Below are 137749 nucleotides of genomic sequence, written 5' to 3' on the forward strand. Positions count from 1 at the left end.
CTTTATAATATAGACTTTTATATAAATATTATTTATTTAATAAATACTAATAAGCTAAAATAAAAATAAAGCTCTAATAAAGCTAATAATATTAAAAGACTAATAAAGTATTTTAATTATTTATATTATAATAAAAGGGAAATAAAGATTAATCTTAAATATTTAAGGCGATATAATAAAGAGCTTTTATTAAGGCTTTATTTATAGACTAAGGAACTTAAAGGAGTTATTTAAAGCTTTTTTATTTACTTAAAGATCTTAGGGACTAAGATCTCTAGAGGGGAGGTAATTATAAGGATATAGGGTAGCTATTAAATCTACCGACTAATCGGGGTAACCCCGGCTAGTTATCACATGCGCAGAGACCTCCTAAAAGCTCTATAGCTGAGCTACTATAAAAGGCTTGGCAAGTTAAAGTCTTACATATAATAGAGACCTACCTTTAATCTACGATTTCACCCTAATCAAGCTATTAAGGCCTACTAGCTTATAGAAATTAGGTACTAAATTTACTTAGGAAGGCTTTATTTAATTAATATTATTTTTCTTAGATTATTTCTTTTAATAAATTAATAATTTAATCTTAATTAAATTATAAATATAAATAAATTTTCTAAAAGCCTTATAAGAAGTTTATAAAAGAATTTATTAATATTATAATTTATAGGAAGTCTAAGTTATTAATTATAGTTTAAGGAGTAATTTAAAAAAAAGGAAAATCTAATATTATTATTATAATCTATAATTAAATTATAAAGAGAAAATAATATTTTTTTTAAGTTATTAAAAAGCTTTATCTAAAGGTTTATTTCTTATATATAATAATATAAAAAGATTTTAATAAAATAATATAAGGATTTATATATCTTAGTTATTAACTAATTAATTATTTTCTTACTTAATTAAATAGATTAAATAGCTAATATATTCCCTAGATCTTAATCTAATTAAGTATATTTAGAAATAATTAAAGCTTAATATTAAGAAGATCTTCTCTTATTTAGGCCTCTTAAAAAATAATAAAATTAATATAATAAAGTTAATTAAATGCATTAAATTAGCATAAGTAATAATTACTACTAACTTAATTAATATATTAATTAACTTACTCCCTTACTAACTTAATATATATATCTAGGCATATGGATAATATATTAAATATTAAAGAGGAAAATTAAGGCATTATTTTAATATATAAATTATATTTTTATATATTTATTTAATAGAAATATATATATATATAAAGTTAACGCTATGAAAGAATTCTAATCCTATAGGGTGGGCTATTTAGATTTTTTTAGACCCTAATTTTAATTATAGTAGTGCTTTAGCTGCCTATAGAAGCTTATAGCGCTATTACAGGTAACCAAGCTATAATACGATGCTCCCTCCCCTATGGCTTCGTCCTGAGCCACTAAGGGTTAATCCGTCATAGGGGGAACTAAGCCCTATATGGCACGCTGTAGCTACTAACCCCCGGCGTAAGCCCTATATATGCCCTATATGCATTAGGCAAGCCCGTGAGTAATTATGCCGAGGGCAGGGATTAAACCCGTGAGCCTCGGGTCACTTGCTTCTAGCGATTATTATGTAATGGTGCACCTTAGCCGTTACGCTATAAGGCAAAAGATTAGGCCATAATCGCTATTGTAGTAATCATAGTAGTGCTTCAGCTGCCTATAGAGGCTTACAGCGCTATTAAGGGTAACCAAGCTGTAACATAGATCTAAGGCCTTATAAAGGTATATAATCTTAAAAATAAGCTTATATAGGCACCTTAGCCTAAGCTTAGCTCTAGAAACAGAAATAGACTTTAGTATGCTTGAGTTTCGTCTCCGGGTATTGTGGCATTGTCAAGCGGTCACCGGCTCGGCAGTTATACCGGAACATCCAAATCCAGCCACATCTGAAGGAAGAGCTTCGCTCGCATTGGACCCGATGGTTCTGCGATTGCTAGTATGTCGACTCCTCGTGTCCATGGTTGCTAATTTCATGATAGTGGAGCGCAAGAATGCCGGGTTACAGGTTCCAAAGGTCACCAACGTGCGAAGAATCCGAATCAAGTTTCCCCGTGGCCGCATCACGTACTCTGTCGACCCTCTGGATGACGAGATGCAAGAGTTATTCCCTGGCGCCACACGACTACTGTTCCTCATCCAGGTATCTCTTCGAGATGGGAGTGAGGTCACAGTAGAAGGGTACGGCCTCCCCTTTGCCAATCCTGGCCACCCTGGCGAGGGATGGCTCAACAAGCCGAGGCCTATTGTCGGCGGCAAGACTCTGATCGACATAATCGAGCCGTATCACTTTACTTTTGTGGTTCACAAGCCTTGTGATGTGTTGCGCCGTGATTGGCACGAGGACCAAATGCCGCCACCATTCTGTTACCCGTACGGGATGGTGCACGATTGGGACATCAAGCGTTTCGACGACCTTATTTGCAGGAACAAAGGGCACCAATTTTGGCCCGCCTGGGTATTTGACGATCAAAATGCGCACACCGCGGCATTGATTCAGTCCCAGGTCCAGGACGCTAGGTGGCTATGCCATGCAGCCGAACAGATTGCAAAGCAGCGGTGCCTAGCTTGTTCCGTGACAAGCAAGGAGCCGATTTGCTATCATTCCACTCACCAATGAGTTCCTCAGTTGAGGCGAAGGAAGCAAGGCGATGGAAGAGAGCACTCGACACTAGAACTGGGTTGCTCTTCGATTCTGCCCAAACCTCAATGACACTAAGCGCAAGGCAGATGCTGTCTGCAGTCTGCAAAGCGGCCGACCACCCTCCAACTCGCTGACCCTGGATGCACCCGAGCTGGACAACTACCCAGCAGGCAAATATACAGCAGCCGACGAACTCGAGTTTCGCATGAGTCTTCAGCGGGCACTAGTCCTTGGATCGGGCTTTTGGCCAGTGTTGCAAGCATTCAAGGCAGCCCCTCTCTCGTCACCCAAGGTCATTGAAGGACTTGAGGCTAGTACGACAAAGTTGCGCCTTGACGAGTCTGTACCGGTCACTCTGCCTTGCGTTCCAGAGGTGAATCTACTGAAAATTCAAGATGCGGCCTTGACGGACGCTTTAATGATGGAGGTTCTTCCGACAGACCGTGCCTGTTTCCGCCAATATTTCTCCAAGAGGGCCTTGGGCCTTGGCCTCATGACAGCGGTAGGTCATCATGCCATTAACGTACTACATCGCTTGCTAACTAGTTGAACAGGGTCCAGGTTTTGGACAGACAACAGCGCTCTCTGCCGCAACCCTTGGCATGGTAGAAACTCTTGGGCCTATTTTCGCGAGCGCCCCGACACACGTTACTGTTAATACCTTTGCCACCCGACTTTACGCTGTCAGTTCAAGCGCGACTGAGCGATACAACAAGGGAAAGCGAGAGAAATATCGTATTCTGCGCAAGCTCATTGTACGGGGTTACAATAAGGAGGAGTACGAGGCCTTCCAACGCCTGCTGCAACACCCCGATGGTGCCGATGACGCAGGTTCCAACCCCTGGAAAAGACCAGGAGCGTGGAGCCTGCATCTGTCGAGAGCATTTTGGCTGCTAGGGTGTCTACGATCACCAGCGGCTCCCAGCATTCATCGCGATGACAGCCTTACTATTCGTCAGCTCCAAAACGAGCTCGACAAAGACGACAAGTTGGAAAGGCTCCGTGGCACTGCCTCTGGCGCAATCAGCAGGGAGGAGTATATCAGGGGCAAGATGGTCAACAAGAACATCATTGAAGGTCTCTTCAACCGAATCTTGGAGGTTGCAGACATTGTCTGCGCAACCCCGGCCCAGTCTTGCGGAAAGTTCTATCGCGAATGGAAAAACACAAAGGCAAAGGGCTTCGCCATTGATGAGGCTGTCAACATGACTCGTCCCGACCTGTACTCGCTGCGGGGAAATAGCATGATGCCTTGTGTTTTGGCAGGTGATGAAAAGCAGCTTCCCCCAGCTGTCATCACCCTTGACGAGAAAGACGGACAAGGCAACGTTATCAACCGTCTTGGCCGTGACGCCAAGATATCGCCGCTTGAGTTCTTTATGGGGCGCGGCATCCCGTGTGCCGCCTCCGGACCCAGCTCAGGATGGCAAAGGGCCTCTTTGATCTTTCCAAGCAATTTGCCTACCCCGACGCCAACTGCACCTATGGCCCAGGGTGCAGAATTGAGCTCGAAACCCACCGTGTCGGTCGGGATATAGAGGCTTTCGCCTTTGTCAAATATCCCGAGCTGAACGCCGCTCCAACTGGTTCCCTCCAACCCATCTTTATCCACTGCGAGAATTCGCATTGCCATATCGGCCCCATTACAAAGACCAAGGGTAACCGAGATCAAGTCATTGTCGCGCTCGACTTCATTTTGGATTTCGTCTCGAGCACTTCTGGCAGAGTTCATCCCTCCCAGATTGCCATTATAACCCCGTACGCAGCTAATGTGGATGTTATCGAGGGCATTCGAAAGGGCCCCGCGTACGCTACTCTCGCTTCCACGAAGCCGGCCAAGACCATTTCCTCTTTCAGGGCCAAGAGAGTGAAATCGTCGTCGCCATCATGGCCACAACGAAGCAAGCGGGACCCGGTATGGCAACGGATCAACATTACCTCAACGTAATGCTCAGCCGCCACAGAAGCGGCTTGATCATTGTTGGGGATATTCAAGTTACTGGAAGGCTCGATAGCGAGAGAAACAAGGTCAAAATCATAGGAGCCAACGGGGAGGTCTCATGGGTGAATGCCACCGTGCTCCGCAGTGTGAACCAAGCTCTATGGGAGAGTAACTGTGTTATCACGGTATGAGCTGAGAATGCTGCTGAGTAGGCTACTGAGTAGATAGTTAGCCATCTGGGCTCAAGTTCATGGTCATCCTGTAACTCTTCGTGCTCTGGTTTATCAGATAGTTGCTCGCCACACGTGTTGATAGCTCTCATACCTTTTAGGTAGCGGGTCATGGACCTCTTACCACATTACCTCTCTATCTCAGGCTTTTGAGTGCACAACGAGACACCAGAACATTAGAAAGGGCTGACTCCTCTTAAGTATTCTTAAGGAAATTATCTAAAGTACTTATAAAAAAAAGGTAAAAGCTATACTATGAGAAAGGTAAAGCTCGAGAGATCTTATTCTTATTCTTATTGTAGTTTTTGACTATCTTTAAGATAGTTAGGCGATATATTTCTACTCTCTCCTTTTTCCCCGTGACTCAGGTGCGTGATGCGCTGACGTGGGTGCGGATTGCGGACTTGGAGTATGCGGACTTGGAGCGGGCTTGCGGACTTTGTTGTCATCTCGAATGATCGCAAAAGGAAATTCTTTTGTAATATACGATTGTTTAACGTTATTCATAGATTGCTCTTGTTTCGGGGGCTGGTTATAAAAAGGGGTGGTGCTGCACATGGACATCGAGTACACCACCACCACTTGCATCACCCACACAGTACCCTGTCTACTCTTACTCCCAACAACTCATCAGCTATGTCTCCTGCAATTGTCATCGCTGGCGCCACTGGCAACACTGGTCGAAACACGACCGAAACCCTATCACGACTTATTGCCTCCAAGAGCTTTCTCTCTGACTACAAGATCCTCGCCCTCACCCGCTCCGCCAACGGAGACGCAGCCAAGCAGTTGGCCAAGCTGCCAAACGTCGAGGTCGTGGAGATGGCCTGGACCGAGGTGACGGCCGATTGGCTTCGCGAAAACAATGTCGTTAGGGCATTTATAGCATCGCACATGCTGCCAACTCAGTTTTCCGAAGAGTCGACATTCCACGTTGCCGCTCTCAAAGCAGGTGTCAAGTATGTCGTTCGAATCTCGACCACGGCTGCAAACACACGCCCTGACAGTCTGGCGTACTACCCAAGAACGCACTGGGCGATTGAAAGCTTGCTGGCCTCGCCAGAGTTCAGCACTATGCAGTGGACTTCGCTGCAGCCTAATGCCTTCATCCCGATCTTCCTTAACACCGCGGTGCAATTTGTCAAGGACTTCCGCGAGACCGGAAAGCAGGGTATTCTGAGGCTAATGTCAAACGAGGATGCACCTGTCGCTCCTATTGATGCTAACGAGATCGGGGCTATCGCCGCTCACTTGTTGGTCGAGGAGGATCCAAGCCGACACAACAAGGCAAAGTACGTCTTGAACGGGCCAGTGGACATTACGGGCAAGCAGGTTGTCGAATTGGTTGAACAAGCGATTGGCACCAAAGTCGGAAACGTTGTTTTCAAGGATACGTCTTTTATTGACCACATGGTTATGGCGGCACCTCCGGAATTTCAATTCATTATGAAGTCGATTGTGCACTCTTTGGACGCGAGCTGGGAAGGAAAGTGTTCGACCTCGACGACGAGCAAGGAGATGCTGGAGTTGGGTCTACTGAAGCTCACGCCTGCTGAGGCGTTCAAGGCACTCATACAGTAGGGAAGATGACGTCTTTCAAGGCTACTAAACTCAAAGCTATCTCAAGGCAGGTAGAAATGAAAGGCCCCGGTGCAAAGATAGCTTAAACTTTGGTTATGTAGAAAGTATAGTTCTTAAGGTCACCAAGAATCACCATTCTCATTCCTTCTACCATGGGTACCTCTAATCCATTCCTAGATATCAGTACTAGATTGTGGTTTCAGCTGAATTTATTAAATGTCAATCGGGCTCTAGTGTCACGTGCCTATTCACTGTCATGAATGGCGCAGCCTGATTCTAGAACGGCCTCATTCCCCTCTTCACTTTTCAGCCTCATTTTCTGACCAGGCATCTTCCTTGAATGTCTGAAGCGCTCTCAAGATGGCGGATCCGGGTCCACCTACGAGATTATTCCTCGTCTACGAACCCAAGAACCAAGAACCAGCAGTTGAGTGAGCGTCTGAGTGACTGCGCAAGGGCACAGGACGACTACGCTGACAGATGTGCCTGCAGTATTGTCATCATTCATGGCTTGAAAGGTCATGCGTACAAGACATGGACTTCTCCTCTTGTGCCCGACGCAGTGGCAGATTTGCCCACCGATTTGCAGTCAGATGGAGAGATGATCGCTTCAAGGCGAGAACAGGTTCTTCGCAGTGTCACAAGCTTGATGAAACGGGCCTCAGGAAAACGAGGGCCGAGCAACGCCTCCAAGCCCAAGACACCATGCTTCACGATCAGACGAGGCATCATTAGAGGACCAAGAAAATCTATCGATTCGCGCTGGTTCGGGAACACTTGACCACGAGCAGGGAGAGACTCGCATTGTGCAAGTCATTCATCAATCGGTCAGGGAATTCTTCCTCGAAGGTGGTGGATTCCGCTTGCTGGACGCTTCAGCTGCGCGCAACCCGGTTGGCAGCTGCCACGTCACAATTGCGATTACATGCTTTAACTACATCAGTATCTCTGAGTTGGATAAGCTCATTGATGCGAGGAGGACCTATCGGAAGCAGGAATCTATCTTCTTACCCGAACAGGAGCCATCAGAGACTGGTCCACCACAGAATGATATCACCGAAAATGAGTCTTCTCTCGCCCCCGAGGAGATGAATCCCGCACAGGACACAACAGACGGTCGGAAGAAAACATTTGCTCAGCACTTGAGTATGATTCCCACGGCTGAAGCTCACACATTAGTTGCCAGCTGGATAGCAGCGGGAAACATACCGACGAACCCAGCAGCCGAAGCTGCTCCCCCAATACAATACGCAAACCCTCTCCTTTCCGCAGCATCTGTCTCCCACCGGCTTGAAGATTGGCCTTCTTTGCTATTTTGTATTCTTTCAAGTCTCGCAACGCATCTTAAGGCCGCAAAGACAGTGGTTGAGGATTCGCCCACACTCTTCAAATGTCTCGACAACACAGAGCTCTGGGACCGTTTCGTGTTGCTGAAAGAAGACATTCCCGGGAGCACCACGTTCTCCGAATTCATGCATCCCCGCGGAGATCTCATAAGAGCTCTCAAGGCACATGCTTACCGATTCACAATTCGGCGTCGACGCGCGAGTCCCCGCGCGAGACCCGCCCCATATCGTCCCCGACGCACGAGAAAAGATCACCGTCGCCAGTCCCGGTGAGAAGAGCGAGCAGTGTTGCAAGTTTCGCGTCTGCAAGTAGCTATTGAGACAATGGTATTTCTGTAATTGAGCCTTGGGCTTTGATGCCGGCATGTGCCACTGACTGTGTTCCTTGTTACTGTGGCCTATCTCTTCTTTTGAAGCCATCGCCCAGTTCACAACCATAATCACAGCTTGAGACGCTTCCATCTCGGGCTTGGACATCTTTTGATGTCAACATAGAGATCACTCTGCCTCACTTGGGGGTGCACCACCACGCGCAAGAAGATTGGGGTTGCTTGGATAGATGTGCAAGGATGATCTCGTGGTGTTGCGTCTCAAGGCAACCGTGAGCGAATCTGGACAAATCAGAAAGGTGTACTGTCATCCCTACAGGCAACCATAAGCACTGGATGAGATGATGACATGCCGCCGAGGCTGCGTAACCCGTCCTTGGCCGAGGCTTCTCTTAGCCGATTGAGCTACTTGCAACTAGGTATCAAGACCTAGGCACGGTAGGTTTGTGGCATCAACCAAGGAAGGGCGTTTGGCTTCAGTAAACATGACCCAAAGGGACCAAGTCTGCGAGCCTGGTTGCGAAATCCGCAGGCTAAGCGCCGAGGCGTCTAATGCTACCCACACCGTTGGGCTTACCAGACACACTCCAAAAGTGCAGCGGGATTCAGCTGAAAGCCACCCTGGGTGAGAAACATGAGGTCCTGGTTGGTATAGTTGCAGCTGATTGGTGCATTCAAGGGCAGAACCAACAAGGGCGCGCCAGCCGCGATGTGACTCGTCAGCAGCCTGGTCAACGAGATTATAAGGATCCTCCCCCAGGCCTGTGTCCTTAAGTTCTTTTCTCTATACGAAAAATCGCCTCCAAAGTGTCGACGAAGTGCGAATACGGGCCATGGGTTTGCTTTCGCCTCTATTGACGGGCTCTCGCGCCCTGTCTTTCCTGAACGAAGAGCCTCAAACCTCAGACAGCCAAGACCCAGCTCCGTCAAAGTTCAAGGTAAAACTCCGCTCGTGGATGTGGCTGGCAGCCACTCAGTGTCAAGATGGGGCAATCCAGAGCATCCTCCAACGTCTCGACGAAGAGCCCGCTCCGGTGATACTCGATAGGGAAGTGATAAAAACAACAGGGAAGACTTTCTCGGATGACCCTGAGGCAGGACCCAAGTCCAGTCGCCTGGTGGATCTTGAAAAGGAGATTGACGCGACACTTGGACCGGAGGGAGAAGGCATGGATGACGATATCGAGGTCTTGCGGAAAGCAGCAGCAAATACGTATCGAAACTTGTCTCCCCAAGAAAGGGTTGGACCTTTGTCAGATGTCGAAGGTCGATGCTCCATCTTGTTCATCGCCATTTGCCGAGGGCACGACAACGATGCGGAGTATCTCCTCAGGAACCACAAGATCGACCTCACATTCCAATCCTCCAAAAACAAACGTACAGCACTCTTCCAGGCGGTGGCTCAGAAGAAAGCCAACCTCGTATCGCGGATCCTCCAACATCCTTTCATGGCGCCCTCGCACTACATCAACCTTGGAGACTCGAAGATGTTTACAGTGTTGCATCAAATTTCGGGGATGGCGAGTGAGCCTGTTGAAGACGGCGTTATGCTAAGAATTCTTGATGCGATACTTCAGTACGGACCAAATGTCGACGCTCTGAATGATAGTCTGCAGACGCCACTGCATCAACTGATTGTGCAAGACATTGGCAAAGAGTCAAAACGTTGCCTAGAACGGCTTCTCGACGCAGATGCCGAGTTCAATACCCAGGATAACGATGGTACGCTCATAATGCCCTAATACGTTTCTGAGTCACATCTAACGAGTGCAGGAAACTCTCCGTTACATGACGCATGTAGGAAGCGGAATCACACAGTCATCCAGATGCTCCTTGAGCGAGGAGCTGAGCTGGATTGCCTTAACGACAACGAAGAGACACCCCGAGAACTGTTCAAGCGAGGTGGCATGAGCGAAGAGGATAAAAAGTTCTTTGCCGAGAATCTTTCGTTTCTTCAAAAGGCACCCTTGAGACGCAAGACCGCTGGAAATGTGCCTCAGAAGCCTGCCGAATACTCTGAGGATATCAGGAGGATTTGCGACAACTTTCCCGTCTATTTCAGATATCAATGGGCGGGACTCAAGCCGAAGCCTGATGGAAGCACCTCGATGTCTTGGACTCCCACGGGGATCAAGGTGTCTCACGTTTTGTATCGCAAGAAGAGCGACAGTAAGCGATTGGAAGATGATTCTGCTCAAGAGGACTCAGAAAAAGAGAGCACCAACGACGGGTCTTCTATCGAGGAGCCAGCAGACGGAGGCACATCCTTTCTTGCAGATTGCGAGGCCAATTTTGCATCAGAGGTCTGGGAGCGGTTAGTGAAGGAAGATGCGGATATCAGCATCGAGAAGACACCGGAATCATCACGAGAAGAGCGTAGCAAGCCTAAAGAAGAGAGTCAGCAAGAGAGGGGGCTGGAGGGCAGGAGGGAGGAGAGCATTCGGGTTGAACTAACAGAGGATCAGTTCAAGAAGAATGTCAGAGAGAGCTCTTGGAGATGGATCAACTTCAACTCAAACAACGTAAGTTTATCTGACCTGGGAGAATAATACACCGCTAACGTGCAGTAGATGACTTGGATCAAGGTAGACTATTCCAAGTCATATGATCTTCCTACCCTTATGATGCTAATTTACGCATTCTAGGACTTTCTCATCACCAACATCAGGACCTCGGATGGTGCCGAAGTTGATGCCCAAGCCTGGCAATTTTTCGAGAGCAACATCAGAGTCCGAGAAACCAATGACCCTTGCTCTCGGGTCAGGAAGCCACATGCACGGGTAAGAGAGGCAATGTTCAGTCCCGTAGCTTTATTTACTTGTTGGACAGGTCGCCGAGAAGCCAAGTCCCAAAGTGAATCGGCCTGCAGGGGAGGAAAAGACGCCAGCAAAGTCGGAGAAGACTGCCAAGCCATCACTTGGATCGGAAAAGAGAATATCGTGGGCAAATTCAGAATGCTTCATCAAGCCGAGTAGCATGGTATCGCTGGTGGTAAGTCGAAACCTCTGGCTGGCACTGAATGACCATTGCTAATCTAGTACAGATACCATTTCTGGATATCGAGACCCTTCACGACCCAGAAACAGAAACAGACAAGGGGGAGATACTTCGCAAAAGATACGAACAGCTCGAGCGGACATACTCCCCCTTCACTGGAATGCTTGGAGCGCAACGACCACAGACACTCGACCAGACAGCCAACCACGTTGAGCAAAGAGACAACACGCTGCGCACCAAAGATCAGCAAGTCGTATACCGATGGTTGAAAGACCGCATCGACAAGACGAATCAGAAATCTCGAAAGGAGGTCCAAGTGGAAGAGATACCGAAATGGGCTTTTATCAAGTGGTTGTGGTCCCGGATGCAGAGAAAGGGGAAGACAAAAGTCCGCACGACTCTGGAAAAGGCAAAGAAGCCGGCGAACTTGGCATTCTTGCCAGCTGACAATGGACATGTCGAGAGGCGCAACAAGAGAAGGGCAAACAAAGACAAGGCCAAGAAGATCCAGCAGAATCTCTCTCTGAGCTGGTTGATGGTTCGTCAGTTGTGGCTTTGGAAGTTGGATGACAGTAAGCGTCCACCTTTGATCCCTCCTTCAGGTCCAACGCTGACTCTGGTAAAAAGATACAATCATTACCGCAATACCAGCTCGCAAGAATGAGACGATGGCAGATGACCTATTCGAGACGATTCGCCAAGGCAACTTAGATACCCTTCGGACACCAAGCGATTTGATTAAACGAATCGTCTTTGAGGCGGTCACTTTGGTCAACGAGTTCAAGTGGGCTGGACTTGGTGAACATGTTCTCGACATCTTCGAGGGTCAAATCGGCTATGAGGTACTACCCTTCCCCCCACCAACAACCCTCTGCTAACAACCACGTTATAGACGGACGAGGAGGCAAAGTTCTTCAAGAACTTTACAACAAGCGACTGGAGTCCTAGTGAAGTAAACACCATCATCCGCCAAGCCGCCGACTCTACTTGGAGGGTCAAGGACATTCGAGACGAGCTCCGTCTCCTTCGCCAACTCTTTGAGACTCAGCTGAAAGTGGTTAAGGATGTCGCAGAGATCCTTTGGCCGTCTAGACTCCCAGGGCAGCCAACTCTGACGAAAGATGTACGAAAAGTCTTGAGGGAGAGCTTTGTGCATGACACCGGTCTTGAGACTTTGATTCAGAGGACACAGCGGATGGACAGGGATGCGTCTACGACGCTTGAAGGGGTAAGTCGACTTGTTACCCAGTTCTTTAGTTGATGCTAACCACGGTTCCCAGCTAAGCAACATCATCCAAGCGATGCAAGCCCAAGCATCCCTCAAAGAAGCCGAGGCTGCACGATTCATGAACTTTATCATCCTTCCATTCACCATCGTCACAGTCATCTTTGTAAGTTCAGTACCCTCAGAACCTTGTTTATGGACACTTCTAACAGTCTAGACTCCCCTCTCGTTCTTAACCAGTCTTTTTGCTATCAACACAAGCGGGTTCCCACACAACGATGAGGGAGAGTTAAGATTAACTTCTGGATGGCTTAGCTGGAGAATGGGTAAGTATGCTTCATGTTTGGATCATCCTCTACTAACATTCGTCTAGTTGTCGGCGAGATTAGCACACTCATTCCATTGGGCTTGTTGGTGTTGGTGATTTACTACCACCAGACGGAGAAGAAGAAGAAGTCCAAATAACGCACGGTTCATGTACAATATGGGATATTTGGAGTAATGGAGGGCTTGTATCACTCTTGTATCGCTTACTCTAGGGGTACGCTAGTTGTTGTTGACACTAAAAACACTGTTGTTTCAACGCCACCTACATAACATCCCCTTCTCATCAGCTACCACTCTCGCAGCCCTAAACGAGAGACAATAAGGAAAGTCGCGCTCATAGTCCAACTAATGCTCCTACTCAGCGTCGATGCTCAAGCCCCAGTACACCACCTCCTTGCAACGGTCCAAATACTGTTGTACCTCATCCGCCGTGTGCCAAGCATCATTGTACGCAGCACTCAAACACAGTTCGCCACGAGAAGTGCCAAGGAACAGACCCAGGCCATTTCCAAGCTCCTCGCCAGTCACCCAAGGGTCTCGAGTGCTGAACGCCCCGTTCTCCGGAGCAACAATGGCATCGGTGCGGCCCATGCTTGAGATGGACACGGACGGATGAGCATTGGGAGGGGGCACAGGAAGGGGACGAGGAGAAGGAGGAAGGGTTGGCGTGCCCAAAGTCCACAAAGTAGGTGTGAGGATGTAGTGCTCCTTGTCCTCCTTGACGGTGTGGTAAAATTCTTTCATGTTCTCCAGAACAGAAAGGAATTCATCCCGGCGCTGCTTGAGGTCGATCTTGGTACCAGCCGTAGGTAAGTCCATGTCAATAATGAGACTCTGACCCGAGACGGAATGATAAACAGACGCTGAGTGAAGAGCAGTGTTGTATGGCTCAGTACATTTGTCCCGCTCGTTGCGGAGAATGTAGTTGATGTATCGAACACGCTTTGTCTCCGACGGAGGCTCCTGGACGTCTCGCATGACCATGGCAGCAGCGGCATGGAACACGTGAGTTGGAGTAGCTCCAGCAGTCTTGCAAGCTGTGATAAGACGCTTAGTCTGCTCTTGGGAGAGGGTGAGAGCAAGGCGCTGATGGCGGCCAGGCAAAAGAGGACCACTGTTGAACGGAAGAGCGAGATGTTCAACACTTGGATCAGAGGCAACAGCTGCCTTTTGAGCCGTGATCTCCTGAATTCTTTTCTTCTGGGCCTCGGTTAGCTCAGAGGGAACTTGAGCAGCCAGCCGATATGAAGGGCTGAGGTTTGCACTCTCAGAGCCATCAAAGACGGGAACCTCAAAAGAGTCGCCTTTCTCATAAGCCTCTGCAGCGCGAGTGATAAAGTTGTTGAGCATCATCAGCGTTCCTATTCCATCGATGATATCGTGAGGCGAACGAAAGACGAGGTCGCGTCGAATAGTCGAAATCCCGTCAGCAGGAAGATCCAGGACAAACATGGTTGGGACCTTGGGAGCGGGAGGATCGGAGTTAGCCCACTCGTTGCCAGTTTGACCGGTCGAGATGTGAACAAGAGTCTTTTCAAGCCAAGCATCCTTATCTGCTTCATCTTCAAACTGGAGGTAGGTCTTTGTCCACTCGCCCGTTTGGACGTTCTCAATGACCTTGGCGGCGAGAGTGGGATGAGCATATCTCAGAGCGAGCCAAGCCCTTCTCAAGGCTTTGTCGACGGCACCTTCAGCCTGTTCTTGAGAAGTGCCCTCGGGGATCTTGATAGACAGCGAAACATGGCCGGTCATGCCAAAGAACATGCGACCACTAGCCTCGTAGAGAACCACCATGGTAGCGTAGAACTTCTCGATCTCGTCGATGGAGCGGCTCCACACTCCAGGACTGACCTGACGCCAAGCGAGGTTTGTAGATGTCATATTTGGAACAGAGACAATTTCGTTTCTTTCAGCAAAGATAGAAATGAGGAGAAAAGGACAAAAAGGACTCAAGTGCGGTCTGTCGACAATATAAGAGAATCATCTGGTGTATCCGAGGCATCAACGGTTGGACCAGAGATCCGATATTCCCCCGCCCGTCGGATCGTCGGTCCGCCACTCCGGTTCGTCAGTGAATGGACTCACTATTTCCTGAATAGGAAATATGAGTATAAGCTGTGTCATGGATTCTCAAAGAGGAATTAAGCAGTGGTTGCCAAGTAATGGGGGTCATGGGGGTCAAGGAAGTTTGACTTGAGAGTACAATTGTGGGCGAGAATATATTTAGCCGGTGATGGCCTCCAAGAGCCAGGACTGACCTTGTCTGGCATGCGTCTTCAGTCTTATTAACCTTCATATTGATACAGGCTCATCTTGAAATAAAAAGCCGTACAGGTAAAGAGAAGTCCAAGCTCATACTATTCCAGGAATCCCCATTGCGTCCAGAGGCGCCTCCTTTCCCTTCAAAACGATGCTCGCCGGCCAACTCACAAGGTCTTCCCACTCAGAACCTCGAACCTTTTCTATAATAGCTTCCATCAATGGCTGTGCCCAGCCCTCGAAGAACCAATATCTAGACTCTCCCCAAGACAATATAGTGTCGTAGTACGCTAGAGTCACTAGAGCCAACGGGTGTCCTGAGCCCGCCAACTCGAGAAAGTCACGCGAGACCATCATGGGCCACATGAACTGGACACGCATCTCTGGTGGACACGATACGGTTGGATGATTTATTGTATCTTCCAGGCATTCGGCAAAAGACTGAAGGGTCGTGATCAAAATGAGTTTCGCCTTCGGGTCCAGAGCGTCCGACTCTGCCCGGAGCCTGAGCTCGGGTACACGGGTCAAGAGCCCCTGGAACAGTTCGCTCGGCGGATGAGGACAAATACACCTGCTGAAAAAGTCCTTTAGCGGCCCATTGAGGATACTTTTTCCTTCTGAGGACATCAGGAGAGCGCTGATGCCGTTGACAAGTGAAAACATCTCAACCAGCGCTTGAATCGGCATCAAGCAGCCATGTGCTTGATAGTCCTCGCAACTAGGAAAAGCGGCAAATTTGTTGATGACGATGAATATCGCGGCAGCGTATAGTGCATGGCAGTTTGCCGACGTTATTGGCCCTGACAGGACTTCTCTGATGCCCCTAACAGCTAGGTCATGGTGCTTGGAGGCCAGCAGAACATACGACTGCCTTTTTTCAGGATGAAGATAAGCCAGGTGATAGGCTGAGAGTGATAAAATCTCTCGCAGAAAGTATGGATGAGAGAGAGCCTCGCGAGGCATGTCGTGTAGAAACGTTGACACGACTTGGTCTGAGAAGCACAGCGTTTTATATGTGACGGTTGAGTAATGAAACATGAGCTCAACATTGGCAACCCAACAATCTGCGTCTTCCCGAGGACTTTCAAACAAAGACCCAGAGAGCAAGGAAGAAAAGTTGAAGCCAGAAGAGCTATTACTGGGTGGATGGAGAGATCGGTCGGGTATGTGAATACCTTCATGCTCGCCATCGGGAGATGCAAGGCTACATGGAACCTTGTGCCTCACACAAGCTGAGCATGGAACTTCTTCATCGCACTATAGCCAGTCAGACGATTCTTTGACAGCCTTGCAGGTCAACTTACCTTGACCCGTCTCTTCTTGCATCTCATGCAGCCATTTCGGGATTTCTTGTATCCCGCCCGAGTGGATCTGGCTTGTTGCATATTGGTGTCGACAAATAGAGGCTCAAGAAAGAATGATCCAACTGGCACGAAAAGCGTGAATGTGGTGACAGCAGAGCTCGGTTTCGTACCGAACTTCGTTTTTAAGGGAGACAATCAGCTTATCAAGGTCCAGGCGTTGATGAACCCGAGCAACGCGAACGCGAACGCGAGCTGCGGTCTCAGCAACCAATCATCACCCAAGGTCCCCTGTCTCGATCCGGGGCTTCCGGACGCCAAGGATCATTAGCGTCAGATCCTACCGTTCCTGGTGTTGATCTCTCGAAGCTGCGTCGAAGCGAACTGAGAAACCGATGGCTGCATAGCATGAGGGTTGGTCAGTAGTAGCATGTGTGAAACCGTTAGTTAACCCCTAGATTCCCTTGGATACCCAAGACAGGGATAGTCCAGGAAATACCAATGAGTTGGGGGAAAAGCGTTTTGAGCCATCTTAGGTATAGGGTAGGCTACACTGAAAAGAGCCAGAAGCTCGTGAGAGCTTCATCCTCATCATCTTCGTCGCGGTATTGAGAGGAAGCCAGGGCGTTTAGAGCTCTTTTCCCGAGAAAATCCCCAAGTCTGTTTTTGGCATTATTATTTTCTTGTTTTGGGACTCGCAGAGAGTGCTCAAAATCGGCGGCGCAAAACCAGGAAGACAGAGCTCGTGCCTCTCCTGTCAGCATGTAGATGTGCGAGAGTTCTTGTAGCAAACACACCGGAAGGTCTCCACACCGGACTTCTAGATCCTGTTCAGTCGGACTTGAAAACTTCAATATATTTTTAATTATAGATAGTTCTGCTACGCGAGTTTACTGCCCTGGTCCCAGGAGCACAATACGTTCACAGGTGAAACCTAGTACAGATCCTTGTGCTCTGCCTTGATCATATCCGCTCCCTTTTCACCCACCATGTACACCGAGTTCTGGATGCGACAATCCGGAATGACAGGAATAACAGATGCGTCAATGACACGCAGCTTCGAGATTCCATGCACCTTCAGATTCGGGTCCACGACACCCTGGTCAATGTTCTTGGACAGACGCGCAGTTCCACAAGGATGGAAGGCAGTTTGGCAACGATCTAGGACAGCATGGTGCATCTCCTCATCGTTGTCAAGGGGCATCTCCCAAGGATACTCGGCCAGAACAATGTCCTTGAAACCCTTCCCCTTTGTCAAGACGTCGTAGCTGAACCGAATGCCTTCTCTCATGGCAATGATGTCGAGGTCGTCGGCAAAGAAGTTAAGGTTGATGTTGGGTTGAACGAGGGGATCAGAAGAGTTGAGCGTCACTTCACCGGGATCCGAGACGGGACGGACGAGATCGACGACAACGCTCAGATGGCAGCCAGTCTTGGGAGTCGGGTAATGCCACTGAAAGGCGCTGCCGAACATGGCGACAAAGTCTAGTTCGAAATGCGGCTGGCCCGCAGGGCAGAAGGGGTCCTTTCCGCCGTTGGCGGCTTTGCGCTCCCTATACTGCGCATCCTTCTCGAGATAGTTGTCGATTCTGGGGAATCCTACCATCTCGAGAAGACCAGATCCCATGGGTCCGGCATGGCCCTTACTAAAGGCGGACACGGCGCCGTCATGCTTGGGCCCTGTGCGAAGGAGGTGATCATCCATACCATAGCCATCCTTGACCTTGAGCACGAAAGGAACGCCGGGGTGATCAAGCAAGTTCTGACCGACGTGTCGGGAATCGACGAGTGTGGTAATACCATGCTTGGAGAGCTCATTCTTGGGGCCGACGCCGCTGAGCATGAGCAGCTTGGGGCTCTCAAAGACACCCTGGGAGAGAATGACCTCGCGGGTCGCGTAGAAGCTCAACTCAGCACCAGACGAATCGATGACGGTGACGCCTTTACACTCGCGACTCGCTTCGTCGATGATGAGCTTCTTGGAGTGCACCTCGGCAAGGATAGTGATGTTGGGCTTGTTTTTGACAAACAAGAAGCTTCCAGAGCGCTGGCCCTTGTAGATGGTGTCCACACAGTGAGTAAGGCCAATCATCTCTCCATCATAGATGTTCTCGGTGAAAGTACCACCACGGTCCTTCCAGGCTTCGGTGAGGAGATCACGGAAGGGCTGGAGATCGTCCAGAAGCTCCGCATGAGAGATGGGAAGGGGTCCACCCTTTCCAAGCTTCTGGAGATCCTTGGGATAGAGGCCAAGATCATCGTGGTAGGTGGCACTCTTGCGAAGGTATGGAACAAGAGGATCCCAAGTCCATTCCTTGCCGCCGTACTCCTCCCACATGTCAAAAGTAGGTTTGCAGCCAGGGATCCAGGTGAAATAGTTCAGCGACGAACTTCCACCCAGAGCCTTGCCCCGAGTATTAGGTTTCTCGATGCGCTCATAGTCATCGCGCTTGACCATGGTGGTCTTGTAAGCCCAGTCGTGCTTGCTGCCACGAAGACTCATGGCAGACGAGGGCGTAGTGATCTCATGGACGTCTTGCGGGTTGGCGATGCCGGCTTCGACGATGAGGATGCTGACATTCGGGTTCTCGGCCAGGCGACCTGCGACGACATTGCCGGCTGTGCCGCCTCCGACGACAACAAAGTCAAAGTGAGAGCCGTTCTTGACCATGATTGATGATGATTGTTTGAGAGTTGTTTGTGCTTTATTGATTGATCTGATAATAGAAGGTCAATTGAGGTGAGGTCCTCCGCCCATCTTTTATCTTGCTTCTCGAGCTCTCGACATCTCAATCCCCTCACTTCACATACCTCTGCCAGCCACTGTATCAACATGAAATCAACCCCCAGCGTAGCTACCATTACAAGAATGCGGGGTGAATAGCTTCGAGCAGAGTAATTGGATAGATAGTCCTTCCCAAACCAGTGGCCCATGTTTACATTCTCCAACCAACTTGAAGCTCTGTTGCATGTGCGGTAGTAATGGGTGTTTAGCCCGACGTAGAGTTTCACCATGATGCCGTCTCAGCTCCTCACTCCATGCATATTCTGAACTCAAGCCAAGTTTCTGTTTGTTTGTTATCTCGGCTTCGGCAAGACGTATGGCCCATAGCGGGGAGTCGGATAACCGCCCCCGCCTTTGGCCGGCCGTTTATCTACAATCCGGCGATGCCGAATGAGGGCCCGTCTTTTGATTGGCATTCATTGGCCTTGGGCCTGCCGGCGCCCGAGCTTGGCTCCTTTGGGTAGTACTACACCACGAATTAACATCCTGGTAGGAGAGACATGATCGTCTTGGCCCTCATGCCGTCTTCCCGCCCTTGCTGCTGACACATCAGCAACGTCTTGCCTGACATGCCGCCATTCCGTCTTGATTGAAAGCATCAGTTACGTCACTTCTACCATTTCCGGCAGAGGACAGCTGTTGCAGGCACTTTCAGCGAGTGAATCAGATGGAGGTGATTAGTTATAAAGATGACGGCAGCTGTCATGTTAAGAAGCTTCAATCCAAGCTCCAGCATTAGCTTGAGTCCAACCCCCCCTTTCCAATCTCCACCAAAATCTACCTTGAACGTTCATCACCATGGCCCCCGTCTACACCCTGGCCGAAGGTAAGGCCCCGAGTCTCAGGGCCGCAAGAAAGGCAACTCAGCGTGCTGCAGGGTGCCCCCAGCCTAGCAACGCAACCAGTGTCCAGTTGCGGAATGGCTCCGGCGGAGGTCTCGTCCTACTTCAGGACACACAGTTGCTCGAGACCTTAGCACATTTTGCTCGCGAGCGAATTCCTGAACGGTAGGCATCTCGAAAAATATGGTCTACCATTCTATCTCTAACCAACTCTCTATCCAGTGTCGTTCACGCGAAAGCAGCAGGGTATGCCCTTTATACTCTCTCGAAAATCCTTCTGACATAATCAGCGCATACGGCGAACTCGAAGTTACAGATGACTGCTCCGACCTTACCTCGGCCAACTTCCTCAGCGCTGTTGGCAAGAAGACCAAGTGTCTTCTTCGCATCTCGACTGTCGGGCCTGAGCGAGGATCTGCTGATACAGTTCGCGATGTGCACGGTTGGGCGATGAAGCTCTACACCGACGATGGCAATCTTGATTTTGTATTCAACAACACGGTACGCGGTCCTTTCCACAAAAAGAAGATTCGAAGTTGACGTAGAAAGCCCGTCTTTTTCATCAGGGATCCTGTCAAGTTTCCGTCTCTGAACCGGTCTCACAAGCGACATCCCAAGACCAACATGCCGGATGCTGATATGGTATGTCCTGATTTGAACCAGTGACTCTCACTCGATACTGACATGGCATTAGTTCTGGGAGTATGCTAGGTGATATACCTCGAACACTAGGCATAGCTGACATTCTACTAGTTTCCACGTCGGCAATCCTGAAGGCATCCACGAGCTCATGCATCTGTTTAGCGACCGTGGCACTCCAGCTTCCCTCCGTACTATGAATGCCTACAGCGGCCACACTTACAAGTTGACCAAGGATGTCCGTCTCCCTGATCCGTATCTTTCATACCCACCTAACGTGTGTCTTCCAGGACGGTTCTTTCAGCTACATCAAGATGCACATCAAGAGCCAGCTTGGCGTCAAGAACCTCGATCGAAAGACCGCTACTAAAATCGCCGGCGAAAACCCCGACTACCTCGTACACGATCTCTTCGAAGCGATCGAGAAGAAAGAATATCCGAAATGGGACGTGTTTGTGCAAGTCATGAGCCCCGAGCAGGCCGAGAACTACAAATGGAACATTTTCGACATGACCAAGGTCTGGCCGCACGGGGACTTTCCTCTTCGCAAGATTGCACAGCTGACTTTGAACGAAAACGTGAGTCTCGACGCCGGTTGGGTTTATAAATGATGCTGATTTGTCGAATCTGCATAGCCGCGCAACTACTTTACCGATATTGAACAAGCTGCCTTCTCGCCTTCGACCATGGTTCCAGGATGGGCGCCATCTGCTGACCCAGGTAAGTAATACAGCAGCAGTCAGCAGTTGGAATACACGCTGACACAATCCAGTGCTGCAAGCCCGTATGTTCTCGTACCCCGACGCCGCCCGTTATCGACTCGGAACAAACTACCAAATGCTCCCAACCAATGCTGCAAAGTCTCCAGTCTACTGCCCATTCCAACGAGACGGATTCATGAACTTTGGAACCAACTACGGTGACGACCCGAACTACATCGGTTCCATGCTCAAGCCTATCACATTCAGGACGACAGCCGCTGGAGGGACGATTTCGCCCACCTTTACCAACCACGAGAAATGGGTTGGAGAGGTTTCCAACTTCACCACCACTGTCGGACCTGAAGACTTTGAGCAGGCAATTGGGCTCTGGAAGGTTCTGGGGAGGGATAAGGGGCATCAGGAGAGATTCATTGACAATGTTGCCGACAATGTCGCAAACGTCAAGAATGACAAGCTTCGGAGCATGGTTTATGGCAAGTCGAGGTCACACGTACTAATGATTGTATTTTCGCTAATTGGTTTGACCTACAGATCTCTTTTCACGGGTCGACTCGGATCTGGGTGCGCGCATCCGCGAGGCAGTTGAGCTCATCAGGTCCAAAGCTTAGCTCCGTATCGATGTGCTCCATTCATAGACGGGATGAACAATGGAAACACAAGGCTAGAATCAAATGGTGAAGGCCTTCATGATACAGAGATGGGATACGTAGTAGGCAGTTGCGGATATCTAGATGCAAGACAGCGTTGAAGGGAGTTGATATTCTACAACACAGGGTTATTGCGCCAAGGCATTTCACGCAGACGCTTTTAATCTTGATCTGTGGGAATTCAGTCGTACTCTCACAGTCTTGTTCTTGTCAACGACTTCTCCAAAACACTGGGCACAATATTAAAAGACCACAATAGCAGTGACTGTCAATAGTCAGCGTAGAAGCCCAGGAGGCTGTGGCACACCATCGGCCCGACTCACGCTGTTTTCTCCGTGATGCTATTGGCTGTGTAGTCCTTCCACAAGAGGACATAGCCAAGCCATCATCGCCACTCTGATTGTGGGCGCGGAACCTCTCTCGCCAATCAGGTATCAACGGTGACACTTGGGGGTCCAAGGGTGAGACTAAGAAATGAGGCAGCGCATCTGGGAGTTGTGACAAGGTAACGAGGCCAGCTGAACTTGACGCCCAGATACGCATCCCCGTCACCGCTTTATCTTGGCTTGTCCCAGAGGTCGACTCACAATGAAACCCCAAGCCATTGAAGCACCTCGCATGACAGCTAATGCAGATTGGTGTGTCCAACTTTTTATTATTGAGGGGGTATTTGAGATAATAATGAATCAGGCGTCCACTCCTCATCGAATGCATCAAATCCGTTGCTCTCAGTGCGACAAAGAATATTCAACAGGCATCGTTCAACTCCATACCGCACACCACCAGTCATGGAAGCCATTACCCCAGTCATGTTCCGGATGTACTCCATGTTGAGCCCCGTTCTGACACTCGCGTCAAAAGTAGAGAACAGGGCCGTGTAGAGATTGTCGATAGATCCTTGCCACTGGGGTCTTGATGAGTCGAGGAACATGTTCAAGTACGCGACCAACTGAGTGTCGTAGGATCTATAACCAGACAGGTTTGTAGCAGCACTGGAGTTAGAAGTCGACTGCTGCAGCAGAATACAAATAAAGAACAGGCACGCCAGCCTCGTAAACTCGGACTTGGTGCAGGCATCCTGTCGCATCGAACCGGCTTCGTTTTGTTTCAGGTGCAACTTCAGCAGACCTAGTGCCTCCTTGATGGCGGGGAACAGGCTTGTTCCGTGAGAGTAGATCTCTGGCGAATTAACTCTAAAGGTTCCTACATCCTGGACAAATGACAGCAGCCATAAGCAGCGGATGCGGTGAAGATTGACCGTGTCGCCCAGGATGGGGTGCAAGTGGGCGTCCAGATGTTGGCTGGAGAGCTCCTCGATCTGATTGGAGCAGTCAAACCACGACGGCTTGGACATGAGCGATACCCTTACAAGTGTCAGCTATTATGAGAAACGAGGACCGACTGGTGATGTTACAAGAATGTCGTGAGCCCGAGCCGCCAGTTGCTCTGAAGTGCTTCTATCCCACCACGAGCTTGGATCAAGTTTGAGAGGCCATTATAGTGTACGTGCCATTCAGCCTCTGTTCCCCAATATCTCTATCAAAGAATATGTCAGTATTCAAGTGGGAAGCATTCCTCATTCCTGTCGTACCTCATAAGTCAGCAGGCGCAAGACGGCGGCCAGGACATCATCGCTAAGAGCACGCTCCGGATCATCCATCCAAACCTGTACAATCCGCACCGCTTCAGCCTTGAACTTTAGCGCTTCCTTTGATTGGCGAAGACCCTGCATGCGAGCCAGATGGGCAGCTGAATGAGCCATGATGGCGTTGAAAGATGCCGCGTTGGACAAGTCAAGCGGACACCAGACGTCGCGCATCGGGTTGAAGGCCTGGCTGTGCACGTCGTCAAACATCATGGTCGCATACGTGCTCAACCCTACAGATTGTATTAGATTAGATCAAAGAACGGCGCTGTTTCACATCGCTCACAGTGATGGAGAAGTTTGTGATGCTGGCTAGTAAGCTGAACTGGAAACTGGTCAAAAGGATCCAGTCGAGCTGATCCCAGGGCGAGATTCATCCCAGATATTGCTTGGCCAGGCACTCCGTTCATCATTGAGTCCATGTCATTCCCAAACATGATAGGATCAAACATCCCTCCACCGGCTAAAACGGTGCTATCCGGGTTTGTGTCGGTCGTCTCGGTCGAGGGCTGCGAGTCGGTCGCCTCGCTCCTTGAAGGGGTTGGAAGCAATACATGCTGTGGTCGGTTCTCTCGTTGCCTCTTGGCGAGATCTTTCTTGTGTCTGCGCTGCCTCCAATGCTCTCGCATGGCATGGCTTCGGGCGCCATGCTGATGGGGTGCGACAAAGGCATATTCTTTCTGTGGAGGGCTGGGTTTCTGGGTGTTTGGCGGTGTCATTGCCCTAACAAGCCTCGTGGGCTGTGAGGTGAAAATGGACGACGACTCTTAAACGGCGGGCGACAGTGTTAATATAGACTTGTTAGAGAAGTATGGAGCGTGGCTGTCTTATCTTATGTAATTAAGGGAAAGCTTAAAGTTAGGGGTGCTTCGTCTGGAACCTACACTAATGAGGATGCGGGGCTAGCCGTTTTTTATGATAGAGGAGAAGCCCTAAGCTAGCTTGTAACGTTATAGAACGAAAAAAAAAATACCACAAGCATCTCTTTGACTGCGTGAAGACTCCCACACGGTATTAGTCTCCACCACTAGGCCACTATCTAAGTCACTCACTAGTTAGGTAGCAATGTAATAGCCTGATATCGTGATTTGGGTGAGGGGAGAGAGATATTAATCGTAATTGGCTGAGATCCCTGCAATATACCTATTGGGAATCTTCGTGCAGTCGAAGAGATATGGGAGCTTCATTGTGGTGGCAAAAGACTTCAACACGCAATCCGCGTGCTCTACGATGTCAACGCAGCGTTAAGCTACAAACATCAGTACCGTCACATTGAACTTGTCGTGAGGATGCGCTCGAGTAAAGTCCCTAGCTTTTCGTACAGTGTAGGAGGCATCCAATGTCATGTTCCTGGAAATGAACTCCCCGGGCTGGCTTGCGCGAAACAGGAATCCGTCGCCCTACAGCAGGCGAACTGTCCAAGGTCGTTTCATTGCGCATTACGGCTAGATGGGGTCTTAAGGTTCATCTAAGTTGAGCGATCCATTGTTGGGAACACTTGAATGACGAGCCAGATTGACACGTGCGACAGTCACCAAAGTGTGGCGGACTCGGCATGATTGAGCTGCGAGAAGCTGAGCCTGTTGGCCATTGATGTCGCCCCTTCGAAACCGCCATACCGGTTCTTGTCGATGCTTCAAAGCAGAAATATTGCTTTGAAGTTTGATGGAATAGTAGACAATGGTATTCGAGCCCACAACGTCCCCAGCTTTGTCCCGGAACTGCAGTACACTCAAGTTGTAATCATGCGAGCCTCAAAAACATCCCCTTCAGTAGCTTCCACTGGGGCGGGTGGCCCTGTCGGCTTCCAAGGATGTTGCCAGCCAGTCGGGGTTTTGCGGGGAGCGTCTCCTCGATGTGTTCCCACTTTGGGAGAACCGCGAAGGGGCCAGAATCAGGGGTGAGACGTTTTTGTCCTTCATCCCCGCTCCCTGCATACTTCTCCGCGTAGCTTGGAGAAACCATCGAGACGCCATCAACCAAGCCTGATTCTCCGAACGTTGGAAGACTCCTGGCATTGTGGCAGAGGCCAGGTCGGGGTTGAACGCAGGAACCGTTGAGGCAGGGGCAGTAACTATGGTAGCAGAGGTACCTAGAGACCGTGGCAGCAGAGGTAAGGAGAGCCGAGCCAGTGACAGGCGCCTGGCTAGTGGGAAGGGTGTCTATCACAAGAGTGTTATTATTGTCTTCAATGACGAGTCTGCGAGAGACCGTCAGCAAACAGCAAAGGACACTGCTATAAAACACGACGGCATCAAAACCCAATACCGTATCACAAGAGGGTTGTCGGGGGTCCCGGGCCCTTCTTTGTGGCCTTGGGAGGGCATCTCAGCAAGCTGAGAGGGATCGAGTTTATTCTGAAGCCGGACGATGGCCACGTTAATGCTTAGCAGCATCACCTCAGCAGGAGAGCAGTGAGTGGCTATTCGAGCTACTGAAGTAGCCTTAGGACATGCTCTTCGATCTCGCCAACATCCCCGTTGTCTCTCAGGTTGGTGGCGGCAGCCTGAAGGATGATAAGATCCTTGGCCTTCGCCTCTCCGTCTGAAGGTGGGGTAGGGGCCGCCGACATGGGCGTCGGAGATCGGTAGTTGTCGTAATCCATGCGGTAGGGGTTCTCACCAAGAGGACACGTCGGTTGATGAAAATGAAGATACCTACCAATATCCTGCTCTAAGGATGATACTAAAAATACGATAAAATATGTAAAGCTTCATTATAAACTTTGAGAGTATTACATCTTTTTATGATTATTATTTTATAATTTTCGTGCTAGAAACCTCTCTTCCTGACCCCCTACTAGATAATGGGGTTTTCCAGTGGGCCTAATTTGCCGCCGAGAAAGGGGACATTGGGCAAGGACTTGGTCACTATAAGGATGAAGGTATAACCCCGCTAAGGCACTCTCCGTCAATCAAACCAGTAGCAATAGTAAAAGTGCGTATCTCAAAATAGCAGAATTAGGCAGGTAGGAAGTAATGACAAGGAGATTACCATAACCTTCATGGTAACTCCTTCCATCCATCCACAATAGCCATCTCCAGGCGCTCAATCAAGGCCCATGAACCTGGAATATGTATGGGCTTCACAGGTCGGACATCCCAGTCCAGAGCAATCCTCCCAGGTATGAAAGAGATCAACGCCCTTTCTTATGCTCTCCTTCGAGCCCCTCAATAAAAGACTCAAGCCCAGCCCAGTCGCCCTCTCGAAATGTCGCAAAGATCAAGCCCCATTGTCATGCCTTGCTCAAAGCCTTTCACGCTCGTCCCGCTCTGGGAGCTTCCAGACGGTACCTAAATCCCATTTGCCGGACATAACTCTCGAGAATGGCAATATCCCCTGTCACAGAGAGCGAAACTGATCCGTTCTGCTGTAGTTCAAGGAAGGGCTTCAGATATGCAAGGGCTCTGCCAGCCAGGTCGTGCGCCTTTGCATCGCGCTCGGCCTTGGCTGCGGGTGTGAGACCCGGGGACGTGCGAGTGGCCTTGACCACTTGCCCAGCCGTGAGTCGACGAAAGGACTGGTCGATACGCATGTAGAGATCTTCGTTCAGGGCTGCAGCCGCTTCTCTGGGTTCGCTGTCCCCTGTCCACCACTTCTCGTCGGATTGTGGACCAGCATCAACTCCAATCAGGCGGCACATGAACTGGGCTACCCACTTGGTGACTCTGGACTCCATGAGAAGGACCTCAATATCGTCAGAAGCGGCTCGCGCGAATTCCGCCAATGTTTTCCTATCGCCTTCGCAATTGGCCTTGGCGTTATTCAACTCCTCCAGAATACCAAGAGCGTCCAGTGGACCAGTGGCGGCAGCGGTCATGGCCTCCAGTCCTTCCAAGGCCCTTCCCCAAGCTATGTGACATAGCTTGGGCCTTTGCGTAAGGCGAGCGATGATGCCTTGCACCACAAGGTCGGGCACGATAGGATCCTATATGGCAATGAGCCGGTCTGCTGGGTTCCTTAATGCGCGCGTGAGGATGTTGGGAATGGTGCTTGGGGGATGGGATGGGCTTCGTTCTCCAACGGCATGCCTTCGTAGCAGTAAAACCCATCATCACCAACGTGCAGTTCAGCTTTGTCCCAGACGCAAATATACACCAGCCATTCTCTCCGGCGCCGCATCTTCTGGACCCAGGTCTCCATCTTGTGTGGAAGAACAAAATGCTGTAAAGAGAGCGTGGGCTCGAGATCTGAACGCAAGGCCCAAGATCTCAGGAACAAAGAGGCTGTGTCAGGACTAGGGACGGACTCATATGTCCAGATGATCCCAGTAAAAAAAAGTCTGGACCAAACCGCGATGTGGCATTTGGCCCAGGGACATACTAGAATCCATCAAGCACTTGAACTTTATCCCCACAGAGTACTTGCGTTTCATCATCCATGATGGAATGAACTGGGTTGAAGCTCAGCTTGGCAATGGTGGTTGGGGGAGCTATGATACGCTTGTTGGCATCGTGGTGATGCAACGATGGAAGGCCAAGAGCCGCGATGCTAGGTATGCCAACATGGGCGTTCTAGGTGGGCGACAGCGGCGCGCACTCAGTGACACCATCGGGGTGGGCCATCAATGTCCCAGTCATCATAAATGGGAAATAGTCTACCTGGAACGTTACTGGCGGCCGAGGACAATGTGTTGTGACCATCAGAAGCAGGGCCTGGATGTCGGATTCGTTCGGAGCGTTGTCCGCAACTGTAGAAGCAGACTCCTCAGCTCCAAGATCTGAGAAGTGCATCTGGTGAGTAAGTCTGAGGGGATGAATGTACTAGAGGTATTTCACCTAGTTCATGTTCGCTAACCATGATTTGTAGGATAAGAGCGAAAGAAAGAACATTCATGGGAACATTTCAAAGGGCAGACATAAGAACCGTGTATGCTTGGACGATGTATCACTATTGGGCTTCTGGTGTTTAAAAGAGTTTTATCTAAAGATATAAAGACTCTGTAATGAGTATAATCTTAATATAAGCCTAAACATATACTAAAAGGCGATAATCCTTAGGCCATGTTTTTTTTTTTTCAGTAACTATTAATCATGCAATCTCTTGGCCAGAACGGTGTAAACGTCATATCTGAGTCTTCCACCGAATCGGGGATTATGGTGCCCTTACGCAGAGCGAGGAGAAGACATCGTCTTGGTCTTCCTGTGAGTCTGGGATTACGGTACCCAAGTTCTCCTCCCTAGCGAGCTCACAGAGGCGCTCCAGCCTGTCCTCGGCATCGTTCTCGTTAGCGAAGACTAAACGCAAGTCAGCCTGCGGTACCCGATATGTATCAGGACTTCTGGAGTCCTACCGGGCGTCTTACGGCGAAGCGAAAAAGGCCCAGAAGGCACTCCGACAAGGGATTCACGATCGGTAAGGGAGGAGGAGTCGCGGGAGAAGGAGCCGGGGGAGAGGGCGGCGATGAATAGGGCGGCGGTGGTGGTGGAGTGGGTGGTGGAGAGGGCGGCTTGGGAGGTTGAGGGCATTCCCAATCCAAAAACGGAAAGGGGACCACGGCACTGGTGGTATCGATGAAGGTTTGCGACATTGTATATCAAGTTGGGAGGGTGCCGCCAAATGATTCAATGTCCTGATAAGATGAGGGATGAAGGAGAAGATGCATTCGTGAAGACATTATGCATCGACGAAAATCTCACGTGATGGGTAGGCACCTGGTTCAGGAAGGAGCGGCCGCCCTTACTCAGCCCCAACACCAACAGCCATGGATTCTTCCTTAGATTAGGTAATCTACCCATACTGCTCCTCGGTGATTTTGAGTGATAGCCGATGTCTTGCAGTGAGAGGATTCTGCGTCGAATGGCCGAGAATCGAGCAACCCTTCTTCAGAGAACGGCATCCCTTTTATATAGGCCGAGTTTCGGGAATAGCTTTAGAAATCAAGTTTCTGGCGTACCATTAGTGTCTGATCCAACTTTAAACTAGCTCAAAGGCGATACCTTGCTCACGGATGATAGAGCAAGAGCCAGGGTCCTGGTTTAGGATGTAGTTGGTCGCCGTTATCGTCACTAAGAGCAGACAGATAGGCACAACTACCCGTCTGACCTCCTCCGTGCTTGGATAGCTCCCAGCTGGCATCACCTCTCTCAAGGCAGCCTACCCTCGGGCATAAACTTTCATCTTATTCATCGCAATCCTCAACTCTGCACAGTGAGTGACGGTGAGCCGGGGGATGATGTGCGCTGGCGTGGGTGGCGGGATAAAAGGGACTGTCGGTGTGGGGGTAGCTTCTCGGGGGTGTAAAAGTCCTTTTGGAGTCACAGGCTGAGCTTGTATCAGTTCCCATGGGCACGGTACCTTTTTCAACCGCCTCAGCTACCTCATTGTTCATCCCCTCCCAGTAGAGCAAGCCGGTCTCGGGTGAAAAGTCGAGACATACTTGGGGAGTGCGGCACGAGTGAAGACATGAATAAGACGCCAGAACGGTAGAAATCCTTCGGTATCACTCATCATAGAAGTAGGCAAGTATAGATGTAAAATATACTAATAAAATATAAAACTTTAGACCATGTTATCATTTACTGGTCGGCAAACTAAAGAAGACTTCTGACACTTTAGCTGGTATTACGCCTCATACACTTTGTGAGACCCTCTGCAGCTCAAATATCTCACTTGGTGCTCTTTTTGAAGCCTAATTCAGGTAAAAGTTCTTATTAACTAATCATTGCGAGAAATATAGGTAGTCACTCAGCAAGTATATCTTCTCGCTTGCTAGATCAATCAACATTCAAGGCCCATCTTAGCATGGCTACACGACCTGTATGACCTGCCTCGGGAGTTCTAAAAGAACCACAAATACGTCTACGAACATATTATTCATCATTAACCTTCATAACACTCCATGCCTAGCTCACCGCACATGTGACCATTGAGCCATTAGTATCGACTCTAGTGAGGGACTCCGGTACATCGAGTGACATACAATCACATGCATCTCGTTTTCTAGTGAGTAGTGACTCCTAAACTGGGTTCTAAGATAAGAACAAACCTTTCTAGTATAGAGTTGAGGTTGAGTTTCCGGAACCTTAATGGGCCGAGCTGGCTAATACTAACCCCTTTCGACAATTGGCCGAGGATAGGGTTTTGCGAGTGCATTATCACATATGCGAATGGCCAATAGATTCCCTTGAACTCTATCTAATAGAGGTTTGTCTAGTGATGTGTCTTTGGGATTGCTTAAATAGTTATGGTGCAGGAAAGTTACTCCGACCAGCTCGTATAGGGAGAAGAGCAACATATTGCAGAAAGAAATCTCCTTCACGAGATCTTATCTTCCCGTTGGAGTACTTCTACTTAGGTAACCTACAATGGAATATTTTGAGCTATTACTCGAAGACCAAATCTGCCGACGAGGGTACTGCCACGCTGCATACATGTAACATTGCAGTAACACTAGTTAACCTTCCATAGATAGGTACGGGGTCTTGCCCCGTCTACGGCTGATAGCACTCAAGTAGAAAGCAAATGTCTCGGCCTATGACTAGTTTGACACAGCGGAGTACACCACGCCGATCCTCCCCTAGAAAGATACACAATGAAGCTTGAATCAACTGTTACTTGGATAAGTACCAGGCTAGTCCAGATAGCTTGAGTCTAAACACGCAAGCATCATGCCATTCTCATCACAACAAGAAAGCCTAGATCCGCCTCCCTGAGTCTGAGTCCGTAGTGGCTGGCTGGAAGTGGAACCAAGACGAGGTCTAGTGCAGAAATATGGCGATATTTTCAAGGAAAGTGAAACATGGCCTTCCACGGCCGCAGACCCGAAAGCAGAGAGCCCAGTTTGGGAATAAGGCTGCCCAGCTCATCTGTCGGTAGTGACGTTGAGGCTGCAGTGCGTGCCTTGAACTGGCTTTCTATTGGAGCCCGCTTGGATGTCTTGGGAGTATCTTGCATCGCACATGTCTGCAGCTAGAACGAGACGCCGAGCTCCCGCGAGACATTGTAAGTTCGTTCCGCAGGGGGGTTGCTTGGTAACCTTGATGAGCATATTTCATATGGGAGTCAGTAATTACTACGCAACATGGCGGATATCTATCGTGCATCTAAGGAAACCAACGGGAATGCAAATGCCTCGCTGCTATGAGCTTGACGGATGAGGTAGACAGAGCTCAAAGCTGGATCTGAGTCGTCACCTCCATCCTGTACCTGACTAAATCTAGAAGGTCCCTCTCTCGGCATTCCCCCTTTGTCGTCCTGCGTGTAATCTTCATATGTTGACACAAATGTCAACAGTCAAGCGGGGTCGTGAGACACAAACGCGGGGTTGTAAGACACGGATAGCTCATTGAGCAACAGCTCGACGGGGCAGCATTCTTTGCAGAGCTTTTTGATTAGCCAGCTCTGAGACACTGGCAAGCCGATGAACCGAAACGAGAAAACACGCCCGTCGGGAGGAACCTAGTGCCCATGGATAGTTCCCGGCTATCTACACCCCTTTGTTGAATGAGATGAGATGGAAGATGCAGACGTTGTGTATATAAACTCCAGAGAGCTTCCAGTCTTTCAGCTTTCATCAAACCACTCAGATTACCTTTCATCACTTCTTCTTCATCCATCATCTTGACCCCTTGAACTGCCATCATGTCTGGCCTTCCCACCGCCCCCGATACCGAAATCGGCTTCCAGCCGCCCCCCTCCTTCGCTTCCCCCATCGGGCGCGTCGGAAAGGGATTTCTCCCCCCCGTGGTTCCTATCCCCGGGGAGATTCCCATCCACTTCAACCCCGTCATCGTTCTCCTCATGGGCTACCTGGAGAAGGCTGAGCCCGGTGCTCTAGACGAGGCCGTGTCTGTTGCCTACGAGCAGATCCCCGAGTTCATGGACAAGTTGAGTATTAAGGATGCTCGATCCTTCCTCATCTTTGCCAACGATCTGCTCAAGTGGACTCCCACTGAGAACTTCGAGGGCAAGGATATCTACAACATCCTGTGCATGTTCTACTTTGTCATGGATCAGCCTCCGATGAAGGGCCTCCAGACTGAGATCAACCCTAATGAGGTTGGCCAGCCACTCACTTGGCTGTCGTCTTGGATCGTCGTCTACGCTCAACTCATTGGTCTCTTCATGGATACACCGGCATCCATCACGCCCGCGTCGCTCCAGACCTTCAAGGACTCACCAAAGTATAACTACAACGAGGCTCTTGTTCCTCCTGGTGGCTTCCGAACTTTCAATGAGTTCTTCTACCGGAGACTTAAGCCCGGCTCTCGACCTATTGCCGACCAAAACAACGACAAGGTCATCGTCTACCCGGCTGACTGTACCTACGACAACTCGGTGCCAAACCAGAGCATTGTCAACATTCAGTCCGATGGTCTTATCTACATCAAGAACCTGCCCTGGACCATCAGCTCGCTGCTGCAGGGCAGCAAGTATGCAGAGAGCTTCCACGGCGGTGTCTGGATGCATGCCTTCTTGAACACTTTCAACTACCACCGACAGCACGCACCTGTATCTGGAAAGGTTCTTGAGGTCAAGAACATCCAAGGTGCTTGCTACCTCGAGGTCAACTCAAAGTGTGAGCCGATCCGTGTCATGTGCGGACCGGATGCTCCGGATACCCCTGGTTACCAGGTGAGTCTATCAAAATATAGTCAGAGTATAGCAAGCTAATATGGTCCAGTTCCTCCAAACACGAGGCCTCTGTGTGATTGACAACCCTACCCTCGGCAAGGTTGCTGTCCTGCCCATCGGAATGGCTCAGGTCTCTTCAGTCAAGATGACTGTCAAGGAAGGTGACAAACTTCAGAAGGGTGATGAGATCTCTTACTTTGCCTTTGGAGGAAGCGATATTATCTGCGTCTTCCAGCCTCAGGCTCGTCTGTCACCCGAAGACTTTGTTCCGTCGACTGGCAACACGTACTCCAAGATGGGTACTGTCCTGGCTCGGGCTCCTTGAGGGTATCTCGAGCGTTCCCTTGATTAAAATGAGAATTGGATGACTACCGGTGTGCTGGGGAGTGAAAAGACTGGCTTTGGAATTATAACCGTATTGAAAACAGCCCCAATATACAGGTGTTGCTTTGTAGTTGGTGCTCAACAGCGTGGTGATCGAATTCCCGACTATAATTAAGCTGCAATTTCCGAAGGTATACTTCAAATCCTGATCGACTGGGTATACATGGGACTTGTACATCACTGGACTCAGGGCGATGGTTCTGTGATGAAACTGTTGACTAGAAAAGCCGGGCGGCAAATTCACAATAATCCTGAGAATGAATAGGTAAACGAATACAAGCAAGAGTAGGCATCAAGCCTTCAGATATTTTTTAGAGGCCCCTCCTACTCTAGATAACTCGTTATATACAAGATCATGGCTCATAGACACGTTCTATACTCAAACACCCAAAGTATCGACAAGAAAGAGATGATTTTGACCCGCCAGAAATCCCACTCTAGTAAACCTTGGTGATGGGGGTCTTCACGTAGGGCTTCAGGCTGGTCTTGCCGTTCAGCTCCTCGTAGACAGCCTGCACGAAAGCCTGGGCGACGGCCTTGGCAGCGGCCGGGCTGGTGTGGGTGTGGTCCTTGGGGAAGAAGGCGTTGACGGCGTCCTTGCCCAGCTTCTGGTACATGTTGGTGACGGCCTGGAAGTGGTCGACGTAGGTGACGCTCGACGAGGCCAGGGCCTTGGTGGCGGTCTGCTGGTAGCCCACGAAGCGGGGGGCAGCAGAGTTGAAGGTGCCAGTCTCCCACTGGTTGTTAGGGGTCTGGGAGCTGAGGATGACGGTGGCACCCTTGGCGGTCATGAGCTTGGCAGCCTGGCTGACGTAGAAGACAAAGGTGTAGACAGTCTCGCCGGTGACGTCCGAGATGCAAGTCTCCTTGCCGGCTCCGGGGCAGTCGGAGCGCTTGTTGTCGTTCTTCTCGGGAGAACCACCATCGTTGTGACCGAACTCGATGACAACAATGTCTCCAGACTTGACAAGGTTGGCGACCTCCTGGAAGCGGCCCTCGTTCCAGTAAGAGCGGGCAGATCGACCACCGATAGCCTTGTTGACAACAGGCGCAGTCAGGTATTGGCCAATGTAGTTGCCCCAGCCATCTGTAGATCCATCGTTGGCGCCGTTCTTGGCCATGGTGCTGTCACCACAGAAATAGACAGTTGGCTCAGCGGCAGCGCGGATGGCACCAAGGGCCAAGGCCGTGAGAGTGGAAATAGTAAACTTCATTTTGACAAGATGCAGATTATTCAAGGACTGAGCAGAATCGACGAGTGTGAGCTGAAACTGACCTTGAGGGAATTCCCCAGGTCGTATATATAACAAACCAAACAGTCTCTATATCGAAATAGCTATAGCCAAAACTCAATAAACATGCGGTCAATGGCGCGTTTACGAAACAAGACAGTGGCATGTCTGGCTCCGTCTCTACTAAATCGGGACTTTCACCCGTAAATGCCAAGGCCCCTATGAAACGTGGGTTGATATTTCCCGCCAGTCAGGGGCTGACGCCTCGACGATCCCGGCAGCCTGACCCTGTCGGAATGAAACTCGACCCGGGCGGACAAACAAAACGATTGATGGAAATCTGCAAGAGTCCCGCTGTTACTTTGGGGAAAGGACCCCGTTCCTGAAACTCTGACTTCGGGGCTGTCGGCTTTGCCCGTCAACTTCTCCTGCCATGGGTTCAATGGTGCGCTTAGGAGAAGCGCTAAAAGTTTAAAATGCCGACTTGACAGGTGACCAACTATAAAGTCGGACTTGGGGATTGCCCATTTCCTAGGTAGTTTGCGTGCGTGGGATGGTCTCGGGACTCTTGCCAACTCGGGCACTGGGTTCACTTAGTATGAAGCTAAGTCGTCCTTGATCATGAATGTTGAGTAAAAGACGGTGAATTGAACGGATCTGCGCATGGAAATCTTCCGTGGGGAAAGGTATTGCCTGAGGGACCTGATTCCTTTCGGCCGGATGTGCGGGGACAGTGTGCCCTCGAAGAGAGGCTTCTTGCTTGACTAGAAACTACATGATTCTCACCTTTTGAAAGGAACACAATTGGATAAATAACTTGTAACAACGTGTGTGCCAGAAACACGCGTCGATGGTGTTGATGCGGCGAGGCTTACTCTCGAATAGCCAGCCGTACTAGCAGTAGTATCTCTATTTCATTCATTTCTTGTTCTGTTAGTAACGTCTCTGTCGGGCACAATATAAAAGAACGCACTAATAAACCCGTTCTTCTTCTTTTTCAATAACGTCTTAGTCGTACACAAGATCAAAGAACACACTTATAAACACATGACAACATTAAAACCCAATGGTGTAAAACGCCGTGGTCTCTATGTCATAAGGCTCGTTAAGACGAGTAGCTTCTTTAACACTGAAAGTAAATAAATATTATACTTGGCACGCAGTAAGCTAGTCCTCACTAGATTTGTCTACTCGAGAAGCCCAGGCATTGCCGCGCAGCACTGAGTCAGATTCTATCTCACTCTATGCCAAGGACCTCATATGGTGTTTTTCGGTATTGGGTTTCAATGCCGGCATGTGTCAAGAACTACGTTCTTTGTTACTGTGGCTGGGCGCTTCTTTTGGAAGCGCCACCCTAGCGCACTCATTCAGTCATTCTGCTCGCTGACATAAGGCATAAACTCAAATTCACCTCGTCTTTTACACGCCCTGAACTTTCTTCTCTTTTCCTTAACTCCTAATATCAGCTGTTTAATTAACCCAAGACCCAGGGCTTTGTGCCTTGCTTACTTTTACAATGGTAAACCGCGGAAAGCCATCACTTGGCTGTTTAACCTGCAAAAACAGTCGAGTCAAGGTATGCAGTCATCCCCCTTTCTGTCTGCCGAGTACCCCTACTAGATATTAACTCTGCATTACCAGTGCGATCTTCAAAAACCCTCCTGCAAACGCTGCCTGCGCCTAACCGGGCGCTGTCCAGGTTATCCCTCCTCCTGGGAACTGGTGCACCGTCAGCAGAATACACTCGCTGCGCAACAAGTCCAGGCCAGAGTCGACAAGCAGAGAAGGAGACGCGATTACGGCAACCTCAAAGAGGTGTCTCCTCCCCAGCCACCAATTGGAAGCCCCGTCACAGTGTGCAGCGTGTTCAAGCTATACGATGACTACTTCCTGAACTCGGGCATGGGCATCTTTGAAGCCCTGCCGGTTCTCGGCTCGGGGAAACACGCCCCCTGTTTCTCTCATGCGCTCAACGCCGCGGCTCTAGCCAGCGGGGCAGGGCAGCTACATCAGTCGGGTGTCCTAGTCCGGGCGAGGCAGGCTTACGGAGACGCCATCGTGATGTTGAGGCGGTCGATGCAGGACTTGACGGTAGGTGGTGATGATTCTATCCTGGCGTCCCTCTTTGTGCTCGGTTTCTTTGAGGTTTGTGTTCCTGAGGTTATTCTTGTTATCTCTGCTAATGGTGTTGCTAGATCTTGGTTCAGCAATTGCCTCGTGCAGAAGTACAGGGCACTGGTGTAGAATGCCACCCACATGCCAAAGGAGCACTTGCGATGCTTCGGTCCAGGGTGCAGCGAGGACTAGATACGCAGTTGGACCAGAATCTCTTTATATTCTGCCGCCATGTACAAGTGTGTCGCCTCTCTTGTCTACACTTCCTGCAGCTGACGCCCCCATCCAGATCATGGACATCTTCTCAAAAAAGGCAGACCCTGCGTCACTAAAAGCCGAATTCGAGGACCCGTGGATAGCCTGGCCGAGATTCTGCCCCGTTGACCCAATTGTTCAAACATCAGTCGATCTGCTGGCCGAAGTCGAGAGCACAATGGGATTGAATCGCTCCAAAACGCATATCATCACTATGGCCGACCAAGTTCGGCGCGTCTTGGGAAGTCTTGATCTTGTGGTTTCCCAAGTATCGCCGGACACTAGCCGGCATTCTAGCCCTCCTGCGTACTTCAACGGACTTTTGAGAAGCCACTCTGCTGCCTCGGCAGCTATCGCCAAGAGCCTCTACCTTACTGTGCGGTTACACCTCGTCGACGCGCTTCTACGATCTTTTGACGCCCAAGTTCACGTCGCGGAAGCCGACGATGATCTCCCGTCCCCGATTCCCGAGTGGTTAGTCATCGAGCAGGAAGATGGACTACGCACACTCTGGGAGGAGGTCACGGCTGCGCTGGCACCTGGTGGACAAGCCCCCGGGGTAAAAGAGAATGCACCTGGGGCTGCCTCCCGCATGTTCTGCCTGTCATGGCCTATAGCGGCTATATCACAATCGACCATGGCCAGTGAACAGTGGAAACGTAGAGTGTGGGAACTGATTGAAAAGGACAGTGGGCAATAGGGCCCAGTTCATTTGAGAAACAAACATGGAGGATAATGAGAACGAAACCTCTAGTTAATCCATTCCCAGTTCCACGGCTACACGAGGTCGACCTTCTGCTGAGCACCCTCCATCGGCTGAACCCACTCAATCCTCCTCCTGGTAAAGATCTCAGCAACAGGCGCCCTGGCATTGACTCGCTCGTCTTCGTTGTCGATCGTGCCGGCCTTTAGATAGACCATGCCTTGCGTAGCAGGCCCGTCTCTCCAGAGGGTGGTGCCGCAGTTGCCGCAGAAGTGGCTGGTGATGGCGTTGCCGGCATTGGAGGCGTTAATGTACGTCTTGGGAGTTCCGTCCACGACGGTGAGCTGCTGCGAGGAGAGGACCCAGTTGAAGCTGCAGAGGGAGCCGGAGATGCGTCGGCAGTCGAGACAATGACAGAGGGCCTGAAGGTGTTAGTTGAACTTGCAATGCAGTTTGGAACAGGAAACGCACTTGGGCAATGGGATCACCAGAGATGGTGTATTTGATCTCGCCGCAAAGACAGCTGCCGCTCATGATGATAGATGGGGCTTGGAGCTGAAGGAGCTAGGGAGTAAGACAGAGAAGAAGGCAGAAGGATATGAGATGAATAGAGGATGAGATGATTGTAGTATTGGATGGCAGTCAAGTAGGTAAAGGGCGGCTTTATAGAGCAAGAACCTCTGCTCTCAGACGATGCCCGAGGAGCCACTTACACGAAGTCATATCCATCTAAACCATTTCGAGATAGTCATGCGATGCTGGAATATAATTGGTCGCTCTGTTCCATTCGGCCTTCTTGTTTCTCCGCCGCTAAACAAGTCTCGGCCTGACCGCCTAATCCGAAGTATTAGATCATGACCCGTCATAAAGAGAGAGCATTGAAACATGCGGAATGGCATTGGACCTTTCGGGGTCGGAAATCAGCCACCTCCGAATGATGGCGGCCGTCCGGTTGGATCAACCAGACTGAGGGTTGATTGAGCTCCGGAATCAGCCACGATAAATACAACTAAACCATTTTGGTGCATGCTTGCGATATAGTTTGGGACGAACCTAGCTCTGGAAGGTCTGGGCCCATTCAAAATACCGTTAGTCGTGCTAGGAGAAAAGGTCGAAGCAGTGCATAAGAAGGCCGTGGCAAGTCTTTGTCTTCCTGGCCATCATCAGAGTTCTCTATCCTCTTCTGCTTTTTGCAATCGAATTCGTTCATCAGGCCATTCCCAATCATGCCCTCTCTATCCTCCATCCAGCAGGCCAACTCCCAGGCTGCCAACAAGACTCGAATTGTTGCCGTGATGAGTACGTTAACTCGCAATCTCGGAAGAAAAGGCTAATACAATATCAGTGGGAGGCACGGCTGGCATCGGAGCCGCGACATGTCGCGAGTTGGTCACCAGTTTCAAGGAACCGAAGCTCTACATCGTCGGCCGGAACGAGTCAGCAGCATCCCACCTTACACAGGAACTTGGAGCAATCAACTCCTCGGCTGAGGTTCACTTTATACAGAGCGATCTCTCTTTGATACGGAACGTGGATGACCTTTGTCGCTCGGTGGCTCAAAAGGAGTCCGCGATCGATCTCCTTTTCTTGACGGCGGGTATCTTGAATCCCAAAGGCCGCAACGGTACGTCATCTCGACAGTTATGCGAGCCTTGGCAACTGAAAAGTTCTCTAGACACGGAAGAAGGCCTAGATAAAATGTACAGCCTCATGTACTTTTCTCGTGTCCGAGCAGTCGCCAACCTCCTCCCCCTTCTCAAAAACGCCGCCGCCAACGGCCGCCCATCCCGCGTCATCTCAGTCCTCGGGGCAGGGAATGAAGGCAAAATCTTCAAAGACGACCTCCCCATGAGAGACAACTACAGCCTGAAAGCCTGCTCCCGACAGGCGATAGCCATGCACACGCTGTCCCTCGAGTATCTCGCCCGCGGGAACCCCGATGTTTCGTTTTTGCATGTCTACCCCGGCCCTGTCAGGGGGACTAATATCATGGAAGGGTTTGGACAGCCTTTAAAGGGGTTCATTGGGGTTCTGATGCTGCTGGCTGCGCCGTTTAACATGTCTGTGCGGGAGTGTGCGGCGAGACAGCTGTTCTTGATTACCACTGAGGCTTTCAAGGCAAAGGGGGATCGATCCGGATCGTCTTTGGCGGTGTTTAGGGTTGGTGCTGATAGTGAGATTCTTCCTGAGAGTCCGCTTGTGGCTGAGTATCTTAATGATGGGATAATGGAACGGGTGTGGGCGTTTACGGAGAGCACGTTTATGAGTGCCCTAAGCAGGGGCAAGGAATCTTAAACTGGTGACATTCAGGACAGGAACTACAGAATCTCAACCAACAATACCCTGCCAGAGAGACTTCTTGTTTTGCTAGAAACTACATGGCCTTCGCACTTTGAAAGGAACACGATTGCGTGTACAGCTTCTATAGGTGTATCGGAAACACACGTCAATGTTGTTAATGTGACGACACTTACTCTTGAATAGCCAGCCGCACTAGTAAGAATATCTCTATTTGACAAGGCTCCTTAAGATAAGTAGTTTCGTTCAAAACTCGAAGCGTATAAATATTATATCTATCACGCGGAGAAGTAGAGCTCGTTGGATTTATCCGCTCGGGAAGGCAGACATTGCCACGGGGCACTAGGTCGAGGTTTTGTTCTTTTGTTGGTATCAATGACGTCTCCGTCGGGCACAACATCAAATAACACAGTTATCAATACATGACGGCATTAAAACCCAATACCGTAAAATACCGTACTAGGTCGAGATTCTGCCTCACTCTATGCCAGGGACCCTAGCCTGGCGGAGCAGGAGCTGCTGAGAGAGGTCAGAAGGGTATCTTTGCTCCCTGCCTCCTTAACGCCATCCGCCTCATTGAGTTGCTAGTTACCACAGACGTGCAAGCTGGCTTCAAATGATTGCGAGGAGCTCACTTGAGCAGAAAAGTGTCTGACTCATCTTAAATGTTTAGTAAGGATACTTATATAATATGCCTATAAATTGGAGTATTTGAGACTTTTTTTTTTATCTATTATTCTATACTTCATATCATGTCTTCTTCAATACACTGAGGGAAAGATATTCTAATACTTCCATACCAGCATCCGTTCCCCAAGGGGACCGGCTCAAATCCAGGGAACAGAAGGACTTCGGCAAGAGGGACATCGGGGCCTAGATCAGATGAAGTATCGATAGTGGTATCGAGTGGTATGTCCTTGGAGACAGAGAGATCTAGGATAAGGGATGCTTGTGGCGTTAAATGTCCCGCATCACACGATCTGAGAGTGAATCACTGAGGATGACAAATCGACCTCGGCATTGGGAGCATGATATCTTACATTGCCATGTAACCCTTGAAATCCAAACTTTCCATGTCTAAGCCTCCAATCAACATTTCCATCCCATATCTCTTACAGAATCTCAACCAGCGGACCAATCCGGTCAATGTTGACGCCGAATCGACTAGGTGTGGTCTACCTTCACGTTAGCAACAGTCTCGCATAACCTTGAAGCACTCACCTGGATGTAGAACACGCCATCCTCCAGAACGTACTCATTATATGTCTGCTCCGTCTTATCCACGACACGAAACGCAATTGTGTTCTTCTCCACAGCCTCGAGTATCCCTTCCCTCAAGACATCATTAGTCCCAACGCCGTCTCCATTCATCCTCGACACGAGGGCCCCAAAGTACCACCTGATCTAATCGCCAGTGCCGTATCGCCAGTTCTCAATCGCATCCTCAGCAGAGTTCATCTTCTCAAAGACAGCCTCCCAGTTGGGATCGAAAGTAACCTCCTTCTGGAGCATGGCATTGGGATCCCACTTCTCTCGGACTGGCAAGTAGTAACTTGTGAGTACAGCAATGGTACTTGTAAAGACTTTTGAGGCTTACTGTCACCGCGAACATAGAGAGGAAGTTTCTCGGCGGGCGGAAGAGACATGGTTGCGAATTCTGGTGTGGCGAGGCTTTGAGCGTGTTGTTCAGGGATAATCTGTGTATCCAAATCACAAGTAGACCTGGGACATCGAGGTCTGTTGTGGACAGTCCAACATCTCTCATGAAGCCTGCCAAGTTCACCATCTCAAATCCTAGTTGCAAATAGTCACGCAGTGAGTCAGTTTGCCTCAAGGCTGTGCTCAGCTTTACCCACCACATCTCACTCCACATTACCATCTCGAGATCACCTCTTGGCGATACTCAACACCAATTACAGCCCCCTCTAGTTCCCACAAAGGTGTAAACTCGCAAACAAAGTAGAATTAATCCCCAGTTGTGACCCTGCTTCCCACGTTGACCGGGCGTAGCCACTCCTGCATCAAAAATCAAGCCCGATACCCGAATGGACAATGTCGATCGGGGGGGGCATGGTGCTTGAGCTCTCACCCATTGTCCTCTCATTTAAGCTTAGAAACACCACTTACATGAGCTGGAGTGTTAGCTGCTTGACATCATCAGGGCGGTTACACTTGGATATCCAATTCCGTAACGGAATACATGCCGGTGGAGTTGAGGCCTCGCTAAAAATACATAAAACGTGCTTCGTTCAGGAGATCTGACTTGTCCAGTCTCTTGATCGTGTGAATCCCCCACAAGAGAGCCTCGCTCAACGCCTAATTCCGCAACCAACAAACCGCTCAACGCCAAGATCTCCATCTCGCGGCTCTGGGGATGGCCGACATCCAAGCCTGGTCAGCCGCCAAGCCAAGGCATGCAGTGCTCTACCGAGAGATTCACTGCTAATTGACTTGAGCTGACCGTGATGGACAAGGAGAGAACCCTGTGTTGAGGATGGCATCCCACCATCTGCTCCCGTAGATAGAGAAGCCTCAATCTGCAGATTCTCACTGATGTGTCATTGAAAGGTTGTGGCATTCTCCTTGATATTCAACTTTCAGTCTATGTCCTCATCGAAACGGTCCGAGTCCGTGAATTGGACCCCTGAGTACCTATGTAGTGAGATGTATAGCCTGACAGATGCCATAGTGGCATCTTGATCATCAACACCCGTCAGTCGCACAGGCAAATACCTACATGCGCCACAAGGGTGTCACTTGGAACACAAGAGTTTCACGGGCATATTTACAATCCTCCTGCTTCTAGTTGCCGGAGTGCCACCACCGCGTACCTGAAAGAGAACACCACATTTAGTGTCACCAGCACGTCAACGGCACTTATTTTTTGTACCTCAGACAATGATACCTCACACGACAAATACGATACACTTTACAAGAGGCAAGCCAGGTCATTGCTCGAGCTTCGCCTTCAATATCACAGACATACATGCGAGTTACATCTCAAATCCAAGATAGTTCATTCAGCATCAGCAGCTTACTAGGTTCTAACAGAATGAGCGCTCGTCTACAAACCAGATCATTATCAAACAATATCCCCATCTCACTCATCATGGCCAGTACTAACAATCAAACTCTTCCACTCATCCAATAACCCAACAGTAGCCTCACACTTCCCCCTAATAAAAGCCTCACAATCCTTGCCCAACACAATCCTAACTGGAACCTCCCTCCCATCCCTCCTCGTAAGCACATCAACAATAACCTGACACCCCTTCCTCACATCTCCCTCCTGTGCGTTATCCTTCTTGTTCAGAACCCTCCTGGTCTGGCCCGTGGGCGTGTTCTCATCGTCGTAGGCGGCGATGCGCTGCTTCGTCGTGACTTTTACACCTGGGTTGAGAAAGTTGGTGCGGAAGTATCCAGGTTCAACGACTGTGGCGACGATCTTGAACGGAACGAGTTCTTCTCTGAGTGACTCTGCGAGAGAGCTCACACACGACTTTGTCATGGCGTAGACACTGTAGCTTGCCCCTCCGTTCCAACTACCCAGACTTCCAAACGTGACAACAGTACCCCTTGTATCATTCTCTCCGATATCCTGGGCCCTCATACCAGGCAAAAACGCCTTGACAGTATTAAAAGTCCCAAAAACATTGGTATTGAAACTGTCATACACCTCCTCAGGCGACGACTCCTCAACCGAGCCCTCAAGAATGAAACCCGCAGCATTGATGAGATAATCGACTCTCCCATGCTTAGCAAAGACGTTCTTTGCAACAGCTTCAATGTCACTCAGGGGTGAGGTGACATCGAAAGAAAGGGTGTGCGCGCCCGCATCGGCGAGATCCTGGATGCGTGAGGCGTTGCGGGCTGTGGCGACGACGGTGTGGCCGAGTTTGAGTGCGATGAGGGCGATCTCACGGCCGAAGCCAGATGAGGCAGCGGTGATGAACCAAACAGGAGTAGGAGCCATTGTAGAGATTAGAAGGAAGGCGTTTGTGAGTGAGTAAGTTGGAGTGAAGATGGTGAGCCTTTGAATGGCTTCGTGGGCGTCTTTATAGAGCTTCAACAGCTCAATTGACATGAGTAGCTGAACATGTTGAATTATCTCCGACAAAGTCCATTCCGCCCCTTCTACGGGCATCTGCTATATCGCCGACTGGTTAAAATGCCCATTCGGTTTCCCTTTCGTGCGACGAGAGGAAGCCATGCAGGTGGCTGACAGGGTTGAGAGGCCTATCGCCGAAACGTGATCATCGGCCCAGACTGTGTGTGGTGGTGATGTCGGCGATAACCACCACGAGATGCACCGTAGTCCATCAAAAGCCACTAACAAGAACAGGGAAAGATGGGCAATTAAAGGACATAATCTCGTAAACTCCGGCTCGCAAGTCCCTCTCCGATCCCAATTCTGGTGCTGCGCCGTGACAGCAAGCCATCGGCGATAACCTCAATTAGCCACCACACCAAGGCACAACACAGCAAGACTGCAAATAAACAAGGTATCGAGCATTGCATAGCTGGGACAAATCCATACACTAAAACTATCATTCTACACGCATCAACCAAGCCAAGCCAAGCCAAGCCAAAGCCCCCCAAACGCCGTAGCCGAAACTCCGGGCTCAAAAAGCACATCATTCATCCAAGGCCATCACGGCAATTTGATACAGGCCAGGCCAGTCAGTTCCATTTCAACACTCTACTCGTTTCTCCTCATCGCCAGACCATGTTAGGTTGGCTCTGCTGTCGACGCACACCCGCGCCTCCAGGTCCGACTCCGACACCAATAGTGATCCGACGGGCCGGTCCGCCAGCCATGCCGCCCTGAGGGCTTCCTCCAGTGTGTTCTGTTCGAGCACCACCACCGTTCATGTTCATTCGCCTGGCTTGACCTGGTGTCAAGGCCTTGTCCAGCTTCAAGTCTGTAGGGGAGCACGCCATGGGCGGGCTTCTTCTCCGCTCGGCACTACCTCTGCGGAGTCGAGAGATGCCGTTGGCGCTGCTGGCGAGGGCCGCAGGCAGACTAGGCCTGGGTCCAGGTCGGTCGCCGCCTAGTGATCCCACTGATGATACTCTCCTGGCGTTGGATGCAGCTGTGCCTGTCATCATGCTCGCCCTACGAGCCTTTTCCTTCATGGCAGAGTGCAGAGCGTTACGGAGCTTTCGAGCATCAAAAGTGGCCGTCGTCTCCGAGTCTGATCCAGATCCTGGAGGGTTGTTCTCGTCGCTGATGGTCGGCAAGAGTCGTGTTGGGCGAGGGATTCCCAGTCCAGATGGCGATGGCGAAAAGTTGCCAGTCTTAGTGACATCTAGTGATCGCAAGGGGGGTGTTCGCTGGGTCTCGGGGGAGCCTGATGACAAGTTCAAGCTCATGGATGGAGCTTTCGGAATAGGGGATCCATCAGGACGAAGGGAATGCCTAGCACCCTTCGACAGGAATCCTGCCTGGAACCTGCTGGGCTTGGCAGCTCCCAAACTGCTAACCTCGGGGACCTCGAGACTGGGGCTCGATTCCTCGTTGGCAGGCTGTTGTGATTCTTCTTCTTCAAGGTAAGCTGGGACTGCAGGTGCAACGATGGCCTTCTCAGGAGAAGGCTGCGCTGGGGACGAGTCGCTGAACTTCTGGGGTGTCTTCTCAAAGTCGGCCAGAGTGCCAGCCTCTGACTCGTCGTCTCGCCATCGCACTCCTCCCTTCTTATTCTTCTTCACCGGGGTAAAGCTGACGCCCTTCTTGGAGGCTCCCAACACCCTACGTCGTCGAGGGGATGCCTTCATTGGGCTGGTAGGAGCAGCCTCAGTCGGGGCGGCCATGAAGACCGGGGGCGCAATGGGCTTGACGTGGAGAGAGGGTGTCTTCTTTCGCTTAGGTGTGCCGCGGCGTGTAGGTGGGAAAATGTCGACGACGGGCATGGAGCCATCAGGCTTGACGACTTGGCCAGCAGCGGTGTAGCCAGTTTGGAGGAGACGGTTGATGATCTCCTTGGCATGTGCCACAGCCGACTCCTCGTCCATGCCCATGGTGTCAGAAAGAGAGGCGAGGATCTCGAACTGAGCAGTGAGGAGCATCTGTACCATGGCTGCATCACCAGCCCTGTCCTGCTCCAGAACCTCGTGGTAGGCTTCGCGGTTAAAGTTGGCCTTGAGGAGCTCAGCTTCACGGGTGAGGCTGTTAATCTCTCCCATGTCGGCGCCGTCAGTACTCTGAAGCTGCTTCAAGCTGTGCGATAGAGCCGTGTCGATGGCCCGCTCCCAGCTTGACTTTTCCAACTTCTGATGAATGTGGTGACGGCTGTTCTCCAACTCGACGAGAATACCTGTCGCCGTCTTTCGAATGGCCACCAGGTTTTGAGGCATCGAATCCTCATCGCCTCGCTGATCGCAGACGTTGTCAAAGGCCGCGATCCATCCAGAAAGCATGCCGATACGACGTTCAAAGCTCTTCAACTTCTTCATGTTGCTGATGCGCTCCTGACGATCAGTAGCAGAGTTGTCGTAGGCCGCCCGCAGTCTCTGAATACCCTCCCGAGCCGTCGAATCCCGCTTCTCGCACTGCTTGCGGAACTTGGCAAAGAAGATCTTTTCCGCATCCTTTTGCTGTGCCTTGAGCTCGTTGATGAGAGCCATCTGCTCGTCGATCTTGACCAAAAAGTCCTTGACGTGTCTGTTGACGTTAAAGACATTGCGGGTAACCTTGGTCTGAATGTTCTTGGCTCGGTTTGCATATCGCAGCGTGTTCTGGGTCTCGTCGAAATGCGCACTCGATGGCGACACGCACACAATCATGACGGTCTTGCAGTTACCGCCGAGGGAGAACTTGAGAAGTCGGGTAAGCTTGCTGTTTCGGTAAGGAACGTGGGCCTTTTGTCGACGGTCGCAGAGAGCGTTGATGCAGCTTCCAAGCGCAAGAAGAGACTTGTTGATGTTGGCGCCTTCGGTGAGACGCTCGCCGCGGTTCTTGGTAACGGAGGCTCGCTCGGAACCAGCAAGATCGATGATGCTCAGTGTAGCCATGGTGTGAGGCTCGCTGACATCGGCGTTTCGATCCTTCTGAGCGATGTTGATCTGGAGGACGGCGTGGGATCGGGAAGATGTGGCGTTGGCCTCAGTAGGCGACACAGTTCGGTACTCGTTTCCTTGGACAATCATGTCCATGACTTCTTGAACATCCTTGGGGTGGTGGCTTGTGAGTCCAGAGACCGTCACCGCCTGGTTACTGTCTTCTCTGAGCATCAGACCGCCCTTGGGACCACCACCTGGGACCAACAAGTCACGAATAGTCTCGTTGTAGATCTCCAGGTAGCTAAGGCTCAGCTCCGTGGTCTTGTCCTGGCTCCGCTCCTCAATCTTCTCGAACAGTTCTTGCATGGTCATGAAGATGATGCCGGGTTGTTGGGCGGTGCCGGTAATGGTATGAGTCTTGCCACAGCCGGTGGCGCCGTAGGCGAAAACAGTCGCATTGTAGCCGTCGAGCACACTATCGAGCAGGTTTCTAGTGGTTCCTTCGTAAACCTCGGACTGGGTCGTCGTGTCGTCAAAGACGCGGTCAAAGGCAAACACTTGGTCCTTGACCTTCTTGGAGCTGGGGAGGACGGATCGGGAGAACTTTTGGATGGGGTTATGCTCGGGAGGATCAAACACTCTGCATCATGTCAGCGCTTGCGAGAGGAGAGAGGTCAAGGTCGCGCGTACAAGCAGCGGTCGTCGACGACCTTGATGACGTTTCGAATGCCACGCTGGTGTAGCTTCGGTGCGGGGACAGCGGCGAGAGAACCATCGCCCAGAAAGACTGTTCCGTCATCGTTCTTTTGCCTGTAAAGAGTCAGCCGTCGGTGCCCAACACATGGGAACATACTCCATACACTTGCGCAGCTTCGCGAATAGTGAAGGGCCGAACTCGAACTAAGACATGTCAGCAGCAGCTTCAACACCCCGAAAGCAAGCAACCTACCGGCAACAGTGATTGACGACTGTCCCGTATTGGCCATGATCTCGTTCCTCTAGCCGATTGTATCGTGTAGATAGCTCCCCTTCCTTCGAGCACTCGTTCACGGATCGAAGAAACGGGAGGAGTCGTTGTCGTTCAAAGTAAACAAAAGAGCTCAACGGCAAAAAAAATACAAGGCTCGCGTATGCCCGTATTTCCGACCATGAAAAAAAAAAGAAGAAAATGATCGAAACGGACAAAGATGAATTGAGTCCTACCTGTCTGGCTGTTTGTTAGTGTGTTGAGGTGGGAAAGGAAAGCCTTCTTCAATTTGGGAACTTCACCGAGCACGGGCGCCAGGTGACGTTTAGTTTGTTTTTGCATCCTTTGGGCGTGGTTGCTGTGGGAACGCTTAGCGTGGTGTGGCCCTCAGGGGTGTGCCAGGAGATCCCTGTGCAAGCTCTGAGTGGGTGTGTTGGCCAAGGTCAAGGTTCGAGAATACCCTAGAGATGAATATTTGAGTGAGAATGTGAAGGCATATCCTGAAGATGGACTTTAACTTGCTGATTTGCAAGATGTTATCAATTTTCTCAGGACTTCAGGCTTTTCTTTGCTTCTCGAGAGTCCTTCAATTGATGAAATACCCACGTCTGGCGTTTGCTAACTTGGCCACTTAAGAGGCCATCACAGCAACTCGTGGAACAACAAACATTGATCGTCGCTGAAACAGACCGCTGTTCATAACACAACATCCTTGGACTAGTACCGGAGATGAGAAGGAACACATGATCGCTCTCCATTAGTTAGACCCTAGCATGATGATGACAGCTCCTTTATGCTATGTCTACTTATGAGTGAATGCTTCATATTGGGTCGTCGGCACAAGATTCAAGTTCACAGAGGCATGCGCAAATCAGGCACCATCACATTAACCGTATAGTTTACAACCCAGGACGCCAACCATGCATATAAGCCTAGAAACCATAACAACCCCTTACAGAATATTCCACGACCGTGCCATTCTCCACGAAGCTCACCACGGGAAACGGGTGCCCTAGGCCCCAACCTCTGGTGTGAACCGATACCGTGGTAGAGCAGCCATCCTCTCCTCGGGGCTGACCTCGGCATCGTCGTAAAACATCCTTCCCTTCTTGTCCTTGTCCTTCTTCTTCTTGTCACTCTCCTCTCCCTCACCCTTCTGCGGTGGCTTAATACCCGCCTCGGCCATGCGGATCAGCTGGTCAATGTCATCACCAGCAGCGGGAGCTGGACCGTTCCATGCGCCACCCTGTGTCGGTCGCTGAGGAAGACCAGGAGGAGCGGGAAGGTTGCCTGATGATGGCCTCGCGGGTAGCGAGTTGGGCGAGTAACCGTAGGGTTGCGCAGCACCAGGTGCTGCTTGTGCAGGATACCCTGGTTGCTCGTAAGGTGCTTGTGATGTTTGATAAGGGGGAGCATTCTACACATGTTAGCATACGCTGTACAGAACAGGCCGAGAAACTCACAAAGGTAGCCTGGTTCTCAGTCGCCGTCGCAGCGGCATCCACACCTCCATTAGCAGCAATATCCTTCTTCCTCGCGCGAAACTCCTCCAGCCGCTTCTTGAGCTCGCTCGCCGATTCGACCTTGAGCTTCTTCCGGGGGTTGTTCATCGCCTGACCAGGAAGAGGATTTCCGGTCGCAATCTGCCTGTCTTTTTGCGCCTGCTGGAAGTTCTGGAGGATGCGGTTGCGGTGCTGGTCGAGGATGTCTTGGGGGATACCCTCCATGCCAAAGATCTCGACCTCGAGGCCCTGTCGGTTCGGCAGCGCGTTTTCGACCTGCGAGAGGTTCTCCTTGTGCACCTGGTTCATGTGCACGGAAAGACCTGTGGTGGCGAGTTGTCAGCGCGTTGTCTTCACTCTGATGCTAGAAAACTGACCTCCCGCAGTGTTAAGTCGACGACCACAGCGGTCGCATTTGAAATGCTTGGCCTTTTGATGAGAGATGAGAAGCTTCAAATCTTCAAAATCACGCTCGCCTGCAATCACATGGTTAGTATCCAGCCATCAAGAATGCCAGGCGCAAGGTTCGTACAGTAGTAGCACCACGGCCGATTGAGGAGCTCCTCGATGTCGGGGTGGCCGCGCTTCTTCTTGCCCATCTTTTCGATCGTCGCAGTGAGTTCGCACAGATAATACAAGGGTGCGCGCAATGCAATTCGAGTGCGCAAGAGCGTGCGCCTTACTAGAGTCGATTCTCAGTGTCGTAGGCGTGGAACTGGCTGAAGTGAACGAACGCGACAAGAAAGAAGTGGGTAGCTAGCCCGGTAAATGGTCGGCTGAATAAGCTCTTGCTGAGCCACAGAGGCGGTGCATGTCAAACACCACAGCCAGCATCACGACGCGTACTTGACAGTCAAGGCTTGAACGTTGATTGCAACTTGTGAATTAAATTTGTACGTCTATAAGTGATATTTACCGTTAAGTTCGTGATGCACCGCCGCCCATAGTTGACTCCATATCATCTCCCATGACCCCCATTACCCATCCGTTCCCACCCATCCTGGTCACCCTCATTAGACATCTTGGTATTTTCCCTACCAGCAAGTATCGCGCCTGAATGAAACCATACATGTCGTGAACCGTACATGCCATGGCGCCTCTTCCCATTGAATTGAATGCCTCGGGTGGCACCAGCCAAAACGCCCCAGTCCATGCTCCAGAGGGTACAAACCAGTTAACAACGCCGTATCCCATCAGATGTCATCAAAATCAAGACCCATTTGACGCCACATGGTCAAACAACATCAACGGCCATTGGCCCTGTTGAATGCTGGTCATATCGTTCGTTGAGGGCCCGGCTGTGACGCCTGGGACGCCCGCGCCCGAAGTGGCATCACGTGTGGCGCCTCCGAGCGTCAAGAGTGCCGATGCACTATACCGATCCTGATTATCGGCAATGGCGGTAGTCCAGTCGTGCCAAGTGTTTCCGCGGCCCTGCCATAGCATGTCGGCTGTGGGTTGAGACGCTACTTGCTGTGTCGACTGCGTAGTGAAGGCAAGGAGTGGATTCGCCTGTGAGGCAGATGCCGGGATTGCTGTTGCTGCTACTGCTGCGGCCGCTGCCTGAGCACTGGTGCTGTAGAACATGGCCTCGGTCTCATAAGCCGATGGTGCCATTGTGCTTTGTGTGTGCTCGTTGTAAGCCAAGGCGGGATATGGCGTCTGCCCGTTGAGGCCTGCATCTGGAAAGTAGCCCTTCGATGACGGTACCTCTTGGCTTCCTCCGCTTGTAGGCGCGGATTGAACTTGAGGGGCAGTGTAAGCCGAGGCCTGAGCAGGCTCTTGCTTGATCTCGGGCGTCACAGCTGGCTGACTCTCCTTGTTCTCCCTGTTGCGCATATCATGCTCGATCCAAGCAATGGTGCGATCAATGATGTTTCTAATCTCAGCACTGAGGCTAGGTCCCGAGCCTGGGCGTATGTTAGGGCTGACTGATGAACAAACTGTGAATGTGAATGCGTGGAACTTACCGAGCAAGGAGCCAACCTCATCGAGAATGCCGACCCAACCGTTCATCTCCCCCCGCAAAGTGGCAATGGCCTCTGGAGTCGTCTCAAACCGCCTCTCCCACACGGCCACGAGAAGCATGAAGACTCCAGCCGTGTACATGGACGTCTGGTACCATGTTGTGTCGAGACACTTGTGCTTCTGAATCTCGAGTTGACAGTGAAGCATTCTCCTCGAGACATCCTCGCAGATGGCCATGTTCTCAGCCATCATCTTCTTGTCGGCAGTCATAGCCACCGAAGGATGACGGAGACAGAGACGGAACTCGAGCGCCCACGTCTTGCAGTAAAGAGCAGGCATGCGAGTCATCTCAGTCTGTTCAGAATGGTCGAGCTTAAGAGAAGTAGGCAGCTCATCTTCCCAGTTCTTGATCTGGGTTTCCAGAGCATTGACCACACTGACATAATTCTGCGGATCCCTCTTGACACTGTAGATGTTGGAGTACATCTCCAGGTAGATGGGGATGATTTTGAAACTGACAATGCCTGGCCAGTATCCGCAGGGGATGGAGCGGGATGTGTCGACGCCTTCATCCGACAAAAGCTCATCAGCGATGGGTTCGGGGAAACCGACATCGAATTCCTCAACGGTAATGGGCATCGGCCTTCCACGACGCCCGGCAACAGCAATGTAGACAGTCATAATGACCCAGAATGCTCTCTTACGCAGTTCGTGCTGAAGATTCGTAGGCTCGCCAGGCTTCCTCGATTCTCGATGGAGGTTCATCTCAAGGGCGCGTTGCAGAGCCAGATTGGCAATGATTGAGACACAACCAGGTTTGGGGAAAGCTCTGGTATGCACCGCAATCATGGCCATGGCCTGGACCGAAGCCAAGTCGCGGGAACACGTCAGCTCAAAGAACTTGCTGAGAGCAAAATGATAATGTTTGTTGGATGACTCGTTCAGTCGAGTGCGCTGATCAGCCTGCTGCCAGTTTCGAGTGCCGTAATGAAAGTAGATCATGGCAAACACCATGTGAACAATAACGGATTCGGCCACAGTTGGCTTGAAATTAGGTTCGTCGTACATGCGCGTCAACTGTCGACCGTTAGCAGAAACAACAGCGAAGCATTGGCAGATTGGCTTACCAGTTGCATAAAGGAAGGCTTGTGAAGGATAGGGAGGAAGGCGGACAGAGTGAGGAAGTACCAATCTGCATAAGTAAAGGCATCGCTGCGTGAAGGCATTTCGACATGCTGAGGAGGGTTGACGTTCATGATGGACTGCAGAAGGGCTTGAGGAGACTTGTTGTACAACGGCGCAGAGACAGCTGCATCAGCTGGAGGCTCGTCCATGTCTGCGGCCTTGAACGAAGCGAGATCGACTGTCATGCCAAGGATGGACAATCGAGTTCCCTTGATGGAGCTCAGAGGAGCGCTATCACCTCCAACTCCGAGATGACTCTCTTGAGGCCGTGACTCCAAGAGACTTCGAGGGAAGCTGGGCGTGAACTTTGGCTTGGCCGAGTTGTTCTTGACCCATGCGCTTCCAACCTGCGACCATGTGTCGCCCGTATTTGGATCAGGAGCCGGATTGCCCATGTCGTCAAAGGACACACCGGGAGGGTACTGCGCGTAGGGGGCCCATTGCCAGGGCTTGACCTCGACGCCATTGTCGCCTAGCAGCTTCTCGAGGTTGCGGATATGTGCCAACATGTCGCTCTTTTCCCTCTCCAACTCTTGCAGATATCCTCTGCGCTCGGTGCGCCCTGTGACGCGGTCTGTGACATAACACTCGAGGTTCTGGTTGGTGCAATGGGAACATCCCTCTGGAAGAGCATCGCATCGGATCTTGCGAACCTGTAAAGAGCGCGGTTAGCATCTCGCCGAAGGAAGCCACCCTGGCCATGACGTACCTTGCACCGGTCGCAAGCCTGTCCCGTACGCGTATACGACTGCAATCGGTTCTTGACAACGCTGGAGAAGTCGTCAGGGCCGCGCTCCAGCCTCGGCAGCTTCACCTTGCCTGGAGCCTGGACGGGGCCGTCATCTTCGCCGTTGCTGGCGGGTCGCTTCGGAGGTCGTCCGGGCATCTTGGGTTTGGAGCGCGGGGAGATTCCCCTGGAGGAAGATGGTGAAGTTGTCGCTGACGAGGCAGCAGAGGATGAAGCGCTCTTTGCGGACGCAGACGCGGCTGTAGCCTTGGCTTTGGCCTTGGAAGTGTAGATCGCGGCGGGCTGGCGCGGGCGCCGCCCAGTGGGTTTCGGTCGAGTCGCAGGCGCCTTTACAGCGAAGGCCGGGGTATTGAAGTCGAAGATGCGAGGATCGGGAGCCCAGGCGAGGGCAGAGCAGGACTGCGCGTCAAATGGCCAGTTAAGAGATCCTAGCTGCGACGGCAACGGTAGCGACGAGAAGTTGGTGATGGGAGAATTGAGGCTGCGCTGGGCGACGACATCCATCATCAACACCCAGGACGGGCTGGACTGGTAGTCGAGGGACCTGGAGCTGGTGCCGGCGCTGCTGCTAATGGTCGCGCCGCTAGAGGTCCCTACTAAGGCTGCTACTGGGTCTTGCACTGCCGGCACTGTACAGGGGACGGGCCCAGCGGGGAATGCGCTATGCATTAGCGGGCTTGGGCGCTGCAGTTCCGGGGTGCTGGTGGAGGCGCAGGGTGGCCTCGACGAACCCCCGGTCGCGGGTTGGGTGAGTGGCGATGAAGGGAGTCGACGGATGCTTGTGATCGAGACAAGGCAGCCGAGTCTGGACTCAAGCCGTGGCTGTGTTTCTTTGCGTGTTTGAAACAGCTGAAAACTATGACTGGCTTGAGATGATCTGACAGGAGCTGACGGGAGTAAGGCGGTCTTCTAGATGTCTTGTCTTGAAGCCAATGTGCCTCTTGGTTCTGACAACTGAAGTCTGTTCAGCTATAGGTTGATATACGCATCCGTAAAACACGGCGACGGAGTTGGCGATCAACAGATTCATCACTCAACGGCCCTCTTTTGCACAGGAGAGGCCGCAATTCGCTTGGAAGAAGCAGTCAGAGCGTGTCTCCTCAACAATGGAAGATGTATTAGCCGGCGAGATGTTATGCAAGGAGCAACGGAGATGCCTTCTAGAAGTAGAACAGTATTGCAGGGCATCCATCCCTCGACATGTACCAGCAGAGTCTCTGGTCCGAGCAGTTGCCAAAGCCCGGACGCCTCGCCGCCTCAGCTGGCGCCTTGTCTGGGCGTTGCAAGGGGCATTGGGTCGCTTACTGTAGAAGGTCTAGGGCTTCCACAGGCAAGCCACATCCAGAGAGCGGGAAAGTAAAGGAATCATGATTCTGTGGCTGGAATCGAGACGAGGCCGGAGATTCCGTAAACTTGGACGCTCTCGGATGAGGTGCTTGATGACGAGGTATGGAGCTGGATCAACGGAAGAATCAACGGGCAGTCCTCAACCGCAATAACGAAGGTGAGGAAACCTGCTTCAACCTTCCGTGCAAGCCAGGTCTCTCAACCCCTCGTCTGCGACCTACCTTACCAAAGTATGATCCATGCCCCATGTCATGCTGCATTGGAGCCAGCCAGCCCTACCGACTGCGCGGTGCCCTGCCTCTGCTTCTCTTTGGTCGCCTCGTCTCGTGCCTTGCTGAACGTCGGGCTTATTGTCCCGCTCCCGCTACAGCATCTGTCAACCTTGTATCCGTAGACCAGACCTCCGGCTGTCTGTCCTGTAGTAAGCCCGTGTGGCGCCGGCCTAGGGTCGGCGATTATGGGAGGCAAACGATATTAGCGGAAGTCTGCTGGTCGAGATGGTGGTGAGACGGAGGATGGCACACAGCAAGGTCGCATATCTCGGCTCTGTGTATAGCGGAGTGACGTAAAACTGTAAAGTCAAAGAAGGGGATAATTGAGAGTCCTCTCTGCTCATCTGGGACGGAACGAGGGAGAGCCGAGATTTGTGACGTGGTTGAGAGATTTGAGCCTCCATTTGAGTGTGTTAGTGCTCAGTCAAAGAGACAACAGAACTTGAGATGCCATGCTAGTGGGACAGTATGTATACAGTGCGAAACATGTGACGGTCTAGACTGTACGTCACCCCGCCGCACCGTCCATCTCGAACCTTACCCCTCCACACCAAAAGATCGAGCCTTTGAACTTCGCGCGACAGCTTTGCGACGAGATAACGAGACGGACGATTAGACGACTACGACGACGACGACTACAACGACAACGACAACGACAACGACAACGACAACGTCCCGCGCTATCCCATATCGAGGCTACAGCAAGGCCAGCCGAACTTTTGTTGCGCACTCCGCGGATCGACCAAACTTCTCCTCAGCCTCCCCTCCCACCATGTCTCTCGAAACCGTGACTGTCGAGCATCTGCCAGCCTCGCACAAGGTCCACGTTGCCCTATTCCGTGACGTACGGAATACGGCCTTTTTACACCAGCAGCTCCTCGGTCGGAATCCGGACTTTGAGTACGCCTTTATTGATGCCTCCGTGGTGAGTTCCGGTCCGATCACATCAGTCACCAGCGCTCGTGCCAAGTCCATGTCGGGGTACGCGACTTTGACGTCTGGAGCCTGTCGCTGATGCCAGATCCTCAACAGGTCATTTCTAGGCTTCAATTATTATCCGCCGTCTTCAAGGCTACGTCGGCGGCCGTGAATGGGGCCCTCAGGACCCCCAACGTTCACTCCGAGATTGTCTCCTCGATGAGCTCTTCCAATAACGTACTATGACCTCTGTCGACAAATTTTCCCGAGACTGATCCGGAATTCAGATTGCCGATGCGTACCGCCGGTATGGCATCTCCCCTTCAACCAAGGATCTCATTGTGGTCAAGGTCACCTTTCCAGCGGACAATGGCGCCGACCCCCTGACCCATGACCAGGTCTGGGAGCATCTCAAGGCCAATGTCGAGGGAGAAGCATCACCCGTTACAGACGAGCAGATCGCTACTACCAGTGACGTAGCCAAAGTGCGCAAGTACTACAAGCTGAACGGCTTGAAGTGGCTCGATGAGATCAAGGACGACAATGTCAGGCAGAGGGAGATGGAGTCACTCGTCATCAGTGCAATGGCTCTACGTGGAGTGTGAATACGATATTCACCCTGTCACAAAGCATGTCGCCAAGGAGTAAAACGTAAGTCATATCTTCATCTATGCTTTGTCTATCTCAAGCATCGAGATCCTAAGCGCCCCGGACTCCTGATCGCTACCCATGATGCAAAAAAACAAACATGATATCAAATCCTTTTATTTTCCCCTTTCCCTTTCTTACGCCAAGCCGACGGCGCTCTTGCATCGTCGGACCAACTCGGACCACAGGGCATCCCGGCTACCCTTGGTACGCTGGACGGCGTCCTTGTTCTCGTGTGCTCGTCGAAGGAGATACTTCATGCACTCGCCAGTAGTTCCCCAGACGAGGTATTTGTAAGCGGGCAGGACCTTGGTCTTGTCCGCCTGGCCGGCCTCGACCAACTCGCAGCTGACCTCATCGGCCATGCCCTGGAGCTGGGCAAAAGCAATGTCCGACTTGGCGCGGCCAGCGTCGCAGATGGCACGGCTTCGGCGAACAGACTCGGCGTTGTGCGACGCAATGACGAGGCTGGTGGCGGGGTACTCACCCTCACCCTTGACATCAGCATTCCACTGGCGGGTGAGGACACTGGCGGCGAGAGAGTCGTAGCAGGCATCGGTCTCCTCCTTCGTGTCGTGGAAGAGCTCACGGGGGTCCGAGTTCAGGTAGGCGCCGCGGACAAGCTTGACACCGAGGGCAAAGTTCTCGACCTGGGCGAGGGCGAGGTGTCGGGATAGGACCTCGGGGCAGTTCTTCTTGTAAGCCTGGTAGGTGCCAAAGATGACAGCCTCACCAAGACCCTTATTGTACTTGCGGGTGAACTCGAGAGTCCAGTCGTCGATACCGTCCTGGAGCATGTCCTGCTCGGCGTCAAAGAGGAGGCGGACACCTCGCTCCTGGGCAAGCTGGCAGATGGAGTCGATGGACTTGTACAGGGCGGGGCTGGGAGGAAGGCGATCCTTGAGCTGATACAGGGCGATGCTACCGGCGCCAGTGAACTTGAGAGCGACAAAGTCACCGGGCTCAGCCATTCGGACCGTCTCGAGAGTACCCTGGGCCCAAGGCACGATCTCGTTTCGAATGCATTCCTCCGTCTCCATGGCGCCGTTCTTGAGGGCACCGGCCTGGTCCTCTGTAAGGACGACCTCACGGGCATAGTTGAGAATCACACCAGTGAAGCCAATGTTCTTGAGTCCAGCAATGGTGGCCTTAATCTCTGCGGGGTTCTCGCCGGCGCAGAACTGGGCATAGAAGGTCTTCTTGAGGAAGTATCGGAGGACGGGGTTCGTGTCCGAGTTGAGGATGGAGTTTGTGGTGTTGGCCAAGACGTTCATGATACGCAGCGAGGGAGGCAGAAGAAGAGGCGACGACGAAACGACCATGGTAGCCAGAGATCGCACGATCATGCTCAAGGGCAGGACGGAGAGGGGCGCACGACCGGTACCGACGGGAGGAGGGATAGGGTCGGGGATGGGGTGCTCGGCGAGGGTGGAGGTGCGTCGCTCAGAGGAGTGGATGTGACGACGGGTGGCCACATTGGCCTTTGTGATGGTTGTGATGGCGATGCATGGTCGGATGGTAGCGGTGCTAGAGGATGCCGCCCAGCGCAGGGGCTGGCACGTCCCTCGCCGAAGGGCCAAGCTCATTATATCTTCTGGTGTTGTTGAAGGGAAGTTGGAGAGGTTGCTAGGTGGTGGGGGGATGGATCGGTTTGGAGGGATCCAAGAGAGGGCGAAGCTGACGGTGAATTGGTGTTTGTTTACGAGTGACGGTGCGTTGGAGGTGGCAGCAGATATAAGTTTGGACTGCAGATAGGTTGATAAGGCGACTCTCCTTGAGAGAGATAACAGAGCGTCAATGGGAGATAAGTTTATTTTTACCTTTGAACCAAAGTTTCTGACCAAGTAGTGTGAGGGACAATGAACGGGTGGCAGACCTTAAGTACTTGTATCCATGAGCCGTACCTGAGCGGCGTGCGCAACGACGGAGGTGGCGCTATCTCCAGCCATGGCATGGAAATCTCTAGTCATTGTCCCAGTCGCCAGTCCCATTCCAGGCATTTCCCAGCTTGCTGTCTCTAGACTAAGAGAAATCATTAGTCTAGCCCCTGCTTCTCCGCAAACGCCGAACCGGGCCGTGTGCAATGGGCAAGGACAGGGCCGAGAGAGGTTACCGGGACGGGGTGAGGGTGAATGACCAACCAAACCGACGATGCCCTCAAGCAACGGAGCTTATCAGCCATCACGTGGCGAGGCGACGCCATGCAAAACATGGTAAAGACCGTAAAGAGGGTCAAGGTGTAAAGGCCGAATCTAGCCGTGCGTGGGGGGAGGAGTCGTGAGTCTAAGAGAGATGGAAGCTGATTGGGCAGGAAGCGCCGGGACAATGTGAATGCGAAGACGCCTTCAAACTGGGGGATATCATGGGGACGCACGAGACGTGATGAGGCGCCGATGCCGCAACAGGCCGATACAGTTGTCGAGTCAATTGGTGATTATGATGATCTCGGGTGCAACACATGAGTAAGGCATTTTGTGGAGAAGCTGGGATTGGCATTCACATTTGTCTCTAGAAATTCCTAACCCAGAAGGGATCGTATAGTACATGTTCTGCTCTACGCAGATAGAAACACACAGACATCGTGATATCAATGTCTTAGCCATCGTGGGCCTCCAAGTGGTGATGGTGGAGAGGGGCTCTCGGCCGGCAGATAAGGCTTGATGCAACGCAACGCCTTGTGCCGAGATGATGGCGGCTCTGCTTCTCTGGCCTGGACCGGGCTAGTCGGAGAAGCTGTTGATGGAACCAACCAATTCTGCAAAGATTTGCTCGTCATGCCTCCTCACTCCTCATTGACATGGCTCCACAAAGACCGAGCAAAGCCGCTCGCCGTCGGCCACGGGAGAGGCGCCCACACCAAACAAGAGGCCACGCCGGGCTCCACCCCGGCAATGGCTGGGTCCTTGTCCTTCGCCTCTGCTTCCCCCAGTCTTCCTTCGTCCCCTCCAAAAGTCCGGGCCGCCGGGCTCACGATGCTGGTTGGTCGTCCTCGTGATCGCTGTGGGACTGACCAGAGCGTCCACCACCACGGCGCCGCAGGAACTCGACGTATCCGATCGGTCTCCCTCGGGCTAAGCCGACGAGGTCCTGGATGCCACCGTAGACGAGTCCAAACATGAGCCCGTACCTGGCGGTCCGGGCGGCCGTTGTGAATGACAAGCGATCTAGACGCGAGAGGCCGAACATCGGCGCTTGTTAGCTAAAAACTGGTTCCACCACCTTTGTCCACGTCGCAATATCTACCCGTCGCTTTCCATGCTCCACGGCACGGGGGGCGCAAGAGGCCTGCACGAGCTCGTGCCCCCATACTCAGATTCCCCATATGGGGTTTCTGTGAGCAAGGCGCAATCCCGTTCGTCCACATTGCAAAAGGTTCGGGAAGAAAAGAAAGACAAGGGCATCGAGGGATTGACCACTTACGCCAGAGAGAAAACGCGCCAGCCACGGTCAGGGTGGCTATCGTGGTGGAAAACATGTCGCTCGCCCCGCGATATCGATCAACCGTGCTCTCGAGGGACAGGGCCATCATGCTCCAGAGGCCCGTCTTGAGGCCCATGCGGAAGCCCTCGCGTATGCCGCCCTGCATGGCGTGGTAATTCTTGCTCTTGTGGTAGAAATACCACCCCGTCGTCGTGTCTGGCATCTTGTGGGCGTGCTCGGCCCGGAACCGCAGCTGCGCCATCTGCCCACCCTGCGTGGCCCCCAGGGAGAAGCCGACGAGGGCGGACGATATCGTTCCCAGCATCAGCCGTGTCGGCGTCGGCACGGAGAGGCGAGGGAAGGCATCCTGGGGGAAGGCTGAGGGAGGTTCAAGATCAGATGGCAATGCTGCGGTGGAGGGAGCCCAGCCGGGCTGAGGAGACGCTGGAGTGGCCATTGGGTGTATCTGGGTTTGAGGGTCGACCTCTGTCTCTGTCTCGCCCAGACTCGAGGCCGAGCTTGTTGCGAGGCTCGGTGTTTGAGGCTGCTGATTTTCGGGTGGGCCTCTTGACTCTCTTTCAAGTCACGCGGGAAGAGGATGCGTGTGGCCGGAGTTGGCGATTCCGGCGGTATTTTCGCTAGGGACCCAGTAATAGCACACGAGGGGCTGAGGTTTGTAATAATTGCTGGTCGAGCTGGGAAGCCCCCATGTCGTTCTGCTCGTCGAGATGCAGAGTCGACGTTGCTCCAGCTCCGTCGGATGGGAAGAGGCTCTTTTTTACAGTGTGTGTAACGGGAGGCACGGTATTTTGCACGGTCTGGCTCTTGGCTGCAGGCGGTTCATGCTCAGGACGTTGCAATCACAAGTCAAAGGGATCAATTGCTTTGAACTGGACAGCTATTATTGGATTGCTTTCTTCCATTTCTCTTCTTCCGATACCTGCCTATGCACCCCCACCCACAGCTCATAATCTCAACCAGAGCTGTCCTTGCAAGTGTGGCCATCAGCTGTCATGCTTTGCTGTCAAAGACCCTGGACGAGATGACGTAGCAAAGGCATGTGCTCTCCAGCAATTGGCACGCAATCAATCAATTTTCTCATTTGAAAGCCCAGGATTATGATATACAATCATGAACCTTGTTGAGGCTCTGTTGTCACTGTGCATCAGGCAGCACATCCATTGAAGAGACGGGACCCTCACTCTACGCGTAGGCACGTGACCTCGCGCAAACAGTTCGCGACAAAGATGCCCCTCACCAGAACCAAGACGAAGCGGTGGCATCCTCCAGACCGACGTTACCAGCTTTCCCCATTCGCAGATCGACAAGATGGTGAGGATCCCTCGCCCATACGATACTTCTGTCGATCTATTCCGACCAAGGCTAACCCGTAATAGGAGCATGAGGAGATCGGTGACGCCCACATCTCGGTGCGCTTCAAGCACGGCATCCATACCATCTACCTCTTTGTCGACTCCCTCGAGCCCTTCTCCAACGTCACCACCCAACTCCTCGATGTCCTGACCGAGAGATACCCCAACGGACTGACCACGTCGATCGCGCCCCCGAAGACGACTACCGTCACCGAAGGCACAATACTCGCCTATGGCGCGCTCAAGAATGCCAACGACCCCACTGCGGGATGGAAGAAGCTCAAGATCGGGAACGGGGACACACCGACTAAGCTGGGGTTGAAGAACAATAGTCTGATTGCCTTTGCGGTGGTGGATGACGAAGACGAGGACCCCGTGTTTGAAGTCGAGTGGCCCAGAGAGGATGAGGAGCTGTATGAGCAGCAGTGAAACCACTGAGCAGGACAAGTCATCACCACCCACTTGCCGAAATAACCCATGGACCCCTCGGGATTGGTTTACGTTTGCGCCTCAAATCCATTGGTGATCCCACGTTCCGATCATCGAGATTGTCCCGGCAAGCGATGAGGGGACGCAGTAGGTTCTCGGAGCGGCCATGATTGAGGGCAAGATAGAGCCCCTCAACCAGAGGAGCACCCCTCATGACTAGGATCCAATTGCGATCTCGAGTCATTTGCATCACAAGTTGGCGCATACAGTCGCCAAAAGGTCGGCTAGAGTATCTAGAGTACTTCAGCGTCGCAATCAACACGCGATGGTGTCGCATTCCAAAGACCAAAGATAGACCATTCCCATCTCCTCCAATCATATGATCTTGGCATGAGTCGACCGACAAATAAAGGGCCTCCCCGTACTCCTTGGTCGCGCGCAAAAAAGGGGTTCTGGTCTGGACCATCTCGAGGTGGGGCCTCATCTGACTAAGCCCAAAATAGTTTCATGTGTCGCCCGCCAGAACCCTTCCACGCCTGCTATTCTTGGCAGCACCTTGAAGACAACTTCTCTCCTTTCTTGTTCTTGTCTGTCTTTGCGCCGTCGCATTCAACGCCTCGTTGCCTCTGAAAGCCTTTTCAACGTGGCTCTCGTATGACGTTGGCTACATGATTGTCGTGGCTTACCTCCGCCATGGCCTGCGCCTTGTGGTGCCGCTGGCGGTAGCAATCACCGTCTACCTGTATCTTTTCCCAGTCATCCAGGGATGCGCATTTCCTGTCGAGTCGAGAGACAGTCAGGAGGCGTTTGAGTTGACAAAGAAGTTTCACTGGCCTTCGAAACCTAGTTCTGACGACCGTGCGAAACTGGCCCCTTTCCGACTGCTCGCGCTGGGCGATCCTCAACTCGAGGGCGACACTTCGATCATCACCAACTACCTGGGGACGTTTCCTCACCTCAAGCAAATCTACAAGCATGTGACCTTTCAGACCAAGCACTGGTGCTTCCGAGAACGAGTTCGAAAGACGTTGCACGATACGGTCGATTTTTACATGGAGGATATCCCCTACTTTCTTGAGTCGATGCGCAAGCGGTTCGATCTATGGGGCAATGACTTCTACCTGGCGCACATCTACCGCCAGGTCCACTGGTGGTCCAATCCTACGCACGTGAGTGTGCTGGGTGACCTCGTTGGAAGCCAGTGGATCGACGATGTCGAGTTTGAGAAGCGAGGTCGACGTTTCTGGAACCGAACATTCCGTGGCACTGAAAGGGTGCCTGACGACATCGCGCGTTACCCGAGCACCGATTACACCCTGTCAGGGCTTTTGGATGGTAGCGAGGGGGAAAAGGTGTGGGCGAAGCGGATATTGAACGTGGCAGGGAACCATGACATTGGATACGCGGGAGACTTGACCGAGGAACGACTGGAGCGCTTCGAACGAGTTTTTGGAAAGGCAAACTACGAACTTCGTTTCGAGCTTCCCATTATGGACCCCGAGAAGAGGGCTACCATGTACCATGGAACCGATAACCCCAACTCGGACCGCATCCCGCCCGAGCTTCGCATCATTGTGGTCAACGACATGAACTTGGACACTCCAGCCAAGTCGGCTCCCCTCCAGGACGCTACCTATGCCTTTATCAACGACGTCATTGGAACCGCAAGCTCTGTCGGCTACAAGGGACACTTTACCCTCATCCTCACACATATTCCCCTCTACAAGCCGGCGGGTATCTGCGTGGACTCTCCTTTCTTCTCTTTCCACACCGCAGCAGACGGTGGAGGTCTCAAGGAGCAGAACCAGCTCAGCGCGGATGCCAGCAAAGGCTTCCTCGAGGGAATGTGGGGAATGAGTGGAAAGGAGAATGCTGCTGGTGGCGGATATGGTCGTGCGGGCTTGATGCTCAACGGTCATGACCACGCTGGTTGCGACACGTACCACTTCATCAACCAGACCAACGGCACTGATGCGTCAGAACGACAATGGCAGACGGTCCGGTGGGAAGAGGCCCAGGAACAAAAGATCCCCGGCACCTCGGGGATCCCTGGACGACGTGAGATCACGGTAAGGAGCATGATGGGAGATTTTGGAGGCAATGCCGGCCTCCTGAGCCTCTGGTTCGACCAGGACACCTGGGAGTGGAAGTTCGAGTACGCCACGTGCCCCCTGGGCACCCAGCACTTCTGGTGGTTCGTTCACATCGTGGACGCCATTGTACTATTATGGATCGGGTTGTACGGAGTCCTTTCGGCGTTGGAAGCGTGGGGTGTTGACGTAGACGGTCGGTTCTACAGCGGCCTGGCTCGAGTCAAGGCGTGGGTGTCGCGGAGACTACCAGGTGGTCGTGGATCTAAGGGCACGACAGTAAAAGCGGCATAGGTTTGGATATGGATAGAGTATATACCCTAATTCCTTGCTTAATATGACGCAAGCGTTCTTGTTTCAACGGTCCTGCCTTACGTTGCGTTCTTGTTACACAGGTTCCCGTCACCAGTCGCTTGGGACTGAAACATTCGCGCTGTCCTTGGGGTCAAGTCCAATCGCAATCATGGCCTTCTTTGACAGATGCTGCGCTTTACTTAGTCGGCTGACAGTGATGGACTGACAGTCGGTAAACTCTTTGTTCCTGGTTACATAAGGCAGAGGCTGTTGTTCCTGGCCTGTTTCGACGACAACGGTGTTGTACGACAGGATCTGGGACGCGCGGCGATGTTGTACAACTCTATGGTCGTTCGGGCCTTGCATGGGAATCGTGTTGGCGAGGTAGGGGCGTATCCAAGACTGAGGCCCGAGAGTGACAAGGGCGCATTCAACACCGAAGCTTGAGGCTCATGTCAGATGATACAGGCACGGCTCCCATTTGGGAAGATTCTGCTCCTGTTAAGCACATCACTGTCATGGTCGGTTCCTTTCCTACTCATGGCCTTTTGTTCATCTCACCTTGGGTCTCATGATGCTATAAGACTGCCTTCAATGCGCTGGACGACGTCTGGCTGTGCAACCACTTCGCCACGATCCTTGCTCACTGGTCCGCTCCGAGCGACTGTTTGTCTCTATCACCAGCAAGAGTATCGCTTGATCGTAGATGAGTTGGCATAAAGAAGCCATTCACGTGCCCTTGGACGTTTACATCTCGCCGAGATGTGACACCTCCCATCGTTGCCTAGCGACCACAGAGTGCTTCCTGATCCGGCAACCACAAACACATCCCGTGGAGGCTTGTTTGCTACGACAGTTCTTCACCGTCACCGCGAAGATCGTGTGAGTGAAGAGCTGTTGCGGGAAGGAGACCGACCGGATGAGACGGTTTGTGTGAGAGCAACTGACCAGGAATGGCAACTACATAAACCCAGAGCCGCACGACTGGATATCCAGTCACTGCGCAGAGGCATAGGACTCGACTGTGCTTTGACAGGAACAGCTACTTTGAGCGATCCAGCGGCAAAGACGGTCTTTACCTTTTACTCCAGCAGACTTCTACGACTATGTATTGTCTCCGCCACCTTGCAACACTTTTCCTTTTTACGGCTCTATCGCAAGCCGCTCCTCAGAATGACGACAGAAAGCTTCAACAAAGGGAGCTTGGAGATATCCCAAAGATGCCCAGAGGTTTTGGCGAAGATGTGGTGACACATCCGGCCGTCTTGGTGACGACGACGACCAACTACAAGACCATGCCCGCGGGCACTTACACGGAGACGATATCCGAAGGCGCGATTAGGGTGATTGTCGTTGTCGATGCTACTACGACAAGCAAGGCAGAATGTCCGGCAGAGTGTGATTGCTCTAGGATAAAGGACAAGGAAAGCGACGAGTAGGTGTTGAACTCCCATATCATGCATGGCCTCGATGTCTCCCCCGCAATTGATACAGCCTACAACACCAGAACAAGTGGAGAGAGTTTTTGGCTGACATTATCAGGTACTTTCAATGCATCACAAACCCCAACTGCCGCCCATGCAGAGAACCCGGGCTCACGTCGACATCCTCATCGCCCAGTCCCACGCCTACATGTCCCAGCTACTGCGACTGCTCCAAGATTAAGGACAAAGAGAGCGACGAGTAAGTCACTATCATTTTGCGACGATTCACAGAGGGCTCACAAATGCAGGTACTTTCAGTGTATCACCAACCCAAACTGTCGTGCATGTAGGGTCGGAGGTCCACCAAACATCATGTAGGCACAAGAGATACAGGCAAGATTGAGACTTTTAGTTTTAAAAGATGAATTGACGTTCTTGCTGGTTTGAATTCATGGTATTTGCACAGGCTGATTCGCTACCCGATGAATGAAGATTTCCTGGTCCTTGGAATGAACCGATATCCCGTCCCGTTTGACTCAAAGAAATATCCGCGTTGCGCGCTGAAAATGGAAGCAAAAGGTAAGATGCTTGCGGGGGTTTCGGATCAATTAACAACAGCAGTCGAAGCACTCGAGACAACATTCACACGTCTCTCCGCAGAGCCAACAGCAGCACAGGGTGGCGATGCTAGACGGTGTCAGTATTGGAAGACATGATATGGAAGAGGATATCTTACCAGCCGTATAAACAGCCGTGGCTCTTCTCCTCTTGCTGAGGGGGCGGGGCCTGCTGGTATTGCATCTGGTGTTTTGTTAGTGACCGGTCAGAAGGATCACATCACTCTGGCCGACGTACGGGCTGCGGGGGCGGGTAGCCCTGTCCAGGAGGAGGATAGCCCTGAGGCGGGGGATAGTAGCTAGTAAAAAAACGTCAGTAGCTGTATTTTATCTAGTGCCGTATTGAGGATATTCACCCTTGGTTCGGGTCGTATGGGGCAGACATGGTGAAACGGTCAACAGATGCGATGTTTTTTCAGGATCAGAGAGGGGGACATTGAGCAAAGAGGGCTAGATATACTCTTGCCGTGCTGCTGCTTGTCTCGGCGTGACTTGGGTCAATGTACAGCGTGACAAACAAGGGGGTCTTCTGATGACCTGTACCCGTATCTTGGCTGTTGACCTTGGCGCAATCAACGACGACCCAGCAGGAGCGCCGACTTAACCGTGGCTTGGCATTGTTACACGTGAAGGGTGTTATTTACGCGGGAGACGCTGTGGAAAGTGGCTGACGGGAATTAATCAACGGGCGTATCCCTCCCAGCCTCAGTCGAACGGGGCTTGTAAGGGACCTCTGGCAGGCCCGAGATCTCAGATCGGTTAATACGGCACCGCCAGAGTTATTGTTTACGGCCTCGCGAATAACAAGTGCCAAGAGCCGCCCTCTGTAATTACGGGCTCCAGCTTTTTTACGCTCGGCTGTGAAAGTCTTGGGAACCCCACCTGAAATGGGGAGGGTGCCCCTGGACGAGCGGCATGATTCGATGAGGACAAGTCTCGGCAGTGGACTGGTGATTGCGCGTCAGGATGGCTGAGTAACTTTGACACTGCATCAAGGGTCTCTGTTGCTTGGCGGTGCTCGGCCTCTCCAGATTGTGAGCAGCGGCAGGGTCCTTGGCAGAAGGGGAGCATTTGAGTTTGAATCCTCCCTTCGGGATCCAACGTCGGGCCTGCCGGGAGGTTAAAAATCCGCTTTTTTGAACAGGAAGCTCCGTCTTGGGAGTTTTCTTGGCGTGTTTATTTAACTTGGGCCCAATCGATAAGAAAGGGTAAACAGACGTGGTTGCATGGGAGGAGATGCAGTCAGGATTACTGCGTGAGACGCTAACTCAAAGGACAGCACATAAGCAATGCCCCTTGCCATGGGAAAAAGTGTTCGTTCCTGAGAAGCACATGGTTCTCTCATGACGTCTTGAACCGTGCATCTTGGTTCTCGGATGGCGGTTCCGTCGTGGCATGGATGTTGCCGAGCGGGTTTGCTGATGCCCAGTTCAGCCCCATTAGCGGCGCCATACGAACGATGCCTCTCACATCCAACCACATATATAAATGGGTTCCCTCTGCTAATGGTTGGCAGCCATATACTCAACTTGGTCAGATATTGGCTCAACATTTTGCAGTAATATCCGAAAGGAGTCAAGTCCCCAGGCCATCGACGTGGATCTCAATCTCCATGCTGCCACCATCAAACAAGAGAGATTATCATCGTCAAGCCACCCAGAGAGAGTAGATGGGCATATGGCACACCTATTTATCTCTTTTGAGATATTGCTAGGACTATTCTTGGTAACTCTTCTGTGGGATACCTCTTTTTTGGTTGAAGTTAGTTACTAAAAAGGACAGAGAAATCCAGGCTTAAGACTAAAGATAAAATAAGCGTTTCCTATTACACCTATTATTAATAAATTCTTATAGAATCATTATTTTATTCTACAAAAATAAAGTCAGTGGAGAAAACTCCCCTGATCTCAAGTAGTGTTGTTATCCAGGTAGCTTCTTCAGTTATAATGCTGAAACGTACCCTAGAGCGCTGTTGGTTGTTGGCTGGACCAGGCTGCATGATCCCGTCAGTGTGTTTTTCAACCTCCCTCAAGCACAACCCCTCAGTTCCCCTCCTCCATCCTCATTCTTGAGCCTGTACAGGCATTCAGCCCGTCGCCATGGAGGGCCTGGGCGTGGCCGCAAACGTCATCGCTGTGATCGACCTCACCGCGAAAGCCACTTCAGCGTGCGCCGCGTACCTGAAAGCCGTCAAGAATGCCAAGACCGACATCGAACGCCTGCAGAGCGAGCTCAGAAACCTCGATGCCATCCTCCATGGCGCAGCGAGGCTTGTGAAAGGCCACGATGGTAGCAAGCTTCAGACGATGGGACAACTGAAAGGAGCGCTTTCTGATGCTTCATCTCAGCTACAACAGCTGATCGTCAAGCTGGAGGATAAACAGGGAAAGACTCGCAAGGCTATGAGCCACTTTGGATTTCGCGCCTTGAAGTGGCCATTTGAAAGCGCTGAAGTCGCCAGCATCATCCAGGACATGGAAAGGAATCGGAGTAACATCTCGGCGGCCTTGGTCATTGATAACACTGCCCTTCAGGTTGAGACTCAGTATGTCTTCCTCTTCTGTGCCTCACGAATCACGGCTAGTCGCTTGATACTTACACGACATTAGCTCCACTGTACAGGAAATCAGCTCTAATGTTCAACACATCAACCGCATTCTCGACATGTCCAAGATTCCCGTGGCAAAAGGCGCGGCTTTTGACTCTCACACGAACGAACACGATCCAAAGTGCCTCCCCAATACACGAGTTGAGCTCCAACAAACCATCACAGCATGGGCAGAGGACACTCGCAGTGACACCATATTCTGGCTCAACGGCATGGCGGGGACAGGCAAGTCCACCATCTCACGAACCATTGCCCACTCGTTTGCCCAGAAAAAGATGCTTGGCGCGAGCTTCTTCTTCAAGAGAGGTGAACGAGATCGAGGCACTGCGTCTCGTCTGTTCACAACCATTGCCGCTCAGCTCATCAACCGACTGCCTGAGATTGGACCGTTGGTTATCAAGGCGGTTGAGAATGAGCCGGATCTCCCAAACAAGTTTATTCAAGAGCAGTTTGAAAAGCTCATATTGAACCCGCTTCATGGGGTATCTGCCTCGGGGGTTCTCGTCCTTGTCATCGACGCGCTCGACGAATGTGATCGGGTTGCTGATGTCCGGCTCATCGTCAACATCTTGGCACGCCTCAAGTCTCTCAACAGGATCAAATTGAAAGCTTTTGTGACAAGTCGGCCCGAGCTACCGATTCGTCTTGGCTTCAACACTATCCAGGGCGAGTACAAAGATCTTGTCCTCCACGAGATACCCAAACCAGTCATAGAGCACGATATTTCCGAGTTCCTTCATCACCAACTTGAGCAAGCCAGACTCGAGTATAATTCTCAATCGGATCCGAACGACCAACTCGGCCCCGACTGGCCGGGTACACAGACGACGGATGCACTCATCCAAATGGCCGTTCCGCTCTTCATTTTCGCCGCCACCATGTGTCGGTTCATTCAAGACCCGTTGTACGATCCTGTGACCCAACTCGAAAAGGTTCTCAAATACAAATCTTCAGCTCAGGATTCCGAGATGGCAAAGCTGGACACAACGTATCGTCCAACTCTTGACCAACTGCTTGTGGATCGGACGGGGCGAGCGAGAGAAAGGGTCTTGAAAGACTTTAGAGACGTGGTGGGCACCATAGTTCTGCTGCAGGAGCCTCTCTCCATCTCGACACTCTCTTGTCTTGCTGACATCCCCGAGCGTGTCATCAGTGGCATTCTCAGACCCTTACATTCCGTTCTCAGCGTCCCAATTTCTCCCCGGGAACCAATCAGAATGCTGCACTTGTCTTTCCACGACTTTCTCGTCGACAAGGAGATGCACGAGACTGATCCCTTTTGGGTTGACGATCAAGAAACGCACGAGAGGATCGTAACCAGATGCCTGGATCTGTTGCGCTCTGGGAAGCACCTGAAGCAGGATATCTGTGACTTGGGCTTGCCAGGGACCCGGCGTGCAGATATTGAACAACGACAAGTAAACTTGAAGCTTCCAGGTGAGGTTCGGTATGCATGCCTTTACTGGACTCATCATTTGGAAGGAAGCGGTTTAAAGCTCGACGACTCCCATCCAGCCTTTAGTTTCCTGAAAGACTACTTCCTGTTCTGGCTCGAGGCACTGGCCATTCTGGGAGAGGTACACAACTGCAGTGCTATGATTGCTTCCATACAGTCTCTCGCCGATGTAGGTCATTTCTATTTCTTGGACTTCCAAATGCTGACGTGAATCGCCCAGCCAAAGCATGGAACAGGACTATCCAACTTCCTACGAGAAGCAACCCGGTTTGTCACTAGGTTAGACACCATCATCGACAAGTACCCGCTCCAGATATACGCCTCGGGTCTTGTATTCGCACCGGAAAAGAGCATTGTTAAGACAGCTTTTCGGAAATTCATACCCGAGTGGATAAGAGAACTGCCTCAAACTCCGCAGAACTGGGATGCGAGCCTGCGTGTGATTGAAACCTCATTGAACATTGAGAGCGCGATGTGCTTCCTACCAGACAGTAGAAGCCTCCAGATATTTTCCAAAGGTGGAGTTGTTCAAATCTGGGATACCATGACGGGGAAACAGCTTGACAGCATCGAAGCCGATGGCGAGTATCAGATGCGATTCTCCTTGGATGGAGAATGCTCGCTCTCGACAAACCACACCAGCTCTATCGTGTTTTGGGGCTCGTTGACAGGGGGGTCACAGCATCGATCTGAGCAGCGCATACTGGACATCGCCTTATCCCCAGATGGAAAGGTAGCCGCATGCACTTTACGGGACGGTAGGGTGCTTGTACTTGACCGCCGAGAGGGTCAAGTGCGACAGAGATTCTATGGGCAGGATGGGGGCTGGATGCGGAGAACCAATACTGCCCTGTCTCGGGACAGACTTGCTATCGCTGGGAACATGAAGATGCAGCTATGGGATCTCAACTCTGAAGGAGAACCCTTGGACTTCCAAGTCGACCCTTCTATCTCAGGTGTCTGCTTCTCCCCGGATGGTAGACTTATTGCCTATGCCCACGGGAGCCGGGCTGCAGTGCACGATGCCAGGACTGGCAAGTTGCTTCAAACACTTGGACCCTGCACTGAGGACATCTCTGTGATCGCGTTTGCACCGGATGGCCGACATCTTGCATTAGCTTCGGGTAGAAGGATACATCTCTGGCACCACGCCCCGGACAAAGAGGTAAACCGGTTCAAGCATCCCTACAGAGTTGGAAACATGGCCTTCTCCCCTGATGGTGGCTTACTCGCAGTCTCTTCGCCACTGGACAACATGATCCAGATTTGGCACCCGACGGCCCAACATGATGCGGATGGCTTCAAAGAGCATGATGGCGGCCATATCGCGCAACTTGCGCTCTCGCGGGACAGAGAGCAAGTCGCTGCCCTCTTGGAGGACAACAGTGTTCAAATATGGGATATCGACACTGCACGGAGCATCAAGACCATTGCGTATCCTGTGTATGACGGAATCATCATTAACAAAGAAGAAAAGTCCGCTGTACACCCAGCGAGTGATGTTGTTATCCAAGTGTCATTCTCCCAGACACAGCAGCAGAACCTTGTGTGGGCAGTTTCTCGTATGGGTATCACCTCCATGTCGGAGGAGAAATCCTTCACCGACCACCTCTACAACAAACAAGACGGGCTCGCGTACAAGGCGGTATTCTCTCCCGATGGCAACATGGTTGCCTTGTCGTACCCGTACAAAATCAGGATTTGGGACCTCTTGGCAAGGAAAACTCGGCACACGCTCACGGCTGAGAAAATGAATAACGTTGCTTTTGGCTTCTCGCCAGACAGCAAGGTGCTTGTATCCATGATAGCAAGCGAAGACGTCATAATCTGGGATTTGACATCTGGGCGCATCAAGCAGTCGCTGAGTGTTAGACATGACGGCCAGGAACGTCATTCAGTTGTTGCACTCTCGCTTCACGACTCCACCCTGGCTCTGGCACGGTCGTCAGGGGCGGATTTCTGGGATATAAATACTGGAGCTTGTCTGAGCACCATCCGCGTCGATGGCTCGCTTTCCTGTATTTCTTTCGACACTACTGGGACTCGTCTTGTCACGGAGCGGGGAGACATCAAACTGCCGCCACTGCACTGCCATGATTCCGACGAAGCGGTGCCTTTTGTAGGCTTTGAGGGATATGGATTGACTGGAGACTTTACATGGCTTACGTGGAAGTCGAGGCCCATTATATGGTTACCACCCAGCTATCGACCCTCTTTTCGCACACAGAGAGTAGGATTCTTCATCGGTTCAACCGTCATTCTTGGAACCGTGTCAGGATCTATATCTATTTTCAAGTTTGCTGAGACACCGCCATGGGAAACTCAAGAGAGACCTGGTTCGCAGAGTCCTTCAGGGTAGTTTACATAGAGTCTACGGAGATAAGAAGTCGAAGCTCAACCCTGTGCTAATATTGACCTCTTGTGTAGTCCGTGGCGTAACACTAGTGTTTTGGAGGCCGACGCTATAGAGTAAGCTTGTACGTAATAAGGCTGGGGCTCCGTCCCGGCTAGTCGGGCGCCTCACGAGAATGGGAATAAAAGGGGAATGTCGATGGAAGCCGAAACGGTCGCCGAGCTGACAGCCAAGAAGTTTATTCAGGCTTGGTCTCAGGAGGTTTGTCGGTAGATGTTTGTTGGCTATATCTGGACATATTGTTGCCATGTCAGCCTCAATTCAGGGGAAATGTGTATTTATTGCTTCTTGAAATGATTCAGCCGTCTTTGGAGATTAACAGGGCGTTGATGCCGAACGGCAGCTGCACTCAGAACGGAACGTGGCGGTCGCGAGATGGAACAACATAATGTCTCCGTGAGTTTGTGAGTTGTGGCCATGTTGGCGAGGGCGTTAGCTTCGGAGTCAGGACTATTTTGGCCCAAGAAGGACAAGCATAGCGTCAAGACGAAAGGCCACCTCATGTCAGGCGATCTAAACGATAGTCGTTGAAACCAGGCCATCAACTCTGCAACGTGTATCCGCCAGCTTCATGATCGTCCTCAGGAGTGACCGACTTTTCCATGGCCGAACTGGGGCCCTATGGAGTTTCCAACCTCGTCGGCTGGGTCCGTGGCGCTCTGGGGCTGGCTGATGACAGTCTGGACTACCGGGAGCCTGCTGCATTTAAGTATGTCTAAAAACGAATAGTTAGTGCGCCAAATGGGCCCGGGGATAAACGAAACGTTAGAACCAACAGCTTTTCTGAAAAATTTAGAGCCAACAGCTCGGTTCGACCAATATGCGAAAAGCCCACAGCCTGATCAGACCCAATACGCAAAAGCCCACAACCTGGCCCCCGACCCAATATGCAAAAAGCCAACAATATTGGGTCTGACCAATACAAGATCCAGCAGCCTGGTTTTCCGGCTCGTCGGCCCCCGCGTGGATGTCTTGGCAGGGTCGAGAACACCATCTTTCAAAACTGCCGTTGCGCCTCGGCGTGAGGAGAGGCAGAGAGCTATTGACAATAGTGTGCGTATGCAGTGTGAGCTGTGGACAGCTGAGCCAACAGACATCGTGAGAGTTGAGTCTTGGCAGTCATCTTTCTCCGGGGAAACATGGTGAAGACAGAGGCAATAGAGGGAGTTGAGGCGGAACTATCGAATATTCGGGCTTCACGGTCGGCCGCCATGTTGAGAGAGGAGGCAAAAGGAGGTGAGAGGAAAAGGAGCACGAAAAGTGCAACTTTTGATTATAAAAGAAGGGCATTCCGACCTGCAGAGTCAAAAATCAGCACACACAGTCACTTCTTCACCATCATCTCTTCTGCCTCTTCCTCTCCTGCTTGCCTGTCCGATCATTCAAAATGAAGTTCCAGACTCTGGTTGTTCTCTTCGCGACTGCCGCCTCGGCCGTCTCGCCGCCTGTGTGCGGTGAGCGACCTGCGGCGTGCGATTCCATGTCCAAGCAGGACAAGAACGCGTGCAAGAAGAAGATTGGTACGTCTTGAAGCATCTCAGTCTTTGACTCTGCTGACAATGTCTAGCTGCCATGGATCTCCAGAAGGAGATGTGCCTGGCTCCTGCTCGCACCGTCACTCGCACCGAGTTTGTCTACCCTACCAACACGGTGACCAAGACTCTGGATCCTATCCCCGTCACTGAGAAGGCCACCAAGACCATCACCAAGAAGGGCCCGGCGTGAGTATTTGCCTCATATCCTTGATCGTGCCCATCTGACTTTGGTAGCATCACTCCCCCCACCATCACTCTCACCAACACCGACACCGAGATTGTCCACGAGACCGTCACGGATACCTCCACTGAGACGGACTACTTCACTGAGACCAAGACTGAGACGTCTACTCAGACCGATACCAAGACCGAGACTAAGTAAGACGAGCAGAGCAATCTGTTGAGCACCTGGCTAATCATCACAGGACCGAGTCCAAGACGGAGACTGTTGACTTTGTCGCCCCTACTTGCGCTCCTACCATCAAGCGAGCTCGCCGCGAGGAGGCTCTCCCCACTGACTGCAGTAAGTCTACCCCTGAACACTCCCCTGCATCCAAACATACTGACTCTTCTCTAGGCTGCCTCCTGACTGTCACCAGCGGCCGTGCCCCTGATGCTACCTCTACCGCTACTGTCACTAAGCGTGCCACCACCGTCACTGTCTACGAGATCAACTCGATTACCGCCACCGTGACCCGCACCGTCACCGAGACCAAGTTCACCAACAGCAAGACCGTCCAGGCTCCTGAGACCACCATCACCGAGACCAAGACCGAGACTCAGACTGACCACGTTCCCACCACCGTCCACACCCCCGTCACCCAGACCAACACTGAGACCAAGACCGAGACCGAGATGGCCACCAAGACCGAGACCCAGACCAACATCGCCACCCAGACTGCCCCTGCCTGCGTCAACCCCTCCGCCTGGATCCAGCCCGGCAGCAGCATCAAGATCCCCAACAGCATCTCCCTCAAGAAGGAAACACTCAACAAGAACCTGTTCGAGAACGCTGACAAGTTCCTGAAGAGGTGCTGCGAGAAGTGCTTCTCCGACAAGAACTGCGACTTCTTCAAGGTCAACCTCGGCAGCCTCAGCTGCGACCTTTACTACACCAAGAACAAGGCCGGCGACTGCCTCCCTGCTCAGTGCCCTCTCGGCTTCCCCACCTTGACCCTCGGTAACAAGGACACCAGCACCTACTACCGTGGTCCTTGCTTCAAGTCTACTCCCAAATAAGTGATGGGAGAGGTGTGAACAGATGAGCGTAGCAGAGCTTCAAGTCGACCGAAGCCTCAAGGACTTTTACGCGTTCATTTGGATTTGAGATGACTTTTGACTTTGGTTGACTATTTGGTGTTTTCTATGTATTTGATTAGTAGTAGTATCAATAATTTCTTACTGTGATGGTTGGTCTTGGCTCTGGCGAGACTTGCCATCACGCTTTTTGCACAATTCTAGGCGCTTGCAAACGTGTGACACGAATAAGATTCTCTTGTTAAAATATTCCGCAATGACCGTGCTTCTCCATGTTTCTCCCAATCGGTGTTCCATGCTTCAAGGACCCGCTGGGCTTCAGGGAGCCTTTTTGATTAAGTGTTGATCCAGTGGCATGTTCTTTGCAGTAATGGCCGAGGCTAAGTAGTTTCTCTTGCTACTTATGTCTGACCCAGTATTTGCGTGCATTTGCATATATATCATCATCTCCTTTTGGGGAGAGGAGACGTAACAGTTTGCAAGCAACGTCAAGGTTAAGTTTTTAGCTTTCTATCGCTCCCGCCATAGAAATACTTCTATAAATAACCCGTGTTCTGGTGTTTTACGGTATCGGGTTTAATGTCAAGATGGCGCCCCGAGCGAGTATTGTGTCTCAGAGGTACTTTTTCATCCTGCGAGAAAGCACGCAAAAGGTACCCCCTATTCCGTACAGATACTCCCGGCCCCCACGCGTCAAGGCGCCCTGATGTGATCTGGCCCGCTGTTAGTGGTGGACTAGTTTGCCAACCCACGGATGAACACAAATGAAGAGGCTTGATCTCGGTAATTGTGGTGAGCAGTGAGATCGATAAGATATGAAAATGTTGGATGGCTGAACTCATTTTTCTCAGAAAGAATATTTTCTGTAGATATTTTCCCTCGCCTCAGGAGAAGAGAGAGCGTGGTTGTTAGAAATGCTGCCAATACCGCTCTAGACTAAAGGGGTTAGCAAGTTGGCTGGGCGACATGAAGGGCGGCTGATTCGCTTCAAGGAAGCAAAAGCAAAATCATTGGCCGTAGGATGAGGGGAAGAGACCTCGTTCTCACCATCCTTCTTTTCTCTCAGCTCAAGAGCAGACATCATGAATCCAGCCGAGGAATCGAACCAATCAGAAGGCCACTGCATCTCTTACAGATGCCGACTGTGTCGCTTTTCCATCCGCCTGGGCGAGACAGTAGTTGTGGGCGAGTAAGCATGAAATCAAAGAGGCGGACAGAGCTGACAGTTGGGAAATCAGATGTTGGTGATGGTAAACTCACACCAAGCTTCCATTTTGGGCGCAACCCACATTTCGAGAGGGGCCTACGTCTGGTCCTTCGAGGCTGTCACCTCACATGCTCACATGAGGAGGATGACCAGCTGCCCGCTTATCACGTTGAGTGCCTTAAATACGCGCCGCCGCTCACTAAAGAGGGTCTTCGTGCCACCAAGTACACCTATGAGCCTACCACATCCGAGGACCCAAGGCGCGCCTCAAGGATCCGAGATGTGGCGGGTAGGAGATTGCAGATGGAGTGCCCAATTCTACCCGCTGAAGTGTGTCTTCTCATCACTGAGGAGCTTGTCAGAGAATGTGCCGCAACTGCTACTCATGAGCTTTTGCAAGGTTATAGCCTGCAAGCACTGAATTCTGAGCTGAATATCTCACTGGGTGTGTGGGCTCGTTACACCTGCATTGATGGAATTCGCTATGTCGAGTCTCTTTCCAACACGGGGGACTCTCAGAGTGTCCTGCTTCTTGGCGCTGACAAGGCATCAGCTCCTGAGCTCCTTTACGTCTTGGAAGATCACTTGGGTATCAGGCAAGTGGTTTTTGCCAGCTACGAGCACTCGCTCAAGCTATCGGCTCTCCTCTGCAGACCAAAGACAGATGCTTGGTGGCGGACCATCCCCATCGCCGGCAAGAAGCTTATCTTCGAATCTGATGTGAGTTGGTTGAGCAACTGCAGCCCTCAATGCTAATTATTTCCCAATAGGGCCTTAAATTACGATCCATTGCCTCAAAGTCAACCCGCAACTCTCCAGACTTGACAACTGTTGCGTGGCCTACGCCCATGGCCCCATTCCAAGAGCCCATGTTTACCATCTGGGCCAAGATTCTGATCAACAAGCCGATCATGGACATGTCTCGTACCCACCTCCGGACGGTGTCGTTGGATTTTAACGACCCGGCTATAATTGGATACTCGGTCTGCTGGATAACGGGCGTTATGGGCATCCACGCACATTACGGGATGGAGAAGTTCACCGCCTACGATAGCTTTGATCAGTGCTATGAAATCCCCACTTGGATATATATACCTGTTGGTCCTGGCGAGCGTATCACCGGGATCTGGACCAGGAGCGGGGGCGACTCTTTTGATGCTGGAATCATGGTAAGAACAGCCCGTTCTCCCACCATGATGGCATTCTGACACTCGCCAAGTTCCAGATAAATCAGAAAAGACTGGTCGTGGTCGGACATTGCGAAGATTACCACGGTGAGCGTCTTGACGAAGCCAACCATTGGGGAGAGCTATCCAGCGTGACTAAAAAGCGCTTCCGGGTGCACTACCAACTCTCGTACCGTGGAGTTGAAAAGCTCGTCGCCCAACCCCTGAGTGGCCTTGAGCAATCTTTCTCTGGGAAGATATTACCGCCATGTCCCTCCCTGAATTACGATCCCTGGCCGTACTGCCATTACTCCTCTATGAGCCTAGAAAACGTGGTGGAAATCATCCCCTGCAGGAGGAAGGTCAGGCCACTCACCACCCCCTACTGGGCCATAACAGGCATTCTCTTGCGCTACGCGAATGGCAGTCGAGCCTGCGCGGGCGAGTTTCGGATGGACTGCGCGGGAGAGCCTATAAACGTTGATGGTGCAGTGTTTGTATATCTAGGCTACGTTGATAAAACTAAAATCACCTACTGGCACCTGTCGAGGATTGATCTTACCCTTGTCGACGATGACGAGTGCCAGAGTGGGTGGTGCCTGGCGATGCAGGGGACGCTTCAATGGTGGTTTGGTGACGAGGGCCGGTGCAAGGTATCATGGATCGACAACATGGGCCAGATCCACTCAGCTACCTAGTTAAGTAATAGAGGACGGTGCTGGCGGATGGCCTTGAGAAGGGGTTGTCGTGGTTTGCTATTGGGTTCACTAGTAATATCTGTGATCAAGACAGTTGGATTTAGGGTTAGACCAGCTTCTAGTATTAACCCACTAATAAATACAAGCTAAGTGTCCTGACCTTGGTAACTGTGGTGAGCAGTGGATGTTTTGCAGAAAGGGGATTCTCTCAGATGCTCTTTTTCAATTGCAGAGCCGAAGGCTGATTGTCCAGAGCAACTCGGACTCCATCACAAGCCACTCTCAATAGTGTCGGAGTTAACCCAAGTTGGCCAGGCGACACAAATGGGGGTTTCAGAATGAGTTCAATTAGATGTGACGTTAGAAATGCCAACACAACAAACTTCTTTTCTACACAAATATCCTCATCCTCACGCTGAATAAAAAAAACACCATGGAACAAGCCCAAGAGCGGATAGATGAGCCAGAAAATCACTGTGTGACACGAAGATGCCGGCTTTGTCGGTTCCCCATTGAAATGGGCGAGATGGCGGTTGCTGGTAAGTGGCCAAGCGGGACCGTCAAATCTGGCTCGGATGACTAGACGTGAATGGGTGGCTCACTCCAGCTTACGCCTTTAAAGAATCTGCCCATTATTACGAGGATAATCATCTGCTCCTTCAAGGTTGTAAAGTCGATTGCAGCCATCAGGACGGGGAGTCGGGATAGGTTCCTTCGTATCACGTCGGATGCCGCAAGTACGCATCCTGGCCCGATGATCAATATTTGCTTCGTGCCACCGAGTATACCTATGAGCCCACGATGCGCGAGGATCAGAGACGCGTGGACAGGACCAGGCTGCTACTAGGGAGGCGGCTGCAACAGGTCTATAACAAGCTGCCTGCAGAAGTATGCTTCATGATTGCGGGTGAGCTTGTTCGCGAGGTTGCCGCCATGGCTACCGAACAACTCTGGCAAAGTCGTCCCCGCGACCTGGAAAATTGCGACATTTATAACCGAATCGATATGAATGTGCGGGCTCGGTACATTTACATTGACGGAGTCCGCTATGTGGAATCTCTGTCCAGCTCGCCCTACGCTGAGGGCGAGCTGGTCATCGACCCCGCGACCTCGTCGACAATTGACGCCATCCATGTCTTGGAGGATCATATTGGAGTCAGAAGAATCCTGTTCTCTAGTACCGAGCATTCGCAAAAGCTTGAAGCTCTTCTCAGTACCCCAGTGAGAGACGCCTGGTGGCGCAACATCCCCTTTAGCACCACCGTCTTTTACGCCAACTTTGATGTACGTTATTGTGTGACTTCCCGCCGTTAGTGTCTGACATGTTTTTCAGGGCGTTAAACTGCGAGGCATCAAAACGGACGGCCGTGGTCCGCGCCCCGTCCCATCAGCAGCCATGCAGGGAAAATCAACCTCTGAAGACGTGGCGTGGCCCAGGCCCATGTACCCGGCAAATGAACCAGTTCTTCACTATTCAAACTTGAATACTTGGGAAATCGAAGAGGAGCGCCGTAACGCAGAAATCACGCCATGGACCCCGTTCACTCGCTATCGCTTCCGCACCGTATCTTTCGACTGCAACGACCCAGCCGTGACTGGATACTCTGTCTGTTTCAAGTCTGGAATCAGGGGTATTTACGCTCACCGCGAAGAAGACCTGGAAATGTACAATGACGTTGATATGTACACTCGTACTGGCATTTGGATGCACATGCCAGTTGACCCCGATGAGCGTATTTCGGCCATTTGGATCAGATGTCAAGACACCATGTCATCTTCTGGACTAATGGTGAGGAAGACTGCCCGTATTCCCATGACAGCCTACTGACAACCTGTGACAAGTTGCAAACAAACAAAGGCAGACAAGTCATGTTTTGATTGCGAACGGACAGCCAAAATCGCCTGGATAAAGCCCGTCTCTGGACACCCCTACCCGGCGTCTCCGAGAGTCCCTTCCGGGTGTACTGCAAACTCTCATATCGGGGAGTCGACCAGATCGCCGTCCAGCCCCTGGAAACCCTCACCGAAGAGCCCCCTGGGCAGATGATGCCGTGGCCAGCACTGCCCTCCCGCGCCCCTCGACGGCAACATTATTCCGCCGTGAGCCTAGACAATGTGGCTCAGATCACACCTTGCGGCAGAGAAATCCCTTTTGAGGATGGCGACTACGGGGTCATAACCGGAATCATGGTACACTACGCGGATGGCCATCGAGCTTGCGCGGGCGAGTTTCGGGCGGACTGCGCGGGCGAAAGCATGCGGGTTGACAACACATCGTTGCTGCTTCTCGGCTTTTACGTCGAAACGAATGAAAGGGCTGGGCGATGGCTGGCAGCGACCGAATCTGAGCCTACGGATGATGACGGATTTCTTGCCTGGAGATCCCTCCGCTGCGGAGGGATGCTTCAATGGTGGTTTGACGAACAGGGTCTCTGTCAGATATTCCATCACAACGGGGCGGGCCAGTTATCGCGGGTATAGATGGGAGATGGAACTGCCTTGAGAAAGGCTTGTCATGGCTTGCTAAATGATTTCACGAGTGTTGTCGCGTGGTACGGTCGGGATATAGAAGGGTGGAGAAAAGTGTTCAACCCGCCAAGGTTCATAGACGCTTGTCAGTTAGGTCCCTAGCATTATTCAAGGGTTAAATCACCTAGTAAACCTGGTTCTACCAAGAATACGCATCCACCTCGAGCTCATAAACAACCTGGCCCTTCTTTGCCGCTGTAGTAACTGCAGCTCTCACGTCATCACAGAGTCCTCCTGGTCCACAAGCCACGATGCCTACTCTACTCCATCCAGCAGCTTCTTCTTCAGCCAAGATCTGGGAAATGTCAAGTCTCTCTCCCACTCTCACGTCTTTCTCTGCAATCTCACTCAAGACTCCATCTACCGCCTCTACCAGACAAGAAGCCGTCTCCTTGACGCTCCAGCAGAGTTTGGTGTTGCGGTGGCGGGTTATCCAAGGGAGGAGACTGGTAATGCCGATACCTCCTCCAATGAGCAGCACGCGGTCACAGCGTAGAACTTCCTTGGTGGGAGTGTTGGGATACGGTCCGTCGAGAAGAGTGAGTAGGTTATCATGTGCCTTGAGATATTTGGTCATTCCTGTCGACTTCTTGATCAGGAGCGTTAGGCCAGCCGTCGAGTGAACGACCTTGGCAGCACAGGCTTGTTGTTTTGACCCGTTCTTCTCAGTGTCGACGTGATCGAGCGGAACCACATGACCGTCTTGTTCCGAGTTGACACCACTGCCTGAATGTGAGATCAGGGCAGTTGGCACAACAGAGAAAGGGTGGTTCTCCCAAGGACGCAAGGGGTTCAGCGTCGGAAAATAGGCATACACATGGTTACCAGGCTCCAAAACCCAACGAATTCCAGGGACGTCAACGCGGATGTAGTCATTTCCAAGGTCAGTAACCTTGGAACGGCGTAGACCGGTCTTCAAGATGCGTCCCACTCGCACGAGACGATCGAAGAACCACACGCCGCAAGCAATTTCCAACCAGACCTCATATCCCCAAACAAGGCCAATCCAGTACTTGATGTGGTACCAACATCCAACAATTACAAATACTGCAAGAAGGATGTGAGAGATGAGAAAAGCTTCGTAGGCGAAACGACGGACGTAAAGACCGCTCGCAAACACCATTATCATGGTTGCCACAGTTGCCACTGCACCCCAGATCCAGTACTCCTTTTTTGCTTCGGCGGGATAGTACAGAGGTAGTGCGAGAAGAGTATGGAGGAGGGCTTGAAGGGCAAACATTCGGGCTACCCAGCGGTGCAGTAACATGTAGGTTGAGTGAGACCAGTTAGTCATCCAGAGCAAAAAGTTGTTTCTGGATGAGAAGAGAATTAGGAGAGGAAGCAGGACGAATGCAAACACTCCTGTGCGGTAAAAGATGTAGGCGGTAATCTCCTTGGCCCGCGTGGCATACCAAGCATGGGGTTGTTGGGTCTTGTAATTGACTGCCGTCAGGATGAGGTTGAGGATGAAAAAGACCAGCACGTAAAGGCCTTGACCCATGGTGGGAGCATTGCCGAGGAGGTAAGGAAGCGGGCGGACATGATATGTCCCTACAATAGTCTGGTAGACAAAGTATGGCTTCACCTTGTCGAGAAGACCAGACATGTAGGGAACGTAGCCAAGCCAAGTGAGGGCCATGGGAATGCCAAATCCAGCGACCAGGATAGCGATGCTGCGCGAACAAGTTAGCAATGAGGAGTCTAATAGCTGTCCACGAACGTACCCAAAGCCTGCTTCCACAAGATTCTCCCGATAGACTGCGGTGAGGGCATTATACTGAGCTAGGTAAACAGAGGGGTCAACGATGGAGGTTGTGTTGAGATACTCGCCAGTTGGTGTGAGTTGCTGCGTCGGCGACTTGGTGATTTTCTGCAGAGAAGTCGAATAGCTCCATTTGGGAGCAACAGAGGGGCTCTCTGTAGATTCCTTCTCCCAAAAACCCTCAATCTTGGAGACGGTGACGTGATACCTGGCGCACTCTGTCTTGATACACCAAGCAAGGGTGGTGAGCCAAGGTGTGTCAGCAGCCCTGCACTCTGGCGAAGTCATGCCCGAGCCATGGCTCATTCCGCTTGGCATATCGCCGTGACTGGAGCACTCGAGCATCAAGCCGCTCAGCGACCGGAGACAGGCATACGCACAGGGTGGCTCGTATGGGTAAATGCCATAGCCGACCAACCCGCCGCCGCCAAGAACAGGCCGGGCCAACAGCCATGCAAGAGCAAGACGCTTCATGCTAGCTAATGGAGGTGAGACAAAGAGACCCCTGTATTGCACGCGAGTGGAGTTTCAGGGGGATAAATGACTTGCAGGAGTAAAAACTGAGAGGCCACAGACCAAGACGAGGCAACGTAGATACAAAGAGAGACGCAGCATGTTTATAAAGAGCGAAAAATGGGCTCTTTTCGATGCTACAGAGCCTTCGATAAGGAGAAATATCAACAACGCGATTGGCTACCGGAATCTCGGCTCGACGATGGAACGATTCCAAAGAGTCAATATGAGCAAGTTTCCCCACGCGCGTTTAAAGCGCCACAGAAAAACTGGCGATAACCTCAGCCTATCAGGCAACTCTTGAGGCAAGAGGTTGCATACTTGGGGAGCATTAGAGGGAGTAGCTTCGGAGTCTGGACTGTAGACTGCAGCTCAGCCGATGTGTCGGTAAGAGATGGTGGATCTTGTGAGTCGGTTCGCAGCATCAGCAAAGATCACGTCGTTATCTTGAGCCGCTAACACTGCAAGATCCCGGACTCTTTTTTGAGGTTATTTGCGACGGTTGCATGTGAACTGGCAATCTTGAATAGGATATGCAGCAAGGGTGTTTCTTACTGCGACTCTGCCCTGTGCCTTGTCCTGGAGATGCATCTCTAGCTACAGGGAGTATCATTGCTTTGGTGGGCTCGATCAGTACTGCGTCGTAGATCAGCTGCAAGTGGACATTGCCATAATCGGCCAAACTCACATCGCCAGGCCAAAGGATTAGTTTCAGGCTCAAGTTGGCATCCAATTCTAGATTCCCATCAAACAGTCTCGACCTGTTCCAAGTTCCTCCTCTACTACGTGCGGAATAACCAAACTCGACACCCGAGCATTTGCCAAACTCCAACCCCCCTCTTGACCAGTAAAACAGCCGCCAAGACTCTTACGTATCACTATCCTCAAACCGCGCGGACCCTTTCCGCAGCCCAAGCCATGTAGTCAAAGCCACAACTGCCTGAAGCGAATCGTTTTGCAATGTGAGCAACTTTGAGCATGTTACCAGGCACATCAAGATGCAGTTAAAAAGAGCTGTTGGGAATATGTTGTAATGCTAACAACTCATCACACCATCTCTATTCGCATCTCAGTCACTGTGTTTACTCACTCAAGCCACTATCACTATGAAGTACACGGCCGCTCTCTTTGCCCTCCCTCTGGCATCTGCCTTTGGACTCTCACCTCGTCACGAAGGCCATGATCACGACAGCAGCAGCGAACATAGCAATGACACCAGCGGAACTGGCCATGACCACTCCATGGCTCACGGACAGTTTAACTTTACCCCCTCCGGTATTCCCTGGCCTACCTGCGCCCGGACCTGCTGCAACGCCAACTTCCAATACTTCTCCAAGCCCGTGAACCACCCCCTGTGCGTCAGCCAGGCATTCTAAGACAACGTCACTACCTGTGTGGCAACCAACTGCACAGAGTATGAACAGGGCGCGTACGCTGTTGTTGCAGAGATCGAGTGTCCTCAGGCGGAGGACTACGAGGTCGACATTGACAAGGATGCCGTCGTCTCGGCTCTGAAGAAGGAGGGAGGAAACCCGCAGTCTTGCAGTGGCGTCAACAACGAGACGATTGAGTGCCAGAACGAAACTACTGAAGGTCGGGGGGCTTTGGCGTATGGACAGGGCGATTTGTTGATCCCTACCTTTACGGTTGCTGGCCTGGCTATTTTGCTGAGCCTTGGTCTCTAGTCCCGAAGCATGGAGGAAGCAAACTAGGCTCAGTAAGCTGCCATAATCAGAGGCACTGCTGAATGTGCAAGGGATGGTTATGTTGGGCAGGCTTGACATATTGCAGCATAGCGGAGGTAGTCTCTGGCGATAAACAAAAGTAGATAGTATTATAACATTCTCAACGTCATTTCATTGGCCTTCGGGGCCAGACTCAAAGATTCCATCACGCTTCAACGACATGTGCAGCCATGTCATGTCGGGAATGGCGCCTGGCTCGTTGTACGAATATTGACGATGGAGGCTGTTGGAATAGTCTTGGTGACCAACAGTCGCATCACCTCCCTTGCCGTTAGTATGAATATACGAAATGGAGCAGAACCTAGGCTCATGCTCCATAAATGTGACTCTGTAGTGGTCGGGTTCATCGTTGGCCGTGTTGGAGTCAGGATGGACCTGGAAATCGAAAATGGCGAGGCGACCCGGCCCTTCCCCTAAAACCCGGTACGTGACGCCTTGTCCTGAACCTGGGATGATCGAGTTTTGGGTCCAGTAGATAGCGATGGACTTGTCTGCGAGATAGTCGCTAGGAAGCTCGCCGTGGTTTGTGGCGCTTGATCCGTCGCCTAGTGATATAACGCCATTTATACTGACGTATATGATATTATTGGAAGTTGAGTACATGGTGATAGGGAATGGCAAGGTGATCTCTTTATATTCATCTAGATGAGAGTTGGGAAAGTCGTCGTCACTGAAAATCGGGGTTGGTTCCTCTTCATACGATTGGGTGGTGAAGTCTGCGACGGGGAATGATGTCGTCGGGACAAAAGGCCAATCAGTGGGCTCTGTCGGCGTTGTATCTGCCATTGGCAGCGTCTTTGTGGATGGAGACGGATCTGTAGGTGTAGATGTATCTTGGAAAGAGTTTTTAGAGATTGACGGGGGCTTAGGGATAGAAAGTTCCGTGGCTGCAGATTCTGTTGCAGATTCTGTTGCAGAATCTGACTCACCGGGCGGTATATTAATGGAGGAATATTCAGCGGGCGTGGAGGTTTTTGAAGGAGTACTGGTGAAAGATGGATCATCTCCGGAACTTGTTGGAGTCTTTTCTTCTGTGGATATCTCTGTAGAAGAGGAATACGCAGGCGATGGTGTCTGAGAAACTGCAGGCCAAGTATCCTCGAGAACTGACGTTGAGTCTGATGTTGTCGGCAATCCCTCTGTCGACGCCAGGTAACCCTGGGATACCATTGTAGGGGAATTCGAAGCATCTATCGATCCTCCATTGCTTGTTGAAACGGAGGAGCTTGATGTCTCGACACCGCGGCTTGATCTAGTACTAGCGTTGGTAGAACTGGGAGGAACTCGGTCATCAATCTCCCCGTTCAGACATTGCTCGACTATTAAAGACGCTCATTAGTCACACATCACGATGTCATGATTCTCGAAACGTACCACTGTAGATGGTGAGCGAGACTGGCGCACAGTCTGCCGGCCGCCTCGAGAAGGTGATGTACACTTCTCCAGTGGTGGAATCTTGGCAAAAGCCCGCTTGACCATTCGGCAAGGAAGGATTAACGAATTGGAGGAGACCTTGAGCATTCTGGAAAGTGGTCGTTATAGAACCATCTGGCGGAGTCCCCTGGCCACTGAATGGCTTGTAGGTTTCGCCGCTGTAGTAGATGGGCAGACCGTTGTCGAAAAGCTGTCCCGAGACCATGCTAAAGGCGGAGGCATCGGTGCAGGTGTTGGGGTTTACAGCGTTCTCGCCACCTATAAAACCACCACGGGCTCTCTTTGACAGGTCTCGCTTTGAAGAGTCCGTGGAGGGAGTGACGGCAAAGATGAGGTTGCCGTCGGCTGCGACTGGGCCGCTCGTAGCGGTGGAAGACAGGCTGTAGGTTCCTGCGTCTGATGGAAGCAAGGTATTCGTGCCGATAGAAGATGTGGGCGACAGGGGAGAATCTCTCGAATTTGGACCTTGCTGTCCTCGGGTAGATGAAGCTCCTGCCCAAGGATTTCCAGAGGAAGAGGGGACAAGTGATGTTTCTACCAAGGCCGGACCAGCTGTGTTGGTTGACACGGGGGCCAGGTATGTTGACAGGTACGTAATGCACCAAGACAGAAGAGTAGATTCGCCTCCTTTTACAAGGTCAGCAGCACTGATAACGTGAATGATGCCCCCAAGCACCGCGGTAACAGAGGATGGCCTCATAGCGCCGTGTTGATTGATCGTAGATAATGGGGAAACGAATGAATACTAGCGCAAGTTGACGGGAACATTCTAGACGAGCCAACGCGGTACGTTTGTATAACCACTTGCTCGACGACTGTGGCATGTTGTCTCTACAGGGAGGAGCCAGTCATGCAGGGAGACTAGTCATCTCGGCTACGGTCTCAAGAAATGCTCAACAGCGTTGCCTCAACGCCCTGGAACGAAGACGTATTTCCGAAATGAGACAATCTAGGCAGCATGAGTTCCAGCTGGCGCCCAGAAGACCAAGCCCGGGGGACTATCCGGAACGAAGAGGCTGTCCCAGACGAGCTTCAGCCCTATCATCCGAGACAATTTTTGTCAGACGCGTCTCGGTCGTCCAACGTGCGGCTGAGAAACATTGATTGTCAGCTAGCCACTCGAGAAGGACAGAGGACCTGGACTCTGTGGAACAGTTGGGGAGGCATCCCTTAAAAGCCACCTCGACCCCTGACATCGTGGCGACATGCCGGCATTTTTCAACTTTTATATCATCTGCGCTAGAGCACGTTTGTTAAATCCCCAAGATTTTCTCCAGTCACTCCTTTGAATAATCATGCGTCTTGAGTCTGCTAGCCTGGCAGGTCTCCTGGCCATCGCCAAGGCGCAATCGATCTCTATTGATGGCGTCCTCTTCGCCTACCAAACGGCTACCATCACAGAATGCTTTCCCATGGGCGGTAATGGCCTTGAGCCAACGCCTGGCCTCAGCATTGGCGGCAATGCACCCACAATCAACAGACCAGCACTAACAGGCCAACCCATCATTGTCGAGGTCGACGCGCCAAGGTGTAACTCGTGCGGCTGTGACGCCTGTGCTTACACTGAGGTGTACACCTTGACGTGCGATGCTTTCTGCGATACTGGTCTTTGCAAACAGGCTTACGTTGTTACCGAGACGTATAGCGGCATGACGGCAAAGCCTAGCTTGGCGCCGACCGATCTCCCCTTTGGCTTCACCTGCGACGTCCAGACCTGCACTACGTGTGGCCCTGAGCCGATTACTGCGACCATCACGTACCCTCTGACCGAGCGACTCTATATCAACAAGGTGCCAGCTCCGACGGGTGTGCCTGGGGCGAAGAAACCAGCTGCTTATTCTCCCTCCCAAGAGGATGGCTCTGGGTTTCACTATGAGTCCGACTATGCATCTGGCGCAGACTCAACTGGTGTCGATTCCAACTCTGGGTCCGACTCTGGTGGTTCCAGCTCCGATGCGAACTCGGACTCCAAGGCTAACCCCAACGGTGGATCATATGACGACTCCGACTCTGGTTCCAACGATGATTCTCACTATCAACCAGAGTCTGGCCCTAGTTCTGGCTCTAGCCCTAGTTCCAACGACAACTCTCACTATGGCTCCAACTCTGACGCCTACCCCAATGCCAACTCGGACTCTGGTTACAAGGCCGGGTCTAACTCACACCCTGGGCCAGGATATGGCTCTGATGCTGGATCACAACCTGGAGCTTACCCGGAATCTCAATCTAGGTGGCAACCTGGACCAGGCGCTGGAAACAATGCAGAGTCCAATGCTGGGCAGAACACCGGTTCTGATTCGACCTCTAACTCCTCACCCGAGCGTATGTGCCCCCTCGAACTCGTTTTGACACGCGGCAGGGCTAACTCAAACCAAGTACCTCCTTCCGACGATCGACCCGTCTACGTCAGCTCCGCCAGCAAGTCGATAGTGATACTCACCCTGGGCTTCACCAGTTTAGTTTCCTTTACTTTCCTAGCTCTTATCTCGTTGTAATACACTCATTATTCTCTTTGTACCATCACTGCAACCAATGTGTTCCATGTCTGTCATTCTCTTGGCGCAACGAACGAGACCAGACTGCGCTTTGCAGGCTCCCAAGAAAGACCATGAAGCTCTTTCCAAGTTGCTACTCGTTACTGGAGCGGTGGATGTTGACGCTAAATATGTGAGTGATCGAACGCCGCTCTGGTAGGCTGCCGCGAGAGTCCATGAAGCTCCTGCGAGGCCACAATCCAGTACGATGCGGTCAAGACAATAAAGTTGGGTTGTGGTCCAACGTCCGAATTTAGGCTGCGCAAAGACCTTGTTACTGCCTGTTTTGCATGGAGCTGGTAAAAGAATTGCAGAATGAGCCGTTGATGTGATGGGACACGAGATGCTTGAAGAGAAAGGATGATATTGATCCAAAGAGGCTGTGGCAGGATCTCGAACGTTTCGCTGTTTCTAGCGTTTAGTTCGTGATGATATTAATCTTGTGTTAAAACCGTCTTCTTTGTTCTTGTGTCTGACTTTGCTTTTGTGGCTAGCTGCCCAGAAGAAACAAAAATGGGATGATAATCAATGTCCCTGCATCATGCGGCCTTGCAGCCACATTCTTATTTGCTACCACGACCATGATGCGGCCAACTCGGACCGCCTACGCGTGTCTCATTGAGAACCTTTGCCGTGTCAACATGGATTAGCTTTTGCCGGAGCACTCTGATTAGCTCGTATATTCCCTGTTGAGAACCAACCAGTGCTACGCTGAATTCCCCTGTGTGTAAGTCGACAGCGAGCATAAACTGTTCCCCGTGCTGTGCCGTAGACGTTAGGGCCAACACATGCCAAGGGGTCGAAAAAAAACCTCCCCAAAAAAGAAAAAAAACGGACATGAGAGATACCGCGGAAATTTGCTTCCTCTCCATCCTCCCCAATGAGATGATTCGGCTCTGCCGAATCCCTCAACTGGGTTTCAACTCGTTTCGCGATCCCTGCTTTACTGCTCACTCCGGTGGGAGTGTGAACTTTTGACTGCATAAAGGCCCCATTGCCAGTCACTGACGGAAATCTAGCCGATTCTGCCGTCGCCAAGGCGATTGGCGGCATCCGGAAGCCATCCGGAAATAATCCATTGCCGGATCTGAGCATTGTTGCCCCTGATGCTGGCAGATTTCCTCTGTCTCTCTGTTGGTCAACTGCGGTATTCTTTCCATCTCAGCGCACCAACACTGGATTAGTCTACTAGCCAATTTGTGACAATGCATGCCTTAATCCTCCAAAGGATAATCTGGGATTGACACACCACGTACGGTTTATATTCGGGCCGTTGCAACAATGTCTCGACATTTAATCGATACTATCCCCGTCGTCATCGGACGTCAATTGTGACCAAGATCGAGCTTGGTCACTCTTGAGTAAAGAATCTCGTCGCGATGCCAGGCGTCGCCAAGGAAGCCGTAGTGGTAAGCCCAACTAGCCATTTCCAACTCTGGATTGTGATCAGCATATGCCTTGCTTAGATCATGACTCGCTTGCTAACGATGATCAATCTCGCAGCCCATCGAGGGCATGCTCTTCGGGGTGTCGTCGGTTCTCGTCTTGGCCCGTTTATTTCTTCGCACCATCCGTCAAAGCCAGAACCTCACCGTCAGCGATTGGCTTCTCGTTGCTTCTTTACTCGATGCCGCCGCCCTCTTTGGGACCGACACGGCCTCATACAACCTGGGGGGCATGGACGAATATGACCCCAACGAGCCGGAGCGGAGCATCAAGGACCAGATCACGCTGATGAAGGTCTCGTTCGCGGGCAACTACTTCTACGACACAGGCATCTACTTTCCGAAACTGGCCTTGCTGGCTCTATACTTCAAACTCATCCCGCAGACCATGCCAGTCTTGCGCAAGGCTCTTTACGGCGTGACGGCTTTGACGGGAGCTTTCATGGTGACTACTTGCTTCTTGGATACTTTTTGGTGCGGCCCCAAGGTGTCATTGAATTGGGAGATTGATAGCAGCTGCACAACATTTGACTCCAAGACCGTTTTCCGTATTGATTGGGGACTGAATTTCGTGTCTGATGTGTTGGGTGCGTCTTTACTTTTCTCGCATTTAATGGCTACTCGAAACTCTAGCTAACAAGATGATGATAGTGTTTGCCCTTCCTTTCCCTCTTCTCTTTGGTCTCCAGGTCAGCAAACGCTACATGGCTGGCTTGATTGCCATCTTCGCATCAGGGCTCATCACGGTCGGAGCAAGCATAGCCAGGTTTGCAACCGTCGACACTATTCACGCTTGGACCAATGTTTGTAAGTCGTCGTCCTCGATACCTGTCATCGCATTAACCAACACAAAACAGACGTGTTATCCATGACTGAGATGACGGCTGCCATTGTCGTGGTTTCGCTACCCGCTCTCAAGTCTCTTCTCCACGGGCTTGGGCTACGCTCCTCGAAACAAGGGACCACACACACGGGGTCAGGCTACAACAAGCATTCGACGACAGTAACTGCATCAAGCCACTTCAACAAGTTGTCGAGCGGACGTGACAACGGGGAACTCTATGCCACTACCGCGCGAGTAGCGGCGGCCCCCGATGAAGACTCGGGCAGTGAGGTGGAGCTGACCAACCTCCGAGGCATCTACAAGTCGGCTCGCATAAGCGTGACTTACGAGCGGCGCAGCGACGTTGGCTGACAAGGGACGGGGCGGAGCGGGACGGGGAAGATGTCGGGGAATTTATTAGCGCTGGTGTTGGTGTGTGGATGCGCATTGAAACCATGGGAACGATTCAACAACTCGTCCAAAGGGGGACCACTATCAAGAAGGAGAAGAAGAAAGGATAAAAATATGTGCTAGACTTTGTATCATATATAACCAGGCGTATATAGAGATTTCATGATCTTTCCGGTAGACGGAAAATTAGCTTGATTAAAACACGCGTGTAAATGTCGATTTTCATTCCCTAAAGCCTCCGCAACAAGCAGAACCGCAATCTCGTCAAAGGCAAGGTCAGAGGGATCCCCTATTGGTGCATTAACATACCATTGCTTCCCTGCTTCGCAGAATGCAGATGTCAAGACTTGAATTGTCTCATCGACTTGCCCTGTCACCAATGTCGCTCACCAATGTCGCATTCGTTGGTGCTAGGGTTACGGTCGGCTTGCGATTACAGTATCCACGGAGATTCTCCCGCGGAACCACCGACCAATGATTCAGTCTCATTTTGTCATTTCTGGGTGGATTCCAGGGAGGCGATACCACCTCAACCGTAGGCCCCCATGTCCGGTATGTTTTAGAAAGAGAATATCGACGCGAAGCGTCGCCGCTTTTGTGGAGGGTAGCTCAGGCTCACCTCAGGCGCAGCTCAGCCGGTCCTCACCCCGGCTCAGGTGCCCCCACCTGAAGATCCAAAAGTACCTTCCACACAAGCATGGGTATCCGAAATCATAACCCTCCAACTCCAGTCGAGCGCGCAATCGTTGACCTGGAGGTGCAAGCGGAGGGGCCTAGGAGGGTCTCGTCTCATCTGGCGGGTGGAATAGCTGCACTGCCCAGAATGTCTGCCTAGGATTCGTTTACGTTCTCTATAAGACGGCGCTATCGCCCGTCATTTCCCACATCAACCCTCAGCTTGAATCCCTTCGCTGCACCTCACTCAATCCTTTTCGAGCTCTTTATTTCTCTTTCAATACACTACACCTAATGTCTCTCAAAAGACAACCAGGGCGGAAGGCCCAAGACCCTGATGAGCTGGTCGCGCGGGCAATACTGAACGGCCTTTCGCACGACCGTTCCCAACTTGATCCGCATCCGGTGAGAAGGAATTTGAGGGAACGAACCAAGGAGAGATACAACCGGGAGCTCATATTGTGGGAAGCGTAAGTAGTATTTTACCATCACTAGAGAGTGGCTAATTTGTCTCTAGGTATGAGAGGAGGTTCCCAGGGTCGACGCCACAGGATATGCAAACTTTGAAACATTTTGCTGAGTTCCTTGGGCGGTCCAAGTTGGGTAGGCTCCCTCAGGAAGACGGGCAAAAGATACCCACAGCGGGCAGCATTCGTGGTGCAATGCGAAGGTTCTGCAACGCATGGGAACGTGCAAATCATGCGTATATCTCTCTTGATGTTAAGTTGTCTATGGCTCCGGTATGTCCTCCTAAGGATTTCTACGTGGAAAGCTTTCTTGTTGACGAAACCAAGTACATTGAAGGGGAGCTTGCAAAGAACATAGGTCTCCTGAAGGGAAAGAAAGGTCTGAGGAAGAAGGCTTTCATCACCATCGAGAACTACGTTCATATGCAGAATCGCCTTTGGACCAACGATTTCCACGACTACGTTCACGAAGGAAGCCGAGTTGACAATGCGAACCTACTAAACACTCACTGCTTTACCTCCGCGAGGTGTCAGGAGATATGCCAGGCAAGATATCAAGTAAGACGCTCACCAGTGGAGATTGGTTGATTCTAACTTATATCAGGATATGCAGTGCATCTTATCATGGAAAGATGGACGCCCAGAGTTCCGTTTGAAGTTCACAAGAGAAATCTGTAAAGCGACAGATATAAACCAGTACGTCACTCAACATTAGTGATTATTTCTAGCCCTAAGATTGTACAGGCCGGAGCATCCATTCGCGGAGCAGGTAGTGGGACCAGACGGTCTTCCACCGCCCCTTTTTGCGCAGCCCATGTTGCATTGGCTGGCGAATGTGATTTCATCTCACGCATTTGCCGGCCTTGACACGGTTGAAGAAATCTTAGCACTTCGACCACCAAAGAACGGCAATTTCCGTATAATGGAATGGGCGGATGATGCACAGGAAAAGCCAGTCTTCCCTGAATGGTCCTCGACAGGGCCTAAAGCAAAGGGAAAGAATCCGATGTCTTGGGTCTCTCAATTTTCAGACTGGGGAAATCGTGCGGGCTTCACCGCATGGTTGGGATTGCACGCCATACGTCGCGAAGCTCTCATCAAAGTGAATGGTAAGCCATTCCGATAGCGTGCCGCTAGAGTAACTAAGGTCGATCTAGATAACGGTTATTCACTCGGCCAGATACTACGATTCGCATCGCAGAATAATACCAACGTGCTTATCAACAAGTATCTCGGCAGTGTCTCTACCGTAGATGGCGCAGGAAGCTATCTTGGCATGGAGCTCCGGACCGACCTGGCTGAAGATTTCCGATCTGCATCAGTAGGAAGAAATCCAGACCTTCGATTTTCGCTCCCCGCCAAAGAAGCAGAGGAGTTACGGAAGAGCCCGACGTATCTTTCTTTGACTAAGAAGATCAACAACATCAACTTGGAGATCGAGACTTCGACGTCACCAAAGGCACAAACAGAACTCGAGCTGCGGCGAAAAGTTGCCTACAAAGAACGACGACTGCTTGAAAATAACAAGTTGAAGGAGTTTCAGGCTAGCCAGAAGGTCGTGTATGAAACCGATCGAAAGGATTATGAGCAGAGCGATTGGCGTCACAATCATTTCAGCCGTATCAGTCACATGCTTCCAGAAGAACGCGTCCGTCTCGCATCCACCTTGCAGATGAGGGCCTGGCCACGAAGTCCCGAATGGATTTCTGCCCTTCGAGATCTCATTTCCCTTCGATCCAACGATTATTCCGTGGCCTATCAAAAAGAACTCCGCCCAATTCAAGGCCGCTGCCCTGTTGCTGCTTGCCGCAATGATTTAGCACAGTAAGGTTATCGGCTATGATAATCAAGTCCATTGTTTACTAATACATACACACTAGGATACCTAAAAAAAGCCGATGGTGGCATATCTATCGATGCTTGGAGAAATCCCATACCAAGGAAGCAGGTTTCACCAGCTTCTGCTTCCAATGCAGCACCTGGCTGAAAGGCAAAGCTACCTGGGTGGCTCATTGCAAGGTCCATGTTGAGAAGCTGGCAATTCCTGTCCGCTGCAGCCCGGTCACTTTCCGCCATGCAGTCGCATGTGCTGGCTACTGCCCTGTTCACCTTGGGCGAGTAGATCTCCCCGCGGAAGAAAGGATACGCCAATGGTCTGACCAAGACGCTTGGAAACGCCACATCTCTCAGTGCGTTTCAGCATATCTCACCCATCGTCAACGCATAGAGGCCCTCGCTTGTCCTCACCCGAAATGTCACATTGAATTCTCGAATGAGGAAGATATCCGGTACCATCTCAGCGACGTCCACGGTGTTATCCATCAGCCTATGGCAGCTGGTAAGCGCAAAGCCCACTCGAAAGAGGATCAGGACGACACAACTCCTCCGAAGAAGTCGAGGCGAGTGGACGCCACGCAGGCCATCCAAATAAAGATGGTGCCGTTTTCCCCGAAGAAGTCAGCTCTGGCCCTCGAGTCTCGGCACCGCCACTCGAACTTAGATGTTCCCTCGGACCCAGTGGTCGATATGTCGTCGGTGACTCCGGGACCTGTACCATATCAAGCACAGGATGACCCATTGGACCGGGATAGCTGTTCGAAGGCGGAAACTTCTGATTGTTTTCCATCTGACTCGTATGGGAACCATCTGCAACCCACGTCTCAAGGAGATTATGCCTTTGCTGCCCAACTCGATAAAATCTCTTGTCAGGTTGGTACTGGCTGTGGTGCGACAAGTTCCAGTCTTGCCTCCGTTGAAGGTCTGAATCCAATGACTAAAACTGTGCCAACTGAGCTGGCGGAACCGCGAATGGATAACGTAGAGGCACTCGTTGATCCTCTACTGCGACCGGACAACCGAGACACTACCTCTGGTTCCACTGCCTCCACCTCCTCGGGATCCTCACCAACATCGGGAGTTGGGGCCACAAAAGCCATCAATGCGGAACTACGGCGCGATGAGGCACTTGCATTCGATCAAGTAGATTCCGCCCAGCAAGAAGCTTATTCGGTCGATTGCTTGCTTGGAAGATGGGGCAAGGACTTGTTCTTTTTGAGGTGGCTGGACGGAAGCTATGGATGGGAGCCTCGAGAAAACATTCTAGATGAAGAGCTTGTCAGACAATTTGAGGAGAGCTACAAAGGCTTCGATGACGAAGTCGAGGTTTTACGTACGCGCACCCGGAATGGCAAGCTAGAATACCGGTTGCACTGGAACGGACGCCCAAAGAGTGAGGACTGGTGGGTTGCTGAGAAAGAGTTGAGCCCTGACTTAATCGAGAAACATCGACCAGAGAAGAAGAGTAAAGTCAGAGGGAGAAGAAGAAGGCAGTAAGTGGACATCATAGTGAATAGAAGCTATCTTATGCAATGGAATTAGTGAATTGTATTTGAAGAATATCTTCATTGACACGCACTACCTGGATGAAGCTAAGATGATACGTGCAAACATCTCTTGAAGCCTCCCTTGGGCCTAGGAGATAATGACTAACCGCCCTATTGAGACCTGATCCGAGAATTGCCCAGTGAAGTTACTGGTCCTTATAACACCTGTCGCTCTCACTAAAAGGTTGATTATGTTCCCACTGGATGGTAAACCGGATTTATGGTAGTCTAGGTAGGTGCGAAGCATTTACTTTGTGAATCGATTAGTGAGGTTTGTATACGAAGCTGTACACTTATATTTACAGTCTCGAGATCACTTTCAGGTTTTATCCTAGGTATCCTAGCAAATCTTGTCAAACATGGTTTGTAAGTCAAACCGATGACAGGCACCAGTACCACAGATACCAGCACCAAAAGGCTCGTTGCCCCAAAAGACCTCGTCCTGCATGTCCCAAAATAAAACAACATACCTAAACTTCCCAATTTCTATATCAATAAGGATATTCTCATAATCAGACATCAATACTTCTCCATGCAGTTCAGCAAGGCCCAAAGACCGAGCAGTAGGGTCATCAGTAACCCAGCGCTGCTGCGCCCTGTTCATGTCCAGTTTATACCTTATCTTCTCTTCATCATGAATCCAGACGACCTGTGTCACAACGAAATCCATCTTTTGCTCCTTATTTTGCTTCTTAGAGGAGATGCTCTGTTCGGAAGGGTCCTCGCGCTTCCGTTTCGCCTGCCGTTCTGGGGGGGTTGGGGGAGGTCCCATGCCCCCAGGCTTATCGACTGACCCGGCTCCGTCATTGTGACCGGATGCAGAAACCTCAGGGAACGCGACCTGCCTTTGCGGTGTGGTTTGAACTTGAATGGTGTCCGCTTCGGCAATCTTATCAGCAGTGCCAATATGGTCTTGAGGGATGGTAAGGTCGATATATTCGATATCTTCGATAGATACCCCTGTATTCCATAGCTGTGCTCTGTGTGGTGGCTCGGAGCGACCATCTTCGCCGTAAATAACTCGGTTATCGTCGCAACCGGATCCTGGGAGCTGATCAAAGCCGTCCTTCGGAGCTGAATCCTGTGGGCAATGGCTGACGCGGCCGCTCTCCTGGTCTGAGGCTGTGAGCCCACGTTGGGTCTCATCAGAGTCGTCATCTTCCGGATCGTCGCTATCGAGAACAGGAACCAAACCAGATGGCAGTTCAGGCTCAAATTCCTGTATCAGGCCATTCAGTAGGGGGCTGACGACGCTACCATCCAAGTAGTGTAAGCCTGGTGGTTGACTCGGCCTCGGAATCTGATCTGTGCTATCGTTGATGCAAGACAGGATATAATCAGGAGGATTTAACTGGCTGCTCGACCTGTCGCCTCCTGGTCCAGCAGTTGAAGTTTGGGGGAAGAAATGTTGAGAGCTATCGCAAACTGTTTGTGTCGTTTGCTCTGTAGTACTGATGTTGTTGGGTGGTGTTGCATGGGAGCTGCTGGCTTGGCCGACTCGAAAACCCTGATCGAAAGCAAGCCTGGTTGCGAGCAACAGATACTGCAATGAGAAAGACATTGGTTCATTGGAAGCGGGGATGTCCTCTCCGGTTGCAAGGCTGGGTAAGCCAATGGGGATATTCAGGCCAGCCATATCGCCCACTTCATGGTTGCGGGCAGAATGGTGACCAGAGTCAATAATGGCGGAGGCGCAGTTCGACTGGGAGCCAGGAAGGGGAATGGAGGTCATGTTTGGTGAAACTTGAAAAGGCTTGGTGGGAATGTGTTGAAGGAGAGGCAAGGGGCGCCGAGGGCTCGATGTAACTGAGGGTGTTGTTTGTTGAGTATTGCTGTGGGATTGACCTGCGGTCTGTTGGTCAGGGGGGTCTTTGCTGTTAAGGTGCTTGGCATGGACTTGAGTGTAGGAGTGATGAAAGGAAAATGTTGAAGTCCTAGGGAGATGGGCGCGCTCGCCCCTTAAGTACCTGTTCTTATCGGGAGAACACCTGGTCAGCGTCCCTGACTTTGACCAGTACCCTCGAAGTGTTTGTACACTGGGTAGAATGATAAGCAAGCCGATCGGGCTCATACTGTCCGCTTCTTCCGTACGGCCGAGGGGCGGTAAAGTCATCGGCGACACTCATCATGTGGCAGTTGATGTGTCAACTTTATCACCGGATACCATTTTCCCTCGCACCGCTTCCTCATGGAGGCCTCCTGACAGCCAGACCTGTCGGCTGAGATGGAACTCATTCTGGTGATGTTCGGCCAAGGGGTTGTGGGCTTAACAGATTACAACACCATCTGTCCCTCTGTTCATCTTCACTCAGCTCTGACACTCTTCCGCTACCCCCGTGCCTCATAGGCATAAGCGAAGGTAAACTGGACGGCTAGACTCTTCTAGCTTCTTCCATCGTCAACAGGATGACGATGGTCTCGCACCAACGAGGTGACTTCACAAGACGTGGCAGAGGGGCTGAGGAGCTGGGGGCCTGAGGGGCTGGGGGACTCAGGGGCCGACCTAACATGTCTTTCCATCTGGCCACTCATACGCTTAGACATGGGTTGTGGTGCTGCTGCCTGTTTTCTATAACATTGTGCTCTTCTCCCACTTGGTCCTGGCTCTTTCCTTTTCTCTTTGCTGTCTTTACCTCTCTTTCTTCCCTTTGAGCTCAATCTCCGTCTCACGAAGTCTCAGAATGCCCACTCCTAGCAGCCGCAAGGCACAGGCCTGCACCTGCACCGATAACTTCAGACACTCGCCTCTTCAGGGTGCTAAAGACGTCGATGGAGAAAGTGCACCTGCCTCGGACGCATTCTGTACCGCAAAGTTTGAACCTGTAGCTGGAGTGAGCAACGACATGAGCCCAGCCCTCTCAAGTTCACACGCCGGTGTGTCTAGAGCAAGAATCCCCACAAACTCGCCCACCAATAAGCTCTGCATTGGATCCGTGGCTCCGGCAAGTTTGGGCTCTGTGATCCCTTCTACAACAGTCAATCACTGGCAGGAGTTCCAACATTGCAAGTCGAGCTGCCTCAGTCTCCTCGACCAAAGCATTGTCGACTTCGCCAGAGAGAGCCATGACCAGACCCAGCAGTTGTGTTTGGGAGAGAATGCACGAGAAACATTCGATGCTCTTGTGACACTGGATACCAAGGAGGACGAGACTGAAGATGAAATGCTAAAATGGACAAAAGGCTTGCAGTGGGCATGTCTTCTTGTGAGAAAATACACCAAGAGACCCAAGGGAACCGTTTGCTATTTCCTCATCACCATCGCCTTTGCTCAATGGTATACATCACAAACACGATTGATCAGCGCGTCTGCATCTGACCCAACGGCCGCCTCGAGACAAGTACTGTCAAGCATCCTCGATCACTGGCCCAAGAGTGTTAGAGAAAGATGCAGAAAGCAGCTGAACACTGGTCTCGCCTGCGGGTTGAAGTGGGGGCTCTTGGCCAAGGAAGTGGGTTTTGGTATTTTCTTCAAGGGCGCATGGTATGGCTGCCTTTTAGACTGTGGGAGATGATCAACTAACCAATGCTAGGCAGCTCGCCAAGTCCGAAAACCATGTCTTGAATGAACTGGCCAAAGGGCTACGCAAAAAACCGAAGAAGATGGCAGTTTTAGGTCTGTTGCAAGATCAGTTCAAACTATTGTTGACAACTGGCAGAACAGACCCAGACAGATTCTTCCACGGCCTAGTGGGTAAACGCCTATGGTCTTCGGTTGTTGCTGTCGGGCTTGAAGATTTGTGCAAGCAAGTCCAAGAACGCATCCCTAGCCGTATGCTTCTCGTGAAAGATAGCGGCTTTGCATTCAACGTCGATTCACTCCAAACACTTAGTGGAAGAGAATGGCTTGACGACGATACCATTCTCGCTTGTTTGCACTTATCCGAAAAATTGCCCTTCGTCCGAGTCGGCTTTTCTATCCCAATCCACTGCGAGGAAGGACCTATATCACGCCCGCTCGAGAGAGCAGTGAAGCAAATACTACAATGGAAGCGAGAAGGGGGGGCGGAGAACCACTTGGTCTACTTTTTCCCACTCTTTCAGCACCAGAACCACTTCAGCCTCCTTGAGATAAACGAAAGGGAAAATTCCATCTTCCACTACGACTCTCTATCCGCGGGGGCAAATGCTCTTGTCAAGGTTAGTATCTAAACCGGCTTCCAACAGCATATACTGATTATCAACAGGCGGCATGTGACAGAGAATTCGCCCAGTTTGAGTACTATGAGAAACTCGGCTGTCAGGGTGGGCTCCGCCAAAACGATGGATACAGCTGTGGCCCCCTCGTCATCTCGTTTGGCCGTTCGCGGATGTTGGGTCGACCTCTTATCTCTGAATACGATGGGAGGGAGCTGAGGGCTGAGGCTATGCAAATCCTGCGATGCGGATTCAAGACTAAAAGGCTGATTGCTGCGCCAACAGGGAAACGAAAGGCTATAGTGGCGGAACAGCATGACCTAGGAGTGAGGAGCAAAAGGCAGAAGAGAGGAGGTGAAAAGGAAGCGACTGGATGAAGACCTCACGGAATATCAAATATCTTACTTTCCAGATAGAACAGGACGGGATCTCTGAGATCACTCGTTGGTAGGGGTGGTGTGACGTAGGGTATTCGCTGGAGTTCCTCCACAACTGAACGGACGGTCCTCTGAAACCCAGAGGTCTGACATATATAGGGATACAGAACAGCTAGAAAGACAATTACTACAGATGTCACCGTTCGTATATGAACGGGGAGAGTATTTCTAGACAGAGAGGGCCTGGTACTATTAGGGTCATGTCTAGAGGGGGGATTCATTCTTTGACGCACCCTGGGGAAAGGGGGGATTCTACTCATACCCGCCAACACCCCTTATTGCCGTGTTGATATTGGGGAGAAGTAGCCGCAGGGTGCTAACGGCCTAAAACACATTTTTGGACAAAAATGCAATGCAGTAACTCACCTCTTTTGTGTAACAGTGCACCTTGGCCATCACGCCACAGGACAAAGGATTGGGCTATAATCGTTATTGTAGCAATGACAGTAGATACTTCAGCTGCCTCGGTTCTCCATTGCCCCACATCCGTTATTTGGACCTACGTACCCTTCCGCTAACTTCAATGGTCGCTCTAGCGCTTTCCTGCTTGTATATATCAAGTGGCCAGTATATTTAACGATCTGTCACGTAATGTCTACTACGAATCAGTTGATCGGTAAATCGGCAAAACGATACAGAGGGTTCGCTACAGCGGAATCAGATGGTCGGTGCACACGGCGACCGATGTGGGTTTGGCCGATACATTAGCGACGGCAGGCCGGTGAGAGTAACGACCGATAGGGCGACGGTCGGCTCAGCGGGTATCCGCGGCCGATACGGGATGGCGTATCGGTCGGAATCTATAAATGGAGGGATACAGAAAACCCGACCGATACTAACCAGGCCGACCCTACGCCCACCGACCGTGCGCCACAGCTGTATCGGCCGGGCTCCACATCGATACCACACCTACCGACCTTCCGCCGCCGCTGTATCGGCCGGGCTCCACATCGGCCATTGCATGCACCGACCTTGAAAGAGCTGATGTGGAGCCCGACCGATACAGCTGTGGCGCACGGTCGGGGGACGTACGGTCGGCTGGGTCCGTATCGGTCGGGTTTCCCCTATCGCTCTATTTACAGACCCCGACCCATACGCCATCACGTATCGGCCGTTGATATCCGCTAAGCCAATTGCAATTTGTATCGGCCGCTGCTCCTGTCGGCCTGCCATCGCTATCATATCGGCCAAACCCGCATCGGTCGCTGTGTGCACCGACCCTCAGATTCTGCTGTAACGACCTTCGCGTATAATTTTCTAACTGATAGACCTATTTCATTCTAAAAATAATGACCTGCTAGCATTGTAACCTGCTGTCATTGTAACTGCTGGCATTGTAATCTGCTAGCATTGTAACCTGCTGGCATAGAAACCTGCTGGCATGGTAACTCGCTGGAACTTTCTAGAAATAATGACCTGCTAGCATTGTAACCTGCTGTCATTGTAACTGCTGGCATTTTAATCTGCTGGCATTGTAACCTGCTGGCATAGAAACCTGCTGGCATGGTAACTCGCTGGAACTTTCTAGAAATAATGACCTGCTAGCATTGTAACCTGCTGTCATTGTAACTGCTGGCATTTTAATCTGCTGGCATTGTAATCTGCTAGCATTGTAGTCTGCTGGCATAGTAACCTGCTGGCATAGTAACCTGCTGGCATTGTAATCTGCTAGTATTGTAGTCTGCTGTCATTGTAGCTTACTGGCATGGTAACTCGCTGTCAGCCTGCCATCGCTATAATATCGGCCAAACCCACATCGGTCGCCGTGTGCACCGACTCTCTGATTCTGCTCCAACGAACCTCTTACACTAGTTTGCTAGTATACAGGTTGTCATGGAATCATGTGATCGAGTGCCGATATGATCGTGCAACGCGCTGTTGCACTGATTATTTCTTCTAGTCAGGGACAGACCGGTCTTGTTTTCCTTCTTGTTTCCCTTCGTGCCAAGTCTTGTGTCTTGGACCCAATCACCGGTATCATTTAATGCTTGGTTGGCTGTTTTTTCTTACAGGTTTGTAAATATGAGGGTTTTTTGGGGGGGAATTTCCTTTCTATATGGGTTTCCAAGTAATAGGTAAATCTTATCAAAGTCCTCGCAGTTTTAGGCTAAGTTCCTTTTTTGGATATTTTCTTTACTCTTAACGTGATTGTGGCTGAAATCCGGTGTGTAGATCCCCAAGGTCATACCTCACAAACCCATTGGGTTTTCTATTCTTTCTTCCTCTTCTTTTGTATCGGTTCGGTGACAAATATCGAACCTTCAGTCTCACTTGCGCTCTCGCAACTATCACTGCTGATCTCCACTATCTGCCTGCTTTCGCGACATAGGCTTGCCGCCACATCCGTTTCATATTGTCTCAATATATCCTGTTGTAAAGCTTCGTCTTGTCTCCTTAAAAGCTCTTGTGGAAATAGCTGGTTCATCTCTTCGTCCTCGCTTTCGCCTAAATCACATTCCTGATTCATCCAAATGCCTTCGCCACTCGAAGCCACAGGAGATGCTGAAGCAAAGCCGGTTGCATCTAACGTGGCTTTGCTTTGTTCTTTAATCCTGAAAAATGCATGGAAAATGGATTTTCGAACGAAAAGTGAAGTAATATCCATGTCTCTCGTTATCGGGAGTGTGAAATGAGACATTGTGAGGAACTGTCGATCTCGCTCGTAGGCTTCGGAGTATTGAGGTCCACACCGGTGAGAAAGTGGCTCACCAATACCCCTGGTCGTGAATTGTGGTTCAAAGACCTTTGGTTCTCTTTTGCGTGCTGTTCGGAAAACTTGTACAACAGAAGATATGAGATCCTCCAAAGCAGATTGGTCGTACTCATACTCTGATTCTGGCCGGCCTAAAAGGAGTGCTTTGAGCGCCAACTCACGATCAGGGTCTTCCGATGCTGAACGAGTGATTTCGGGAGATCTAAATCCGAGAAGTTGTGCTTCGATTGCCAATCGAGACCAAGCTCTCGGGTCAGGAGTACCTTCACCAGGGTTGTTTTCTCTATTTTCCAGGAGAGGATTCTTACCAGTTAGCTGTACCCAATTCTGCATAATGAAGAGATACAGCCTTTTTAATTTTTCAGGGAACATTGCATCTGCCCCCGGAAAGTTCCTTGATGGGAAAGCACTGCGTGCAATTATCTGGACCGTACAGGAAGACTGCTCCTGGCCCAAGATGAGCCGTTTCAGCATACCCGCGCAGGGCTGAAGATATTTAGCGTCTTTCTGCAAAGTATAGATCGAGGGGATCAAAGAGTTAATTCTCTTTAGCCGGTTCAAAAGTTTCATCCTCTCTGACATATCCGTGAGGCTCTTGAACGCCAATTTGTTGGTGATAACTCGAGTCACGTGCTCCATGTCACGCTGTGATACACCCGGAGCTCGTAGTTGCAGTTCCCTCACGGATTCGGGATCTACGTGTCGCAATGCTGATCTTGACCCCATGATTTCAATCCAGATATCAAGGATGAACCTGAAATATCGATTTATTTCCTGAAAATGGATCAGTTAGTATACATAGTCAAGCGGGGCGCTTCAGGTACCTCGTCGCATCTGGCTGCCATTATCTTATGCCATACGCCGATCATTAGGTCTTCACGCATAGCAGGTATGCAGTGGATCAACTCTAAAAAGGGGGCTGCCAGTGACTTGTGGTCAAGTAATCTTTTCAAGATACCTGCCTTGCTTCTACTGAGTCTCGCCCACCATTTTTTCTCCACGGTCGTTTTAAAGCGATTCTGCACAATTTCTGCGCAGATATGTCCGTCAGAGAAATTTCCCTCACTCATAGACTCCTCGCTGATCTTGTTGAGAGCTTTCTGGTCGGTGTCTTCGCGCGCGATGTTAATCTCCTCTCTTCTAGGGAAAGGTATTTTGCTCTCACCTGCGAAGAGCTCGAGAGTCCACCAATGAAAGAGACCTTCAGTTTCCATAAGCGCCTTGACACGACTTCTTCCTTGATCGCATCGCACGTAGGCATTTGGAGGAAGGTGAAGTATTGGCGGCTCTCCCTCTCTCAGTAGACTCTCCGACGTCAAGTGGGAACGCACCAAGGCCTTCTGCAACACATCTTGAGCGATACTACCGGTGATAAGATTTTGGGGATCGTATCGGTTGCATCCCTCCAGCTCGAAAATTTGCTTGAGTCGAGCAACCTTGGCGGTATTAATGTTGTAGTTACAGGAGGAGTAGTCAGGCGCGAAAACAAGCGCGTCGATTGCAACTCTAACAACGCCCTGATAAGTCATACTGTGTTTGAACAAACGACGACGGAGTTTGTCTAGGGATAGGAAGAGAAAGAGAAGGGATTGAAATTGTTGCCCTTAGAGAGTGTGCAGTCCAAAGCGATCTCGAGCGGCTGAGAGAATCTCCATGCGGCTGAGTTTCTGCTATTAGGTCGAGTTAATGTAGTGCAGCAGCTCTTCGCTCATTGTGCGACCGCGCAGTACTTCCAAGACCAAAGCCGCACCCTGGTTTGTCCCAAGATTACAAAAGTACCTCAGGGATGTGTCATTCAGAACGATTTCGGCACCCCCTGTATACCCGCAACTTCCCGAGGGGGGCATAAACCCCCGAGTATCCACTCACACGATATCGGGAAACAGTCATCACCCGAGGTGGACTACATTTCTCGAACGTCAGCTAGCATCAAAGCGTTGATACATAACTGGTGGGTCTTGCTATTCAAAAAGGTGTCTTTAGTTTGACAAGGGAGTTCCAAAACCCGTCACCGCCCAGGACAGGGTTCAAGGGAAACCAAAATGGAAGTCAAGCGCTTCATTGGAAAGGGAGTTCTAAGCCCCTACAAGCATACAGTGCCGACCACCTCCAGAGGCCGCCCAGCTTTCTACGTAAAATCTTTGAGCACGGTCCTTGTCGTGGCTAATGTGGCTTACTACCGTGCACAGCAGGACTGTGAGGATCCACTCCACCTCCTCCGAATTCCGGTCGGAGTCAGGTCCTGTCATTGAGCATGGCCGCTTACGGCCGTAGAAAGCATTGACACCTGCCATCTTCCATCCCACACAACGCGTCCAGAATATGCGACTTCGGACCCAACATGGCTCCATGACTCGCTGATGCTGACTATGAAATGCCTGACGCGAGGATTATACAGTACAGCACATGTAGGAATAGGCCGTCAGTCAAGTGAAACATGGCTCCTGTTACTGCGATGGTTTCCGTCATGCACGAGAGCGTGAGTTCCTGTGCGACTAAATGTCATATGTAATTTGACAATATCATCATATTTTCGCTATTTCCGTACCAGAAAACCCCAATAACACGACTCTTCCTGACCGACAGCCTACGACAACCGTGCTTCCCGAAACAGCTGCTTGTCCACCACGACATTCGGTAGGTAGCCAGAACAAGTCCGTTCCTGTCGTCGTCACCCAGGTCCCGTCCCGCAAGCCGAGCGTTGAGACCTCCGAAGGCCGCGATGACATGGGAGGCTCTGCGGAAGATTCTAAGTCGCCAGTCAAAGTAAAAACGCCAATATCTGTGACAATGCCACGCTCGTCGGGCGTGAAGGAAAGAACGTGTGCGTAGGCGTCCAGCGAAATGACGGCCTTACATATTCCGGTCTCCGTGTTCCAAATCCGCACCGTCTCGTCAGAAGAGCCCGATGCCACCTTCGTCGAGTCGGGCGAGAACGCCACTGAGTTGACATTGTCGCTATGGCCCTCTAGTACTCGCTCGCAATCGCCGGTCTCCGCGTTCCAGATCCGTACCGTCTCATCATCCGAGGCCGATGCCACCATCGTCGAGTCGGGCGAGAATACTACCGAGTTGACCAACATACTATGGCCCTCCAGCACTTGATCGCACTTCCCCGTCTTTGCGTTCCAGACCCGTACCGTCTTATCGTAAGAGGCCGATGCCACCATCGTCGAGTCCGGCGAGAATACCACCGAGCTGACCCAGGAGCTATGGCCCTCCAGCACCTGTTCGCACTTCCCCGTCTTTGCGTTCCAGACCCGTACCGTCTTGTCAGAAGAGGCCGATGCCACCTTCGTCGAGTCGGACGAGAACGCCACTAAGTTGACCCAGTCGCTATGGCCCTCCAGCACTTGATCGCACTTCCCCGTCTCTGCGTTCCAGACCCGTACCGTCTCGTCAGAAGAGGCCGATGCCACCTTCATCGAGTCAGGCGAGAACGCCACTGAGTTGACATTATCGCTATGGCCCTCCAGCATTTGATCGCAGTTCCCCGTCTTTGCGTTCCAGACCCGTACCGTCTCGTCGTCCGAGGCTGATGCCACTATCGTCGAGTCGGGCGAAAATACTACCGAGTTGACCAATATACTATGGCCCTCCAGTACTCGCTCGCAATCGCCGGTCTCCGCGTTCCAGATCCGTACCGTCTCGTCATCCGAGGCCGATGCCACCATCGTCGAGTCGGGCGAGAATACTACCGAGTTGACATTATCGCTATGGCCCTCCAGCACTTGATCGCACTTCCCCGTCTTTGCGTTCCATACCCGTACCGTCTTATCGTAAGAGGCCGATGCCACCATCGTCGAGTCCGGCGAGAATACCACCGACCTGACCCAGTCGCTATGGCCCTCCAGCACCTGTTCGCACTTCCCCGTCTTTGCGTTCCAAATCCGTACCGTCTTATCGTAAGAGGCCGATGCCACCATCGACGAGTCGGGCGAGAACACCACCGAGCTGACCGGCCAGCTATGGCCCTCCAGCACCTGTTCGCACTTCCCCGTCTTTGCGTTCCAGATCCGTACCATCTTGTCCCTAGAGGCCGATGCCACCATCGTCGAGTCGGGCGAGAATACCGCCGAGTTGACATTATCGCTATGGCCCTCTAGCACCTGTTCGCACTTCCCCCTCTTTGCGTTCCAGATCCGTACCGTCTTGTCGTAAGAGGCCGATGCCACCATCGACGAGTCGTGCGAGAATACCACCGAGTTGACCGAGTCGCTATGGCCCTCCAGCACCTGTTCGCACTTCCCCGTCTTTGCGTTCCAGATCCGTACCGTCTTGTCGTAAGAGGCCGATGCCACCATCGACGAGTCGTGCGAGAACACCACCGAGCTGACCGGCCAGCTATGGCCCTCCAGCACCTGTTCGCACTTCCCCAACTTTGCGTTCCAGATCCGTACCGTCTTGTCGTAAGAGGCCGATGCCACCATCGTCGAGTCGTGCGAGAACACCACCGACCTGACTTCGCCACTATGGCCCTCCAACGTCAACAGGCATGCATCCCAGTCCTCTTTGACTCGCGGCCTAATAGTTAACCATCCTGGAACAGAATTCTCGAATGACATTCTGATGAGGCTCCTCTTTGGCGCGAAAACCAGGGCAGAAGAATATATCTGCAACGGTGCGTCATTAATCACAGAGAAATTTGCCTGGAGGAACCGAATTGCATCAGCCAAAAAATTCGAGAGGCTTGAATCTCCTCGGTTCTAACAAGAGTCAGCAGTGGTCAGACTTCACGGTGTGCGACACTTACCTCTAGCGAATCCACTAACGACCTGAGTGAGTCGAGACCTTCTCTAACTCGGCCCATCAAGCTCAGCGCCTCCAGCCAATGAAGAAAGTGTGTAGTCAAGAAATCATAGATCTCGTGGCTATCATTCGACTCAAAATCAATCTTTGTCTGATGATGTACCCAGTAAAGACAGGCATACTGAAGCTGTGGAGGTATGTATTTCTCGAGTTGTAGAGCGTCCACCGCAGATTGACGCATACCTGGGAAAGACAGGCCGCAAACGTTCTCACGCAAAGCGCCATGCATAACATGCAAACAGTGTTTTGCCAGGTTTCGGTGAGCGAGTTTCTCATTCACCCAAAACTCGAGCGTCTCTTTGTTCTCTGGATTGACGAGATAATCCCGGAATGACAAATGTAGCAGTCGCACCGGCGAGTCGAGAGTCCCTGGAACCTCCAGAACAGAATGTAACATCTTTAGCCTAGTCGTCACCTTATCGATATGGATATCGAGAAGTAGCGCGAGAGCGCGCATGGATAAGGGGCTAGCCAGCGTGACGATAGTGCCGACGATGAGACGGAAGCTCTCGATGACGTCATGTCTCTCACGTCCTGACCTATTGATGACTTGTTGCTCCAGAACTGGTGAGTAGGTCATGTCAAGCTTTGAGGCATGGCTATTACCCGTGAGATTCAGTACCCTCTGCAGAAGCTCATCAGGGTTGCCAAGACTTGAGTCATTGATGAAGCGGCAGAGAGTCGCGGCAAAAATAAAGAGAGGCGTCGCTGCCATGGTGAGCTTCCTGAGGTTGGTTTCCCCAGGCCAATGCATTGGCAGTTTCAGCTCTTCTTCTGTCAAGTTATTAAAGTTTTTGCGAATTTTGGCGAATTCATGGCGAAGAAAGACAGATATGTCGTGCTCAATGATCGATTGTGGGATCTTATGTAGTACCAGGTCTTGATAGGTGCCGTCGATAGAACGAAAACCAAGACGTACGGGAAGTTCGGGTCGACTGGTAACAAGCACTCGAACTCGTAAGGGACCCATAGAGCGTGCATTGGAAAAAAGCTCAAGAAGTAGCTTAATGTCAACATCACTCTCACACTCGTCCAACGCATCGACGACAATAACGACCGACGATCGGGTCGATGGCGTTGCCGCTGCTTTTGACATTGGTTCTCGAACGAGCTTTTCAAACTGCTCCCTCACGGCCTTGTCAACGATTGCTGCATCGGAATCGGTTACTTTCTTGATGAACGGCGCAACCTCCGGAATATTGAAGGCCAGCTGGCGGGCCAGGGTAGACACAAATTTGGCCAAGTTCCCTCGGTCAGTCTCTCCTCTCTTGAAGAAGAAACTAGCACCGAGGTCACCTTGCTTGGACCGAGACCGAGCGACAGTGCGTGAGATGGTCGACTTTCCAGTTCCCGCCATGCCGTTCAGCCAGTATATTGTCTTTGAGTTGGGGTCAGCAATCCATCGAGATACATCTTCGAGCAGATCAACTCGAGTGTTTGGCAAGCATGTCCGGTTGTGTTCTTCGGCATGGGAGTCGAACGAGGCCCCTTCTGCGATAGGCAGCCTGTCGAGAGCGATCCTGTGGTCGACGTTCTGAATGATTGTGCTAGATTAAATTAACATCAGCTCACGCATCACCTCACAGACCATATCACTCACGTCTGATCAACATTCAGTGCCAACGAAATGTTATCTCTGCAGCGCGCAAGATGATGTATGGTTCCCTCAATATCTTTGCTTTCGAATGGCCATTTGAATGCGCGTATACCGAAGCGGCTCATCGCCTTCTGACGCTTGGAAGGTTCGAGCGCCTGCGCGAGTTTTTCCAGTGTCGAATAGCCATCTTTGATTGCGGAGCCCAACTGTCGAGACGCTTCCAGCTCCTGTCCACGAGGCCCTTCGACGAGATCTCGGACCTGCTCTGCGGTGGTCTTAAAGTCCGCAACTTCGTTGCGAAGCCGTTCGATATCGGCTTTGGCGTTCTTCACCTCTTGGAAGTACTGGAGGCAAAGGGAGAACACTTTGGCAGACAAATCAACCACAGCGATGACGCTGGATGCGACGCCGAGCACTTCCGCCATTAGGTCCGGCTATCGCAGTCGCTTTCAGGTGCTTTTAACGACAAAAGTGGCCTAACCCTCGTGCGGGGTTGACGAGGCTCAGTCTTACCAACACACGCTCTTCACGTGACGCAAGCCATCATCAGTGGGCTGCGCTGCAGAAGCCGCAGCAAGCAGTCACATGATGGTCAGATGAAAAGCCAGAAAACCTCAATTCAAAGGATACAAAAGGGGGTAAATGGAAGGAGTCACGGTGAGAAATGTTCTGTATGATTTTGAATGTTTTCAGACAAGACTAAAAGCGGGTGTGGGAATGAAGATGGACCACCCACTTCAGGGACGAGAACTTTGTGGGCAATGGAACCTTGTCTTGATTCAGCCAGCTAATCATCCTAATAAGGAATAGTGTGTTTCCTTTATCGATAGCTTATCGATACCGCCCATCACAATGAAGGCGATGGCGGGACAGGTGGGGCTGCCCTTTTTTTAAACCTTCTTTTGAGTCTTCCTTTGACAAGCCCTTCAAAGGCCAAGCACCCATGTAATTCACATAGAAGGTTCTAGCTACCCATAAACACAACGTGGTGACACGTATCCTCAAGTGCTGCCATCTCATTCCCGTTCCACCGTTCCCATCCACCACTCGGCATTCTGGATGCCTCAAAGTTGCCACCATGAATAGCCAGCTATTTGACTTGACACAGTGGGATCAAGATGATCTCAACTTTAGCACCCCTCATCTGTCAAGCATTGGCAGCCCCCCGGAGCTACCCCAGACCCGGATTGCCACTGCTTCAGTTAGCCGATTGGGATTCCGACGTCGCCTACGACGAGTCTCCTCCTACCTGTATTCACTACTCAATCGAGTGGAAGCTGCAGCTGCGTAAGGGAAGGCTCACCAAACTCACAAATGATACGGAACGAGATCTTGTCCTGGCGCCCGGCGCATTTTGGGACAGGACTCTCGAGTCCAAGGTAGAGGAGCTTTTAAGAAAGAAAACCCCGCAAGGTAAATGCTACCTGCCAGAGGAAACGAACGTTATTGTGTCCGTCACCGACCGCAGCGAACGGGATCTCACGAAGCGATTCGACGACTTCAACATTGATTGGCGACTGGTGGAAGGCCAACTGAGCGATTGGGGCCATCTGTTTCGGATGGGTAAAAAGCTGAGGATTGACATGTCCTTCATTTGTAAAGAAGAGACCCAGCAAGGCTCCGCGACGGTGCTACAGGGTAACCGAGGCAGCGCAACATCCCGGCAGCTGGTTGAACGGGATCAGCTGCTGGAGACGCAAGAGGCAGAGGGTCGGCCTCGCGTCTGGAATGACGTGTACAATCTCATGCGATGTAAAAAGGACTCATGTCCAGGCAGCTACTGCTTCATCGGCGAGCAGAGAAGACATATTGTGCTAAACACAAACATTTTGACCAAGATGGTGCAGTACGCCGAAGAAGGCAACGTGCTGGAAACCCACAGAGATGTCCCAGCCTACATCCTCGACATGATCTATGAGAAGGACACGGAGGACTCTGAACGGAGGCAGAAACGGAAGGCGCCCGGTTTGGAGAGCGATCGCCCAATCAAGATCGTGAATATCTTGCCCTCGCCCTACGGTCAGCCAAATGCAGAAGGGTGCACTCCGCCGGCGTCAAGCTTTCCGCATGTTTCGCCTTCTGCATTTCACTTAACAGATCTGGTCATTCCAACACCAATTGACAAATCTATAGACATTTACACTGAATGGAACTGTGACCAGGTCGATGACGAAAACTGGAAAGATGGCTTTCGCAGGGCGGGAAGCATCACGAAACATGACTGTCTCGATTTAAGACACGTATACCAGGACCAGGATGTCGCGTACTACGTCGACAAGGGTGTGAAGCCTGGCATTGCTAGATCGTGGGTGCAGGGCATCAAGGCTTGGGCCGACGAGCAGTGATGGAGTACAGTGTATGTACTACGGTAGACCGTGTGCAATCTTCTTCGGTAGTGATCAATTCATGGCATTTGCTCTTCGTATTCGTCAATCGCAACTCCGGCGTGATGAAAGTGGCCCCTGGCACTTGCCTTGCGTCGTCCCACAGCGTCCACGCATGCCTGCAAGAATGCCCTGAAGTCCTTCTTGAAAAGCTCCGACAGTTCGGGTCCGGGATTCTTGATGAAGTTCTTCAGCTCTGCCAAGAACTCCTCGATCGGGTTAAAGTCCGGCGAGTACGGGGGCAAGTAGACGAGTTCCACACCAGCGTTAGTACACATCTGCTCAATCTCTTCGGACCGATGGAAGGATGCGTTATCCATGACGAGAACAGACTTTGGCTGTGGCCATTGTCCGCAGCCGCGTAGCAGCTGCTCGATGAAGTCTTTGAACATGGCGGCATCAGTAGACCCAGGATAGACACGCGCCAGCTCGATACCGTCCTGTGTATAAGCGGCAAGGATCTGATACCTTTGCTCGCGGTTGAATCTGCCAACCTCAATGGGCGTGACTCCGCTTGGAGCCCATCCCTTATCTCGACGGCCGGTTCGTCGGTCGGCGCCCGACTCGTCTATGAAGATCATCTGGAACGATTTATATTTGGAGATCTTATAAAGGTACAGGTTTCGTAGTTCCGTATTACGCTGCTGTGCGACACGATGGGTGCCCTTCCGGGTCCACCCCGCAGACTTCAGCAGCTGGGTGATGCTGGACAAGGATACTTCGACCTCGAATTGATCACGGAGAAACGCTCTCATCTCGCTTCGGTACATAGTCGGCTTCTTTGTAAGTTCCTCGAGCAAGGCATCTTGCATTCGAGCTGTTGTCTCTTTGCGACCGATATGGTTTGGAGGCGCCTTCGTCGACCTGAAGAGCTTGTACCGCGCTCGGGCTTTTCGAACGGTTCGGGGGTCGCAGGGGATGGCCTGGGCTATATGTTTAGTCGATTCATTACGTCGAATCATCGCTTGAAGCTTTTCATGGTCAGCATCAGAGAGTCGGGGAGCCGTCTTAGGCCAGAAGTCAGGGCTTATTCTGGACGCGTTATGGGGAATAAAGATATCAGATGGCAGTGTGTTTTCCACGGCCGTAAGCGGCTATGCTTAATGGCACGTGACAGCACTAAGCATCTTTGGCAAGGTGGGTAGATTACCACAGTTTTGTCACAACCAAAACGCACTGTCGAGAAGCCACACCAGCCACGCTGAGGTCCGTGCTCAAAGACTTTACGAAGAAAGCTGGGCGGCCTCTGGAGGTGGTCGGCACTACACCGTGCAGCAGAAAACAGATAGGTTGATGTCGGCAGTCCTGGAGGCTGTCCAGACGCTGACACCCAGAGCCAAGCCGTCGCCACACGCAAAGAGGTGGTGGACCGACGACCTCACACAACTGCGACATGTGTACACATACTGGAGGAACCGAGTCCGGACCGCAAGACGCGCAGGAACGAGCACTTCTGACCTAGAAAACACAGCAAAGGGGGCGGCAAAGCAATATCACGACGCCATACGACAGCGGAAGAATTCGCATTGGAACGAGTTTCTAGCGGACAACGATAACATCTGGAAGGCAGCTAAGTACTTGAAGTCCGGCGACGATACGGCGTTCGGAAAAGTCCCGCAGCTAGTGAAAGCAGACGGGACAACAACGACCAACCACAAGGAGCAGGCCGAAGAGCTACTAGCCAAATTCTTCCCGCCATTGCCAGACAGCATTGAAGACGAAGGACCAAGGCAACAGAGAGCTCCAGTAGTGATGCCTACACTCACCTTGGAGGAGGTGGAACGACAACTGTTCGCGACTAAGTCATGGAAGGCGCCAGGGGAAGACGGACTACCAGCGATTGTCTGGAAGCAGGTCTGGCCGTCAGTAAAACACGACGTCCTCACCATCTTTCAAGCATCACTCGAGGAAGGCGTGATTCCAAATCAGTGGAGGCATGCCCGGATAATCCCACTGAAGAAACCAGGCAAAGATAACTACACGATCGCGAAAGCATGGAGACCCATCTCGCTTCTCGCTACGCTCGGTAAAGTATTGGAGTCGGTGGTCGCCGAGAGAATCTCCCACGCTGTCGAAACTCACGGGCTTCTTCCGACCAACCACTTCGGCGCGCGGAAGCAGCGATCGGCAGAGCAAGCCCTCGTACTTCTACAAGAACACGTTTTCTCGGCATGGCGCTCGCGCCATGTCGTGAGCCTTATCAGTTTCGATGTGAAAGGCGCGTACAACGGCGTGTGCAAAGAGAGGCTGTTGCAGCGGATGAAGGCGAGAGGGATCCCAGAAGGCCTCCTGCGCTGGGTCGATGCCTTCTGCTCAGAGCGAACCGCAACCATTATGGTCAACGGCCAAAGCTCTGAGAGCCGGCTGCTGCCACAGGCGGGGCTTCCGCAAGGATCACCTCTATCGCCGATCTTATTTCTGTTCTTCAACGCGGATTTAGTGCAGACCCAAATCGACAGGAACGGCGGCGCCATCGCATTCGTCGACGACTACACCGCGTGGGTGTCGGGACCGACAGCTCAGAGCAATCGAACAAAGATACAAGCCATCATCGACAAGGCTCGCGACTGGGAGAAGCGAAGCGGTGCGACCTTTGAGGCGGAAAAGACGGCGATCATACATTTCACTAGGTATACTGGCAGGGTAGACGCGGAGCCGTTCACCATCAAAGGTGAGAGAGTTTTGCCAAAGGATCAGGTCAAGATCCTAGGGGTCATCATGGACTCGCGGCTCCACTACAAGCAGCACATTGCAAGAGCAGCGACCAAAGGACTAGAGGTGGCAATGGAGCTGAAACGACTCAAAGGGCTGGCTCCGTCTGCAACGAGACAACTCTTCACGGCCATGGTAGCCCCCAAGGTGGACTACGCCTCTAACGTCTGGATGCACGCATGCAAGACGAGACCGGCAGCTGCCATCCAACGAGTGCAAAGACTAGGAGCACAAGCAATCATAGGGTCCTTCACAAGCGTGGCGACAGGAGTAGCGGAAGCGGAAGCCTACATAGCGACCATCTACGAACGGTTCTGGAGAAGAGCGAGCAAGCTTTGGGTAGACCTACATACTTTGCCACGGACCAATCCACTCCGTAACCTTCCACGGGGGATCAAGGCGTTCAAGCGGTTCATCTCCCCACTCAGGCGTATTGCGGGCGTTTGCAAGGAAATACCAAAGGGCACCATGGAAGTGATTCAGCCATACACGCTAGCTCCCTGGCAGACACGCATGCAAGCTACACTGAGCGACAGAGGGGAGGAAGAAGAAGACAAGATCAAGGACTTGGCTGAGGCTCAATGGGCAGTCAGAATAGCGACTAGTAATTCTGCAAGGAACGGACTGGTCGGCATGGGAGGAACCGTCCGGCTTCCGCTCTCCATGGCAAAAGCGGGGAAAATCGTCGAAACCTTTTCAGTCACGCTGGGTACGAGGGAAGAACACAACCCCTACACAGCTGAGTTGGCAGCTATCGCTTACGGCCTCAAATGGCTGCCGGAGATGAGGTATCGGGTCATTGTCATCCTGACAAGCAACAAATCCGCGGCGCAGGCCATACGCAATCCCCGTCAACAATCCGGACAAGGGCATATCCGGGACATATACAACTCCATGGAGGCACTTCAGAGAGACAAGAACAGGGTCAACATAGTCTGGTTACCCTCGCGCGCTGAACTCAAAGTCCAGAGAATAGCCAAGATATCAGCCCGCCAAGCAACGGAGCCATACGCCACGCCACGACGAACATCAGTAAAAGCAAAGTCCACCATTCTGAACCAAACAAGGGCAGAGCTCCGAAGCGAAAGAAGACTGCCAGAAGGGGTGGGTAAACACTCCAGAAGGGTCGACTCAACCCTGCCTGGAAGACACACTCGCCTACTATATGACCAGCTGTCGTGGAAGGAGGCCAGCGTACTGGCACAGCTTAGGACCGGAATGGCCCGGCTCAACGGTTATCTGTATCAGATTCGAGCGGCGCCGACAGATGAGTGCCCGTGCGGACGGGCAAAAGAAACGGTAGAGCATTTTCTCTTCCGCTGCGTGAACTGGACGACACACCGCAAAGAGATGCTTCAATGTACGGACACTAAGCGCGGCAATATCTCCTTCTTTCTGGGAGGGAAGGCAATATCAGATGGACAGAAGTGGACACCTAACATGAACGCTGTACGAGCGACAATCAGATTCGCAATCGCTACGGGTCGCCTTGATCAGAGGTGATCTACCTAAGTTCTACTAACCCACTAATCTATCAATACTAACTATAAACCCCTCGTACAATCAAAAGCAGGCACTGCTTCAGCCGCCGAAAATAGGAAACTGAACACTTGGAGGAATTGGGCTTCAAGTTGACTTGCTACTAACCTTCACGAGGATCAAGAAGAAGAGCGATGACTAGACCAAAAGAACAAGGCGGGATCCACAAGGGCTTGGCGAGATCAAGGCAAGAACTAGAGTTGTGTATGTATTTTTAGCTTCAGAGCCCTTTGGGCGTGGCCTACCGGGCGTAATAGACGTGTGTGTGTGTGTATCTGCTAATTACGTTGCGCTTTAGTATCAAGGGAACGTAAACGTAACGTTGCTGCAAAACACGACCTGGGAGAAGACCTCCTGCATGCTTCACATATACGGGGCAAAACGCCTTCGCCTTGATGAAAAGTTCCTTGTCATCCGCAGGATGTAGAGTAAAGGGGCAACGGGTTGGAACAACCGTGGAAGTTTTCTGAAGACGTGGCCATCCGACGACAGCCAGTGTTGTCAAGTCAATCAAGGTAACATTTCTCTTTTGAGGTGAGAGAAACATCCCAAAGCCCCTGTCGATGCCTAAGGCTCTGGCTTGTAGTGTTAAACTGCTATTTGTATACCGCATCCTCACAATTTACTGAGTATCATAAATGTAATCATATTGTCGTGAGCATAAGTAAGAGTGAAGACGAGCGAACATAAAACAGAAAGCTCAAAAATAAGTGAGCGAGTCGTAATGATATTAGGTGTGAATGTAGACTAAACTGTGAATGTAATCATAAGAGTAGAGTCCGGAGGGCGAGGAGGAACGACGCAGCCCGAGGGATGGTCAATCTGATTATGTTAAGTGAAGAGTTAACAGTCCAAGCAGAGACTGTGGAATAAGTACCTGAGCGTAAGCGAAGGGGCTGGAGGAGTGCGACGGAGGAGCACGTACGACAGTTAGATAATCAATTGAACATCGTGAAAAACTTCATGAAATGGAGTGAATGTTAGTGAACGAAGAATGTAGATAGTATCATCTGACCTGAGGGAGGATAGAGTAAGATGGGGAGCCTTAGCGACCCATGAAGTAATACATTTCAACTTTTTGAGTTGTCCCAGGAACTTGGCCGGATTACGATCCGGTCACTGTTGAGGATATACTTAGGTCACCACGAACATTGTGAGTGTGTCAAGGTTCCCCCCGATCGCCGGTAGGCGAATATAACTTTGGTTCGGGGGGGGACTTTGGGACACGGGACGGGACGTGACAGGGTATCCATCTCTTCCTAGCGCAGCAGGTTGGGATTCCCCTGTTGGTAGATGACCGAGGAACGAGGGAAGTGGTGATGTAATCGATGGGAAGGAAGTATGACTGGAGAAGAGTGGATAAGCACTAGAATGAGCGGAGCGAATGGGGTGCGTTGAAAGTGGCTGGAATGAGGAATGGAGTAATGAATGAGCGTAGTGGTTATAATCTGGTCACTTGGTTATACGGAGGAGGGTGCGACGAGGTATAAAGACGTAGTCTGCCCCGGCGAGGAAAGTTGAAAGTTGTGTCTTTTAATTATCTGTGTGAAGCAGAGCTGAGTCTGACTTCCTCTAGTGAGGAATCAGTCTACATTTACACAAGCGTGTAAACACGAATGAATGAGTGCTATACATATCCAGGGGATGAAGTGAGTGGCCGAACGACTAAACTTAAATAGGAGCCGAAGGCGAACTGGTGATCGAGACGAGTAGTCGAGTTTCTATAGCGTCGGAGGCGGAGGCCGACGGTTATATTCCCAGAGGGAATTGGTGCTCGAAGAGCGTGGTGAGGGGAACGAACGATATATGGATCACCGGGTAGGTGATGAGGGCATACGCCCGAATGAATATGGAGACATAGTCGATAGGATTCTGGAAGGAGAGGCACCAAAGGGGCCATGTGATCGAACGAAAGGTGAGAGACTTTGTGGAGTCATGCGACCGGAGGGAGATATAATGTTGGGGATGGCGTAAGATATCTTGAAATCCTTTGTAGAGCGGGAGCGAGTAGGTTTCTTATGTTTTATTACTACTAGGATGGTTGATCCGAATAAGGTGAGGTGGTGTCTGGAGGACGTTTTATATGTGGGTATCTGCGTCTATGGGAGCATCGGAGTATGCGATGGTGACCTGAAGGGGTGGTGCCTGATGGCACTTATATAATACGTAAGTGTAGACTTAGTCGAGTAGATAAAGTCGAGGTTGACTGAGACCCTCGATTTACCGAGAGGTGTGGTGAACTTGGTGAGCCTGACGTACGAGGAGTACGGCGTAGAAGCCTCAGGGAGACCGAGTAGGGATCAAGAGTAAGATGGCGTTAGGCTAGCGCGGCCATACTACGTCGCACGGGTCGAGTTTAGGACACGACTAATCATAAGTCGTGAACCATTTATACTGCAATTTTAACCCGCCCCGGGGCAATGGAATTTAATTAAGTGGGTGTTACTGAAAACGGAAGTCGTGATGGCTTTATCTACGTACATATCTAAATGTATAGACATATGCATATACTTAGTTATATAAGAGCGAGCATGATAGATAGTAGTCGCGAGCCATAACTATTACCAAAAAAGCTCAAGTGGTGAGCGACTTGAAGTAGATATGCGAGCATTGAATTATTTGTTGTAGTAAACTTGACTGTAATCTTGAACGTGAATGTGAATGATAAACGTAGATGTAAACTGTAATCAAATATGAGTCTGAGAGGCGAGGAGGAATGACGCAGCTGATCGGATTGATAATAGTCTTAACTCAAATGAAGAGTTAATACCCTAAGTAGAGACTGTGTTAAGAATTACGGAGCCGAAGGCGATGTGCAAGAGGAGAGGGAGCGAAGCGACATTGATGAATGCTAGATAATAAATTGAATAAGAGTGAAAAATAATATGAAAAGAAGTGAGTGTGTATGAATGGAAGATGTGAATAGTATTATCTGACCTGAGGGAGGATAGAGTAAGATGAGGAGCGAAGTGAGTCATTAAGTAATAGAAACTCGAAGAGGACACGATGCTAGGAGTGTCCCAACTCAGTGACCGGATTATAATCTGGCATTGTTAGTGAAATATATCGAGCCATAGGCGAGATGCACTCGAACGAAGTGAGAGGTCCTGGTCCCCCCCTATGACCGAAGGTCATCTTTAACTTTGGTTAGGGGGGGGACCTTGGGACACGGGACGTGACAATACCAAGGAGCACTTCCAGGCTTTAGCCGGTTGGGCTGTCACCTGTTGATAAAGGAGCGTAAGCGACGGTTGGTATCACCACGGGGGAGGGACGACCTGAGTGGTGAGTCATAAGAGCGGGAACGAAGTATGAGTGGAGCGAGTAAGCCGGGTGAGGAGGTACGACGAATCATCGCACGCAGTAAGATCCGGCCAGGTTGAAGTGACCGGAACGTAGAGAGGACATTATAAGACGGTACGTCTGCCCCAGCGAGGAAGCTGTCGAAGACTTGAGACTGCTTTTTTACTTTTGTATGACGAGGGATCGAGGAGTCAATTGAAGTCGTCTTCAATTGTATGCGATAGCACCCACGAAGAGGTAAGTGGTTTCCTAATCAATTCAGGGAATCCAGTAAGTAGAACGAACGACTAAAAGCAAACAGGAACGGAGTGACTAGACCGAGTGAACAGCGAGGGTTCATATATTCCGGAGGGGGACCCGACGGGAACATACGAAGGGACTAAGTATTTCTTTCGATAGAAAGGAATTCACGATAGTAAACACAGAGACGGGTCGACATGCATTTATTTCTACGTAAGGGTACGAACGTATATTTAGGCAGACACGAAGTGGTTGATGGCGAGAGACATCATCATGGATCCGGAGGACAGTATAGTGGAACACGAAGAGAGCGGGAGCGATGGATAAGACATAGGTCGGGGAGGAGTATTGACGACGACGGTATTCTATCCTGAGCAGGGGCGAAGGCACAGCGACGAAGGAGCAAAGAGTATCTTACGCGAATGGCATGAGCAGGACTTGGAGAAGTCCGTCAACACAGCTTGTTGCTGGTGTCTCGTAAGAGAGGATGGCTGACAAGAGGAAGCCTTTCATGACGATAGTCATTCCATTGGAGATGGTTACATTGTTGAGCGAGAGCTCATCATACTTTTCGGCGTCATAGCCGGACATGATCTGGGTCAGGATGACCTCTTGGTGTACATGGTTGTTTCCAAAGTGTGACGAGACGGGGGTCGAGTGAGAAGAGTAAGACGGCGTCAGGCTAATGCAGCCATACTACACTATGTGGGTCGAGTATAGGACGAGACAAACGATTGGGCTATTGTATTGTATTTTTTTACACTGCAATTTTAACCCCACACGGGGCAGTAGAATTCAATCAAGTGGGTGTTACTTAAAACGGATGTTGTGATGCCTTCATCCACGCACTCATCTAAATGTAATCATAGACATAGTAGTAGCGAGCACACTCATATGTAACCATACGCGAGCCTCAAATCATCACCCAAAAAGACGAGACAGAGGCGAGCGAATTGTTGTTATTAGTATCTGTGCGAGCATATAGTAGTATAAACTTATTTTATTGTTTTATTAATTGTAATGATGAACGTAAAGTGAAATGTAAAATGTGAAATGGAATGAGAAATGTAGATGTGAATGATAGTAAGAATGAGTCCACGGAGGGGAGGAGCGCATGCGACGGTGCCGGAGTGGATTGACAATGGAATGGAACTCGAGTGAAGAGTTCATAGGACCAAGCAAGAGGTCCTTTAAGAATTACGGAGCCCGAAGGGCGACGTACCCGAGAAGCACGACGAAGGAGTGCGACGCAGGGTTAGATAATAAAATGTAGAAGATGGTAGTCAAAGATGTTGAGAAACATCGTGGATGAACAAGAGTGAATGCACGGAGTAAATGTGAATAGAGTCAAACATCGACCGAAGGGAGATGAGGTGAGATGGAGTGAAACGACATCCACCGAGTAATACATTCTGAAAGGGATCGAGCGAACGACACCATGTTTGGCTCGTCCCTCGCCCACATGGATACCAACTGATGACTCACTCGCTTCGCTCCTTCTCCGTCATCTTACCAACTGGGGATTGCCAACCTCACTGCGTGATGGAAGGCAAGGACTGTCACGTCCCGTGTCCCGTAGTCCCCCCTGATACCAAAGTTATAGGCCCCTTCGGGGCTAAGGGGGGACATACCCTCTCACTACGTTCGAGGTGCGGCTCGTTGTACTCGCCTAACACAGCCCGAATAACGATCCGGGCACATTTTGGGGACAGCTCCCAAGGTCGCGTCCCTATTACTCCATCATCTACATTTCTTATCATCCTCGCACGGCTCGGATGACTCTATTCATATCTACCGTTCGTATATACTCACTCTTTTTCATAAAGTTTTATAACATGTCTTCATGTATTATCTAGATCGTCATTCGGTCTTCGTTCCTCAGACCTCTTCCGACACGTCGCCCTTCGGGCTCCGTAATTTTATTTCACAGTTCTGACTCGGCCTCCGGCGGTCTAACTCGATTGACCATCCCTCCGCTCCTCACTTCGTTCGTCGGCTCGGGACTCAAGTTTAAGTTTAACATTCATTTACATTTACACTTACATCAAATTATCTACGCATCTAATATATCACTTCGGGTCGCTCACTTGATTATTGGGGCTGTTTGTTTTTCGTTCGCTCCCCTTCACTTCTAATCAATCATGCTTACGATCTACATCACTACTACTCTTGCTACAAATCTTGAAGCTATCTCGACTTCCATTTTAGGAAACTGTAAAAAATCTACCGTATGTCTGACTTATGTCATCCTGCTTTCAACATGAACTCCGGCCTCGGGCGTTGCCACTCGCCTCCCATCTGGTAAAGACCTGTGCCCAAGCACTGATACGTAACCGTACTCATATCTGAAAATAACATATCTCCCATATATCGCAATTGCTCCCTCGTCTCCAAGACTCCAGTGTCCAATAGACCAACAAGAAACATCTTTGCGCGAAAGCGCTGTACATGCTCTGTTCCCTCCGCAACCAGAATGGAATCGTTCCACTCACCTCTCTCGAGAATTTGAAAGGGTAATGACCTGACAAAGTCCAAAGCCTCCTCCGTCGTCCACTCCAAATACCGCTTCTCTTGAAGCATACCAAGTATGGTATTAGGACAGAGTACCCTCGGTCCTCTAATTGCGACTTCGTCTCCATCCCGTTCTGACTTACACAGCCAGAGGTGTGCATACACCAAAACAGTAACAAAGACTTGAGCCACCGCCGGTAGCTCCCAATCTCCTCGCCCTCCTGGCTCTCCTTCATCCTGATCCTCATTGTAGAAAGTCAGCTCCGCATGCCTATCCTTCCGGAAGACAGCCGATCCCGGCACCAAATTCACCTCTCGCTCCACGCGAAATACTGTCAACCACTCGATGCATTCCAGCATCCGAACGAGATTCTCTCTCATCACAAAGGCCTCCATCCATTCCGGCGCCTCCCTCAACGGTCGCACTCCAACCTCGTCTCCTCGGTCCCGACTCATGTCGATAGATCGCCTTCTAGGCTCTCCAGCTTCGCTTGTTTCGAAAGATGCGGATTCTTCCAATCCTCTGGGTCACTCCGTTCCCAAATGCCAACGTCGTACAAACTCCTCTCGCTCTGCGATGGCGGTCAATAACGGTCGAGTGCAATCTCCCGAACTCACTCACTGACTGCTCGTTCGAACAAAAAAGAAAGTGAAACCAAGTTCACTTCGCCCACCGGGCTAAAATTGGAGGGGATCCTCCCCTCATATACTCCTCAACTACGTCTGCGGGGCTTTGAAAATGCCCGGATTGATACCGCTACGCTGATTCGCTGCGCTCATTACCGGTCATCTGACGCATTCCAGTCGGTACCCTCCTTCTCATGCTTACGCACTCCACTCCCATTCGTCCCTCATTCACGTGGATACCATCATCGCTTACGCTCTCTACCAACTGGGGATCTCAACCTGCTCACGCTTAGGAAGAGATTACTACGTGGATTGTCACGTCCCGTGTCCCGTAGTCCCCCCTGATACCAAAGTTATAGGGAGCTTCGCCGCTAAGGGGGGACATACCTCTCCCTTCGGTCGAGTGCGGCTCACTACGTTCGACGATGTATACTCTTAACAATTCTTCGAATTTCCGGGCACTTTTTCAGGGACAGCGCCCTCAAGATCCGGGCACTTCCCTTTGTATTACCTGATGGTTCGTTTCACTCACCATCTTACGTCTCCCTTCGGTCGACTTATGTGAAGCCATCTTGATGTCTTCGTTACACTTTATCATTACTTCTTCTTGAAGTTTTGATCAACACATGTCTTCATGTTTATTATCTAACCATCATTCGGACTCGTTCCTCGTCCTCTGACGGCCCCTCGCTATCGCTCGGTACTTTATTTCACAGTTCCTGCTTGGGAGTGTATTACTCCGATGCAGATGAGATTAGATTGACAATCCTTCCGGCTGCGTCGTCCCTCCTCGCCTCCAGGAAAGTATTTGAGATTAATTTACATTCACTTAACATTTCATCTTCATTTTTACAATAACATATTAAATAATTCTATCACTTGCTCGCACCGATAACAATAACAACCCGCTCGCCTTTGTCTCGTCTTTTTGGGTGATGATTTAAGGCTCGCGTATGGTTACATATGAGTGCTCGCTACTACACGTCTATGAATACAAATGGGTGGATGGGTGAGGTTATCACCACTTCCGTTTTCGGTAACGTCTACCTGACTCAACAGATGAAGTGTTCCACTACCCCGCGTGGCGGGTTAACTTTGCAGTGAAGCAATGGCTGCTGAATTGGATCGGGTGGTGGGGGAACCACCTAATTGGATGACTACATTAGCTTAACGTCACCTTACTCTTGATCCCTGTTCGGTCTAGGGTATGCATTCCACATACAGTCCTAATCACTCCGACACCGATCCTCAGTGTCATAAGAAATTCACAAAGAACCTTCTCGATTCTCCGTCCTAAAAAAAGGGCATATAAAAATAAATAACATCACTGCCAGTACGCTCCGCAATCCGGATCCATTCAACCTTAGGTTGGAAGTGTTACAACAATATACCAAGAGTCCTTGGTACTACCCTCTCGGGTGTCGCCTTCGGCTTCCATAATCACCTGAAAAGATTAGCTCACTCCCTGATCGTTCGCCCGTTGGAAATGTATGGGAGTCCATCCTGTCCTCCATCTTGACTCATTCGTGCCTCCCGCCCGAATACTCTCTGATCACAATGAAAGAATAATCGTCGCCTCGCTCCTCCCCATCTCTGACCGTTCACTACTCGTTCACATGATCCTTCGCCCAGCTCAGGTCGTCGTTACCACTCCTCACCACAATAGCATCGTCTCCGCCGACGCGACTCAACAAGTTGAAATAACTCACTCCGTTCGATATCCTCGGTCGGTATCCCTCCCGTTTACTTCTAATTCATCGTTCGTATCCTCACTTGATCTTCTAGATACTGTTAGTCCTCGTTTCACTCCGGTTCTCCATATACATGTAGACTTACATGATGCCTCTCGCATCCCACTCACCTTCCAGGTTCACACAAACTCTTTGTCGCCCGCTCCAAATGACCTCTGGTCCATGAAAAAATAAATCAAGGATTAAGTTCGCATGCTCACTTTCCCTACGGGAGGAAAAGCCCTGCTTTTAAGTACTCGACCATGTCTCCGTGCTTACATGAGAATGCCCGGATCCTAAACGCTTCGCTTATTCGCTGCGCTCATTCCGGCCATCTTACGAGCTCCACTCGCTACGCTCCCTCCCGCTCTTACCGACTGCATGTTCCGTCATCCTTCCTCCACATGCCTACCATCCACATGACTCACGTCATGTCTACATACTGGGTCCAGCAATCGACTTCGTCTGAAAGCTGCCTACGGTATTGTCACGTCCCGTGTCCCGTAGTCCCCCCTGATACCAAAGTTATAGGCCCCTTCGGGGCTAAGGGGGGACATACTCCCTCACTTCGTTCGGGAGGGCATCTCACTACGTTCGATGCTTCTTCGAAGTATCTTTTTAACAGAACCCGAATAACGATCCGGGCACATTTTGGGGACACTCGCAAAGCTCCTGTCCTCTTCGAGTTTAACCTTCGCATGGCTCAGGTTTCACTCCATCTTACGTCTCGCTTATGCTCGACTTTCTTTTTTTCTTGACTCCATCTCCATTCCGTCTTCACATACCATCTCACCCAACTTCGATGTTTTTACTCTTACACATTTCATGATCTAGTCCTCGTCGATGTCACTCCGTTCCATCTCCTCCGACACGTCGCCTAAAGGCTCCGTAAAGGATTTCATAGTTCTGACTATCCCTCCGGGGGTTATCATTCTTCACGATAAGGCTAAGCCTAACAACTACCAACTAAATGCTTGACTCTTAACGCCACGCATCTGGGAGATTATTCACAATCACTTTTACTACCACGATTCAAAGTCACATTTCCAATTAACATTAAATAAACAATCAAATTCAAATCATCATAGTCAAATACTTCTACAATATTAAATGCTCGCATGAGAATTACTACCAGTCGCTCACCTTTTGCGCTCTTATGTCTGTTTTGGCTCGCGACTGTCGTCCGTTATTGCTCGCTTACTCTATCTACACTATCAAATGAAGCCATCATGACTCCTAAATTAGGCAACCTTACACATCCTCGATCGGTCTCCACCCTCCTACTTCCAGTGCCACGTCTACATGTACGACTAAGTTGAGAACGCATTGCGTAATCGTCTCGTAAACTCATTCACATTCCCAAATACGGTGCCCTCCTGCACCTCCACTACTTGAAAATCCAACACTTGTCGCGCCGCTTCCAACGTACTTACATCATAATACTCTGCGTTGACCCACGCATCACTTTCCATCGTCGGTTCCCCCTCCTTACGATGACAAAGAACCTTTTCCCAAGGTCTCGTCCAACGGACATCACACGGTAGTAGAACAACAAACCTCAAGATCCAACAGTATCTCTGACTCTCACCATCAAACACAATAGACTCGCGTCCCACAACGCTCACACACTCCGTCTTCAAACGTAGCCGATCCCTCGGCAACCAACTATCGATGTTGTATTGCAGCTCTGATGCTAATCCTCCCGGATCATTCCATAAACCTACTTCATAGAAAAACAAACGTCCTTCTAGGCGCTGTGCACACCATGCACATTGACACTTCCTGTCATGTACTATCGGTCGACTCTCCCTCTCCATCTCCATGTTTGTTCGGTATAACCTCACTCTTCGTTCCTCATCCAATGTTCCACTCCGTTCCACTTCTCTTCATATACAATTAAACTCACCTACAGTTCGATCAACAAATCCGTCTTCCAGACTCTACCTCTACTTCATCGTTCGTATCCTCACTTGACGCCTTGCTTCTATGCTTCCTCGTTCCACTGCGGCCTGCTATGCATATTAATAAAAAAATATACAACACGTACTCACTCTTCGTTCAAACACCGTCTTGCCCTGCTTCGATCATTGTTCACTCTTCGATGAAGAGATGAAGAAGGAAGAAATCTCGCTCTGCTCAGTCATGGGAGAACTCTCCCTTTATGTGTCCTCATCATGTTCCGGGCACTTGACATGGCCGGATCGTTCCTTCGTCTCTCATTCGTCGCTTACGCTCCTCCACCGGCTTACTCGCTCCACTCATACTTCGTTCCCGCTCTTACCCACTCCATGCTTACGTCGTCCCTCCTCCGCATGGATACTCACACATTCCTCGTGACCTCGGATGTCTATTGACTGGGGATGCCAATGGTGCTGCGCACCTAAAGGCAGTACTGGTCCACTCGTCCTTCGTACCTCAGTCCCGTCCCGTGTCCCGTAGTCCCCCCTGATACCAAAGTTATAGGCCCCTTCGGGGCTAAGGGGGGACATACCCTTCGCTTCGCTCAGGTGGACTCTCGCACTGCTCGAGTCTTCTTCGAATGTATCTTCTTACCAAGGCCCGAATAACGATCCGGGCACATTTTGGGGACAGCTCCCAAGGTCGCGTCCCTCTCATAATTATTCGTCTCATCACTCACGTTCGAGACCATCTCACCTTCGGTTCGATGATTCTATCTCCATCTTACGTTCGGACATCCTCACTCTCTTTCATGTTGTTTCGATGTTTCATTTCTTCAATCATCATTACATATTATCTAGTCGTCCTTCGTGCTCCTTCGTCGCACTCGTACAACACGTCGGCTAAAGCCTCCGTAAGTTTTTAAAGGACCTTCTGCTTGGAAGGTTAACTCTTCACTCGAGTTCAATTATCATTGTCAATCCACTCCGGCACCGTCGCATGCGCTCCTCCCCTCCGTGGACTCATTCATTCTTACTATCATTCACATCTACATTTCACATCACATTCATGATTACAATTAATAAAACAATAAAATAAGTTTATAATACTACATGCTCGCACAGGTACAAACAACAATAATTCGCTCGCCTCTGTCTCGTTTTTTGTGGGATGATTTGAGACTCGCTAAACATGTTGAAAGAATAAGTGCTCGCTCCTATGTGACTAAGTGTATGAATACAAATAGCTGTGTGGATAAGTTAAGCTATCACGACATCCGTTTTAAGTAACGTCCACCTGACTAAGCAGATGAAAATGTTCCACTGCCCCGTGCGGGGTTAATTTTGCAGTGCAAGTTTCGGTTCGACCACCTAGTTCATGACTACATTAGCGTGACGCCGTCTTACTCTTGATCCCTGATCAGTCTAGGGTATGCATTCCACATACTCAAAACCTGAAGTGCCATTTCACTTCCCATCTTCGATCGATCTGATGATCCCTCGTCTCCTCGGATACTGTAGTAAATGTGCCATCCCGGCCCATGAACATAGTCCAGTCTCTCTTCGAGATATGACAACGGGCTGCTTGCCCTTTCAAGACGTCATACTTCCGTCTTCCTCATCGCCTCACGGCCCTCACCTTAGGTTCGTATGAAATAAACTAACCAAGTCCAGTCTCCCCTGGACCTTCTTCTCCTGCCTGATGCTACCATGGCATCAAAAAGGGTAATCAAATGCTCCTTCAACTCTACCGGAGCCACATACTGTTGCTGTACCCTCGCCATCTCGGGTTATACACTTTGGTGCGAAGCACCCTTATGGAGCGAAGCGACCTTGCACTTCGAAAGATACTCTCTCCCAAACGAGTTCGTGGTCCACACTCACCTACTCTGTAACATCCATCGTCAGTCCCTTCCTCCAGTCTCACGACAACCTCACTCACTTACCGTTCGCAACAATAATGTTCACTCCGTTCACTTCCTCACTCCGTTCGATCATCCCAGTCCCTTCGGTCCTGTTTGCCATTAGCATTCTTCGTTCATGCCTTCACTCCTTCTCCGAATATACACAGACACTCACTCCTTCGTGTTTGACTCCGTCAATGATAAAAGAAAACTCACCTTCGTTCGTACTCGCCCTCGGCTCGATCAAAAAAATATTTACAGGTCTGAGTTCTACTTCAGACGCCTACGGCTACGGTTGCATATTACCACATGGGTGACAAAACCCTTTTGGGAAGCCTCAACCATGTTAAAATACTTAGTAATTTTGTGGACCCTTGCAAGACTGCAGTACTTCACACTATCTGGAAGGTATCTCTCCATTTCGATGGCATCTCCACTAGGGAATATGTCGTGATAATTCCTGGTGACGCGTCACAATTTTTTCACTCCCTCACTCACTCACACATACACACCAGCATCAATACCCAGCCCATCGCCGCCTCGTAGCAGCCATGGGCCATCCCCATCCATTCCCAAAGTAAGCTCGGGTCTATCCATCATGAGATTGTGTGACTAACCTTGTCTTATACGTAGATATGCCTGATCACGTCCTATCGCAGACGTGTCCCGATGCTCCGAAGACCGTGGCCCCTAAATCGTACCAACGGAGCCACGATTTCATCCGCGATAGCTACCCAGGGTCTAATCTTTGTCCATATTGCGGCAGACGTTGGCCCACGAGCATCCCCATCCTCGACAGCTCGCCAGTCCCGTTTCGAGACGTTGAGACAGCCTCCAACTCCTCCGCTATACAGTCTATCGACCTAACAGCCTCTGATCGTTCCACGCCCTCACAGACGATCTTCACCGGCTCTGGAGACGGCCCTGGCCGTATCCTCGCAGCATCGCGGCCCTCAGCCGTGTATCGAGATGCTAAACTTGCCCAGAGTCGGATCGCGAGGGGCATGAGGGCGAGCTCGTCGCAACTCAGTGAGGCTGTGGCTAAACAGAGCCAAAACAAGAGCAGACGGAAGATCTCGATGCGTCTCACTGTCTTCCTTGCGAGGCCTGACCCATGGGAAATACTAGACGAAGATGAGGAGCCCCAGTGGTCTTTGGCTAGAGAGCTGCTGAAGGTCGCTTTGCGCCCCTTCGTCGACGAGGAACCATCTTTACCTGTCCACTTCTGGTTCGACAGCATCTTCTTCCCTCAGTTCAAGGACAAGCCTGCCCTCTCTTCTGTTCTTCAATTCGACAAGAGACTCGTTCAAAACGCCCATATTAAAGAGGGTATCACGGAGCTAAGCGACCTCGACTGGGAGAGACAGACAGTCGCAGAGCTTTTCGGCGAGGACTGCCCTTTTCGTTTCAGTAAAACAGAGGGCAGATATCTCCTTTTCCTTGTTTTCTATGAGCCGTTGCCTCCTCGACCACAAGCCCCGGTCCCTCGTCATATCAAGACGGCGAGGTCAGCCGTAAAGCCGTTCAAAAAGGAGAAGGGAATCAAGAAAGAGTTAGTCAAGACCGAGGTAAAGGTACAGCCAGCTTTATTAATCGGGAGCGAGTTCAACTCCCCCTCCTTGAGCCCCTCTCTGAGCCCAGTTCTACCTCCGAGAGCTAGCGCAGAAGACCAGATCGAGGTTATTACTAGCGACGTGGACGAGACCCGCGCGGGTCAGAAACGGGCTCGAGACTCTATAAGCTCAGTACTCTCGGTAGAGGCAGAGGATGAGGAGCTCTCGGCTGACCCTGCCTTCACTGCCCATGGTCCCGCTGCTGGAACCCGAGGAGTTGATACGAGGAGGCCAAGTAGTCGGCATCCTCGTAAACAGACGAGGAAATAGTAGCTACTCTAGCTCAAGGTGACCCAGGTCCCCCATCAGCTCGTCCACACTATTGATAATATCGCTGGGTAGCTCAGTTCCGGAGAGGCTATTGTTAATAGGCTCAAGGTAGTTCTGCTCGAGGAGCTGAAGCTAAAGCATTGTCAGCTAGCTTTTGAGTGCGATGGAGTACTTCTTTACGTACGAATCTCTCTTGCCCTCCAACTGGACTCTCTGGGATGCTCAGCACCGGATCTTCCCCGCAGTCGAGATGAACCTGAATCTTAGCTCTAAGCCGTAAGTAGATCGCGAGGTGTGGCCGCTTATGATCAAGCTCCCCATCTAGCTGACCATCGAACTGAAGATCCCGGAGCTATTAATCACACCAGTCCGTTGTTATTGGGTCAAGCAGATCGTCTATATCGATAGAATCGACAGCGGTCATCATCTGGGCAAGCCCATCTCGAGCCGCAGGCCCTAGATGGACTGCCCAGTTCTCCACTTCGCTTGTATTATACAGATCCATCGGGATCCCGGCGACGAGATGCTCCCTATTCTTCTGTGGCCGGATGCGATGGCCGTTCCACATCTCCGTGAAGTCCGCAACCTCTTGACGGATCATGGGTCCATAGAGAGCATACACCGCGATCTGGTGAGCAAGACGGTTTGGTTAGAAGAGGCCGCTATCAATCAGCTCGTGTGAGAACGCGATCCAGCGCTGACTGACACCTTTGAGCAGCTTTTCCCACCAAGACTCGATCCGTTGGTTAGATGTGCTTGGGCCCCAGATATGGCAGGACTTCAGTCTCGCTCCCTGCCTGTGGACTCGTTGGTCGTTATCCTCGGTGGTATACCGAAGCTCTGTCTGATCAAGGTCGGCGAGAATCGCCTGGGCTCCGGCCCAAAGAGGAGTCTCGATACCATGATCCGAGCGGGTGAAAAGGGGGCGGAACCCTGAGTACGACACAGTCCGTAGAAATTGTTTGAGTGAACTCAGCGCAGTCATGTCCCCCCTGCCGACATATATCCAGATGATGGCTCTCAAGTACGTGTCGATACAGGCGTAGATAGAGAAGCCGAAGTTCTTGAGCTTCTCGTACCCATCGAGAGACCACATAAAGTTAGGCCCAGGAACCTGGAAGTCCTTCCGGTGCTTCCAGTCAGCAAGGTGCCTTTGTTCGGCCCGCTTCTTCCACTCTGGGTTCGTTTAGTACTCGCGATATAAGGTATTCTGGCCGACAAGGACGCCGGCACGGATGCGGACGTAATGGTATAGATACACCCTGCCAAATCCTTTGATGCTTGAAGACTGACGGTCGTCTTGGAAGAGGAACTCTCTCGCTTTTTGAATAGCTTCCTGTCGTTCAGCCAGATCTCGGAAGCGCCGCTTCATGCCATGCTTCAGACGATACTCCTGTACAGTTCGCTCGGAGATCTCGATGCCGCGTCGCTTGAGATCACGGATGATGGAAGTGTCGCTATATCCGTATCGGTAGAAGTAGCCTTTGATCAGCTCGACGAAGGTGTTGGTATCAATCTTTGAGTGAAGGGGGGAGTACTCCTGGGCACCCCATTCCGCTAACCTCCTTTTCAGGGTTCTGACGTCGAGTACGTGCCCATCGTCGCGGAGATGGGCACATATAGTGTCAATGGATAGTCCTTCTCGCCGCTGCTCGAGGATCAAGTCCTTGACGCGCTCCAAGTCCTTACGGGGCCTCGGCATTATGCGAGACGCAGACCAGGGGGTCGAGGTCGTGGTAGAGGTCGGAGTTCATACCTCCTTCCAAGGCTTCCAGCTGCAATATCCCGCCCCCTCTGAACCGGCATCATCGGAGCTTCGGCGCCGATGGAATGGCATCAGCACCACTTGGTATGGCATCAGCACTGCTACATTAAAAACAGCGCGCTATCATATCAATACTGTATCCCTATATAAAAACGCCTAAAGCCTATGTGCGAAATAGCTCGAGTCATTTTCGTACATGGTTTTGTCACCCATGTGGTAATGTGCGACCGTATACGGCCGAAGACGTTGTCTTATGTGTGCTCCTCGTCTTACTGCGGGGCCACCATGTGCCCGGAACGTTCTGGTTCGTCGCTCCCGCTCCTCCCGAACATCCGTCCAACCGTCGTTCAGTTCGTCCCTCCTTCACTTCCATATGACCCGCTTTCATTCGTCCCTCACTCTCAGCGGATACCCACAGCACTCGGTCGTAAACTCCCTCTGCCTAAATGACTGGGGTCAACAATGAGCTGCGCTTTCAAAGTTGATTACTACGTGGATTGTCACGTCCCGTGTCCCGTAGTCCCCCCTGATACCAAAGTTATAGGCCCCTTCGGGGCTAAGGGGGGACATACTCCCTCACTTCGTTCGGGAGGGCATCTCACTACGTTCGATGCTTCTTCGAAGTATCTTTTTAACAGAACCCGAATAACGATCCGGGCACATTTTGGGGACACTCGCAAAGCTCCTGTCCTCTTCGAGTTTAACCTTCGCATGGCTCAGGTTTCACTCCATCTTCGCTAATGCTCAGATGTTTATGTGAAGTTATTCCCACTTCACCTTTCCATATCACATCTTTCGTTCAACATGTTTTCACTCTTCTTCATCACATTATCTAACTGTCGTACGTGCTCGTTCCTCGCACTCCTCCAGCACCTTCGCCTTCGGCTCAGGTATTTTATTTCACAGTCTCTGCTTCGAGGTTAACTCTTCAGATGCAGATGAGACTCAATAGTCAATCCCTCCACCTGCGTCGTTCCTCCTCGGCTCCGGGAAAGTGTTTATAGATGAAGTTAAGATTAAATAAATATATCTATGCTCGCATTCAAACTATTACCAGTCGCTCACCTTGAAGAGCTTTTGTGTTTTGTTGGCTCGCGACTTAACATGACTACTGCTCGCTTACATCTACTCTAACTATAATCTGACATGAAGCTATCACCACTTCTACTTTGGGACATGCACACAACTAACTTGGTGTTTTAATACTACATCATTTCACTCTACGTTCACAATTCTATGAAGAAAACTATCTCTGTTCATCTTCATTCACACATTACATCACTTGAGCTTCCGCTTCTTCGACTTCCTGTCTACATCTACACTTGTACGGTCGCCACACTCCTCTTCTACGAATAAAAGATCATCGTCCTCCTTGGACTCTAACCACAGACACCGCAACTCATCCGTTGCTTTCTCCAAAAATGATTGAAGACTTTCGTCTCTCTTATAGAAGTGCCACTGGCACCATTCGGGATCGATCACTACGTTATAAATTAGTCCTTCGCGTTGCTCGGGTGTCGGTCGCTCCGCTCCCGTTTGCTTATAGGTTACCGTTCGTATACTCACTCTATTCTCCGAATAATATCAGTATACACTCTCCCTGTTCGTGTTGGGCATGGCCCGATTGAATGTCTTCGACTACTCACCTCTGGTTCAGACAACAATTTTGATTCCAGAATCAAATGCCCGTTGGGCTGGGGCATACCGCCCTTATGTACTCGACCCTGTCTCCGTGCATGTGACCATTCGACCGGATCCTGATCGCTTCGCTGATTCGTCATCCTTCCTCATTCCGGTCAACTCGCTCCACTCATACTTCGTTCCCGCTCTTATGACTCACCACTCAGGTCGTCCCTCCCCCGTGGTGATACCAACCGTCGCTTACGCTCCTTTATCAACAGGTGACAGCCCAACCGGCTAAAGCCTGGAAGTGCTCCTTGGTATTGTCACGTCCCGTGTCCCAAGGTCCCCCCCCTAACCAAAGTTAAAGATGACCTTCGGTCATAGGGGGGGACCAGGACCTCTCACTTCGTTCGAGTGCATCTCGCCTATGGCTCGATATATTTCACTAACAATGCCAGATTATAATCCGGTCACTGAGTTGGGACACTCCTAGCATCGTGTCCTCTTCGAGTTTCTATTACTTAATGACTCACTTCGCTCCTCATCTTACTCTATCCTCCCTCAGGTCAGATAATACTATTCACATCTTCCATTCATACACACTCACTTCTTTTCATATTATTTTTCACTCTTATTCAATTTATTATCTAGCATTCATCAATGTCGCTTCGCTCCCTCTCCTCTTGCACATCGCCTTCGGCTCCGTAATTCTTAACACAGTCTCTACTTAGGGTATTAACTCTTCATTTGAGTTAAGACTATTATCAATCCGATCAGCTGCGTCATTCCTCCTCGCCTCTCAGACTCATATTTGATTACAGTTTACATCTACGTTTATCATTCACATTCACGTTCAAGATTACAGTCAAGTTTACTACAACAAATAATTCAATGCTCGCATATCTACTTCAAGTCGCTCACCACTTGAGCTTTTTTGGTAATAGTTATGGCTCGCGACTACTATCTATCATGCTCGCTCTTATATAACTAAGTATATGCATATGTCTATACATTTAGATATGTACGTAGATAAAGCCATCACGACTTCCGTTTTCAGTAACACCCACTTAATTAAATTCCATTGCCCCGGGGCGGGTTAAAATTGCAGTATAAATGGTTCACGACTTATGATTAGTCGTGTCCTAAACTCGACCCGTGCGACGTAGTATGGCCGCGCTAGCCTAACGCCATCTTACTCTTGATCCCTACTCGGTCTCCCTGAGGCTTCTACGCCGTACTCCTCGTACGTCAGGCTCACCAAGTTCACCACACCTCTCGGTAAATCGAGGGTCTCAGTCAACCTCGACTTTATCTACTCGACTAAGTCTACACTTACGTATTATATAAGTGCCATCAGGCACCACCCCTTCAGGTCACCATCGCATACTCCGATGCTCCCATAGACGCAGATACCCACATATAAAACGTCCTCCAGACACCACCTCACCTTATTCGGATCAACCATCCTAGTAGTAATAAAACATAAGAAACCTACTCGCTCCCGCTCTACAAAGGATTTCAAGATATCTTACGCCATCCCCAACATTATATCTCCCTCCGGTCGCATGACTCCACAAAGTCTCTCACCTTTCGTTCGATCACATGGCCCCTTTGGTGCCTCTCCTTCCAGAATCCTATCGACTATGTCTCCATATTCATTCGGGCGTATGCCCTCATCACCTACCCGGTGATCCATATATCGTTCGTTCCCCTCACCACGCTCTTCGAGCACCAATTCCCTCTGGGAATATAACCGTCGGCCTCCGCCTCCGACGCTATAGAAACTCGACTACTCGTCTCGATCACCAGTTCGCCTTCGGCTCCTATTTAAGTTTAGTCGTTCGGCCACTCACTTCATCCCCTGGATATGTATAGCACTCATTCATTCGTGTTTACACGCTTGTGTAAATGTAGACTGATTCCTCACTAGAGGAAGTCAGACTCAGCTCTGCTTCACACAGATAATTAAAAGACACAACTTTCAACTTTCCTCGCCGGGGCAGACTACGTCTTTATACCTCGTCGCACCCTCCTCCGTATAACCAAGTGACCAGATTATAACCACTACGCTCATTCATTACTCCATTCCTCATTCCAGCCACTTTCAACGCACCCCATTCGCTCCGCTCATTCTAGTGCTTATCCACTCTTCTCCAGTCATACTTCCTTCCCATCGATTACATCACCACTTCCCTCGTTCCTCGGTCATCTACCAACAGGGGAATCCCAACCTGCTGCGCTAGGAAGAGATGGATACCCTGTCACGTCCCGTCCCGTGTCCCAAAGTCCCCCCCCGAACCAAAGTTATATTCGCCTACCGGCGATCGGGGGGAACCTTGACACACTCACAATGTTCGTGGTGACCTAAGTATATCCTCAACAGTGACCGGATCGTAATCCGGCCAAGTTCCTGGGACAGATTCAAGTTTCACTTTCAACCTTCGCATGGCTCAGGTTTTAGTCCATCCTCGCTCATGCTCGAATGTTTTTTTTTTTGATTCCATTCCCATGTCATCTTTTCTTATCATTTCATTTCTTCATGATGTTTTACATTTTTATTATCTAGTTCTCGTCGATGTCGCTCCGCTCCCTCTCCTCCAACACGTCGCCCTTCGGGCTCCGTAAGTTTATTCCACAATGGAAAGCCGCCCCTCCGCAGGGCTCGTAACTATTCCCTTCGTGTTTAACTCTTCACTCATCTTACATCAGCCTACTATACTAGTACATGACTCCATCACGATGACATCTTACTACCAATGATATGTATCAATTTTCGGAGATTGAAACACAACTTGCTGGGGGCTCTTAGAACAAGGGAGTAAAAGACACGCTGGATCATAATTGAACTCTTCATAAGTCGTCTTCTGCTGGAAAATGACGCCTTCCAAACGTGACATTCCGTGGAGCAATACATATGGCATCATACTGAGACAACTCTTGTTCAGCAATCGTGCGGGGCGCATGCTGGGGATAAAACTCAACGCCCTGCTTGAAATGGGTTTTCAAGTCCCGGATGAACTCCGAGATCGATTCTCGACGGCATCTGTGTTCCTTCCAGCTACCTCCATTCAAACCGCCTTCAATGAACTCGAAGACTCTCATCTCTGGGCTTTGAACAAGTGGACGAATGATATCTAGGGTGGGAGTGGGAATAGCACTCGGCTCTTCCGTCATGGAAGTTCGTACGGGTGCTGTCTGAAGAGGTGATTGCTGCTGCTGATTCGATGGTTGTTGCTGTATCACCAGTTGCTCTGTTGCCGGCTGTATCGTCGGTTTCAACCGCGCTAAGAACTTGCGAGTAGGTCTGCGGGTTTTCCCCCTTTTGGTCGTTAATGCTTGTCGTGTCGATTTTTGACGCGTTGTCAGTTGCTGCATTCTTCTCCCGTGTCGTCCTGTATGGCCCGATCGATGCGGGCTATGCCGGTCTGGCATTGGCTGGTCGCTAGGTTCGACGCTAGTAGGTGGTACTTGTGAATACATCGACTTGTTTTCTGATGAGGATATTGACTCAGTTTCTGGTGGGAGCATGGGTTCATCTTCCGGTTCAGCAGGTGTTGTGTTTGCATCGTGGTTTTCTTCGATCCCCCAGAACGCATGAAACACGGATTTCCGAACGAAGAGCGACGTGATATCCATT

General features: G+C 51.1%; 34 protein-coding genes and 2 pseudogenes across 36 annotated transcripts, besides 2 other annotated features; 21 read left to right on the forward strand and 15 right to left on the reverse strand.

The window, feature by feature from the left end:
* Positions 1-1977: 1977 nt before the first annotated feature.
* On the forward strand, positions 1978-4609 carry NCS54_01209500 (Hypothetical protein; the record flags this gene model as incomplete). Its single annotated transcript, XM_053157344.1, has 4 exons — positions 1978-2475; positions 2693-3163; positions 3216-4033; positions 4084-4609. The coding sequence occupies 4 exons, from the start codon at positions 1978-1980 to the stop codon at positions 4607-4609; spliced, it is 2313 nt and encodes a 770-aa protein (XP_053013319.1).
* Positions 4610-5244: 635 nt separating this feature from the next.
* On the forward strand, positions 5245-6414 carry NCS54_01209600 (NmrA domain-containing protein; the record flags this gene model as incomplete). The annotated part of the gene is made up of 1 exon (XM_053157345.1): positions 5245-6414. The coding sequence occupies one exon, from the start codon at positions 5245-5247 to the stop codon at positions 6412-6414; it is 1170 nt and encodes a 389-aa protein (XP_053013320.1).
* Positions 6415-6774: 360 nt separating this feature from the next.
* Positions 6775-7195, forward strand: NCS54_01209700 (Hypothetical protein; the record flags this gene model as incomplete). The annotated part of the gene is made up of 2 exons (XM_053157346.1): positions 6775-6845; positions 6907-7195. The coding sequence occupies 2 exons, from the start codon at positions 6775-6777 to the stop codon at positions 7193-7195; spliced, it is 360 nt and encodes a 119-aa protein (XP_053013321.1).
* A 1727-nt stretch (positions 7196-8922) lies between these two features.
* NCS54_01209800 (Hypothetical protein) lies at positions 8923-12776 on the forward strand (the record flags this gene model as incomplete). Its single annotated transcript, XM_053157347.1, has 11 exons — positions 8923-9811; positions 9863-10611; positions 10660-10674; positions 10735-10869; positions 10919-11080; positions 11133-11658; positions 11714-11928; positions 11979-12314; positions 12367-12477; positions 12529-12637; positions 12685-12776. 11 exons carry the CDS (start codon positions 8923-8925, stop codon positions 12774-12776), a joined length of 3339 nt encoding a protein of 1112 aa, XP_053013322.1.
* Positions 12777-12992: 216 nt separating this feature from the next.
* NCS54_01209900 (Hypothetical protein) lies at positions 12993-14519 on the reverse strand (the record flags this gene model as incomplete). Its single annotated transcript, XM_053157348.1, has 1 exon — positions 12993-14519. One exon carries the CDS (start codon positions 14517-14519, stop codon positions 12993-12995), a length of 1527 nt encoding a protein of 508 aa, XP_053013323.1.
* A 2613-nt stretch (positions 14520-17132) lies between these two features.
* Positions 17133-18869, reverse strand: NCS54_01210000 (Hypothetical protein; the record flags this gene model as incomplete). The annotated part of the gene is made up of 1 exon (XM_053157349.1): positions 17133-18869. One exon carries the CDS (start codon positions 18867-18869, stop codon positions 17133-17135), a length of 1737 nt encoding a protein of 578 aa, XP_053013324.1.
* A 912-nt stretch (positions 18870-19781) lies between these two features.
* On the forward strand, positions 19782-21864 carry NCS54_01210100 (Catalase domain-containing protein; the record flags this gene model as incomplete). Its single annotated transcript, XM_053157350.1, has 10 exons — positions 19782-19990; positions 20048-20071; positions 20116-20326; positions 20375-20467; positions 20520-20536; positions 20579-20702; positions 20755-21042; positions 21100-21184; positions 21237-21676; positions 21718-21864. The coding sequence occupies 10 exons, from the start codon at positions 19782-19784 to the stop codon at positions 21862-21864; spliced, it is 1638 nt and encodes a 545-aa protein (XP_053013325.1).
* A 624-nt stretch (positions 21865-22488) lies between these two features.
* Positions 22489-24218, reverse strand: NCS54_01210200 (annotated as a pseudogene). Its single transcript has 4 exons — positions 23765-24218; positions 23425-23711; positions 23248-23369; positions 22489-23197 (listed from the first exon to the last, which is right to left on the reverse strand).
* Positions 22489-24218: a sequence feature.
* A 4354-nt stretch (positions 24219-28572) lies between these two features.
* NCS54_01210300 (Hypothetical protein) lies at positions 28573-28946 on the reverse strand (the record flags this gene model as incomplete). Its single annotated transcript, XM_053157351.1, has 2 exons — positions 28573-28715; positions 28784-28946. 2 exons carry the CDS (start codon positions 28944-28946, stop codon positions 28573-28575), a joined length of 306 nt encoding a protein of 101 aa, XP_053013326.1.
* A 3115-nt stretch (positions 28947-32061) lies between these two features.
* NCS54_01210400 (Hypothetical protein) lies at positions 32062-33379 on the forward strand (the record flags this gene model as incomplete). Its single annotated transcript, XM_053157352.1, has 2 exons — positions 32062-33054; positions 33104-33379. 2 exons carry the CDS (start codon positions 32062-32064, stop codon positions 33377-33379), a joined length of 1269 nt encoding a protein of 422 aa, XP_053013327.1.
* A 496-nt stretch (positions 33380-33875) lies between these two features.
* Positions 33876-34652, reverse strand: NCS54_01210500 (Hypothetical protein; the record flags this gene model as incomplete). Its single annotated transcript, XM_053157353.1, has 1 exon — positions 33876-34652. The coding sequence occupies one exon, from the start codon at positions 34650-34652 to the stop codon at positions 33876-33878; it is 777 nt and encodes a 258-aa protein (XP_053013328.1).
* A 1534-nt stretch (positions 34653-36186) lies between these two features.
* NCS54_01210600 (Hypothetical protein) lies at positions 36187-37740 on the forward strand (the record flags this gene model as incomplete). Its single annotated transcript, XM_053157354.1, has 4 exons — positions 36187-36246; positions 36312-36815; positions 36866-37024; positions 37075-37740. 4 exons carry the CDS (start codon positions 36187-36189, stop codon positions 37738-37740), a joined length of 1389 nt encoding a protein of 462 aa, XP_053013329.1.
* Positions 37741-37817: 77 nt separating this feature from the next.
* On the reverse strand, positions 37818-38307 carry NCS54_01210700 (annotated as a pseudogene). Its single transcript has 2 exons — positions 38215-38307; positions 37818-38165 (listed from the first exon to the last, which is right to left on the reverse strand).
* Positions 37818-38307: a sequence feature.
* Positions 38308-38969: 662 nt separating this feature from the next.
* NCS54_01210800 (Hypothetical protein) lies at positions 38970-40038 on the forward strand (the record flags this gene model as incomplete). The annotated part of the gene is made up of 3 exons (XM_053157355.1): positions 38970-39042; positions 39089-39367; positions 39419-40038. The coding sequence occupies 3 exons, from the start codon at positions 38970-38972 to the stop codon at positions 40036-40038; spliced, it is 972 nt and encodes a 323-aa protein (XP_053013330.1).
* A 3103-nt stretch (positions 40039-43141) lies between these two features.
* NCS54_01210900 (Hypothetical protein) lies at positions 43142-44014 on the reverse strand (the record flags this gene model as incomplete). Its single annotated transcript, XM_053157356.1, has 1 exon — positions 43142-44014. One exon carries the CDS (start codon positions 44012-44014, stop codon positions 43142-43144), a length of 873 nt encoding a protein of 290 aa, XP_053013331.1.
* Positions 44015-44754: 740 nt separating this feature from the next.
* Positions 44755-48026, reverse strand: NCS54_01211000 (Hypothetical protein; the record flags this gene model as incomplete). The annotated part of the gene is made up of 4 exons (XM_053157357.1): positions 44755-47680; positions 47731-47850; positions 47901-47940; positions 47990-48026. 4 exons carry the CDS (start codon positions 48024-48026, stop codon positions 44755-44757), a joined length of 3123 nt encoding a protein of 1040 aa, XP_053013332.1.
* A 993-nt stretch (positions 48027-49019) lies between these two features.
* Positions 49020-50108, reverse strand: NCS54_01211100 (Hypothetical protein; the record flags this gene model as incomplete). The annotated part of the gene is made up of 4 exons (XM_053157358.1): positions 49020-49424; positions 49471-49832; positions 49887-49985; positions 50042-50108. The coding sequence occupies 4 exons, from the start codon at positions 50106-50108 to the stop codon at positions 49020-49022; spliced, it is 933 nt and encodes a 310-aa protein (XP_053013333.1).
* Positions 50109-50718: 610 nt separating this feature from the next.
* Positions 50719-54079, reverse strand: NCS54_01211200 (Zn(2)-C6 fungal-type domain-containing protein; the record flags this gene model as incomplete). Its single annotated transcript, XM_053157359.1, has 4 exons — positions 50719-51419; positions 51480-52554; positions 52605-53315; positions 53372-54079. 4 exons carry the CDS (start codon positions 54077-54079, stop codon positions 50719-50721), a joined length of 3195 nt encoding a protein of 1064 aa, XP_053013334.1.
* A 1722-nt stretch (positions 54080-55801) lies between these two features.
* On the forward strand, positions 55802-56552 carry NCS54_01211300 (Hypothetical protein; the record flags this gene model as incomplete). Its single annotated transcript, XM_053157360.1, has 3 exons — positions 55802-56010; positions 56073-56184; positions 56235-56552. The coding sequence occupies 3 exons, from the start codon at positions 55802-55804 to the stop codon at positions 56550-56552; spliced, it is 639 nt and encodes a 212-aa protein (XP_053013335.1).
* Positions 56553-56732: 180 nt separating this feature from the next.
* On the reverse strand, positions 56733-58181 carry NCS54_01211400 (Proline dehydrogenase; the record flags this gene model as incomplete). Its single annotated transcript, XM_053157361.1, has 1 exon — positions 56733-58181. One exon carries the CDS (start codon positions 58179-58181, stop codon positions 56733-56735), a length of 1449 nt encoding a protein of 482 aa, XP_053013336.1.
* A 1381-nt stretch (positions 58182-59562) lies between these two features.
* NCS54_01211500 (Hypothetical protein) lies at positions 59563-60472 on the reverse strand (the record flags this gene model as incomplete). The annotated part of the gene is made up of 2 exons (XM_053157362.1): positions 59563-59786; positions 60016-60472. 2 exons carry the CDS (start codon positions 60470-60472, stop codon positions 59563-59565), a joined length of 681 nt encoding a protein of 226 aa, XP_053013337.1.
* Positions 60473-61296: 824 nt separating this feature from the next.
* Positions 61297-61817, forward strand: NCS54_01211600 (Hypothetical protein; the record flags this gene model as incomplete). Its single annotated transcript, XM_053157363.1, has 2 exons — positions 61297-61347; positions 61413-61817. Exons 1-2 carry the CDS (start codon positions 61345-61347, stop codon positions 61815-61817), a joined length of 408 nt encoding a protein of 135 aa, XP_053013338.1. The 5' UTR covers positions 61297-61344.
* A 668-nt stretch (positions 61818-62485) lies between these two features.
* NCS54_01211700 (Hypothetical protein) lies at positions 62486-64201 on the forward strand (the record flags this gene model as incomplete). Its single annotated transcript, XM_053157364.1, has 1 exon — positions 62486-64201. The coding sequence occupies one exon, from the start codon at positions 62486-62488 to the stop codon at positions 64199-64201; it is 1716 nt and encodes a 571-aa protein (XP_053013339.1).
* Positions 64202-65307: 1106 nt separating this feature from the next.
* Positions 65308-65888, forward strand: NCS54_01211800 (Hypothetical protein; the record flags this gene model as incomplete). Its single annotated transcript, XM_053157365.1, has 2 exons — positions 65308-65636; positions 65744-65888. 2 exons carry the CDS (start codon positions 65308-65310, stop codon positions 65886-65888), a joined length of 474 nt encoding a protein of 157 aa, XP_053013340.1.
* Positions 65889-68341: 2453 nt separating this feature from the next.
* NCS54_01211900 (NACHT domain-containing protein) lies at positions 68342-72665 on the forward strand (the record flags this gene model as incomplete). Its single annotated transcript, XM_053157366.1, has 3 exons — positions 68342-68787; positions 68852-70475; positions 70527-72665. The coding sequence occupies 3 exons, from the start codon at positions 68342-68344 to the stop codon at positions 72663-72665; spliced, it is 4209 nt and encodes a 1402-aa protein (XP_053013341.1).
* A 1441-nt stretch (positions 72666-74106) lies between these two features.
* On the forward strand, positions 74107-75493 carry NCS54_01212000 (Hypothetical protein; the record flags this gene model as incomplete). Its single annotated transcript, XM_053157367.1, has 5 exons — positions 74107-74239; positions 74287-74440; positions 74489-74632; positions 74680-74777; positions 74832-75493. 5 exons carry the CDS (start codon positions 74107-74109, stop codon positions 75491-75493), a joined length of 1191 nt encoding a protein of 396 aa, XP_053013342.1.
* Positions 75494-76706: 1213 nt separating this feature from the next.
* On the forward strand, positions 76707-78582 carry NCS54_01212100 (Hypothetical protein; the record flags this gene model as incomplete). The annotated part of the gene is made up of 3 exons (XM_053157368.1): positions 76707-77438; positions 77489-77887; positions 77938-78582. The coding sequence occupies 3 exons, from the start codon at positions 76707-76709 to the stop codon at positions 78580-78582; spliced, it is 1776 nt and encodes a 591-aa protein (XP_053013343.1).
* A 433-nt stretch (positions 78583-79015) lies between these two features.
* Positions 79016-80410, forward strand: NCS54_01212200 (Hypothetical protein; the record flags this gene model as incomplete). The annotated part of the gene is made up of 3 exons (XM_053157369.1): positions 79016-79121; positions 79430-79866; positions 79916-80410. The coding sequence occupies 3 exons, from the start codon at positions 79016-79018 to the stop codon at positions 80408-80410; spliced, it is 1038 nt and encodes a 345-aa protein (XP_053013344.1).
* An 840-nt stretch (positions 80411-81250) lies between these two features.
* Positions 81251-83347, reverse strand: NCS54_01212300 (Ferric oxidoreductase domain-containing protein; the record flags this gene model as incomplete). The annotated part of the gene is made up of 2 exons (XM_053157370.1): positions 81251-82784; positions 82836-83347. 2 exons carry the CDS (start codon positions 83345-83347, stop codon positions 81251-81253), a joined length of 2046 nt encoding a protein of 681 aa, XP_053013345.1.
* A 1145-nt stretch (positions 83348-84492) lies between these two features.
* NCS54_01212400 (Hypothetical protein) lies at positions 84493-85071 on the forward strand (the record flags this gene model as incomplete). The annotated part of the gene is made up of 2 exons (XM_053157371.1): positions 84493-84744; positions 84811-85071. 2 exons carry the CDS (start codon positions 84493-84495, stop codon positions 85069-85071), a joined length of 513 nt encoding a protein of 170 aa, XP_053013346.1.
* A 1414-nt stretch (positions 85072-86485) lies between these two features.
* On the reverse strand, positions 86486-87265 carry NCS54_01212500 (Hypothetical protein; the record flags this gene model as incomplete). The annotated part of the gene is made up of 1 exon (XM_053157372.1): positions 86486-87265. The coding sequence occupies one exon, from the start codon at positions 87263-87265 to the stop codon at positions 86486-86488; it is 780 nt and encodes a 259-aa protein (XP_053013347.1).
* Positions 87266-87860: 595 nt separating this feature from the next.
* NCS54_01212600 (Hypothetical protein) lies at positions 87861-89060 on the forward strand (the record flags this gene model as incomplete). Its single annotated transcript, XM_053157373.1, has 2 exons — positions 87861-88887; positions 88942-89060. 2 exons carry the CDS (start codon positions 87861-87863, stop codon positions 89058-89060), a joined length of 1146 nt encoding a protein of 381 aa, XP_053013348.1.
* Positions 89061-90478: 1418 nt separating this feature from the next.
* On the forward strand, positions 90479-91739 carry NCS54_01212700 (Hypothetical protein; the record flags this gene model as incomplete). The annotated part of the gene is made up of 4 exons (XM_053157374.1): positions 90479-90508; positions 90603-91131; positions 91196-91351; positions 91402-91739. The coding sequence occupies 4 exons, from the start codon at positions 90479-90481 to the stop codon at positions 91737-91739; spliced, it is 1053 nt and encodes a 350-aa protein (XP_053013349.1).
* Positions 91740-98984: 7245 nt separating this feature from the next.
* On the forward strand, positions 98985-100814 carry NCS54_01212800 (ULP-PROTEASE domain-containing protein; the record flags this gene model as incomplete). Its single annotated transcript, XM_053157375.1, has 3 exons — positions 98985-99784; positions 99834-100440; positions 100488-100814. 3 exons carry the CDS (start codon positions 98985-98987, stop codon positions 100812-100814), a joined length of 1734 nt encoding a protein of 577 aa, XP_053013350.1.
* Positions 100815-106112: 5298 nt separating this feature from the next.
* Positions 106113-110418, reverse strand: NCS54_01212900 (Hypothetical protein; the record flags this gene model as incomplete). The annotated part of the gene is made up of 3 exons (XM_053157376.1): positions 106113-108293; positions 108341-109943; positions 109997-110418. 3 exons carry the CDS (start codon positions 110416-110418, stop codon positions 106113-106115), a joined length of 4206 nt encoding a protein of 1401 aa, XP_053013351.1.
* A 693-nt stretch (positions 110419-111111) lies between these two features.
* NCS54_01213000 (Hypothetical protein) lies at positions 111112-112338 on the forward strand (the record flags this gene model as incomplete). Its single annotated transcript, XM_053157377.1, has 1 exon — positions 111112-112338. One exon carries the CDS (start codon positions 111112-111114, stop codon positions 112336-112338), a length of 1227 nt encoding a protein of 408 aa, XP_053013352.1.
* Between the last annotated feature and the right edge of the window lie 25411 nt (positions 112339-137749).

The sequence above is a fragment of the Fusarium falciforme genome, chromosome 10 (assembly GCF_026873545.1).
Source record: "Fusarium falciforme chromosome 10, complete sequence".
In the NCBI taxonomy this organism is placed as follows: Eukaryota; Fungi; Ascomycota; class Sordariomycetes; order Hypocreales; family Nectriaceae; genus Fusarium; species Fusarium falciforme.